The sequence below is a fragment of the Macaca nemestrina genome, chromosome 9 (assembly GCF_043159975.1).
Source record: "Macaca nemestrina isolate mMacNem1 chromosome 9, mMacNem.hap1, whole genome shotgun sequence".
In the NCBI taxonomy this organism is placed as follows: Eukaryota; Metazoa; Chordata; class Mammalia; order Primates; family Cercopithecidae; genus Macaca; species Macaca nemestrina.
In genome coordinates this window covers 65,786,265-65,929,907 of record NC_092133.1, presented here as the reverse complement: position 1 = coordinate 65,929,907, position 143,643 = coordinate 65,786,265, and the positions used below count along the sequence as shown (strand labels likewise).

The following is a 143,643-nucleotide window of genomic DNA, read 5'->3' as shown; positions in this document are numbered from 1 at the left end:
TTTTTCTCTTATCTGCTCTTTCCATACTTTAATACCCTGTGGTATCCCCTAGGGCATAAAGAATGACCATTAAGGACTGACTAAGAAACAAATTCAAGGAGGAATTTGATATAGTCTCCCTGCCTTTCACTTTAGGTTCTCAACCCCGACCCCAGGTATGTAGTAGTCTACATCTCATATATTTGCAGAGTCCTCTACTGCTTTTAGAACACGTATTCAGCAACACATTCATAATGCCAAGGCTTTCTTACACCTATATGAAACATTCAACTCTCCCCCAAGCTCATTTGTACATGTTAACTTGCTCCAGGTAGAATTAAGGGATCCTTCCCTTGGACTTCGGGATAGCATAGCCCCCTGGTCTCCCTCTTAGTCTCCTTACCCAGCTCCTACTCCTCTCTTCTGCCTTTAGAGGGTGGAGTACCTGAGACTCATTCCTAGGCCCTTCTTGTTTCACTCCATGCTCTTTTCATAAGCCATCTCATCTACACCCAAACACTGACTCTACCCAAATGGCTCACAGATGTATGTCTTCAGCCCAGACCTCCACCAAGAGCTATGTAGCCAAGAGTCCACTCAAAATCTCCACTTGAATGTCTCAAAGGTGCCAAACATGTGTCTTCCAGAGACCTCCATCTCATTGAAAGGCACTGATCTGCAGTGAGCAGGGCCATGGAAATCTACCCCCAAAGGATGAGGAAGCTGAGGGACCAAAGAAAGAAGCTGACAGATCCAGTTTCTCAGAAACATTTAATGGGTACTTATGAACAGAAGCCCATCTTGGCCAGCCATGAGATGAGATGGTAGATCCCCGCACTGTTATCCCAAACCAGAGTTTATATACCATAGGGAATTTGCCTACGGGCAGAATTTATGGTATCTGTTTATCATAACATCAAGGTTGTTTTGACCTAAGGGCAGGATTTACAGTAAGTATGTGAAAGTAGAAATCTTAGAGGCATTCCCAGAACTGGGATTATATCAGAAATCAGCATGGTGGATTGGCGTCCAAGATGAAGTTGCTTTAGCCTCCACAGGCACCATTTGTACTATCCCCTCTCTAATGCCTCATACGCTATCACCAGACCTGCCCACTCTCCCTCTTGCACATAAATCCACCCACTTATCTCCATTCCCATTGCCCTTACCCTGGTCAGGCCCCATCCTCTCTCACCTGGGTAGGCCTCTTGGCTTCCCCTCTCTTCATGCCAACCTGCTCTTCACATATACCCTGGTCTCTTCATAAATGTTCATTGTGAACATGTCATCCCTAGCTCAAAACCACGTCATGTTCCTGTTGCTCTCAGAGTAAATACTCACAAAACTCTGCAGGACCCAGTGCTACCAGTGTATCCAGCTTCATCGTGAACCTCTGTCTCTTGTTCTCTGTGCTCCCTACACAAAGCCATTTTACTAAGCCATTTTACTTTACCAAATGTGCCATGATCCTTCCTGCTTCAGGCCTTTATGTAGGTTAATCCCCTTTCTAGAGCACCTTTCCTGAACCCTGCATCCTCCTACTGTAAGCTCTCATTGCACCCTAAAGCTTTTCACTCATAGCTGTCATCAGTGTGTCATCATCTACATGTATGATTGCTTTGTTAATGTATGACTCCACAAGTCTGTTGCCCTGTAAGGGATTATGGATGCTTTGCTCATCCCTATCACTGACCCAGTAGCCAGCAAATAGTAACCCTCAATAAAGCATTGCCCTTCCCATGAGCTAAGCATTCTAAGTATTATTCATGTATTAGCTCATATAATCCTAGAACAACCCTAGGAATTAGTACTATTATTTTCTCCATGTTATTGATAAAAGAAGTGAGGCCAGAGAAATTAAGTCATTTGTCCAACATCACAGGAGAATAAGATTCATATACAGCCTGGATTCAAATCCACCTGCCTGATTGGAGTTGGTGTTCTTGATCACTCCTTATGCTGCTCTTCACTTAACAGAGAAGCAGTCTCCAGTTCCATGGAACTGGAGTAAGGATCAAGAGCCCCAATATTCCTCCTGCCAGCCTTGGTTCTTGCAGCTTTGCCTGTAGTAACTCTATCCAAAGTTTATAATCTACTCATCTATGGCCTGGCCTCAACCCTGCCTTCATATCAAAGTCACTGGGGGCATTTTTAAAATTTTCAGACTTCTGGGTTACAAGAGGGGCTACTCTGGGCTAGCAGGCACACAAGGTTTCTATAATTCTTGGGGATGAAGTCATCCCCAAGACAGGGAAGACAGGCCCTCCTGTGCAGGTTGTACAGCTGTTCCAGGCCAGAGAATAGGAGGTCCTTACAGAGAGGTTTCAATTTCATCCAAAGAGGACTCTCAGTGTTTATCTGCTAGGAAAGACATGGTCATAAATATCCCAAATCCCTGCTTTTCTAATTCAAACCACTTCCCCTGGGTCTAATCTCTAAGAGGAACAGCTGGCCACCACACTGTCATAATGATCCTTCATAAACATTTATGGGACAGAGGTAAGGTGTGCCTAATTGACATGGGCCATCTTGGTGTCTGGGCAATTGTATTGACAGGAATTTGATTTGTAGTTTCCTGTGTAGACTTGAAGCTCTGCAAAAAAAGTGCTGCCCTCTGCACTAGCATCTGCAAAGTGTATCCCACCTACCAAATAAGGTCACATGCCAGGGAGCCTCCAAGCCTGCTCTGGTTTCTAGTGGAAAAGAGTGACTGAGCCATGGGCACACACCACCAGCTGGCCTCATTCATAAGCCCAGCACCTCTTTCTTTAGTAGTTGTTCAGCAAGGAGCCTCAGTTGGGTTTGTTTTCCAACAAGCTCACAAGTGGGACCTGCAGTATAACACAGAGCCAGAGTGGACTTGAGGTCAGAAGATCTATTCTTATTCCCACTCCATGATATTATACAAACTGAGTGCCCCTGGGTGAGTCACATCACCCCTCTGAAGCCTCAGTTTCCTCATCTGCAAAATGGGAGGCTGATCTCTCATGATGCTACCTCACTGATTTGATAAGAAACAAAGGGTGAGAAATGCCATCCAAATATAAACCTGCGTCATAACCATGGATGATACTGTTAGAGTGGTCACTTAAGATTGCAGGCTCTGAAGTGGGCTGCATGAAAGTAGGCAGCACAGGAACAGCCACATATTAATACTTCTAGTTACACTTATTTTTATTTCCTAAGCACAAATTTCTTAGGGATATATATATATATATATATAGTTTTTTTGGGTTTTTTTGGTTTTTTTTTTTGAGATGGAGTCTGGCTCTGTCGCCCAGGCTGGAGTGCAGTGGTGTAATCTTGGCTCACTGAAACCTCCACCTCCCAGGTCCAAGCAATCCTCCTGCCCCAGCCTCCCAAGTAGGTGCCTCAGCCTCCTAAGTAGCTGGGATTACAAGCATGCACCACCATGCCCAGCCAATTTTTTTATTTTTAGAAGAGAGTAGGCTTCACCACGTTGGTCAGGCTGGTCTTGAATCCCTGACCTCAAGTAATCCTCCTGCCTCCCAAAGTGCTGGGATTATAGGCATGAGCCACCGTGCCTGGCCTCTTAGGGGTATATTTTATAACATGCATATCATATTTGTTCATACATGATTGAACACACTACCTGCTGTTGCTGATCACTTTACACAAATTAGGTCATTTAAGGCCTAGAGGTAGGGACCTATTAAATTGGCCCCTTTTATAGGTGAAAAAATGAAGGTGCCTCAGAGAGCCTGAGCCAACAGACCAAGGTTATGCAGCTACTGGGTGGAGAAGTCTGAATTGGAACCCAGCCTGTCTGGGTCAAAACCCCATCCTCTTCTCCACTACTTTATATTTCCTGGCACAAAAGTACATCTGTAATTTATAAATATATCATACTTTGCATATGTTTTATATTATACATTAAATATAGTAAGAATCATGAATAGCTAACACATTTTGAAGGGTGTGCCCAAAGTAGTTTTCTGATAGGGCTACATAATTTTAAAAAGTTGGGACCACCTGCTTTAAAGTCTAAAGAAGGAGAAACACGAGGCTTATTGTACCCACAGCAGGGCTGGGACTGGAGTGGAGCAGATGGGGTGCACAGGGCACAAAATGTAAGAATTTTCAATAAAATTTTTACCTCACTCTCTGCGTCATGCGGGGTGGGGGGCCTGCCCCTTCAGCACTGGCAGAGAGTAAAGGGAGGTGAGGACGCCACAGGGAGAGGAAGGAAAAGTCTCTATTATTTATTGCTCCCAAACCGTTCAATTCCTTGCCCCCTGCAAAGCCCCTACTGGGACTAGCCCACCTCTGAAGAGCTCCAAAAGGTGACAGAGGGTAAATCTGGAGTGTGGGCAGTGGGTAAGGGGGCAGCAGGATGACAAAAGGAAGATTCTTTGCCAGCTAGCTGGAGTGGACACAACGGAAGCTGAGTTTCAGTCATAGCTTCGTGACCTTGAGCCTCAGTGTGCTCTGGTAGAAAATGGAAATTTAAAAATCCCTTTCTGGCCAGGCACAGTGGCTCATGCCTGTAATCCCAGCACTTTGGGAGGCCAAGGTGGGTGGATCACTTGAGGTCAGGAGTTCAAGCCCAGCCTGGCCAACATGGCAAAATCCCATCTCTACTGAAAAGAAAATTTGAAAAGTAGCCTGGTGTGGTAGTGCATGCCTGTAATTCCAGCTACTCGGGAGGCTGAGGCACGAGAATCGCTTGAACCCAGGAGGCAGAGGTTGCAGTGAGCCAAGATCTCTCACCACTGCACTCCAGCCTGGGTGATGAAGTGAAACTGTCTCAAAAATAAAAAAATAAAAATCCCTTTCTGAGTCAAAAAAAAAAAATAACAGATACTAGCAAGATCACAGAGAAAAGAGAACGCTCACACACTGCTGGTAGCAATGTAAATTAGTTCCACTGCTGTGGAAAGCAGTCTGGAGAGTTCTCAAAGAACTTAAAACAGAACTACCATTTGACCCAGCAGTCCCACTACTGGGTATGTATCCAAAGGAATGTAAGTCGTTCTACCATAAAGGCACATGCGTATGTTCATCGCAGCACTGTTCACAATAGCGAATACATGAACTCAACCTAAGTGCCCCTCTATGGTGGACTAGATAAAGAAAATGTGGTACATATACACCATGGAATACTACACAGCTATAAAAAATGATGTCATGCCTTTTGCAGGAACTTGGATGGAGCTGGAGGCCATTGTCCTAAGCAAATTAATGTAGGAACAGAAAACCAAATACTGCATGTCCTTACTTTTAAGTGGGAGCTAAACATTGAGTACACATGGACACAAGGAAGGGAACAATATGCACTGGGGCTTATTTGAGGGTGGAGGGCGGGGAGAGGATGAAGACTGAAAAACTACCTCTTAGGCATTATGCTGATTATCTGGGTGACAAAGTTATCTGTATACCAATCCCCTGAGACACACAATTTTACCCATGTAACAAACCTGCACATGTACCCCTTGAACCTAAAATAAAAGTCAGAAAGAAAAACTAAATACACAAAATAAACAATAAAAATCTTTTTCTGGCTCCCTTGCAGATTACGTGAGTGTGTGAGGGGGTGATGCACCACCTTCAAAATTCTACATGAACATGAGTGTAACTAAGTACTGCGTGGAAAACGGCACTGCCTTGTACTCTATTGCCTTTCCACTGGGTTAATCTAGAATTAATTCTGGACTCTCCTCACCTACGATCCCTGTCCCCTTCCTACCTTCCCAACCTGATAACTGGAACTGGATGTGTGGGTGAGTATCTTATCCATGGTGACCTAAAGAACTGAGGTGGGTAGATTCTTCCCACTCTCACCCCAAACCAGCAATTCAGAAACCCTTTGGTTCTCACTGGTGCTGCCTAAACAGAATCACCATGGGCATCGTGGGAGGCACCAGGGTTGGGGAAAAGAGGACCGGCCAGGCAGAGAGCTCATCTGCCATCTCAAGCCTGACTTCTACAGAGGAATTCCCAAAGGAGACTGTCCCCTGCCCTAGGCTGATGGATATGGGAAAGTACCACACTCAGTGAAATCAATTCACACACAGAAAGTAAAGACAATGTGTGTATGGCTGAGGGAGACTGCCCCTATTTAGGGAATGAGAAGAGCATCCGAGCTCACACAAATGGTGGGTGGGGCACATTTTCATTTTTCCAGAGACCGGCTTGGAGGAGAAAGAAGCTCAGTAGCCACACACCCACAAACCAGCTCCCCAGCTCCATCCCAGCACCTGAAGATAGGAAGGTCTGAAAGTCTGCTGTCAGCAAGCATGCCTGACCTGTTGCTGAGTGTCACAGTGGCCCAAGAGTTGCTTGTGCCCCAAGAGTTAAAAAAGATGGAGGCGGCAGAGGATGGCTTTCTAAACCCCCAGTGCCAAACCTATCTTTCTCCACTACCATCATTGCCCCAGCCCTTTGATTGCTGGTGAAAGGCCAATTGGCCAGAAACTCAGACCCAAGGAAATTGTGTGTGTGTCTGTGTCTGTGTGTGTGTGTCTGTGTGTCTGTGTCTGTGTGTGTGTGTCTGTGTGTCTGTGTATGTGTTATTTGGGGAAGGGGAGTGACACCCTCTCTGGGTTTCCTCCATTCACAGCAGAAGGCCCACTGACGTCCAAAATTTCCAAATTTTGCAAAGTTGAAGAGGAATTTACCAAGCGTTTCCCTCACAGATCTCTCCTTTAACAGAGGATAAACAGGCCCAGAGGAAACCTATGCTTGCAGTGGCAAAGGAGCAGCCGCAGAGCCAGGCCGCCTTCCCCACCCCGCCCCCAATCCTCACGCACATCTACTGCTCTTCCCATCAAGTTTTGCCACCGAGGCTCCCATCTGGAAACTTTCATGCAACCTGCTAAGGAGACAAGCAGGCCAGAGAAGCTGCCAAGCGGACTCCTCCCGGTCTACCCGCCCGCCCCTAGTGCGCCTCAGGTGGACGACAACTCCTGGGAATCCCGGGAGGACAGGAGAGTCTTCACCACCCGAGAGTTCAGGAGCCCAGAGGTCAGGCGATGCCCAGCGGGCACCCCCAGACTTTCCAACCCTCTCCGCTCCGTCCAGGAGCCCCTGTCCCAGCTTCCTTTTGGCCGCGCTCTTCCTCCGCAGCCCTGCGCTCTGGTGGCTGCCAGCACTGTGCGGCGGCGCACCGCGCCAAAGGGCAAGAGCTCCAAACTGGAGCCGCCTGGAGGTGGCCTCCCCTCCCCCGCCGGGTTCCGTTGTTTATTTCTTCCTGGGGAGGGAAAATCACACAGCCTGTTCGTTTCCCCAGCCGGGATGGGCGCAGAGTCGGACATATGGGCATCTCGCGCTCCGCATCTGTGTCATCAGTCGCGTTTTCTGTGGATGCCTGCGTGTGTGTACGTGTGTGTGTGTGTTTGGGGCCAGGAGCTGGGAACAAATGTGCATTTGTTAAATTTGACAATAAAGTCCTACAGCGAAGCTGCCAAGACTGGGGCAGTGGGTGGGGGTGGAAGACAGCGGGGTGGAGGAGAGCTAAACTCTCAAAAGGCGAGGCCAAAGCGCCTGGCCCAGGTATTATGTTGGGAGAAGGTGAGGAGAGCAGCTGCTCCTTCTCGCGGGCTGTGTATGGGAGCGAGGGTGCATGTGTCCCTGTGAAGAGTACACACCGATCTGCTCAACATATGTCGCCACAAATCACAGTATCTCTCCCTCCTCCCACCCCCCGCTCCCTGCGCGGCTCCTGACCGAGCGCAGAGCAGAGAGGGGCGCTGAGAAGAGGCGCCGCTTCAACAGGTGTCTTGGTGCGCAATGCACCTTTTCACGCATTGACGGTCTCAGCCGCCGGCGGGGATAATGTGGACACTTTGTTTCCAGGCGCCGCGCGCGAGCTGCGGACGCCTAGGGGAGGCGGCCCTGAGCAGGGAGGGGGGATCTGGAAATAAAGACCTCGGGCTTTCCTGAGTGCCCGGGCCCTCTCTTCCCTTTGTTCAAAGACTCCCTGGGCCAGAGCTCCCTCGTGCGCCCTGGGGGGTGGCATATGGCGCCCTGTCACCTACCCAAGAAAAAGAACCGGCCACCCTTTCAAGAGCGCACGAGGTCCCTGGGCCTGGGGAGGGGGAGTCTCTGAGGGAACGGCTTCTCTCCGAAAGTGGGTGAGGAGTGCGCCTTATCTCTCCCCACCCTGCCTCCACCATCCCCTCAGCTGGCGCAGCAGCCGTTGGGTGGGGAGCTGCGCGCTGAGCAGCACCAGACTGCGGAAGCGCTCCAGCTCCTGGCAGATGAAATATGGGTCTGGTGAGCCCCTGGAGACCATATGCTTTCAATAAAAGAAGACAAATAGGACCGAGATAGGCCTTGCAGCCAACCTGTTATAAATGAGTGGCAATTGGGCCAATGTACACGGGGGCAGGGCCCCCGGGGGGAGGCCTGCTCTGTGCCAAATCCATGTGTCAGCTTCTGGGACAGGTGTGCCCAGGGGCCAGGGGCCAGGTCTCCCCCCTCCGGGTTTATCACGGCAAAGGTAATATTGTGCTAACTATGAGTAAACAGTCATTGTGAAAATGAGGGAGAGTTTATCAGAGGCGAACTAGTTGGGGGTGGCTTAACAATAAAGTTGTTCGCCTTAGGAGCAGGTGACGGCTGGCTGCACGGACTCCCGCGGTAGATGTTTTCCAAAGCACTCCACTTTACAATCTCTTGTAATTATTTATTAAACGAAATCTATTTATTATTATTTTAGCAAACACTGGAGACAGGTGGGGCTTTCTTTTCGTCGTCTCCTTTTGTTTGAAGGGCTGTTTGAAGTGGCCAGTCTCGGCCCGGGCAGCTCGCTCGCCAGATTTTTGTCTTCCCCTCTTTCACTGCTGAGCTGAAGGCGAGAGAAAGAATCCCCCTCCTCTGGCAAGTCATTAGCTATTCAGCTTCCCATGGCCCCCCTCCCTCCCTGCACAACTCTCAAAGAGCCCCCAGGCAATGCTAAAACTACCCCCGCCGACAAGAAGGCAAGAAGGCTGGCCGCTGCCTTCCTTCTTTTCCAATGTGCCCGCTGTCTCCAGGCCTCTGGCTCCTGCCTCTCTCCGGGACCCCCTCAGCCTCCAGGCAAACTTAGATCTCAGGAGGTGTAGGGGTGCGGGAGTCCTGGAGGTCTTAGGGGCGGTGGATGACCAGGAGCTGCAGGAACAGACTCTGCTCTCTGCGGGAAGAGCGATTTCACAAACATTGCCGGTGCGCACGGAGTCATTACCGCCTGCGCCTCAGCAGCCAAAGGCACAGGAATTAACTTTGGAGAGGGGTCTATGCCTCCCCTGCAGCTGAGACAGAGGGCATGAATCCTCAATCTCTAATCCTCTAAGACTCCTTGACCTCCGGCCCTGGCCTCCTGGCTGGAAGAAGGCTGCGGGAAGTCCTTGCATCCCTCAAGAAGGCGGTTGCCCCCAGCCACCGCGCGCTCCTGGCCTTGGCTGCTTTTTGCGCAAAGCAGGAGTGATGGAGAACTGCAAGCCCTGGAGGGCCCTGAGCCGGAGGGGTTTGGGGGAGGCTGGATAAGAATTCCAAGCAGATCCCAGAATTCTCTACCTATCAAGAAAGCTTGAAAGAATCCCCAGAGTCTTTCCTGGCATGGGAAGCTCACCCTGCCAACCTCCTCAGTATCCATTAGCCACTCCAGGCAGGCCCTGGCCAGAGTGAAACCCACCTCTATCTGAGGTCCACCTACCCCCATCTGAGGTCCACTGCCAGATGAGAGTCATCCACAGGCCTCTGGGAAACAAGAGCAGTACTTGGATCGCTCATGGCCAGGGTTCCCTCCATGGAGCTTAGCCAGGTCAGGAGAACCTAGAGAAGCATGGTTTGGATTTTCTCTCCCAGGCCCAAAAGCTCCAAGTTGGTTCTCTCCCAGTTTCTGATTTGCAGGTAAATAAATCAAGTAAGGCTGGGGTATGAGGCAGACAAGTTTGGAGGAGGAAGAGGAGGAGGAGGAGGAGGAGAAGGAGAAGGAGAAGGAGGAGAAGGAGAAGAAGGAGAAGAAGAAGAAGAAGAAGAAGAAGAAGAAGAAGAAGAAGAAGAAGAAGAAGAAGAAGAAGAAGAAGAAGAAGAAGAAGAAGCAGCAGCAGAGGCAGAGGCAGAGGCAGAGGCAGCGGCAGCGGCAGCAGCAGCAGCAGTGGCAGCAGCAGCTTGAATGGATGCTGGCTCCCCTTGCCTGGAAAATGGGACCATTACTTCTTTTCTGATCTGACCCCCAGACTCAGGACTTCCTCTATTTTCTGCATTTTGGGATCTGTTGTTTTGCCTTGAAAAAAAAAAATGTTTTCCCCCAAATCAAGGAGGGGTTGCTGGTTCAAAGGGAAAATCTGGGACTAGGAGTCTGAAGATACGACTTCTGTGTGGTTCTGATAGAACTTGCTGTGTGACCTTGAGAGAGTCACTCCCCCTCTCTGGGCCTTGACTTTTTCATCTTTAAAGAAGGCCTGGAATTCCCATTCTTTTGAGGAGAAGACAAGTTCCTAGCCAGTGGTGACCTAAGGGAGGAGCTGCAGCAAAATGCTACCCCGACAGTCCCAGATGGTCCCTTTGTTGATTCTGACCCTGGTCTCAGGCTTCATTTCCCTACAGCAAGGGAAGGAGCCTCTGCTCACAGAGCACCTTCTAAGATTGGCAGGACTGCGCCACACCCCCGCCCAGTCCTAGAGCACCCCTCTCCCTGGTTCCTGAGCACATCACCCTCTTCCTTGGAGGAAAATTTGCCCCCAAGCAGCCTGGGCGGTAAGAGGCTATCACTAGGGCAGACTCACAGACCTACCTCATCCCCTCACCCCACCCTACAGTCTCGAAGTCGAGTCCTGTCCCCTCCTGCAGTTTCCGGGAGACTCAGGATATCTGGATCCGCTGGAAAGTGAAGCCTTCCTCGCCTAAGGAGACTTAAACCCGGATACTTAACCCCCCGGCCTCGGCTTCTTCCTCCAGGCACGATCGGGTCAAGAGAGAGAAGCGGAAGCTGCAACCCCTCACCCTGAGTGACCGGAAGCAGAAGACCACGGGATGTCCCAGGCGGGGACAAGAGGAGGGGCTGGGGAAGAAAGGAGGGATGATGAGTTCAGACTCCCTTTGGAAAGGTTTCCAGAGAGCGCTACCAGGGGCAACCCCAGGGGCTTGGGGAGTCCCTACCTTGTGCTCACTGTGCGATGCCCGAGTGATGCCGAGGCAGGGGGCTGCAGCAGGTGACTGCTGGCAGCCGCTGTCTGTCTGTGATTGGACCGAAGGACTAAGGGGAGAAAAAGTTTATCTGCTTCTCCCAGTGCCTGCACACCGTGATGGTTCAAAAGACACAAGGGGGAGGGGCGCCGCGGCTCTGCTTCCCAGCGCTTTGGGAGACTGAAGTGAAAGGAACGCTTGAGCCCAGGAGTTCAAGACCATCCTGGGCAACAAAGCAAGACCGCCCCTGCCATACAAAATAAATTAGCCGAGCACAGTGGCGCACGCCTGTAGTCTCAGCTACTCAGAAGGCTGAAGTGGGAGGATAGCTTGAACCTAGGAGATCGAGGCTGCAGTGAGCCGTGATTGCACCACTGCAGTCCAGCCTGGGTGACAGAAGGAGACCCTGTTTTGTTTTTGGTTTTGGTTTTGGTGTTTTTCTGTTTGTTTTTGTGTTTTTGTTTTTTGGGTTTTTTGTTTTTGTTTTTGTTTTTGTTTTTTTTTGTCTGTTTGTTTAAAAAAAAAAAAAAAAAAAAAAGACGCAAGAGCTCACTGTGAACTCCTGGTTCCTTCCTCCCCTCCTCACACTTCCCAGAACTCTTCCTGTCACGGTTCCTAGACAGAATGCTGGGATACTATCCACAAGCTGTAGTAGGCTTGTAGTAATGGAATGTCCCCTTGAGGGGTCCCCCCCACAGTCACCCGCTGCCTCTGGAGTGAGATCTATGGGGGTGGGGTTCTAAGCGCCTTTGGGGAGGGTGAGGTAGCATTTCAGGGTGTGGCAGAGGCTCGGACACCCCCAATAGAAGGTCTGTGAATGGAAGGGACATAGGCAGGAGCTCTCTCAGTGATGGCCCTTGTCTTCCAGGATGAAGAGAGGCAGTGAAACACCAGGAGAGCAGGGCGTACTTTAGAATAATTCCTGGACCCTTCTCCAGGCTGCTAGTCAGGACAACGAGCTCCTGGTTGTCTCCGCCACTATCTTGCTATGCGATTTCGGACAAGCCATCTTCCTCACTAAGCCTAAATTTCCCCATGTGTAACGTGTGGGCATTGTACACTAGAGGCATCAAAGTCCCCTCCAGGACAGATGCTAAGTAAAGATAGGCTAGGAGCAAAGCGGTCTGGGGTGGCCAGACGAGAGCCACACGAGGCCCTTCTCACTGGGCGAGGCTCTTTGAGGAACTGAGAGTTGCTGGGACCCAGCCCGCGGCGAGAGAGCAAACAGAGCGGCGCTCCCCTCCCCCGACCCCGGCCCTTTGTCCGGAATCCAGCTGTGCCCTGCGGGGGAGGAGCGGGCTCGCGTGGCGCGGCCCCAGGGCCCTGGAGCTGATTGGCCGGTGGCGCGGGCAGCAGCCGGGCAGGCACGCTCCTGGCCCGGGCCAAGCAGATAAAGCGTGCCAAGGGGCACACGACTTGCTGCTCAGGAAATCGCCGCGGTCTCACCTCCGCGCCGCGGGAGAGAGCGCGACAGAGGCCCGAGACCCCATTCTCTCTTCTTTTCTCCTTTGGGGCTGGGGCAACTCCCAGGCTGGGGCGCCTGCAGCTCAGCTGAACTTGGCGACCAGAAGCCCGCTCAGCTCCCCACGGCCTAGCTGCTCATCGCTCTCTATTATTTTGCGCCGGTAGAAAGGTAACATTTGGAGGCCGCCGAGGGACGGGCAGGGGAAAGAGGGATCCTCTGACCCGGCGGGGGCTGGGAGGATGGCTCTTTTTGTTTTTTTCCACCTAGCCTTGGAATCGCGGACTGCGCCCAGTGACAGACTCAAGCTTACCCTTCCCTCTGACCCCGCCGTAGGATGACGCCTCATCCCTCGGGTGCGTCCACTGTCCAAGTGACCGGTGAGACGGAGCGGTCCTTCCCCAGAGCCTTGGACGACGAAGTGACCTGCCCCACGTCCGCTCCGCCCAGCCCCACTCGCACACGGGGGAGCTGCGCGGAGGCGGAAGGGGGAGGCTGCCGAGGGGCGCCAAGGAAGCTCCGGGCACGGCGCGCGGGACGCAGCCGGCCTAAGAGCGAGTTGGCACTAAGCAAGCAGCGACGGAGTCGGCGCAAGAAGGCCAACGACCGCGAGCGCAATCGAATGCACAACCTCAACTCTGCGCTGGACGCGCTGCGCGGTGTCCTGCCCACCTTCCCAGATGACGCGAAGCTCACCAAGATCGAAACGCTGCGCTTCGCCCACAACTACATCTGGGCACTGACTCAAACGCTGCGCATAGCGGACCACAGCTTCTACGCGTTGGAGTCGCCGGCGCCGCACTGCGGGGAGCTGGGCAGCCCAGAAGGCGGATCCCCCGGGGACTGGGGGTCCCTCTACTCCCCAGTCTCCCAGGCTGGCAGCCTTAGCCCCGCCGCGTCGCTGGAGGAGCGCCCCGGCCTGCGGGGGGCCACCTCTTCCGCCTGCTTGCGCCCAAGCACTCTGGCTTTGTCAGATTTTCTGTGAAGGGACCTGCCTGTCGCTGGGCTGTGGGTGCCAAGGGTAAGGGAGAGGGAGGGAGCCGGAGCCCTAGAGGGTGGCCGATGGCGTCGACCCTCAAAAGCACTTGTTCCTTCTGCTTCTCACTGGCTGACCCCTGGCTGGCCCAGGCCTCCGCGGGGGCTGCAGGCTGGGTTCATTCCTCGGCCCTCCGAGCCGCGCCAACTCACGCAGCCCTTGCTGCCCGCGCGAAGTGGGCATTGCAAACTTCGCTCATTTTAGGCCTCCTCCCTGCCACCACGCCATAATCTCATTCTAAGAGTACGAGAATGGTAGCACTACCCGGCCGGAGCCGCCTACCGTCTCAGGTCGCCCTACCCTCACTTAAGTCTGTCTGTCTCTCAGTCTCTTACCACCCCTCCTCCAATGTGATTCAGTCCAATGTTTGGTCTCTCAGCGCTTGCTCCCCTTGCCCTGCTCCAAAGACGCTGCCGATCTTCTCTACTCCCAATCAGGTCCGGGGTTTCAGGGCGCCTCACTCTGCCTTAAAGCCACGAAGGCGACCCTCTGCCTTCTCCTCGTGCACTTTTCGGAGCCATTGCCCTCCCGGGGCGGAAGACCAGGCTATGAACTGGGAAAGCCCAGCCCGGCCAGGGAGCACCTCCCCAGCCTCCCTGCGAGCTGCGCCTGAAACGTGAGCTGCGCTGCAGGTGCCTGGAGCACCGCGCATGTTTTTTGTTTTGTTTTGTTTTGTTAATCGGTTTGTAAATTATATGATGTCTTTTGAAATCAAGTTTGGTACAGTAAATTATATGCCCCCCCCCGCGCCGTTTTACATATTTGTATTTATGAATGAGATTTCACAGCAAGGAAAAGTCTATATTTTGTATATTAGATTATTTAGGGATTGCTGGGTGAGATTTTAAGCCAATTAAAAAAAATGGACCTTCAGGAAACCTTGGCAAGGTGACTTCATTGTGCGTTGGGGAGAGGAGAGCTACAGTCACTACAGCTGAGGAAGAGCACCTCTGTCCAAGGAGAGGGATGACACTCTTTCTAGAGGTCTGGACTAGAGCCAGGGCAGATTGGGTTTGAAGAGCTGGAAGTCTTATAAGTAATTATTGGTCCAGCCCCCTTTTTTCTATGTAGGGCAATGAATCCTCTTATTTCAAAGAGCGGTTTAGAAGAAAGACAAGCCTCCAGCTAGGACTACTGACTCTCACTTGCCAGCCCTTTCCCCAACTCCACCAGCCTAGCTCTAGAGCAACTGTTGGTTGCACTCGGGGAAGGCAGACAGTAATAATTCAATTGCAGACTCAGAGTCCTTGGAAACACAGCTGGGCTGGGCATCCTAGGAATTTTCCCAAGGTGCTTAGAGGCCTAGCACATCCCCTGAGCATATTTTACTCTGGCACTGAGGTGGCTGTGTCTTGAATTTGTTGAGCTGAGCAGCCAGGAGCAAAGAAGGTGGAGTGTCTGACTGGAATCTCCAGCAACACCCCCTCCCTCATTACCTGGCAGCCTTGATTGAAAATTTATCAAGAAACTGTTCAAGTTTTCCAGCCACACCATCTCTCTTACTGGCAAGGTGGAAGGACTGGTGCAGCATGGGCACTGAAATCTGTCCCAGGAGTGCCAGTAGAACACCCCTACATGACTTCAGGGACCCTAGGACCTCAGAGAATATGGTCTAAGCTGTAAGGATCCACAGAGTTCGTCTGCTGCTTGGGAATAGGAAAGTGGAGGACAGGCACCCTACCTGCTAGTTGAACTCCAGAGACCTCCTTGAATTGGCCAGGGGTGTCCTGAGAAGAAGTGGGCCAACCCAGGTCGGGTGTGGTGCTGCCAGACCCCCGGAGCTGGTGGAGAGGGTGCTTTTCCAGCACATTAGAGTACAAAGGTGATGTCTTCTCAGGGGTTAATGCCTCTTGCATCTCTTTCTCTCCTATGCCCTACCCAATTCAAATGGAAATTTTCCCTTCTCTACCATAAATCTGTAAAGTTAGCTCAGAGGAGACTTGTCTCAGTTATCAGCCGCAGGATTTGGGGGCGGGAAGAGGGACACAGCAAACAAACGAATGAACAAAGGTGTTGTTTCATTTTGCGGCTTTAATCTGGGAGGAGGAGATTAATGGGTTATTGATGACCTCTGCAATAGCCAACTTTCCACCTGGGGCACCGCCTGGGGACAGGTGTCAGCAGCTTGGGAGTTGCACAAAGCAAGCAAACACCTGTGATTTGCTGGGCGTTGGGGGTACGGGGTGGGCAGACATAAAAATCAAGAAGGTCTCTTTATCCTCTCAGGACAGTAGCAAGGATATAGACACAATCACTCAAGGCCCAAGAAATATTGGTGGTTGGGGGAGGTATGAGCCGCAGGATGGAACATCAAACTGTCACCTTGGGGCTGGAGTGCCGGAAGCTTGCAGGAGGAGGTGGCATTTGGGCCAGGACTAAAGGTTTGGAGAGGAATTCCTCAAGTGGAAAGATTCTTTTTCCTGTGGAACGCTGTGTGAAGTAGTGTTCATCATCTAGGCAGGGGACTCTCTGGGTACAAACGGCCCCCAGAAGCTGGAGGAGCGTTTGCTGGGTTAAGGTTCTCCAGGAGGCAACCGGGTGAGCTGCGTTCTCCCCCACAGCCCAGTCCTTCTCCTGCTTTTGAGGGTGCTCATTAAGGAGCCATTAGTCACCCAACACACACAGACTGGTCCTCCGCCCCACAAATTAAAACACGCACGTTCGGGTTAACCAACTCAGCTGCTGGGCCGCCACCTTGGGTTGGGGCGAATTAGACCCCCGAAACTGTCAGCTCCACTCTCCAAGTCGGGAGAAGGCGGAGGAGGGTTTAGGGTTTCTCTGAATCAGGGGGGCAAAGTTTAGGGTTCGGTGCTGGATGAGCTCCGTCTAAGTGTGTAAAATCACGCTGCCGTGGGAAAGCTCGCCCATGCCTCTTTCCAAAGAACCCCTCAGCAAGAAGAACTAGGAAACATTTCTAGGGATGGCCTGTCCAAATAGCTTTGCACCACCGCCCCCGCGCCTTCCACCTCTTGCAGCGTTTTGAGTCCTGGGGCTTTTAAAACCGCGCTGCTAGCTGTCTCTGCCCGGACCCTGCCTCTTCACCGTCAGCCAGCGCTTCTTCGGCTGCGGAGCCTGCTGCCGTCTGAAACCAACAGTGTCCGAAATCCGGGCAGGAAAGACTCTCGGGTCAAATGGTTCTTCCCCCGTCTTCTGCTTTTGTCTGAGCCCAAGACTGGCTTCCAGAAAAACAGCACATGAATCTTGCGTCTCCCTCCAGTCAAGCCGCGCTGGCACACAAGCAGGTAGATTTATGGTGCCCTGCCCCCATCCCACCCCACTCCCAGCCGGCCTCAGTCGGAGGACAAAGCGTCCCGGGGCCATTGGAATGCTAATGTCTGGGAGCCAGGCCGCTGGGCTGGCACAAAGGTAGGCGGGGCCCGTGGCGCACGCGACCCCACAGGCGCACACCGTCCCTTCTCTCCCTTGCGGACTACCGGGCCGTGTGACCTTGGACAAGTCTCCTTGCCTCAGCTAATCCACAAGAGAAGTTGGAAGGAGTTCCTAATACCCTTTCGCTGGGTTTCTGGGTGCCTACCACAAGACTGACACAAGGTGAACGGCACCACAGTCCCCTCAAGACTGGAAACTGTGGGGAAAAAAAAAAAAAAAAAAAAACCCTTCAGACCCTGAGACTAGAGACAGTGTGTGGGGAGGGTCTGGGGGATTCACCTGAGAATGTGGCACAGAACAACCGCTGGGTACATTGTAATTACATTTATGTAAGGAATACTCTCTGCTGTGTGCCTTTTCGTCTGCCCCCTTTAAAAATCCCTGCAGACAGATTTCTACAAAAGTGTGAGAGGAAGCGGAGGGATGGGGTCGGGGGGGTTGTGACTCTGCTAACTTTACCTGGCTGTTCTGTCTTCCAAGGGCCAAGTGAGCAGTGAGTGACTTGAGGCTAGACGCTTTATCTCCGGTACCCTCCTACAGCCAATGAGGAGGGCAAGGCAGTGTGGTCACATCCATGGAAACAGAGAAGATGACTCGCCCAAGGCCCTCAATCACTAGGCGAGTTATTGCAACAAACTAGGACTGATGCCCTGGTTCTAAGCTGGCAGTTTGGAACTCTTTCCTCTGTGCTGGTAGATAGGAGTAGATAGGAGCTGGTAGATGGCGAATCAATCTATAGTAATATGTCCTTTGACTAGAACCGGGTCCTTGGGGTCTTATAAGGTCCAGGGGTCCCTGAGCTTTGGCCTCCCTGTACCCCTGACGAAGTTCCAGGCTCCTGTCTGCTGCCTCTGCTTCTGGGATCAGTGGGCCAAGGCCGACGGAGCCGACGCCTGTCTAGCTGAGCCTGTCTAGCAATTGCTCTGAGATCCTGAAATGCGGCTGCGCGCCCCTGACCATGGTGCTGAAATGACCACGCAGATCCAGCGCGAGAGGTGCGTCTAGGAGTGAGGGGTTCTCTTACTGAAAACCACCTATCAACCCCCTCTGCCCACGATTCCAGTCCGTAGTCCTAGGGAGGCTCCTGTGGACATGCAGACCCAGAGGACTGTCAGGTTTCCCTAGTGAGAAGAGGAAAGCAAGGTCTCTGTTGCTACTGACTTGCCTTTCTCTCTGTGCACCTTAGGACTCCTGCCCTTATAAATTACGGAGCTAGAATTAAGTAACTAGCTTAGGACTTTCTGACAGCATCTGAGAGGCCTGAGGTGAACAACTTTTGAAGTTTAAGCTGAGGCAGCCCTAGCTGGGAGAACTGGTTTGGAACTTTGCCCTCAACGGGGCTCTCATTGTTTGGGTTACATGCTTTAGTTATTCCAAGAACAAAGCCCAAATGAAATCCTCCAGATGCATACACAGGAGATCAAAGTAGTTAAGAGATATGATTTTAGAACCCCACAGACATAGGTTCAAGTCCCAGTGCTGCCACACCTCGTGGTTTTCAATTAAACCCCGTTGTCTCTCCTAAGAACTATTTTCCTCATTTATGAAGATGGGAAAATAAATAGTAGCCACATAATTGGGCTATTGTACTGATTAAACACGTTTGTCCAGCCTTCTAAGCTTCCATAAATGGTATTTACTATAATTAGCATCTTTATTTGCCTCAAATTCTTCTCTTTCTCAGCTGAGCACAGTGTCTCATGCCTGTAATCCAGCACTTTGGGAGGCAGAGGTGGGCAGATCACTTGAAGCCAGGAGCTCGAGACTAGCCTGGCCAACATAGCAAAATCCCATCTCTACTAAAAATAAAAAAAGTAGCCAGAAAAATCCCATCTCTACTAAAAAAAAAAAAAAAAATTGGCCAGGCATGGTAGAGCACACCTGCAATCCCAGCTACTCAGGTGGCTGAGACATAAGACTTGCTGGAACCCAGGAGGTGGAGGTTGCAGAGAGCCGAAATTATACCACTGTACTACAGCCTGGGCAACAGAGTGTGGCCCTGTCTCAAAAAAAGAAAAATCTTCTCATTTTCCCCCATTTTGGAGAGGAAAGGGCTTTTGCATGAATTTGAATTTTCTCTGCACCCCTGTGTATTGTAAACTAGGAGAAAGGCCAAGAGTCACCCATCCCTTCCTGGTAAACTTACCCTTCCTGAGCCCTAAGATCAAATGTCCAGATGTCCCTAGGGCAGCCCAATTGAGAAGTCCAAAATGGGAATCCTCTCCTGGTTCCCCAAGCTAATGCTGTCCCCTTTTCCTGATCTCACTAAGTAACATCCTTCATACTAGAAATCTGGGGTTCATCTTGGTCTCTCACTACCCATATCTAGTTAACCCTCAAGTCCTGCTGGTTTTCTTTCTCACTTTTTCTTGAACATGGCTCCTCCTTTGCTTCCTTATGACCACTGCCATAGTTCAGGCTTTTATCCCTTATCTGCAGAGACTACCTAACTGATCCCTCTACTTCTAGTCTTTTTTTTTTTTTTTGAGATAGGGTCTCACTCTGTCTCCCAGGCCAGCATACTGTGGTATGATCATGGCTCCCTGCAGCCTTGATCTTCTGGGCTCAAGTGATCCTCCCACATCAGCCTCCCAAGTAGCTGGGATCACAGGCATATGCCACCACACAGCTAATTTTTAAAAACAATTTTTGTAGAGACGGGGTCCCACTATGTTGGCCAGTCTTGTCTTGAACTCCTGGGCTCAAGTGATCCTCCCACCTTGGCCTCCCAAAGTGCTGAGATTACAGGCATGAGCCACCACATCTGGCCCCACCTCTAATCTTGACACTCATCATTGTACCCTCCATGCAGCTGTCAGAGTTCCCATCTAATACGTGAATATAACATTATAACTCTCCTGTTTGATCTTCAAATGGTTTCCAATCATTCCGTAGGATAAAGTTCATGTTCTAACTGGGAAGAATTGTATAGTGTGAGCTGCGAATTTATATGAATAAGGCCTCAATTTCCAACTGATTCACTAACAATCAGTATAAACATGCACAAATTCCTTAACCTTTATTTCCGTTTCTTTATCTATAATATGGGGATAGCAATATTGCCTTTTAAGGTTCTAGTAAGATTAAACCTAGGTTGCTATAGCAGAGACTCAAATAATTCAACCTGAGGTGAATATTCTAGGTAGGTGGGGAGCTCTGTTCCATGACACCATTCTGGGACTAAGATCCTTTCATCTTCTTCCTCCACCAGCTCCCAGATCCTTGCCAACCAAATGGTTGAAGCTGCATTGCCATAAGTCCCAGCCAGTGGAAAAGGGAAATAAGGCATGGAGGAGGCTTACCTACAGTCTTAAAACTTACGCTCAGAGGTAGCACACATCACCTCTGCTCACATTTCACAAAGAGAATATGATCACGTGGCCTCATCTAGCTGGAAGAGGGACTATGTGCCTAGAAGAAGTGAAGAATGGATTCTGGCAGGCAATGGGCAGACTCTACCACAGCATCGTGGTCTAGATTAAATCGGATTACATATGCTATTATTATTTGTTTTTATCATCAAAAGTCAGGTATGCTTAGGCCAGAGTCCTGCCACACCAGTCTCTTTCTCACAATGCCTCATTTGCCCTGATAGTTACCCTCCAGGAGTGATGACTTGCTTGAAGTTTTCCCTTTATACACACTCAGGTACCCCTTCAATGCTTTTTCCCCTACCCCCCCCCCCCCCCACACACACACACTGTTCTGTCTGTCTGAACCTTCTCTCTTGTTTTCCTTCCCCAACCTCCAAAATGGATATCACCTCTGCCTGGGAGTTTTCTCTGCACTATGCCTTCCTCCTTGCTCCCTGCTCCCATAATACCCTGTGCATGTGAATATTGTAGCATTTTCCAGGTAGTGTAGTGATGGTTTATATGCACTCCTCATTGATCTGTGAGATCTCCTCAAGGGCAGAGACTATGTTCGTCTTCATGTCTCCAATGAGCAGAACACTGATTACCCATTTTTGTCTAAATCCCCCATATTTTATTTTATTTTATTTTTTTAGTTTTTTGAGACAGGGTCTCACTCCAGTTGCCCAGGCTGGAGTGCAGTGATGTGATCACAGCTCACTGCAACCTCAACCTCCCGAGCTCAGGTGATTCTCCCACCTCAGCCTCCTGAGTAGCTGAGACTACAGGTGTGCACCATCACAGCCAGCTAATTTTTTGTATTTTTAGTAGAGATGGGGTTTCACCATGTTGCCCAGGCTGGTCTCAAACTCCTGGACTCAAGCAATCCACCCACCTCAGCCTCCCAAAATGTTGGGGTTACAGGTGTGAGCCACTGAGCCCAGCCCAAATGCCACATGTTTTTAGAATGAATTAATGAGTGAGTGAATTGACTATTAATAAATGAATAAAAGGCATTGCAATTATTTGTTTAGAAATCTTTTCCCTCCCCAGATTGGCTAGCACATAAAGACCAAGGAATATTTGTTGAATAAATGAATGGATGAATGAGTCATATAGAGGCCCACTAACCCTCCTGCTTCATATCCTCCTCTGCACAAAAATAACCTATCCTTGACTGCCTATAAATCTATTTCAGAAGATGTCCCATATGACTAAGTGATAACAGATTATCACAACAGTACTGTATCATTGTTTCTGAGATCTATGGTAACAATGCCCGTAGTTCATGTGTAGTTGATTCCTCCTGAGAAACTCAGATCCCTCCTGAGTCAGTGGAAAGGGCATGAGGCTTGAGATCTATCTCAACTCCAGTACTTCATATTCTATTACCTTGGGCAAGTTGCTTAGCCTCTGCAAGTAACTTACTGTAGCTGTCATTTCTCCAGCTACAAAAATGGAGAAAACCACACTTACCTCACAGGATTTCATGAGATGAAGATGAGGCAGACTCATTATAGCACCTGTCTCGTCTCTGTCTTACTCCTACAGATGACTAGCGAAGAAAGCATGAGCCAGACTGACCTTCCCAAATTAAGCAGGCAAGTATGTTGGGACTTGCCCAAGCACCCAAACCTGATCATTATGGAGATGAACTGAGGCTCCTGCTCTCCTAACATCATCACCAGCTACACTGCCTCTGTTGTACCAGTTACCTATTGTTGCATAACAAATTATCCAAAACTTAGCTCCTTAAACCAAGAAACATTGATTATGTGTGGCTTCTGTGGTTCAGGAATCCAGGTGTGGCTTAGCTGGTTCAGGCGTCTCATAAGGTTGCCGTCAAGGGATCAGTTAGGAATGTGGTCTTACCTGATGGCTTGACTAGCATAGGAGCCACTTCCAAGCCCACTCGTGTGGTTGTTGGCAGAATTCAATTCCTCAAAGGCTGTTGCAGTGAGGGTCCCAGTTCCTCACTGGCTTTTGGCCGGAGACATCCTTCAGCTCCTTGCCATGTTGGCCTCTCCATAGGGTGGCTCACAACATGACAACCGGCTTCCCTCAATGTAAGCAACCAAGGTGTGAAGGGGGGACATCCAAGCCAGAGACATGAATACCAGGAGGCAGAGATCATGGTGGGTGTTTTACAGGCTGCCATCACATTGGCAGTAACAGAAACCTTTGCTTCCAATTGCTTCTCGGCCTTCTGGCTGAGATCAAACATAGAAATCTTTGCTACCTGCTTTCCACACCCCAGAGACAGGCAGACAGATAGACACATGTACACACACACACAAGCACGCACGCACACATGCACGCACACGCATACACACATCACTACCTCCTCAGGGTGAAATATACCAGAGTTCAAAAAAAGAAAGCCCAGGTAATTTGACTCCTGGGGCTAAAGCACATGTCTTCCTGTCCCCAGTACTGGGTTGGTTTCCAAGAAGGGCCCAGGGGACTGCTATGTGTGCATTTGAGCCACCCCAGCTGATCCCTGATATCCATTCACACAGGCTTTCACAGGCTCCCTGCCCCCACTCCCAGAGGCATAGATTTAGGATGTCTGGGGCCTGAACACCGCACCCACTGAAGGGAAATTTACTGCCTCTAGAGAACCAGGGCCTGACTTGGGGTCTTGAATGCATCTTTTTCCCCTTTGCCTCTGCTTTATTAGGTTAATCATTGCTTGAATCGGTTGCCATGGTTTGGGCAAACCCATGGCGACTCTATAATGAAGCCTGAAAGACTCGGACCCCATTTATCATCCCCAGTGTTTGGGAGGCCCAGAGCCTCATTTGCCTCCCCCAGGGTCTGGGCACCACCCTTCTGCCTGGGGCCCCCAGGGCCCTTTTGAACGAGAAATGAACAGGTGGCGACTTGGAAGGGGAGAAAAGGAGACCCACACAGGTGGAGTGAGCAGCACACTGCACATTCCCCCACCACACACACACACACACGCCACACACACACACACACACAGTTTTATGTTCCATCCCTGGAGTTCAGACACAGACCAAATGCACAGGCCTTTTGGTCTCTGACCTTTTCTTTCTGGGAAGTGGGAGGCAAAAGAAAGATCTTTAGTTAAAAGGGGTCTATGGCTGCCCTTAGAAATAGGGGAACCCACGTCTCAGCAGATCCAGGTGTTGTTACACCCTTTATTCCCTGGGCATAGATTGAGCAGCATTGCAATCTTGCAATAGGGACAGATGGAGCCAAGTCTAGTGAGGAACTAGAGGCATACAGAGGTTCAGCAACATGTTCAAGGTCACCCATGGTAGAACTCAGAGCAAGTCAAATGTATTATGGAAAATTTCAAAAGTAGAGAGAAGAGCACAATGAATTCTCAGATGTTCATCACCCAGATTCAAGAATTATCTACTCAGAGCCAATTATATTTCACCTACATCCTCACCCTTTTTCCCCGGCACTTTCTTCATGAATTATTTTGAAACAAATTCCAGATAGCATGTAATTTCCACAGTAAATCCGTCCCCAGTATCTTTTTTTTACTTAGCAAAATTGCATATATAATGCTGTAGCTGATAGTATTGAATCCAAAGTCAGACAGACAGCCTGGGGTTCAAATCCAAGCCTTGCCCCTTCTCAGATGTGTGACATTCAGCCAATGGCCTAATGTCTTTGAGGCTCAGTTTCCTTAACTATAAAGGGACACAATTTCTCATAGGGTAATTGTCAAGATTAAACAAAGTAACACAAGGCAAGTGCCAGCACCTGTGCAGAATAAATGGTGGCTTTTAAGATTTCCATTCTTGTGACCATTGCACCACCAGGAATGACTGTCATCCTGGCAGGAGGTCAGCTCTTGACCTCCAGTGTCCAGATCTCTTGGTGCAGTCCCCTGAAATGAAGGCCCTCTACCTCATCATCATCCCCTCTACCTGGCACTGAATTCTGACAACACAGACCTCAGCAGTGAACCTGGCTTCAGTTGCTGACAGCCCCTGGCATCCACTGCTCATAGTATACTCAGTTCTGCACCATGAACCCCAGAGTGAACAAAGCCAAGTCCCCACTTCTGCTGCTCTTGCATCTCAGGCTTTCTACCCTCTTTCTAACCTCTGGTCCCATTTGTTAGCAGATATTGACATAGCTGCCTGAGGGTTGTACATGTGTGTGCACTTGTTTCTGTGTGTGTGCTGTCACTACATGTGAACCAGCACATGCCTGAGTTTCCATGTGCTCATCCTGTGACCTGTCCCCTTGCAGTTCCTGGTTGACTAACAGAGACCAGAGGAAAACTGGTCAAGCAAAGGCATGAAGGTATAAGCACAGCACTGAGACTTCCTAGAGGAGGTAGGGAGAAAACTCTGCAAAACGCATCAGACTGAGAACAGAAAACAGGGGCAGGCAGAGGGCTCTTTGCAGGCTGTAGGCATGGGAAGGGAGGCAGCCTGCCTGGGTGCACTGTGTAGGTGAGGCCTGAGTCCCAGTAACTGACCTCTTCAGGAGAGGTTTATTCCAGGAAATCACCCACACTCCCAGGATCCAAGATCTGAAGGGATCTCCGGGCTGAAACGGCATGTCCTCCCCACAAATCACCTATCTTAATGACAACTAATTTTTATTGAGAGTTTACTATGTCTAAGCGCACTGCTAGTGCTTTCCATTTGTTAGTCTCTGAGATCATAGACTAATTATTATAATTATTATTTGCATTTTACACATGATGACACTGATATTGGTTAAATAACATGCTGTCAGTTACCCAGTAAGAGGTGCAGTTAGACTTGAACCCACGCTGTCCTGACCCAGAGCCAGTGCTTTTAACCACTGCTACTTTGCATCACTGATAGGCTCCCCTTTTCTTTTCTTCGTTTTTTGAGTTTGGATTTTTGGATACTTCCAAACATAGACAAAAGCAGAGAGAATAGAATAATGTGTCTTCATGTACCATCCCTTAGCTTCTGCAACCATCAATTCATGATGAACCTCATTTCATCAGTTTGCCTCCGCCCCAAACCTGCACAGACTTTTTTTTTGGTGGAAAATTTTAAAGTGTATCCCGGGTATCTATCATCCCACTGGTAAATTCTTCAGTGTCCATTTTTAAATGATAAGAATATTTTTAGAAACATAACCACCAAACTATTTTCACAATGCATGAGAAATTCTGAAACATGATCTAATATCCAGCCATAGGCAAAAGTCTCAAATTGTCTTTTTTTTTTTTTTTTTTTTTTGAGATGGAGTCTCGCTGTGTCGCCCAGGCTGGAGTGCAGTGGCTGGATGGATCTCAGCTCACTGCAAGCTCCGCCTCCCGGGTTCACGCCATTCTCCTGCCTCAGCCTCCCGTGTAGCTGGGACCACAGGCACCCGCCACCACGCCCGGCTAAGTTTTTTTTTTGTTGTTGTTATTTTTAGTAGAGACGGAGTTTCACCATGTTAGCCAGGATGGTCTCGATCTCCTGACCTCATGATCCACCCGCCTTGGCCTCCCAAAGTGCTGGGATTACAGGCGTGAGCCACCACGCCCGGCCGATGTTTTGGGTTTTTTTGTTTGTTTGTTTGTTTTACGTAAAACAAACATCCTCTCAGCCTGTATTCCAGATGCCTGCTGCCGGCCAGGACCAAGGCTCTGGTACCAGCCTAACCCCAGGGCTTAGTGGGACCAGCCTTGAGCAACTCACCTCCCTCCCCTCTTGTCCCTACCAGCCCCCACCCAAAAGTATGGTGACCAGTCATCTTAGTTTGTCCCAGACTTTTCCGGTGTTAGCACTGCAAGTCCCGTGTCCCTGGCAAACCCAGATGGTTGGTCACCCTCCAAGGAGCCAGAATCCTGGAGCTTCCCCCAGCCCACTCCCAGCCCCCACTTCCTTGTAGCTCCAGTGTGGGGTCACCCACCAAGAGCAGGAGGAAACCACCACTGAATTTCAAGGGCCCTCAGAATGACAAATAATCTACCGAAGGCTTTCAGGGGCCCAGGTGTGCCTAGCTCTGGCAAGGAGAGAGCATGAAGCCCCCCAGTCGCCAGCGAAGAATCTGGGAGCTTTTCACACCCAGGGGCCAAATTCAGCAATCTCCTCCCTCCGTCTTTTCCCCTCTCCAGATCTAATGACAATCCAAAGAGTTCCTGATAGGGTTTTAAAAGATGCTCCTTCATTCACGTCCACCAAGCATGAAAATCCAGCTCATTTGTCTCCATTCTTCCCCCTAAAGGCCTAGCCGGCCTAGGGCCTGCAGCCTCAAACCTGTCATTCACTTTTCACTTCCTTTTGTTGGATTGCCTTTATTTCATTCTTCTGTCCCCTCCAGGCACCCTCCTCTCCCCCTCCTCACTCCATCCCTGGCCTTCTACTCCCGCCCTCCCCCCAGCACTTTCCAGTCCCTGGTCCACACACAAAAAGCAGCAGACCAGTCTGAGAATTTCTTTACAGTTCCCGTGCTCTCCACCCCCACCCCGCCTCTTCTCACTCACTGCTTTTAAAAAGTGGTCGCAAAAACCCAGCAACAGCTCAAAAGGACTCCAGGAACAAAACTCCCTCAAGCCCAGGCTGGAAACGGCCTCAGGGACCACTGAGTCCCATTCTTTGGTTTCACAGCTGTGGAGGCTGAAGGCCAGAGAGGGGAAGAGACTGGCCCAGGGTCACAACAGAGATAGTAGCAGAGCAGGGTCCAGCCCCAAGTGTGCCAGGGGCTCAGCCTGGACTCCCCCACTTAGAATGGTTGGCCACACCTCTGTCCCCTTGACACAGACTCTATTCCCCGGTAGGACTCTAGTTGTCTGGGTCTAGAGTCGTGGTTTGAAAGCAGGGGACATGTCTAGGACATCGCTGTGTCCCTTGAATACTTAGCAAGTGGTAGGTGTTCAGTGGTGGCGGTGGTATTTTTAATAAAACTGAACTGAAGGAATGTGGGGGCCAGGCTGCCCCCTGCTCTTTGGGTCTCTTACTGGACATCTTATGGGCCATGGCTTTGCTGTAGGCCTAGGAAATAATGACTGAGACTCTGGGCCCAGAGGAGGGGAGGGGAGGTAGAAAGAGGTGTATATCTGGCAGGCAGACCCCTTTTCAGTCACTGCCTCTTGTGAGAACAATCAACACTTGGGGCAAAGAAGAGAGGTGAGGTGAGCCCCCTTTCTTTAGGGGCAAGGAAAGTAGATCAGGAAACCTCAGCCCCCCAACCCCAACAAGGGCAGGGTGGTGGCGATGGGCATCTAATCTGTGACAACATGAAACAGGAGGGAGGGAGACAGGATCTCGTTCCCAAAGACCTCAGTGAGCATCTCTGACCCTGTGCTAGCGAAGGGAGGGGGGTTGAGCATGGAGCCACCTTGGCCTCAGAAGGAGGCATAGGCCGGGTTCAAGAGCATACCCCCACGGGGCTGGGCCTCTCCTCTGCAACATGTGTGAAAGGGGCTACCAGGCACCCACCTGCCCAAGCTGGAACCCTGGTGCCACCCTCACCTCGCCTGCCTGTGTACTGTCCTCTGCAATGCCTGTGGATCCCGCCTCTGTCCTGCCTCTTGAAGGGCACTGTTCCCCAGCCACACAGGGGGTCCTGCCTGGAGCCTCCCCACCACCTCTCCCTCCAGGGCCAGCCACTCGCCATTGCCTAATCTTCCTGCCTGCAGCTCCTGTCTCTCCTCTGCCCAGACCTTTCCAGGAGGCCTGAGAGCTGCTTCCCTCCCTAGTAGATTGTAGCGCTCAACAGCGTGGGCTTCAGAGTCAGGCTCCTGGAGTTCAGCTGACAAATCTGCCACCTACCAGCTTAGTGATTGAACCCCAATGTCATTTGTGAAATGGGAATAATTATAGTACCTCCCTCAAATGATAGCTATAAAGATTAAGTATAGAATTTATAATATAATATAGGATAAGTGTATATACTATATAAAATATAAAAGGAGGAGACTGCATGAAGCCATCAGTGACTTGTTAGCTGTTGTTACTGATGATGTTGCCTTGGTCTTGATTAGTGATCTTCTGTACTTTTAAAATTTTTATCACACCCACATATTACTTTAAGTGTTTTAGAAATTGATCCAGTCTTTGTTTTCAGTATTATCTTATGCCTTAAAATAGCCAAATTTGTTGACCCAGACAATCCTCCTGAGGAAATTATCAGAAATTGCATTAACATGTCTCAACAAAGGTATTCATAACATTATCTTTTATAATGGGAAAAAAATTAGATACAAAGAGAAGTGTTCAACCCTGCAGAACAGATATTATTCTATGTATCACACAATAGGCTACGATACCCATAGAAAACTGTGCTGTAAAATAATGCTTACTGACATGGGAAATGTTCACAACATGTTGCTTAGTGGAAAAAACAAACTGGATTTTAAACAAGATGACAGACAAGGTAACATGCAAATCATTCCACCAGAAAATAACTAAAAATTATGGATAAAAGAAGATAAACATTCTTTTAGAGGTATGGAATGAAACCATTTGTACAAAAGATACAGGCATGTTTATGCTTAGGAAAAACACCTTGAAAAACATTCATTAACTAAGCGGTGCAATCGCAGGATTTCCTCTCACTTCTACATTTTGTTAGTTTTTTGCACTGAGCTTGTATTATTTTCAAGTTAGAGGGAAATGTCATCACTTAAAAGCTTTAATTAATGAATATAGTGGTACTTCAATTTTTGTTTTGTTTTTTGTTTTTTCAGATGGAGTCTCACTCTGTCGCCCAGGCTGCAGTGCAGTGGTTCAAGCAAATCTTCTGCCTCAGCCTCCCGAGTAGCTGGGATTACAGGCACCCCCAACCACACCCGGCTAATTTTTGTGTTTTTAGTAGAGACGGGGTTTCACCATGTTGACCAGGCTGGTCTCAAACTCCTGACCTCAGGTGATCCACCCGCCTTGACCTCCCAAAGTGCTGGGATTACAGGTGTGAGCCACTGTGCCCAGTTACAGTGGTACTTCAATTTTCTTTTTTAATGCCTTTGGTGGAATGGAAGGGATAGCTTTTTTGATGTGGAACACTTTGCACTGGTGAAAGCCTCACGGGGGAGTTGTGGATGTGAAGGGCCTGGGAGAGGTGCTCAGAGGCTGAGAAGTGAGTGAACAAGGAACAGAAAGGGGATTTGAACTCCTGCCTCCCAACTGAAAAGCTAATGATCTCTCCTCATTTCTCTCCAGTTTCCCACTGTACCATGTGGAGTTTGAGAAAGGAATGTAAAAGAAATTGAAGGAGCCAATCACCTTGGAATTTGCTGAGTTACTCTATGTACCCTGATCTGTGGTGGGGACTCTGGGAATTCAAGTAGATCCAGGTCCCACACACCTGGCCTGCTTGGGAAATGCGCACTTCTTTATAGAAACATTTAGTTCAAACTGCGGTTTAATCAGTTCAATATTAAGGTGGTACATTTCAAAAATGTACAAGTAAAGATTTGTACCATTTTAGATACGAATCTTTCTGCGGTGAGATGAAGAGTGGCCCTCCAATCGAAATATCCACCGGGACACTGTAAATGTGACCGTGTTTAGAAAAAGGGTCTTTGCAGATATGATTAAGTTGAGGATCTCAAGATGAGATCGTCCTGGATTAGGTGAGGCTCTAAATCCACAAACTAGTCCATATAAGAAAAGAGAAGAATAAACAGACATGAGACGCATTGAAGGCCATGTGAAGACAGGCAGAGACAGGAGTTAGGTAGCCACCAGAAACTGGAAGGAACAAGGAAGGAGTCTGTCCTGTAGGCTTTGGAGGAAGTGCTGTCCTGCCACCTCCAGGATTTCTGACCTCTGGCCTCTAGAATTGCGAGAGAATACATTTCTGTTGTTTTAAGCCACCCTGTATGTAGTAACTTGTTCCGGTGGTCCACTGAATGAACACACTCTCTTAAAAGTACTGCATGATTTCTTACCTGCTTAAACAGAGCACATGCCATCCTCAAGTGTGTAGCAAATAATAAAAGCTCAGCAAATGTTAGCTCCTTGTGTCTGCCTGCCTGGGTGATTAGGGAGCTATCACAAATGTTGTATTTGGCCCAATTCCATGCACCCCTGGATCTCCTGAGATGTGCTCATCTCTTCGTCACATGCCCCAAACTGCTGTGGTGCCTGAGCTCCTCTTTCTGCTGTCCTTGTCTACTCTAGCTTGCCCGGCTCTGGCAGCAGGTCACCCACTTTCTAATGTGCTGACCCTCATCACATATGGCCTGGGGAGCGAGTTAGCCAAGCTCAGTGGGACTGTGTGCAAAAGAAGAGTAAATGGAATCTAGGTGCAGACCGTGAACCTTCCTTGAGAATGACATGCGTAAGCCTCGTGTCTTGGACTCTGTGCCATCAGGACCATGCCAGATAATGGGAAGGAGAAAGGCCTTGTATAACGGGGTAGGGGCCGGGACTCTATTATATCAGCTGGGGGACTCTCCTAAGTACACATTTCAAAGTAGATGCAGCTTTGCTACCTCAGGCAGAGCTCCCAGCCTCAGTACTTGTGAGGGAAGAAGGTTTCTACAATGAGTGAGGTGGTCCAAGCCACAACAGAAGAAGGAGTCCCAGGAGGCTACCTGGAGGTGGAGGAGCTTTTAATGAGGGAAGAATCTCAGGATGAAGAGGGAACAAGAGATGGTGAAATGAGCATGGAATCTGAGCCCAAAGATCTGGTCAAATCCCAGCTCACTTGCTGTTAACATTTGGTAGATATCTTTCCAGATATGAAAAAAACCAAACTATACTTTTGCCATACTATGCTTATTTCACTTCAGATATTCTGAACATCTTTCAATATCAATAAAATATAAACCTATGTTGCTATTTTAATTCTATGTTAATTGCTTTCCCTTTCTCATCTATGACAAAGTTAGTATCTGATTTGCCTCTGTTCCTGGGCTCAGGGGAGGTTAAAATGAGAACACTTTTGGTGCTGCGGATATGTGCTGGGGGAGGGGTCTACAGGTGGTTCATGGACATTTGCAGGAAGAACTCAGCTTCTTTTGTTTGCCGTCCTGCCTGAGGGACTAACGCTGCCAGGAACAGCCTGGACCAGGGAGGTGGCGAGAAGTGGCAGGAGAGAGCAGCCTTCCCACTTCCTGCAGCAGCTCATCTATCAGCCCTGACAAACTCGACCCCCCTCAAGCGCTCCTGCCCCAGGCCCCAGCTGCTGAGCAACGGCAGGTACAGGCATGGAGCAGGAACCCCTCCTGGGCCCTCACACCCTCCTCTTAGATCAATAGACACAGTGGGCTCTGTCGACCTGGCTGGGACATGGAAGATTAACGGAGCAGGTGTAGGCTGGGGTGGGACAGTCACCTGGCCTAACAAGGTCCCTCATGGAGAGTGAGTGCCCAACCCAGGGCAGGAACCAAGCCTGATGCCCCTGCTGCCCACCCCACCTCCCCAGACTCCCCTACCCTCACTGGGTCTCCCACAGAGGTGGGGGAGTGCTACCTAGAAATGCCTAGAGCCCAACTTGTGGCATCCAGCTTTAAAATAAATATTTTCCTTATTTCTTCAATTTCACTGCAGAAAGTATAGATTAGTAAAAGATTTAAAATCACTTGTTAATCCTACCACCCAGAGAGAACCATTGTTTATATTTGGTAGATATTATATATCTCTCTATGTATCTATCTACACACACACATACACATATGAAGAGACAGACAGAGAGAGAGAGAGAGAGAGAGAGAGAGAGAGGTCAGTCTATGCTTTTTGTCTTACAATCTTTTTGCCCTTAATATCTTATGAACCTTTTTTGGTGCTAATGAAACACAGATCTACTTCCTCATTTTAATCACTACATATATTCTGTGTACTGAAGCAAAGTATTGTATTTAACCAAAAATCCCCTACTGGCTACTTAGGTTGTGTTCAATTTTTGCCCTTTATTGGTAAGACTGAGATGAGCATTTTTATACATATATCTTTTTTTTCTTCTTGAGACCAAGTCTTGCTCTGTCACTCAGGCTGGAGTGCAGCGGTACGATCTCAGCTCACTGCAACCTCCACCTCCCGGGTTCAAGTGATCCTCCTGCCTCAGCCTCCAGAGTAGCTGGGATTACAGGTGTGTGCCACCACTTCCAGCTAATTTTTGTATTTTTTTAGTAGAGATGGGGTTTCACCATATTGTCCAGGCTGGTCTCAAACTCCTGACCTCAGGCGATCCACTTACCTCAACCTCCCAAAGTGCTGGGGTTACAGGCAAGAGCTACTGTGCCCGGCCTTTTTATTATTTCTTTCGAAAAATGTCCTCAAAGTAGAACTGTTAGGTCAGAGGCTATGTGCTATTTAAGGCTTTTGCTACATACTGCTAGAGGATTGTACTTGTGTTATGGAAGCCTGTGGACTGAGGAGGAAGGGGTAGGAGGAGGGCACTCCGTGGCTGGAGGTTGGAATGGAGGCCAATGTAGCATGGCACCCACCCTCCAGGCGTGTGTCATCCAGCCTTCCACCCAGGGAGAGGAGTTGCTGGGTTGGCAGACAAGGAGCCCCATGCTCCTGGGAGGTGGGTGCCCTGGGAGCAGCATAGAAGTCAGGGTGAAGAAGGAAAAATCTTTGTTGGAGATTAAAACAGGGAAGACTTCCCAGAGGTGGCAAAATGTCTACTAGCTTTGAAAAAGGAGAAGGATATGACTATTTATCATGAGTACTCCAGGTGAGAAAGGGCCAGGAAAAAGTGCTCCACTTCCCAAAGTGGGGATGGGTTGCGGGGACAACTCCCTACCATGTGAGTTGAGTCTTCAAAAGGGCAAAGCCTTGCTCCATGACCAGATCTAAACCGACAACAGCAGCAACCTCCAATACTTATTAGCTTTGTGACCATGAGCAACTCACTGAGCCATTCTGCCCCTCAGTTTTCCCATCCGCAAGTGGGGACCATAGTTATATCATTCTCACACGATGGCTGTGGGGACTGAGTGGGCTGCATCCTTAGTAAATTATGATTAGTCTAAGAGATTTCATCATTAAAAAGTAGAAGCTACTTTCTCATTGCCATCCTAAAAGCTGAAGTATAGCTTTATATTTTCATGTTTGATTTCTAGACAATCTTCCCTGCCTATAGGACACTAAGACCCAGGACTCCCAGGACTCCCAGGACCAGGTCCCTAGGAGCCAAGGGGAGGAAAGAAAATGGACAATTACTGAGAGCCTACCAAGTGCTGCCACTCTACACTCCTTCTGTCATCACATCCTTACAACATCTCAATGAGGTAGGATTTTATTGTTTTATTTGACAGATGAAAAAACTGAGGCACCAAGCATTCAGTTGACCTTGATTGACACTGCTGATAGGCAGTCAGGACTCAACTCCAGGTCTGTCTGACCCCAGAACCCTTGAGCCTTCCTTGGGCCAGGTGTCAGCAAAGCTGAGATTACTTCTCAGCATCACTTTGGGCTAGAAACCCTGTGGAGTACAACTGGGGCTGTGTAATGTGGGATTCCAGGCCATGGAGATGCAAAACAGGTTGTCCCGCAGGCTCACCCATGCGCTAACACCACCACTGGCCTCCTCTGCATGGGGCAGCCAGCTGGTAGCCTGACCTTGTGTCTCTGACAATGATTTAACCACTGGAGTGAAAGTTTAGGGGAGGGATCAGTAAAGTTGCCAGTGGGGGAGGGGCTTTAGCTCCAACCTCTTGGCTCAGCCACTAGTTGGGGGTGGGAAAAAGAGGACCCAGGGAGAGGCCAGGGCAACTTCTGATTCTGCTTGTGTTTCCCACACAACACCAGAGACCTGCTGCACCCATGAAGTTCTTTATCTCATCCCCCATCCTAGGTCCAGCTTCCCTTAGAATAAACTCAGGCAGCTTTGAAATATTGTCTCTCTTTTCTCTTCGCCTATCCGGAGAGAACTTGACTGGTCACAGAATATAGCAGAAGTCACACTGGCCTAAGTTCCCAGAGACCTGGGCTCATGTTGCAGCTTCCCCACTGTCTGTGCAGAGACCCCAGTGCAAGTCATTCAGGACAAGCAAGCAACGTGCATGAGTGGCAGTGGCCCAGGGAGGGTTGTGGTCACCTCGACAGGCCCCATGCCCCTAAAGGGCTCAAAAACCACTTGAATCCAGCTTATTATTTCTATGTAGCAATTAAGACTTAGAATTCAAGAGAAACTGGAAATTCAGATTTGTGTGTTATATCTTCCCAATGTCAGCAAATAACTGGAAAAAAAAAAAAAAAAAAAGAACACAGCTTGTGCCAAACGAAGTAAGCCTGTACATAGCCCTAGGCTGGAGTCTGATCTAGGTAAGGAAACCATAAACACCAGAAGGAACCACTACAAGATATTATTTAGCATAATTTCTTTGTTCTAGATGGGGAAACTGAGGCTAGAATGTGGAGGTGGGGGTGGGAAGGAGCATAACTCAGGCTCACATAGAAAATTAGTGGCCCTTCTAGGCAAGGAATCCAGATCTTCCCCCAGGCTGTGCCATTGCCATAACTTGCCTGGCTGAGGGGGGCAGAGATATTGTAGATTCTGAGCAGGGGAGTGAGAGGAGGAAAACTGAGGCTGACCCTCCCCACTGGGCTCATCTGAGGCTCCCTTGGTCCTTTCCGAGCCCAGAGGTCCAGCATACTTCACAGGGCACCTGTGCATTAATATTTCTCTTTACCTTATCTTAGCATCAATCCCTCCCCATTCCAGGACCCCATACTCAAGCTCCCATGGTCAATCACATATGGCAGGTAGGAGAGGAGTCCAGTATCCTTTTCCTATCCAGGAGCTGGCAGTCAAGCCAGCCATTGTGGTGGGGGAAGTATCTCCATAAATACTGATTTCTAAACCAATTAAGAAATCAGACAAAGAAGCAAGGCAGATAGAGAGCAAATATCACATTTACTACCAATGAGGCTGACTTTGAAGAACATGGCTCATGGTTGCAGGCAAGCAGACTGCTAAACATGGAAACCTAGAATTAGTCAGACATGCCCACAGGTCATAGGCAACACTGGACCATCACTAGCCTCTCCTGCTCACAAGGGCAGAGAAGAAATGTGTTTACATTGCCGGTAGCTTGTACCCAAGGATGGGGCTGAGCTACCCAGTTGCCTGGACCGCTCCTGCCAAACTCACCAAGCAGATAAGCCACTCAATATTTGCTGGAGCAGAATGAAAGAGAGAGCAGGGAGAGGCCCGGTGTGTTATACCAATGGGGTCCCCTACACACAGAAGGAAACATCAAGATTTCATTTTATCTCTACTATTGGCTTAGTAGCTATACCTCTTCATTACTCTCTTAGTGTTGCTCTAGGGCTTACAATATACTTGCTTAACTTATCACAGTATACCATCAAATAAGATTATAATAATATATTATACATTTCATGTATACTTTAAGAACCTTACAACATGATGCTTCCATTTTTCCCTCTTATCCTTTGTGCTGTTGTTATATACTTTCTACATGTATTATAAACTGCCAAATATATCATTATTACTTTTACTTTACACAATCAACATATTTTACATTTACCCACATCTCTGTCATTTCCTGCTTTCTTCACTCCTTTGTGTAGATCCAAGTTTCTACCTGATATCATTTTCCTTCTCCTAAAGAATTTCCTTTAATGTTTCTTATAGAGCAAGTCTGCTGGCAACAAATTCTACTACTTCTAGCTGGCATTTTAAAAAAATCTTTATTTCATCTTCATTTTTGAAAGGTATTTTCACTGTGAATATAATTCTAGGTTAATAGGTTTTTGGGGTTTTCTTCTTTCAGCATTTAAAGATGTTTCATTGTCTTCCAGCTTGCATAGTTTCTGATGAGAAGTCTGCTGTCATTGTTATCTTTGTTCCTGGGTACATAATGTCTTTTCTTAATTTTCCTCTGACTGCTTTTAAGATTTTATCTTTATCACTGGCTTTCAGCAATTTGAATGTAATGCTCCCTGGTGTGATTTTATTTTTATTTATCATGCTTGGGGTTCCTTGAGCTTCTTTGATCTGGATTTATAGCTGTCATCAAATTTGGAAAATATTTGCCCATTATTTTTTCAAAATGTTTTTTCTACCCCCCCATCCCCTTTCGTGACTCCAGTGTTATGTCTGTTGGACTGCTTGACATTGTCCCATAGGTCAACGATACTGGTTTTTATCTCACTCTTTTTTTCTCTCTGCACTTCGTTTGAGATAGTTTCTAAAGTGGTGTCTTCAAGTTCACTTATCTTTTCTTTTGCAGTATTTAATTAGTTTTTCATCCTATCTGGTAACATTTTCATTTCAAACACTATATTTTTCCTCCCTTAGGAGTTCTGTTTGAGTCTTCTTATCTTCAATTTATTTCCTCATTATATTCATACTTTTCTCTAAATTGTTGGGCATATTTGTAAGAATGATTTTAGTATCTGTTATTTCCAGATGTATTTTCATTGATTGCTTTTTCTCCTAGTGTTCTGTAAGTGAGCAGATCTGTGCAAACCTCCCCCCAAAGGCCAAGGAAGCTGAGAACCCAAAGAAAGAGGCTGACAAAGAGTTTATAAGAAAGAAAAATTTAATAGGGACTTATGAACAGAAGCCATGTTTCAGATGGTGGTAAGACAAGATGGTGGGTCCTCACACTGTTACCCTACCCCAGACCCAGGGTTTATATACCACAGGGAAGGAGTGTATAAGACGGTTGAAGTCAACTCCTCAGGGAAAGGCAAGAAGGCTGTGTTAGTCTGCCTGAGAGAAGAATTTATGATCAAGGTTGTTTTGACCTATGGGCAACATGTATGATAACAGTAGATAAAGTAGAAATATTAGAGGCATTCCCAGAACAGGGTTAATCAGAAGTCAACATGGCAGATTAGCATCCAAGATGGAGTTGCTTTAGCCTCCACATCTAATTATGGGTAACATATTTCTAATTCTGTGTATTTCTAGTCATTCTTGATTAGATGCTGGGTAATGCAAATTTACATCATTGAGTGCTTGATTTTATTGCATTCCATTAAAGAGGGGTTGCCTTTTGTCCTGGAGGCCATTAAAAGACAAGTATAATATTTTTAAAACTTGTTTTCAAGCTCTTAAAAAAATGGAACTTCAGTAACCTTTGCTCTAGAGCTAGTTTAGCCCCACCAGTGAAATATGACCCTTCTAGAATCTTTCATCAAATATATAAATGCCTCATACATTAAGCAATGTCTCTCCATCCTGGTTAGTAGAACCTCAAATGATTCCCCAACCTGTGTGAACTCCAAGAATCTTTTTATCTTACTTCTCCCAAGTAATTGTCCTTTCCCTGGATTTTTTTTTTTTTTTTAGTTAGCTTCACGGGAACTCAAGAGAGCTCTATGCATGTTTCTGAAACTTTCTCTGTAAAAATATTTCCACTACATGCAAACCCTAGCTGCCTCAACCTCCTGAATTCTCTTCTTTGTCTCCTCAACAGACTGAAGTCTAGAAAGAAACATCAGGAGTAAGGAAATGTTCTACCTGTGCAGCTCCTGCACAATAATGAGGACTGGACCATCTTAGGATCATACCTGTCTTCTGAAGGATATGTGGTTTGATCATCTAGCTACAACACTGTAATGCAATGGAAAGAATCAAGGATCAGGAGTCTAGTTTTGCCTCCACACTGTCTGTAGTGGCATTTTTTGTGTTTGTCTGCCCCCGATCCTTTCCCCTCTTCTGATTACAGCACTCACCTTCCTTTGGAGAACTGTTCCTCCCCAATTCCATATGGTTCTTCTTCAGCTGCCAGTCACAGTGCCCTCCAGACCACAGGGATGAGTATGTGATTCAAGCCTATCCATTCAGAGCTCTTCATCCCCTTGCCTCAGTTACTGATTCAGGAATGAATACACTATCCAAATTGGGCCAATGACAACCCTTTCTTAAGATTTTTAGATGAATGCTAGGAAATAACATATTTTTCCAGGGGCATCACTAGGCTGGATTGATATAAGCTCATAGCTTTCTGCCACCAGATCTACCATCTACTCTTCACCCATCACTTCAGTAGAAGGCATCAAGGTAGAAGGCCTGAGGAGCGGGACAGAGAGAGTGACAGGTGATGTGTTCTTGGAGTCTCTAAGGTCAACTCTACCTCTGCACTTCCTGCTTATGTGAACCAATAAATTCCCTTTCCTACTTGTTTGAGTTGGTTTTCTGTCACTTTCAACCAAAAAACTCTGACTGTTTACTTCCTGTTTCTGGGTCTTAGTCCAGATGTCTTCAAAGTGCACTGTATATACTCCAAGGAGTGCATACACAAAATGATGCACTGGTGTGTGGGAAAAATATAAGACCTCCTATTTATGACAGTAGACATTTTCTGATGGAAAAGGGTACATCAAAATGGCAGAATAGCAACAACGTGAAGACTAGACTTCATCCTCCAGAGAGGAGGGCCAGGGTCTGATTCACGTTTATCTCTCCCAGCGGTGAGCACAGGGCCTGCCTCATAGATGATATCAAGTAAAAAATTATGGGACATGTGAATGAGTAAATATGAAAAGACAAGGAATGTTTAGATCAGTGCCTATAGTGGGGTATAGGGTGCATAGCACATGGAAGATGAAGAGCAAGTGATAGGAGTTTTGTTAAGGGAAGGCACAGAACTTTTTTTTTTTTTTTTGAGATGGAGTCTCTGTCTGTTCCAGGCTGGAGTGCAGTGGTGCCATCTCAGCTTACTGCAACTTCCATCTCCTGGAGTCAAGAGATTCTCCTGCCTCAGTCTCCTGAGTAGCTGGGATTACAGGCATGTAATTCCACACCCGGTTAATTTTTGTATTTTTAATTTTATATTTAAATTTTTAATTTCTGTATTTTAATGGGGTTTCACCATGTTGGTTAGGCTGGTCTTGAACTCCTGACCTCATGTGATCCGCCTGCGTCAGCCTCCCAAAGTGCTGGGATTACAGGTGTGAGCCACCATGCCCGGCCTCACAGAACTCTTTAAGCAGGGAGATTTTTGTGCTGAGACTGGGTTTGAAGGGCTCTTTGTCTGCAGCAGAAAGACTGAGCAGTGACATTTGTTAGAGGTCTATGTCAAATAGTCAAAGTATGAGATGATGGAGACTTAGTGGATGAGGAAGGAGGCTGATGCAGGAGAGATTTCAGAGGCAGAATTACCTTGGTGACTCGATGTTCAGTTGGCAAAACAATGGGGCAGGGGAAGTGTTTGATGGAAAGGGAGATGAGGGTGTCAGGGCAGAGTTGAATCAATGAGAACCCAAGAGTTTCCACCTTGGATGCCTAGGACAGAAATTCCTGTGGGAGAAGATTTGGAGGAAGCATGAGTTCAGTTGATGGCCTCTTGTGTTTTGGAGTTGAGATATCCAGGTGAATGTGTCTCATAGGCCATGGGATTTGTCAAGGATGGAGACAAAAGTTTGGGAGTCATCAGGGAGGAGATAATGTTAAAACAATGAGTCTGGTTACAGATGAGAAGGCCAAGGAATAAACCCGAGGCACATTCAAGGGGTATGGCCAACACTGCCAAACTGCACTACTCCAGAGAGTATCTGGAATCTAGAGACTATGCGGGCTCTCTCTTTGTGCCCTGGCAGCAGAGGCCCTGGGTGGGCCCCTAGGAAGATGCACATAGAATGATCAGAGAGGTTAGAAGAGTCCAGGAAGAGTGGAGTTCTGGAAGCCAAAAGATTGAGTCTCAACAAAGCCAAATGCCACAAGCAGGTGAAGAATATGGACTAGGAATGGGTAGATAGCAAGTAAATACAAGGTAAACTTGGCCACCCGCTGCTGGGATTTTTGTTTGTTTATTTGTTTATTTGTTTTGTTTTGTTTGAGATGGAGTCTCACTCTGTCACCCAGGCTGGAGTGTAGTGGCACCATCTCAGCTCACGGCAACCTCGACCTCCCAGGTTCAAGCAATTCTCCTGCCTCAGCCTCCTGAGTAGCTGGGATTACAGGTGCCCACCACTACGCCCAGCTAATTTTTTGTATTTCTAGTAGAGACGGGGTTTCACCATGTTGGCCAGGCTGGTCTCGAACTCCTGACCTCATGATTCACCTGCCTCAGCCTCCCAAAGTGCTGGGATTATAGGCGTGAGCCACCGCACCCAGCCTAGCTGGGATTTTTAAGCAAGTTACCCAGCCTCAGCTACCTCCTAGAGTAGTGGAGGGTAAAGCAGTTAATCCCTTAGGTGTTTAGGAAATCCTGGTGCCTGCTTTTGTTGGCTATGATTATTCTCTCTTCACCTTCTTTAAGCTTCCTTGACTGCGTCTGACTGTGCAGATCATCCTCACCTTAGCCCTTCCCCTCGGCCTCCCTCCCAGGCAACTGACTTGACTGGCAAGCCCACTGAGGACTTAGGGGTGCCCCTGAGTATCTGGATCAGACCCGCATTTCCCTAATCTCCTCTCCTCCAGCATTCTGAGAACAGAAATGGCCTGGGGAGATCAGAGGGGAGCAGGAAGTCCCCAGAGCCCAGGGTGGTCCTCGTCCACTTTTGGACAGAGATCTGAGTGGGTGGGGCTTAACCTGAGCCACACTTTCTAGCAAGCACTGCCCCTCCCTCAGCCTTCCCACTGGGCCTGAATCTCCCAGGGGTGCAGGGGGAATGAAGACTAGCACTGTGCCATCCTTGGGGCCTAAACTCCTTTGGGACCAAAGCTCACCAAAAAGCCTCAGAACAGGAGAAGCAGGCAGCACCCCCTATTTGGAGAGGGCATTGAGGAAGAGTAAATCCTGACAACCCCCTATCCCCCGACCCCACCCCAGGTCCTTGTGCCTCAGGAGACTCCCATTTGCTCTCTTCGGGACTGGGGAGTTCAGTCGGCTGGGGGAGAGGGAGGGGTGACGGCGTGGGAGCCACAAAGGGGCTCGCTGTGTGGCCTCCAGGCCGCTGGCTTTTGAAGGCCGATTTGCTCTGGCTGAGCCAGAGGAAGCGAATGCTAATTTCCTCCTGGATGGGGTCCGTAGCCCTTCCTCCCATGTCGAAGGGGGGGAGAGCGGGAGACTGGACACGCTTGTGGCCCTGGAACTGCCATTGTCCTCCACCTCCCCCAGGCCCCTCACACTTTCTGGGACTCCAGTGACCACCCCACAACTCACAGAAAGTAGGTCTATCCAGTACACAATAGATCCTCACTTTGCCTCTCTTTTCCGGAAGAGGAAAAGAGAGGACTAAGCTAGCTGTTGAGCAACCAAAGTTAAGGGCAGCCAGGCCATGAAGCCACCACACCCACTGCCATGGGGGCAGGAGTGGAAGGCCTGGAGGCACAGCCTTGCCTGGAGCAGCTTTTGAACGGCTGCAGGAGAGAAGTGTTCCCTTTTCAATCCTCTTCCTCCTGGATTAGACCTGGGAGAAATCCGGATTGCAATCATTTGCTAACCCCACCACCTCACCACTCCCACCTGCCACTCCAGAGAGCCCAAGAGGCTTTCAGCTCCCTGAGGTTCAACAACATTGGGTTATTTGAATTGTATTTCTATTTAGAATTAGCTTCTACTTTTTCTACTTGCAGCTAGGATATAAACTTCCAAAATACTAAGCTTAAATAATACACTTTAAATAAATGTTTTAAAAAGGGATTAATAGTTTAGGTGGATGCAACAAAAGTAAAAAAGTGTATAATGGGTCTTTGATGACTCAGGTCAGGGAAACCTTAGTCTGATGAGGCAGAGAGACCAGGGCTGGGGCATCTTATGCACCACTCAGGTTGTTCCACAGCGGGGAAGCCTGATTGCCTGGAGCTCTCAGAGACCTGGAGTTTCCAGGCAGACCCTCTGACCCATTGGAAATCAATTAAAAGCCCACCATTTCCATCTCCCTGCCTGCATGCAGGAGGCCATGTCCTGGAGGCCTGAGGGCTTTGTTCCTTTCCTGGTCTGGGTGGGAGCCTCCCTACACACACACACACACACACACACACACACACACACACACACACACACACACACAGTCCCCTTCTTCCTTCCCTCTCCCCCTCTTCTCCTCCCCTTCTTTCTCCAGGCTGTGAGGCCCCTTCAGGAGCCTCTTTGTGAAGTAATTGGATTTCTCCCCTTGTTAGCTTGCAATGAAAATGTCATCTATTCCAGACCACCGCCAGGGAGGAGCCAAGCCCCCATTCAGCAAGCAGGGCCCAGTGCTGTGAAGCTATTCAGGCTTCCCAGCCTCCCAGTAGGGCAGCTGCAGCTTGGCCTGTCTTCTCTGACAATGCTGCCCTTCCCTCCCCACCTACCAGTGTGCCCAGCCCAGGAATGGCCCTGACAAGGCTAGGGCTGGGTGACTGGGTTCTGAGGCTGCTAGTAGTCCCCTTGGACTGCGGTTGTCACCACACCTTATCTCAGCAAATAAACAATGGAGGAATTTGAGTTTAAGAGCATCCTTCCAAATGTTCTTTGGGCATTGGGCACAGGTATGGGGTCAGGAAGGGGAGGAAGGAGACTTTTCACCATGGGGAAGTTCCAAGATATTAGGGGTACTTGAAAAGCAGACCGAGATAGACTGTAAAGGGCTGATGCTGGGGCAGGAGAAAGGATGTCTTGATCCCACTTCAGAATCACTGTACATGGTACAGACCAAATCAGAAACCATCTTGGCACTACCCATACTTAGCTTGAACCACAGGTGAATGCATTCTTCTGGTCCTTGGGGTTCCTAGTATTCAGACATCTTCAGGAGTCTTTCCTTGTGGCCTTCTAGGCAAAGCAAAGAAATGGGGGCAAATGGGATGGAAAGGCAGTGATGTGTATCTCCAACCATGAAAGACTTGCCCTAAAGGGAGAAAGATAAATAACCCACCTCTACCCCCGCTATCCAAATGTGGAAACTTTGGTCCAGAGAGGTTGAATATTTACTCAAAATTGCACAGCTGATAGTGGCCAAGACTTTCAAACCCAGGTCTGTCTCATTCCAAAGCCTGTGTACCTTAATTGTTAGGTTTACTGCTCGATATGGCTTGGCTGTGTCTCCACCCAAATCTCATCTTGAATTGTAGTTCCCATAATCCCCACATGACATGGGAGGGACCCAGTGGGAGGTAACTGAATCATGGGGGCAGTTACCTCCATGCTGTTCTCATGATAGTGAGTTCTCATGAGATCTGATGGTTTTATGAGGGACTACCCCAACACTGGCCCCCTTTGCTCATTCTTCTCCTTCCTGCTGCCAGGTGAAAAACGATGTATTTGCTTCCCCTTCCGTCACGATTGTAAGTTTCCTGAGGCCTCCCTAGCCCTGCAGAACTGTGAGTCAATTAAACCTCTTTCCTTCATAAATTACCCAGTGTCAGATATGTCTTTATTAGCAGCATGAGAACAAACTAATACAGTAAATTGGTACCAGGAGTGACGTACTAGTATAAATATACCCCAAAATGTGGAAGCAACTTTGGAACTAGGTAACAGGCAGAGGTTGGAACAGTCTGGAAGGCTCAGAAGAAGACAGGGAAATGTGGGAAAGTTTGGAACTTCCTAGAGACCTGTTGAATGACTTTGACCAAAATGCCGATAGTGATGTGGACAATGAAGTACAGGCTGAGGTGGTCTCACATGGAGATAAGGAATTTGTTGGAAACTGGAGTAAAGGCCACCCTTGCTATGCAAGGAGACTGGTGGCATTTTGCCCCTGCCTTAGAGATCTGTGGAACTTTGAATATGAGAGAGATAATTTAGGGTATCTGGCAGAAGAAATTTCTAAGCACCAAAGTGTTCAAAAGGAAGCAGAGCATAAAAGTTTAGAAAATTTGCAGCCTGACAATGAGATAGAAAAGAAAAACCCATTTTCTGGGGAGAAATTCAAGCCCATTGCAGAAATTTGCATAAGTAACGAGGAACCGAACGTTAATCACCAAGACAATGGGAAAAATGTCTCCAGGGAATGTCTTCATGAATGTCTGCATGTGAATGTCTTCACAGCAGCCCCTCCCATCACAGGCCCAGAGGCTTAGGAGGGAAAAATGGCTTTGGGGGCCAGTGCATCCCTGCTGCTTCAGTTCCAGTCATGGCTAAAAGGGGCCAGTGTATAGCTTAGGCAATTGTTTCAGAAGATGCAAGTCCCAAGCTTTGGCAGCTTACAGGTGTTGAGCCTGCAGGTGCACAGAGGTCAAGAATTGAGGTTTGGGAACCTCCACCTAAATTTGAGAGGATGTATGGAAACGCCTGGATGTCCAGGCAAAAGTCTGCTGCAGGAGTGGAGGCCTCATGGAGAACCTCTGCTAGAGCACTGAGGAAGGGAAAAGTGGCGATGGAGCCCCTGCATGGAGTCCCCACTGGGGCACTGCCCGGTGGAGCTGTGAGAAGAGGGCCATCATCCTCCAGACCCCAGAATGGTAGATCCACTGACAGCTTGCATTGTGCACATGGAAAAGCCACAGACACTCAACACCAGCCTGTGAAAGCAGTCATGAAGGGAACTGTACTCCACAAAGCCACAGGGGTGGAGTTGCCCAAGGCTGTGGGAGCCCACCTCTTGCATCGGCATGACCTGGATGTGAGACATGGAGTCAAAGGAGATCATTTTGGAACTTTAAGTTTCAATGACTGCCCTATTGGATTCCAAACTTGCATGTAGCTCCTTCGTTTTGGCCAATTTCTCCCATATAGAATGGGTGTATTTACTAAATGCCTGTACCGCCATTGTATATAGGGAGTAACTACTTGCTTTTGATTTTACAGGCTCATAGGTAGAAGGGACTTGTCTTGTCTCAGATGAGACTTTGGACTTGGACTTTTGAGTTAATGCTGGAATGAGTTAAGACTTTGGGGAACCATTGGAAAGGCATGATCATGTTTTGAAATGCAAAGATACGAGGTTTGGAGGGGCCAGGGGCAAAATCATATGGTTTGGCTGTGTTCACACCCAAATCTCATTTTGAATTGTAGTTCCAATAATCCCCATGTGTCATGGGAGGGACCTGGTGGGAGGTGATTGAATCATAGTTACCTCCATGCTGTTCTCGTGATAGTAAGTGAGCTCTCACAAGATCTGATGGTTTTCTCATGTTCTCACTCATAGGTGGGAATTGAACAATGAGAACACTTGGACACAGGAAGGGGAACATCACACACCGGGGCCTGTTGTGGGGTGGGGGGAGGGGGGAGGGATAGCATTAGGAGATATACCTAATGTAAATGATGAGTTAATGGGTAGAGCACACCAACATGGCACATGTATACATATGTAACAAACTTGCATGTTGTGCACATGTATCCTAGAACTTAAAGTATAATTTAAAAACAAAAACTTAAAAAAAAAAAGATCTGATGGTTTTATAACAGGCTTCACCCAACACTGGCCCCCTTTGCTCATTCTTCTCTTTCCTACCATCATGTGAAGAAGGATGTGTTTGCTTCCCCTTCCATCATGATTGTAAGTTTTCTAAAGCCTCCCCAGCCCTGCAGAACTGTGAGTCAATTAAGTCTCTTTCCTTTATAAGTTACCCAGTGTTGGGTATGTCTTTATTAGCAGCATGAGAATGGACTAATACACTGCTTAAAAAGCAAATGCAATTTTGGATGGCATTGACATTTAAAATGAGGGCCAGGAGAGTTCCCACATGTCTTTGCTCTGGTCACAGCCCAGTTAAAGAGCAAAGGCACAAATCCATGTCTGTGCAGAACTGAGGACTCAAGGGAACTCCTTCTTCATCTGTGTGCAGCTGGGGAGCCACCACTGCACAGATGGAATTCAGCTCCCCAGAGCATGGAGGAATGGGGCAGGAAGTTACCAGGAGATAGGTGGGACTCAGCACAAGGAAGAACTTTCTGAGGAAAGATGTAGTGTGTTATTGTAGTTGGAAGCAGGGGCTGTGAGTGAAGACTGGACTATAACTGCTGGGATTCAAAACCACTTTACTTAAGAGTGCCACTGGAACCTTGGAGCCAACTAATCTTATCTCCTGGTCCTCTCACCACCAGAGCACAACTGCAAGCCTCTGCCTCCCCTGGCCTCTCTTGGTCTGCCCTCCTCCGCCTCTAACTTACCCTCCTCCCACTGAAACCCCCAAACCCTTCCTGTATATTCTCTCCAGTATGAACTGCCCCCAGTGATCAGTCATGGTCACAGTCTGATTGACATGGCAATATCCCTATATTTATAAGAACAGCAGCCCGTGTATCACACTGACTCCTTCCCCTCCATCTGCCATCATTCTGGGAAACTTCCACATCCTGAGGAAAATTCACCTGGCACCTCTGTTCCTCTGGGGACGTTCTCCTTTACTTCATTTCAGCAGCCCACACCCTGGAGGCTGGCACCACCCGGGGCCATCCACTCTGATGTTGCAGATGCTGGAGACTTCCTACCAGCTGCAGCCTCCTGGCCCCATAGTTCTCCTCCTGAACTCAGGACACATCCCCATTGACCTTCCTCACCTTCTCCAAGACCTTGCCCCTCCCTCCTGGTCACACTGCTTTCCCTACTGAGCCCAGACCCCAAGGTCCATTTCCTGAACATCTCTAACCACATGCCCTGATCCCCAGACCCCATCTCAGAGAGTCCACCTTGTAGCAGCTCCGCCCTCCAGCATGTGAGCATGTTGGGGTAAATCCTCCATAGAACAGACACAAAGACTTCACTCTCAGCCAGGCCTCCAGCACCACTTAGGGCAGCCGGCTTCCCCTTCCCTTCAGTGAGAATCGAAAACTTCAGGTGCCACATTCAACCTTCCCACCACATTTTGTCGCTGGGGACCTCACCTCGTAATTCATGGAGAAAAAAATAGAAGTTTTCTGATTGAAATCCCCTCATTTTCATGCCCCCTTGCCTACAAGTGGTGGCCAAATGACTATTTCCCAATACCCTCTTCCTCTTTTTCATCTTGGGAGGATTTTAAGCTGTGCATGGGCACCAAAATAAAGACTACATTTGGCCGGGCATGGTGGCTCATGCCTGTAATCCCAGCACTTTTTTTTTTTTTTTTTTTTTTTGAGACAGAGTCTCACTCTGTCGCCCAGGTTGGAGTGCAGTGGCACGATCTTGGCTCAACTGTCAGCTCCGCCTCCCGGGTTCACGCCATTCTCCTGCCTTAGCCTCCTGAGTAGCCAGGACTACAGGTGCCTGCCACCATTCCCGGCTAATTTTTAAAAAAAATTTTTTTTGTAGAGATGGGGTTTCACCATGTTAGCCAGAATGGTCTAGATCTCCTGACCTCGTGATCCACCCACCTTGGCACTTCGAGGGGCCGAGGCAGGCAGATCACCTGAGATCAGGAGTTCGAGACCAGCCTGGCCAACATGGTGAAACCCCATCTCTACTAAATATACAAAAAATAACTGGGCATCATGGTGCACGTCTGTAATCCCAGCTATTCAGGTGGCTATGGCAGCCTGGGTGACAGCGAGACTCTGTCTCGAAAAGAAAAAAAAGACTACATTTTCCAGCATCCCCCTGCAGCAAAGTGTGGCTGAGGGCTAAGCTCTAGCCTATTTGAGACAAGTAAAAGTGATCTCTGTGTTTCTGGGTCTTTTCTTTAAAACGAGGGTGTTGTACACTCTTTCCCATCTTCTTACTAGCTGGAACATGAACACGATGGCTGGAGCAGGAGCAGCTGTATTGGTCTTGAGGTAAATCTGGAGACAGGTTATTCCTTTGGGAGCAACATAATAGAAGGAATCTGAGCTCCTCTCCCCGTGGAATCAGCCCCAAACTAATTTCTGGAGACTTCTTCAGCATGAGAGAGACACTGTCTGGTTTGAGCCCTGTTCCTTTTCCTTTTCCTTTGAATTTTCTATTCCTTAATCCTGCAGGGGCTGGACCTTCTTCTTCTTCTTCTTCTTTTTTTTTTTTTTTGTTATGTGAATGAGTTCTTTAGTGGTAGTTTCTGAGATTTTGGTGTAGCCGTGGCCTGAGCAGTGCACACTGTACCCAGTGTGTAGTCTTTTATCCCTCGCCCCCTCCCACCCTTCCCCCGAAGTCCCCAAAGTCCATTATATCATTCTTATGCCTTTGTGCCCTCATAGCTTATCTCCAACCTATAAGTGAGAACATATAATATTTGGTTTTCCATTCCATCTCACAGAGGCCTTCAAGCCCCCAGGCCTGGCTCCTACTCTATGAACTGCCCTCCGTCTCCAAGGGACTGTCCTTGCTAATGTCACCAAGGACCTCTATGAACTAAATTTAGGACTTTTCAGCCTTCATTTGACTCGCAGTCTCTTCAATATTGGAGGCTCCCACTGCCTTGCTCTTCTCTAGCTATATCCCTTCATTGGGAATCTCTCTGTTCCTTCTTTCATGTCTTCACACTCTCTCTGACTAGTCCTCCCTCAAGCTTCTCACCAGGAATGGCTTCCTTTTCCCTCATACTGCACACTACTGCAGGGTAAGTTAATCTAGCTCTTAGCAGGGAGCTGTGGACAGAGCTTGGACACACAGGCTGGGGCATCTACACGTGCATGCAAGCTCTCAGCACACAGGAAGGAACTGGAGGTGGGAAAATAACTCTCAGGCTGGTCATGATCTCTCAAACCAGAATTCCTTTCATGCCAGCTGCTTATGGAGCCTCTAGTCAATCATCGTAAAGGTCATGAGTGACCTCACTGAGTGCTGACTGTGAGCCAGGCTGGGCGATGCACTTTACGTGGATTATCACCCTCCATGGAGTCCCACACTCCTGTGACCCCAGGTGCTGTTACTTCCCCTCAAGGCATCAAGAAGTTAAGGGACTACCCAAGGCCACTGTAGCTAGTAAGTGGGGATGGTGGGATTCACACCCAGGAGTCCGGCTCCAGAGCCTGGGCCTAAAACCACTCAACATCTTCAAACAAACCCCCTGCTCCTCTGTCAGCCCTCTGCATATCAGAAGTGCCACTACTCATGCCCTCAGAAAAGCCAGGGTCCTAGGAGGAAGGGTCCTCACCTCTCAGACAGGGTCCTCACCTCTCACCTCCTTCTCCAACCCATATTCAGCCATCACCAAACCAGGCAAACCCCGTATCAGTAACTTTCAAATCCATTCCTGTTAGGGAATGAATTGTGTGTCCCCCCTCCACTCCTGTGTTGAAGCTTTAACACTCACTGTGGTGGTATTTGGTTGAAGCTCTAACACTCACTGTGATGGTATTTGGTTGAAGCTCTAACACTCACTGTGACAGTATTTGGTTGAAGCTCTAACACTCACTGTGATGGTATTTGGTTGAAGCTCTAACACTCACTGTGATGGTATTTGGTTGAAGCTCTAACACTCACTGTGACGGTATTTGGTTGAAGCTCTAACACTCACTGTGATGGTATTTGGTTGAAGCTCTAACACTCACTATGATGGTATTTGGTGGTGGGGCCTCTGGAAGGTGATTAGGTTGAGATGAGGTCATGAAGCTGGGGTCCTCACAATGGGATTAGTGCCCTTATAAGAAGAGACTCCAGGGCTTCCTCTCTACCCCATGAAGTTAGAGTGAGAAGATGGCTGTCTGCAACTGGCCTGAGGGCCCTCACAAGAACTCAACCATGCAGGTCTCGATCTCAGACTTCCAGCCTCCAGGACTGTGAGAAATAAATGTCTGTTGCTTAAGGCCCCCAACCTATGGTATATTGTTATAGCAGCCTGAACTAAGCCAATGCCCAGTCCCCACCCTCAGGATCCACGCCTCCACTTCCTTAGTTTGGGCCTCCATCAGATCGTGTCAGGACTCTTTCCAGAGCTTCCTGTTATGGATTGAATCACGTTCTTCCCAGAAGTTCATATGCTGGTGTCCTGACTTCTCAGAACCTCAGAATGTGTTCTTATTTGGAAATAGGGTCATTGCAGATGTAATGAGTTAGGATGAGGTCATTGTGGAGCAGGACAGGCCTCTAATCCAAGACGACTGGTGTCCTTATAAAAAGGGAAAATGCCATGTGAAGATTATAGATTTCTGCTGCCACAAGCCAACTACCAGAACCTAGGAGAGAGGGCCGGAACAAGGGAGCCTGGCCCTGCTGACACCTTGATCTCAGACTTCAGGCCTCCATAATTGTGAGATGATCAGTTTCTGTTGTTCTAAGCCACCCAGTTTTCAGCACAGATGGTCCCTGACTTATGATATTTCACTTAATGATTTTTCAACTTTACAATGTTGCAAATGCAATGCACATTCAGTAGAAATCATACTTCAAATATTATCTTTTTATCTTTTCCCAGGCCAGCCATACGCAGTGCCAAACCTGGGAGGAAGGGTCCTCACCTCTCAGACAGGGTCCTTCCACGATGCTGCAGCCCAGCTCCCAGTCAGCCACATGGTCATGAGGGTGAACAACAGAGTCTCTGCAGTGTACTGTGTTGCCGGATGATTTTACCCAGCAGTGGGCTAATGTAAGTGTTCTGAGCACGTTTAAGATAGGGTAGGCTAAGCTATGATGTTCGGTAGGTTAGGCATATTCCATGCCTCTTTAGCTTCCAATATTTTTAACTTACCATGGGTTCACAGGGGTGTGGCTTTATGGTAAGTAGAGGAGCAGCTGTGCTTTGTTACAGCAGCCCTAGGATGGGAATACACTCCCACTGGTCTCTCCGCCTCCTGCCTTGCCCTTCTCTAACTATCTCCTGACAGCTAGCAGAGGGATGGACAACACAGGCCTGACCAAGCCTCTCTCCTGCTCCAACGCTCATTGGCAGCTCCTATTCTTCTCATGTCCAAGCTCCATGGCGTGACTTAGCCCCACCCAGAGCTCCAGCTCATCCCAGGCTCTCTTCTTACGCCTATGTCATGGTCGCTGCAGAGTCCTGAATGTACTGTGCTGCTTCTCACACCTTCAGTGTTTGCAACACTGCAGGGCTACTCCCCCATGAAAACTGCCCACTCGTGGGTCTGGGGTCCCTTTTTGATGAATTTTCCTAAGATGCCCCTCTCTGCCCCACTACAATACATCCATGCCTTTATTCAAGACAGCCCTCGTTGGTAACAAAGCCCCTTCCCCATGTCTTCTTCTGGCTGAACATCTCCCTTCAGGGCAAGAAGCCCTGGACCTAAGGGACGTGCCCACTGGGAGTCTGTCTCTTCTCTACATGACACACTTGGGTACCCATGGTCCCAGAATTCCCTGCCCATTTCCAGGGCCTCTGTGGATCTCTTCCCTGGGTCCATTCTTCAGAAGACAGACTGCTTGACCAATGTGTACTCCCCCAGGCTTGAGGGACAGTTCTTTGGGGAAGGTGGAAACAGACTGGACATGCAAGCTGGGGCCTCCACGTACATGCATTCAGGGCTCCTCAATGGAGAGGAACTAGAAGTGGAAAAAGAAGTGAGGTGGCCTTGGGCTGGGAGCTGGGACCTGGAGCCAGTCTCAGGTCTTTATGAAGGCATCTTTGAGTAGGTAGGAGAATATTGCAAGTTTGATAGCTTGATTTATAACCCCTAACTATTTAGGCATGTGTTATCTGAGTCTCTGTTGGTGCTCTTGCCCTGCAGCCTGGTCCTGACTTTATTATAATTCTTAAAACCCACTGTTAAGGATTGAATTCCCAACTACCACTCCCCACCGCAACAAATTAATATGTTGAAACCCTAATCCCTAATGTGACTGTATTTGGAGACAGAGCCTTTAAGGAGTAATTAGGGTTAAATGAGGTCATAAGGGTGGGGCCCTAATCAAATAGGACTGGTGTTTTGTTTTGTTTTGTTTTGTTTTGTTTCCCAAGATGTAGTTTCATTCTTCTTGCCAAGGCTGGAGTGCAGTGGCACGATCTTGGCTCACTGTAACTTCTGCTTCCTGGATTCAAGTGATTCTCGTGCCTCAGCCTCCCAAGTAGCTGGGATCACAGGTGTTGCCACCACGCCTGGCTAATTTTGTATTTTTAGTAGAGATGGAGTTTCGCCATGTTGGTCAGGCTGGTCTCAAACTCCTGACCTCAAGTCATCCACCCACCTCGTCCTCTCAATGTGTTGAGATTACAGGCGCGAGCCACCACACCCGGCCAGGACTGGTGTTCTTGTAAGAAGAGAGAGACACCAGGAATGGGTGTGTACAGAGATGGTGTGTACAGCAAGATGGTGGCTGTTTGTAAGCCAAGGATAGAGACCTCAGGAGAAACCAACCCCGAGACTTCCAGTCTCCAAAACTGGGAGAAAATAAACGTTTGTTGTTTAAGACCCCAATCTGATATTTTGAAATGGCAGCCCTAGCAGACGAACACACCCACTGTACCATCTCTTTACCCCAGTAGGCTATGAAATCCTTGGGGACAGGAACCATTTCTTCATCTGTCTGTATCTCAATGCCTAGCATAGTGTCCGGTACCTGGTAGATGGCCAAAAAATACTATCTGAAGGAATGGTCAGTGAGCATGCATGACTCTTACATGACAATATAATGCTGGTCAGATGCTGGATCAGAACCTTGAGATGGCTCCCATGGAGTCATTCACATGCTCTAATTCACTCTTCTGCGGTCAGGGGCAAGAATTTTTATAATTGAGGTAGCAACTGATCTGGGGCTGGAGTCAGGAAGGAATAGGTTACAGTCAAATGTCAAATAGAACCTGTTCACTGAGTCCCCCTGGCCCAGGGCTTGATGACAGGATGTCAAACATTTTTATTCCCAAAAAGGTGGCTTCCTCAATCCTGTACATGAATTGGTGGCAATGGGATGAACTAAGTGACCTCTGGCCTTCCCTCCTTCTAAGTAGGTTCAAGTTTGAAGATGCTCCATCCCTGCCATTTCTGAACTCCTTTGGGTCTGGGTTTTAGAAACAGGCACAGGATTTGCCCCCACAACCCCTGGGACAGTGGGAGAGAGTTGGGAGAAAAATCTCTGCAGCTCTTCTTTGAGATGAGGGATGGACAGCGAGCAGGCTCTCTATCCCGCAAAGCCATACATCTACCAAGCCTCACTCTGGACTGGGTTCACATCACTCTAGGGAGGATTTATGAGCATCTCCTGAATGTAAGGGCATGTATCAGATGAGAGTGAGGGCCAGGATGCATAGAAATAAATGGAACCATAGCCTCTGGGAACTGGGTGTGGGTGCCAGGGGCAGAAAGCTGGCCCTAGACACTGGAGGTGAAAACCTTCAAATCACACCAGATATTCTATTTCTTAGCTAGAATGATTTTATAAGGTGTTTATTATTTGGTTACTCCATGGTACCGTTCATATAACAGAAGTGGCATAAATGCTTGATTCTTTCCCTTTAATTACCAGGATCTAAGACAACGTATTTCTTCTCTGTCACCCTCCAAAAAAGACAAATTGGTTTGTGGGTTTTATTTTTTTAGTATAATTATGAACTCATGGGTTAAGCATTTGATAGATTTCAGTCCATTATAATTATTTTCCTCACTGAAGCTCACATTGTCCCATTTTGGCTACTGGAAGCCTCTTCAAGTTGACTCCTGGGTCCTTTTGACACAACCTTTGTGGCTTAAGAAGTTCCTCTCTATCCAGTATGACAAGATATTCCAGATTCACCTCACAGTATCTCTCTAAAATCCTGGTTTATTTTTCACAGGAAAGGGTATTTCAGTGCTATAATCTGGGTCGTAGGAATGCTCACTGCATTTGGGTGGTCATTATGCCCAGACGTTTTTGATCAACAGAACTAGAAAATAGAAATAAAATATATAAATATTTTAAGATAAAATACCTCAACAGTTCATACTGGGTTTTCCAATTCAAATTCAATATTAGAATTTGGAGTTTTGCTGTTTGTTTTCTGAGACAGAATCTCACCCTGTCACTCAACCTGGAATGCACTGGCATGAACACAGCTCACTGCAGCCTCGAACCCCTGAGCCCAAGCAATCCTCCAACACTCAGCCTCCCAAGCAGCTAGGACCACAGGTGTGTACCACCATACCCTGCCTTTTTTTTTTTTTAGATACAGGGTCTCACTATGTTGCCCAGGCTGGTCTCAAACTCCTGGCCTCAGACAATCCTCCCACCTCAGCCTCCCAAAGTGCAGGGATTATAGGCATGAGCCCATATTTTACATCTGGCCCAATATTATATTATAGAGTTTTTATTTAACCTCTACTATATTAGATCTGTATCTTCTTTCTTCCATGCCAAGAGTTCTGGTTATCAATATACAGAGGATCAACTGACTAGAAATCTCATAAACACTCATTTGCTTTATTCCACATTGTACACACAACAGTATCAGAGTAGTCATACTAATACTATCACCACCAATATGATTCCTGAAAATGTTTTAAAATATTTTTGATAAGCTCTTTCCTTCTTCTTGTGCCCCCATTATTTTGGGGGATTGTACCATAATTACACAATCAGATCATATAACCATTACATTCTACAAGTATTTATATGTCAACATTCACCATGATTCTTTACGCTGGTGTCTCACTATTCTTTCTGGTTGTCTGAAGCTCCTCGAGTAGATTCCACAGGAAGGGGCAATGGAAACAACGTTTCCTGAGCTCCTACATGTTGGTAACAGTTTGTCTCTGCTTTTGTACTTAAAAGTCAGCTTTGCTGGATATAAAATCCTTGCTTTACACTTTCTTTCACTGAAGATCTTAAATATGTTACTCCATTTTCTTCTGGCATGAAGTATTACTGCCTAAAAGTATGATAATAATCCAATTTTCTTTCCCTTCTAACTTAAGGGGTTTTTTTTGCCTAGATGACCAGAGAATTTTTCTTTTTCTTCAAAGCCTAGTAATTTTCCTAGAGTACTGTGTGGAAAACACAAACTGTTTTTCCTCTGCTGTCATGCCACATTTAATACAGAATACATCTATGACCAAATGTCTGTGGGTTTTCCCAAAACACCAAAAAAGCAATCAATTCTGCAGCAGATGCCATCTGGGTGTCCACTAATTCAATTCTGACACTGTCTACCTTGATACAGCATCAGATAACACAGGTTGAGCACTCGGTATGCAAAGACTGCTCCCCACTTTTGATGCCAATCACAAGCCCTAGGTTGTTTTACCTGTGCTTCTGACCAGTTGACTATAAATTGGAGTTCCCATGACCCCCTCCTTGGGTTTGATTTTCTTTTTTCTATATTTTTTATTTTTCCATAGGTTATTGGGGTATGGATTGTGTTTTGTTACATGAGTAAGTTCTTTGGTGGTGATTTGTGAGATTTTGGTGCACCCATCACCCCAGCAGTATACACTGCACCCTATTTGTAATCTTTTATACCTTGCCCGCTCCCTCCCTTCCCCGCAAGCCACCAAAGCCCATTGTATCATTCTTATGCCTTTGTGTCCTCATAGCTTGGCTCCCACATGTCAGTGAGAACAAACGACATTTGGGTTTCCATTCCTGAGTTACTTCACTTAGAATAATAGTCTCCAATCTCATTCAGGTTGCTGTGAATGCCGTTAACTCATTCCTTTTAGTGGCTGAGTAGTATTCCATCATATATATATATATGTATATCACATATATATATCCTATATATATATCACATACATATATGATGGCTTAGGCATCGCATATATATATATAGGAGATATATATATATATGTATGTCACAGTTTCTTTATCCACTCATTGATTGATGGGCATTTGAGTTGGTTCCATGATTCACAATTGCAATTGCAAATTGTGTTGCTATAAACATGCATCAGCAAGTATCTTTTTCGTACAATGACTATTTTTCCTCTGCATAGATAACCCAGTAGTGGGATTGCTGGATCAAATGGTAGTTCTACTTTTAGTTCTTTAAGGAATCTCCACACTGTTTTCCATAGTGGTTGTACTAGTTTACATTCCCACCAGCAGTGGAGGAGTGTTCCCTGATCACCACATCCACACCAGCATCTACTGTTTTTTCTATTTTTTGATTATGGCCATTCTTGCAGGACTAAGGTGGTATCGCATTGCGATTTGATTTGCATTTCCCTGATTGTTGGTGACGTTGAGCATTTTCTCATATGTTTGTTGGGCATTTGTATACCTTCTTTTGAGAACTTATTCATGTCGTTAGGCCACTTTTTGATGGGATTGTTTGTTTTATTCTTGATGCTTTGTTTGAGTTCATTGTAGATTCTGGATATTAGTCCTTTGTCAGATGTATAGATTATGAAGATTTTCTCCCACTCTGTGGGTTGTCTGTTTACTCTGTTGCCTGTTCCTTTGCTGTGCAAAAGCTCTTTAGTTTAATTAAGTCCCAGCTATTTATCTTTGATTTTGCATTGGCTTTTAGGATCTTGGTCATGAAATCCTTGCCTAAGCCAGTGTCTATAAGGGTTTGTCCAATGTTATCTTCTAGAATTTTTATAGTTTCAAGTCTTAGATTTAAATCCTTAATCCATCTTGAGTTGATTTTTGTATAAGGTGAGAGATGAAGATCCAGTTTCATTCTCCTACATGTGGCTTGCCAATTATCCCAGCACCATTCGTTGAAAAGGATGTCCTTTCCCCACTTTATGTTTTTGTTTGCTTTGTCAAAGATCAGTTGGCTGTACGTATCTGGGTTTATTTCTGGGTTCTCTATTCTGTTCCATTGGTGTATGTGCCTGTTTTTATACAAGCACCATGCTGTTTTGGTGACTACGGCCTTATAGTATAGTTTGAAATCAGGTAGTGTGATGCCTCCAGATATGTGCTTTTTGCTTAGTCTTGCTTTGGCTATGTGGGCTCTTTTTTGGTTCCACATTCTAAAAACAATTCTAAAAACAATTTTAGAATTGCTTTTTCTAACTGTGAAGAATGATGGTGGTATTTTGAGGGGAGCTGCATTGAATTTGTAGATTGCTTTTGGCAGTATGGTCATTTTCACAATATTGATTCTGCCCATCCATGAGCATGGGATGTGTTTCCATTTGTTTGTGTCATCTATGATTTCTTTCAGCAGTGTTTTTTAGTTTTCCTTGTAGAGGTCTTTCACCTCCTTGGTTAATATTCCTAAGTTGTTTTGTTTGTTTGTTTGTTTGCAGCTATTGTAAAGGAGATTGAGTTCTTGGTTTGTCATAGATGGCTTTTGTTACATTGAGGTAAGTCCCTTGTATGCCGATTTTGTTGAGAGTTTTAATTGTAAAGTGACGCTGGATTTTGTTGAATGCTTTTTCTGCATCTATTGAGATAATCGTGTGATTTTTGTTTTTAATTCTGCTTATGCAGTGTATCACATTTATTGACTTTTTGTGCAGGTATATCTTTCTGTAGTAATATTTTCCTCCTCCTTATTCTCTTTTTTCTTACAATACTTTGGGGTTGTTTGTTTTTTGAGACAGTCTCACTGTGTCACCCAGGCTGGAGTGCAGTGGCACAATCACGTCTCACCACAGACTTGACCTCCCAGACTCAGGTGATCCTCCCACCTCAGCCTCCTGAGTACCTGGGACTACAGGCACCCACCACCACGCACAGGTAGTTTTTGTATTTTTAGTAGAGACGGAGTTTTGCCATGTTGCCCAGGCTGGTCTCAAACTGCTGTGCTCAAGAGATCCAATCGCCTTGGCCTCCCAAAGTGCTGGTATTACAGGCATGAGCCACCACACCCAGCCTATAATACTTTTGAATAAGATTTGACCTCAGTATTTCCTGTTTATTTTTATGTGAAATTAGTTTTCCTGAACTTTTAGAAAAAGGAATAGTCGGCCGGGCGCGGTGGCTCAAGCCTGTAATCCCAGCACTTTGGGAGGCCGAGACGGGCGGATCACGAGTTTAGGAGATCGAGACCATCCTGGCTAACACGGTGAAACCCCGTCTCTACTAAAATACAAAAAAAATTAGCCGGGCGAGGTGGCGGGCGCCTGTAGTCCCAGCTACTCGGGAGGCTGAGGCAGGAGAATGGCGTGAACCCGGGAGGCGGGGCTTGCAGTGAGCTGAGATCCAGCCATTGCACTCCAGCCTGGGCAACAGAGCTAGACTCCGTCTCAAAAAAAAAAAAAAAAAAGAAAAAGGAATAGTCAAGATATTTTCTATGACTACATAAGTCTCTTCTGTTGTGTTTATATAGTGTTAAAAATATAGTGGCTTGCTTGCTCAGATTTCCTAGTTCTGTTTCCCTTGCCCCATTTTTACCTAGATCAGCTCTTTACTTCATCTTTATTTTTCCTGTTTCGAGCAGTTTTTATTCCAACCCCAGCCTTAATCATGTCTAGTTATAATCTTCGTATTCCTATGTTAGAGTTGTTAGAAGAGATCACTTTGGAATATTGTAAGTAGTATTTTTAGCATTTATTGACAGAATTATGTGATCTTTGTCTTTAAAGTATCCTTCATTTATGTTGACAGATTTCCTACTTTTAAATTGTGTGCACTGAGAATGTTTGCATATATATATATATATAGAGAGAGAGAGAGAGAGAGTCTCACTCTGTCGCCTAGGCTGGGCACTGCAACCTCTGCCTCCCAGGCTCAAGAGATTTTCATTGTCAGCCTCAGCCTCCCAAATAGCTGGGATTACAGGCACGCACCACCACCCCTGGCTAATTTTCATATTTTTAGTAGAGATGGAGTCTCACTGTGTTGGCCAGGCTGCTCTCAAACTCCTGACCTCAAATGATCCACCTGCCTCCAACTCCCAAACTGCTGGGATTACAGGCGTGAGCCACCACACCCAGCCACATCTATATTCTTAAGTGAAATTGGTCTATAATTTTTTAGGCCATTTTACAGACTTTAGGTCTATAACGTTCTGGGAACTTATTCATCAGATTTTGTTAAGGTCATGTTTGCTTTATAAAGTGTCTAGCAATGTTTTTCAACCATCTGGAATAATAAGAATAACAAAGTTTCCATTTGTTAAAATTTGATAAGGACTCGGCATTTCTTCTATCTCCTGGGCCCACACTAGACTACAGTTCTCAGCTTTGCTTGTTGTTAGGGTACCATGTGACTGAGTTCTGGCTAATTGAACAGGGCAGAAGCAGATCCTTTCCAGACCTGGGGCACAGGAACCTTCAATTTTCCATCCTCCTTGCACCTTCTTTTGCAATGACCTTGGAACCACCTGTTAAAGATAGTAGACATCCATCTACCAATGAGTGGATAAAGAAAATGTGATATACATATATATAAACACACACACACACCATGGAATATTACTCCTCCATAAAAAAGAATGAAATAATGGCATTTGCAGCAACCTGGATGGAGTTGGAGACCATTATTCTAAGTGAAATAACTCAGGAAAGGAAAATGAAATGCTGTGTGTTCTCACTTAAAAGTGGGAGCTAAGCTATGAGGATGCAAAGGCATAAGAATGATAATGAACTTTGGGGACTTGCTGGGTAAGGGTGGGAGTGGTGAGGAATAAAAGACAACACATTGGGTACAGTGTACACTGCTTGTATGAAGGGTACACCAAAATCTGAGAAATCACTAAAGAATTAATCCATGTAACCAAAAACCACCTGTTCCCCAAAAATGATTGAAATAAGGTAAACTTATTTAAAAAATAAAGAAAGTAGACACATAGGATGGAAGTAACATGGAATCTTGAAATACAATTGGGAGATTGTCACCTAACAATGAGAAACATTGTTTTGGTCTTTATGTGAGTACAAAGTAAACTTCCATTGTGCTAAGCCCCTGAGATATAAGGAGGGAAGTTACAGAAGTTAGCATTACCTTATTAATACTACAGTCAACTGTAAAATCATCCAGACTTGATACATTTCTAAGTCGTGGATTTTCTAACAGTTTAATTGAGATATAATTCATATGCCATACAATTCACCTATTTAAAATGTACTGTGCAATTGATGGCAGTGGCCACTTCAGATGGCTGGGCCAGCTGCCATCACACCGGCTGCAGCAGGGACATGCCATGGAGTTGCACCTCCATGGAGCCAGTGGAAGCCAAAAACAAGTGGGAGCCCTGCCCCTTCTGAGTTGGGGTGGGAGCTCTCCAGGTGCCACTGCAGCCACCCAAATAGTGGATGCAGACTCAGGTATCACTGTACTCTTGGGAACCCAGGAAGGCCCCCCTTCCTTTGCAGGCTCAGAAGTTCCTGCTCCCACTGCCTGGCTTCTCCCTGCTGTTGGCATCCACTCCAATCTTGGAGAAAAGTCTGGCAGACCCAGGGCACTATGAACAGCAGACAGATTCCTGGGCAGAAAGGGGTGGATTCCCCGTGAGGCCCCACCTTCAGGCTAGGGAGGGTCTGAAAGCTGGGGGCTGGGTTGCCAGTCCCACCGACAGGAGTGGGAACTTCTGGTGCCTTTTCCAGGCCTGCCCATCACTGCCCATGGACAAATCAGCATGTACTTCCTCCCCTCTGAGGCCCATAAAAGCCCCAGGCTCAGCCAGAGCTGAGCATGAGATGGTCCAGGTGACCAGCTGCAGAGAGGGGTGGTCCACTCCAGGGTCTCCTCTCTGCTAGCGGCTCAACACTCTCATCAGGGCACCATCATCAGGAAACCCCGCCTGCAGAAAGTAGCTATCCTCTGTGGGCCTTCTGTGAGCTGTTCCATTGCTCAGTAAAGCTCCTCTTCACCTTGCTCGTCCTCCACTTGTCTGCATATTTCATTCTTCCTGGTCACAGGACAAGAACTTGAGACCCACTGAATGGTGGGGCTAAAAGAGCTGTAACACCAACAGGGCTGAAACTGTAACACCAACAAGGCAGGCCCCTTGCCTGCCATGTTGTGGGTGAAGAGGAGAGAAGAGCTGCCTCCCTAAAAGAGCTATAACACCAACAGGGCTGAAACTGTAACACCAACAGGCTGGGCCCCTTGCCCATGACCATGTTGTTGGCGAAGAGGAGAGAAGAGTTGCTGCCCTTGGGGGACCCCAGACCTGGCAGTTCCCCAGTCAGAGCTGTGTAACTCTCTTTGGGGTCCTGCAGTGCCTAGTGTCTCCAAGCTTCCAGGTGACACTGCATTCCCTAATGCCAGCCAGGGAAGCTGCTTGCAGTGTACCTGGTCCAGCCGCAGCATTACAGAAAGACAGCACCTGGAGCTGCCTGCCCTGCGGCAGCAGCCAGTGTGTCCAACTGTGCACAGTGGCCGGACCCCATGCTCGCTCACATACTCCTTGCTGCTCCACACCTGATTTGCCCTTGACAGGCATGGAATCCAGGCAGATAGCGTGAGTGCAGTGTGCCAGGCCAAGTGAGCCCAAGCGAAACTTGGGCAAAGGCACCACTGGCCACACAGGTTTCCAGCCAGAAAAGTGACACCCCAAAGATCCCACAACACAATGGTTTTTAGTATATTCAGATATATACAACTATCATCAAAGTAAATTACAACATTTTCATCACCTCAAAAAGCAGCTCCATATCCTTTAGCGTCACCCCCTAATTTTCCTACCCCCACACGCAGTCCCAAGCAATCATGAATCTACTTTCTGTCTCCATAAACTCTTATGCTACACATTTCATATGAATCTAAACACATAGTTCTGTGGTCTTTTACAATTGGGTTATTCCATTTAGCGTAATGTCCTAAAGCAAGCTTGTCTGACCCATGGATAAAAGGTTGCATGTGGCCCAGGATGGCTTTAAATGTGGCCCAACACAAATTCCTAAACTTTAAATTTTTTTTTTTTGAGACAGAGTTTCGCTGTTGTTCCAGGCTAGAGTCCAACGGTATGATCTCGGCTCACTACAACCTCCGCCTCCTGGGTTCAAGTGATTCTCCTACCTCAGCCTCCCAAGTAGCTGGGATTAGAGGCATGCACCACCACACCCGGCTAATTTTGTATATTTAATAGAGACGGGTTTCTCCATGTTGGTTAGGCTAGTCTCAAACTCCCGACCTCAGGCGATCCACCTCTCTCGGCCTCCCAAAGTGCTGGGATTACAAGCGTGAGCCACCGTGCCCGGCCAACTTTCTTAAATTTTTTAGCTCATCAGCTATCACTAATGTTAGTGTATTTTATGTGTGGCCCAAGACAATTCTTCTTCTTCCAATGTGGCCTAGGGAAGCCAAAGGTTTGAACACCCCTGTTTAAAGGTTCATCCAATGCTCTAGCATGTATTAGAATTTCAGCACCGTTTATGGCCAAATAACATTCCATTGTATGGACATAACACAACTTATTTATCCATTTGTTCATTGATGAACATTTGGGTTGTTTCTGGTTTTTGACCACCATGAATAATGTTGCCATAAACATTTGTATACAAATTTTTCTGTGAACATATGTTTTCGTTTCTCTTAGGCATATACCTAGGAATAAAATTGCTGTGTCATATGGAAACTCTATATTTAATCATATGAGTAACTGCCAGACTGTTTTTCAGAGTGGCTGCGCTATTTTACATTCCCAACTGCAATATACAAAGGTTCCAATTTCTCCATATTCTCACCAATGCTTGTTATAATCTGGCTTTTGTTTTTTCTTTTTTGAGACAGGGTCTCACTCTGTAACCCAGATGGTGCAGTGATATAATCATGGCTCACAGCAGCCTCAACCTCCCAGGCTCCAACAATCCTCCCATCTCAGCCTTCTGAGTAGTGGGGACTACAGGCACACATGACTATGCCAGGCTAATTTTTATTTTTGTAGAGACAGAGTCTCACTATATTCCCTTGCTGGTCTTGAACTCCTGGGCACAGGCCATTTGCCTACCTCGACCTCCGAAAGTGCTGGGATTACAGGCATGAGCCATGGTGCCCAGCTATCTGGCTTTTTCATTCTAGCCATCCTAGTGGATGTGAAGTGGCATTTCATCGTGGTTTTAATTTGCATTTCTCTGATGATGTTGACAATCTGGCAATTTGTTTATCTTCCTTGGGAAAATATCTTTTCAGGTTCTTTGCCCAATTTTTAATTGAGTTATTTTTCTTTTTATTATTGAATTGTACAAAGTCATAGATTTTTAATCACATTTTAATCTTGTATATGGTTATAGACCTATTTGAGATTTTTTAAAATTAGTTTTGGTAACATAGTCTTCTAGAAAATGATTCACTTCTCTAGTTTTTTCAAAACTACTTACTGTTATAGAAGTAAGTAGTTACTTACTGTTCTATAACATACTTACTGTTATAGAATTGCACATTATACTCACCTATAATTCTTTTCATCTCTTCAATATCTGTGGTTATATCATATCTCTTCTTCCTAATATTGTATATTTTAGCTTCTTTTCTACTCTTTCAATCTTATCCAGGCTTGTCTGGGGCGAATGTTTTATCTTTTATAGAAGATACAGTTTTGCTTTATTAAATTTTTTCACCAATATTTCTTTTTACTTATTTATTTCAATGTTTATCTTTTAGATATTCCTTAATTGTCTTGTCTATTTTATTCCTTTTATTATTATTCTTTTCTTCAGATACATCAGATAGGAGCTTAATATTGTTCATCAGTGTTAATCATCTGTGTATCTTTATCTTAGGTTGAATACTTTTTTTTTTTTTTTTTGAGACAGAGTCTTGCTCTGTTGCCCAGGATGGAGTGCAGTGGTGCAATCTCAGCTCACTGCAGCCTCTGCCTCCCAGGTTCAAGTTAGTCTCCTGTCTCAGCCTTCTGGGTAGCTGGGATTACAGGGGCCTGCCACCATGCCTGGCTAATTTTTGTATTTTTAGTAGAGACAGGGTTTCACCATGTTGGCCAGGCTGGTCTCGAACTCCTGGCCTCAGGTGATCTGCTGGTCTCGGCCTCCCAAAGTACTGGGATTACAGGCGTGAGCCACTGTGCCTGGCCAGGTTGAATACTTAATTAACTTGGTTTAAAGTCTTCTTCTTTTTTACTTTTTTTAAAGAGATGAGGGTCTTGCTATGTTGCCAAGGCTGATCTTGAACTCCTGAGCTCAAGCAATCTCTCACCTCAGTTGCACCAAAGTACTGGGATTACAGGCGTGAGTCTGGTTTAAGTCTTTTATTCTAAATAATAAAAATCTTTATATCTATATATTTTCTCTTGTGAAGAGTTTTAAATGCATCCTGTAAGTTTTATATAATTTGCTCTCCTTTTGATAATTTTAAATTTCACATTTTATGAACTCTAAAAATTCAGAGGTTATTTAATAGTGTTTATTCACGCCTATAATCCCAGCACTTTGGGAGGCTGAGGTAGGACGATCACTTGAGGCCAGGACTTCATGACCAGCCTGGACAACAGAGCTAGACTTGTCCCTTTTAAAAAAAGATGCATATAGGCCGGGTGCCATGGCTCACGCCTGTAATCCCAGCACTTTGGGAGGCTGAGGCAGGTGGGTCGCCTGAGGTTAGGAGTTTGAGACCAGCCTGGACAACATGGTGAAACCCTGTCTCTACTAAAAACACAAAAATTAGTGGGGTGTGGTGGCAGGCGCCTGTAATCTCAGCTACTTGGGAGGCTGAAGCAGGAGAATAACTTGAACCCAGGAGGCGGAGGTTGCTGTGAGTCAAGATTGCGCCATTGCACTCCAGCCTGGGTGACAAGAGTGAGACTTCATATAAAAAAAAAATGCATATATATATATATAATCTTCTTATTTTAATTATTCAACCCCCAATTTCCTTGTGTGTGTGTGTGTGTTTGGTTTTTTTTTTTTTTTTTTTTTTTGTCTACTGAATTGTGGAATTCTGAAATTTATGTTTACATTACCCACTATGATTGTAGTTTTCCTTTTTTTTTTTTTTATCTACTTTGTAAGTTCTGTTTGTAGCTTTAAAATATGTTATTGTGCTTACTTAACTGAGGCACAGTTTGGCACATATGGACTTATGGGTGTTTTGTGTTCTTCACGAAGAAGGAGTTTTTCTAGAAATGGGTATTGCATTTGATTTTTTTTCTTTTCTTTTTTTTTTTTTTTTAGACAGAGTCTCACTATGTCACCCAAGTTGCAGTGCAATGGTGCAATCTCAGCTCACTGCAACCTCCACCTCCTGGGCTCAAGCAATTCTCATTCCTCAGCCTCCTGAGTAGCTGGGATTTCAGGCATGTCACCACGCCCAGGTAATTTTTGTATTGTTAGTAGAGACAGGATTTCACCATGTTAGCCAGGCTGGTCTTGAACTATTGGCCTCCAGTGATCTACCTGCCTCAGCCTCACAAAGTGTTGCGATTACAGGTGTGAGCCACCGTGCCCAGCCGGATTTGATCTATGGATACACTAAAACTAAATCTCCTAATACTGAACCATCAGGACTGAAGGCCACACTAATTTTGTTAATTTGGGTGTAACCTTTATTTTCTGCTTATATTCTGAGATAATTCTTTATCTCTGAAACGTCATAAAACAGAGATGTTTATGTTAAAATATTTGTCAATATATATCTAGTTGTAGATTTCCTTCTTTAAATTTTTGCTGAATACAGAGTGAATCCTGAGTCTACACATTCACCCCATCCCCTTTCTTTTGACAAGTCTAAAAGTATAGAAAAAGGACCCCAAATAGCCAATCCAATCTGGGCAAAGAGGAATAAAGTTGGATGGCTCATACTTCCTAATTTCAAAACTTACTACAAAGCTACAGTAATCAAAACCATTTGGTATTGGCCTAAGGACAGATATACAGACCAACTGACTAAAGTACAGAGCCCAGAAATAATACTTATTTTTATGGACAATGAGTTTCCAAAAGGGTGTCAAGGATGTTTGTTCATCCAGCGTCTGACGATCCACAGCCATGGCTGGGCCAGGAGCAGCTTTCCACTGGCGTGAGTTCCTCGTCCAGTGCTGGGGCCTTTGGCTTGGCTTCCTATCAGATACATGACACCCAATTCCCACATGCCTGTGGGAAGGAGCTCTTTGACAAGGCCAACAAGTACCACTTCTTACACAGTCTGGCCCTGTTAGGGGTGCCCTCTTGCAGAAAGCCCCTCTGGGCTGGGTTACTGCTAGCCTCCAGAACGACCTTATTCTTTACGTCTTTTACTACCAGGCTTGGGGTGGAGACCTCAGCATCCAGACTTTGTTCCCTGTGGGAGGGAGTCTGCTACTCTTGGGCTGGTTTGCTTTGGCTCTTTGAGTTCCCTTTTGTTTCATTACTGGGATTTTTGGGGCAATTTTTTGAGAGTTGGAGCAGAAAAAGGATTAAAAGGGAAAGGCAAATAACAAACAAACAAAACAAAACGGTGCCAAGACCATTCAACAGAAAAAGGACAGTCTTTTAAATAAATGGTGGGAAAACTGGATATCCACATGCAAAGAACCATTGCCTTACCCCATATACAAAAATTGGATATACACAAAACTCAAAATGGATCAAAGACCTAAATGTAAGAGCTAAAACTATAAAACTCTTAGACGAAAACACAGGAGAAAAGCTTCCTGACATTGGATTTGGTGATGGTTTCTGGGATATGACATCAAAAGCACAGGTGACCAAAAAAAAAATAGATAAATTGGACTTCATCAAAATTTAAAACTTTTGTTTTAAATTTTGTGATAGGACACTATCAAGCAAATGAAAAGACAACCTGCAGAATGGGAGAAAATATCTGCCAATCGTATATCTCAGCGGTCCCCACCCTTCATGGCACCAGGGACCAGTTTCATGGAAGACAATTTTTCCATGAATGGGGGCGGGGTGGAGGGTGATGGTTTCGGGATGAAACAGGCATTAGAGTCTCATAAGGAGCATGCAACCTAGATCTCTTGAATGCACAGCTCACAATAGGGTTTGCATTCCTGTGAGAATCAAATGCCACCACTGATCTGACAGGAGGCAGAGCTCAGGTGGAAATGCTCGCTCACCCGCTGCTCACCTCCTGCTGTGCGGCCTGGTTCCTAATAGGCCACAGACCAGTACCTGTCCGTAGCCTGGGGGTTGGAGACTCCTGATAAAACTGATAAGTGACTGATACCTAGAATATGTAAAGCACTCCTACAATTAAAAAAAAAAAAAAAAGCAATCTGGTTCAAAAATGGACAAAAGACTTAAATTTACTTTTTTTTTTTTAAGACAGGGTCTTGCTCTGTTGCCCAGGCTGGAGTACTGTTGCAGGATCGTGCCACTGCGCTCACTGCTCACTGCAGCCTTGACCTCCCCAGGCTCAAGTGATCCTCCTACCTCAGCCTCCCCAGTAGCCAGGATGACAGGCATTGCCACCACACCCAGCTAATTTTTTTTGTATTTTTAGTAGAGACAGAGTTTTGCCATTTGTCCAGCTGATTTCAAACTCCTAGGTTCAAACTATTTGCTCACCTCAGCCCCTCAAAGTGCTGGGATTATAGGTGTGAACCACCATGCCTGGCCCCAAATTAGCTTTTCTCCAAAGAAGATATACAAATGGCCAATAAGCACATGAAAAGATGCTCAACATCATGAAGTCATTAGAGAAATGCAAATCAAAACTAGGAGATACCACTTCACATCCATTAGGCTGGCTGTTGTATAAGGGTTCTCTAGAGAAACAGAACCAATAACATATAGAGAGATATACATTAAAGGAGATCTATTACAGGAATTGGTTCGTGTCATTATGGAGGCCAAGAAGTCCCCAGTCTGCCATCTGCAAGCTGAAGAACCAGAAAGCTGGTGATGTAATTCAGTCTGAGTCTGAAGGCCTGAGAAGCAGGGAGCTAATGTTGTAAGTCCTGCTCTAAGTCTTAAAGGCCAAGAACTGGGAGCACCAATGTCCAGGTGCAGAAAAAGATGATGTCTCAGCTCAAGCAGGGAAAACGAATTTGCCCTTTCTCTGCTTTATTTATTTATTTATTATTTATTTATTTATTATTTATTTATTTTGACACAAAGTCTTGCTCTGTTGCCCAGGCCGGAGTGCAGTGGTGTGATCTCGGCTCACTGCAACCACGCCTGGCTAATTTTTGTATTTTCAGTAGAGACAGGGTTTCGCCATGTTCGCCAGGCTGGTCTTAAGCTCCTGACCTCACATGATCTGCCCGCCTCAGCCTCCCAAAGTGCTGGGATTACAGGCGTGAGCCACCACGCCTTATCTCCTCTGCCTTTTTGTTTTATTCAGGCACTCAAAGAATTGGATGATGCCTGCCCACATTGAGGAAGGAGATCTTCTTTACTCAGTCTACTGATTCAAATGCTAATCTCTTCTGCGACAAACTCACAGACATGCTCAGAAATAATGTTTTATCAGCTATCTGGGCAGCCTTCAGCCCAGTCAGGTTGACACATGAAATTACCTATCACAGCTATTGTCAAAAAAAAAAAAAAAAAAAAACGGAAAATAACAGGTGTTGGCAAGGGTGTGAAGAAACTGGAATTCTTAGGCATTGTGGGTACAAATGTAAAACAGTACAACCACTGTGGAAAACAGCTCAGCAGTTCTTCAAAAAGCTAAAGATAGAATTACCATATGACCAGCACCTCCACTTCTAGATATATACTCCCAAAAAGAATCAAAAGTGGAAACTCAAACAGGTATTTGTAAATCAATGTTCATGGCAGCATTGTTCATAATGACCAAAATGTAGAAATAACCCAAATGTTCATCAATAGATAAATGGATAAACATAATGTGGTATATGCATACAATGGAATTTTTTTTTTTTTTTTTTTTTTTTTTTTTTTTTTTTGAGACAAGGTCTTGCTCTATTGCCTAGGCAGGAGTGCAGTGGTGCAGTCTCGGCTCACTACAACCTCCACCTCCCGGGTTCAAGTGATCCTCCCACCTCAGCCTCTGGAGTAGCTAGGACTACAGGCATGTGCCACCATGCCTGGCTAATTTTTGTATTTTTTGTAGAGATGGGGGTCTCCCTATGTTGCCCAGGCCAGTCTCAAACTCCTGGGCTCAAATGACCTGCTTCTGCCTCTGAAAGTGCTGAGATTACAGGTGTGAGCCACCAACCCATCCAGAAATATTCTTCAGCCATAAAAAGTAATGAAATTCTGACACAAGCTGTAACATGGGTGAATCTTGAAAACATTATGCTAAGTGAAATAAGCCAGGCATAAAAGGACAAATATCATATGATTCCATTCTTGTGTGGAGCCTAAAAGAGGCAAAATCATAGAGACAGAAAATAGAATAGAGATTACAAGGACTGAGGGAGAGGGAAGTGGGGATGTATGGCTTAATGGGTACAGAGCTTCCGTTTATGATGAAGACAATGTTACGGAAATGTATAGGGGCAATGGTTGCACTACATGGTGAATACACTAAATGGCACTGGATTGTACACTTAAAAATTGTTAAAATGGGGCTGGGTGCAGTGGCTTATGCGTATAATCCCAGCACTTTGGGAGGCCAAAGCGGGCAGATCACCTGAGGTCAGGAATTCAAGACCAGCCTGACCAACACAGAGAAACCCCATCTCTACTAAAAATACAAAATTAGCCAGGTGTGGTGGCGCACGCCTGTAATCCCAGCTACTTGGGAGGCTGAGGCAGGAGAACCACTTGAACCCAGGAGGCAGAGGTTGCGGTGAGCCGAGATTGCGCCATTGCACTCCAGCCTGGGCAACCAGAGCAAAACTCTCAAAAAGAAAAGGTTACAATGGTAAATTTTATGTTATGTATTAATATATTTAGCACAATTTTTTAAAAATCACCAAAAAGTAGAGAAAGCTACTGAGAATAACATACATTTCCATCTATGGATATCCCAAATGAACAAATATTCACATTTGAACATTTTTGCTTCTGATTTTTAAAGAAAATAAATAAAGCTGTTCCTACAAAGTCGAATATCATTTGATCCACAGGCGCATTTCCTTTTCCCCTTAGAGAGTCTCATGAATTTGATATATCTCTTTCCAGTTTTTTTTTACTTTTCTTCTTACAGACATGCAGAAGCTATATATATATATATGTATATATATATATATATATATATATATTTTTTTTTTTTTTTTTTTTTTTTTGAGACAGGGTCTCCCTGTCACCTAGGCTGGAGTACAATAGTGCGATCACAGCTCACTACAGCCTTGACTTCCTGGGCTCAGGAGATCCTCCCACCTCAACCTCCCAAGTACATGGGACTAAAGTCGCAGCCCACCATGGCCAGCTAGTTTTTTTATTATTATTATTTGTAGAGACAGGGTCTCCCATTGCCCAGACTGGGCTTAAGCTCCTGGGCTTAAGCAATCCACCTGCCTCAGCCTCCCAAAGTGCTGGGATTACAGGCATGGGCCACAGCACCCAGCCCTATGTATCATTATGCAACTAGCTTATCTCCTCAGCATTGTGTTCTTGAGCATGGATACATGGAATTTTAGTTCCTTCATTTAAAGTGCTGTATAATATTCCACACGGGAACATACCACAGTCCTCCCATTTTTCACTATTACAAACAGTGCTGCAACAGGCACCCTCGTGACGGTCTCCTAGAGCACCTATGTGAGTGTCTCTAGGGCTCATCTGCGGGCAGTGAGTGGGCCACAGGTAGTTGAGTTTCTAATCCCCCAAGCCCAGGGCCTGGGTGCCTCCTCCCTTTACCCAGGGAACTCATAGATATTATGTTTCTCTATAAGCATTGAAGACATTGGGAAGGACTGCCCCATAGGAGTTGCACATTGTTAGTTTTACGAGTTCTTTTACTTTTTAAAATCAAGAGTTTATGGCTGGGCGTGGTGGCTCACGCCTGTAATCCCAGCAGTTTGGGAGGCCAAGACAGGTGAATCACAAGGTCAGGAGTTCGAGACCAGCCTGGCCAATATGGTGAAACCTCATCTCTACTAAAAATACAAAAATTAGCTGGGCGTGGTGGCGCGTGCCTGTAGTCCTAGCTACTCAGGAGGCTGAGGCAAAATAATTGCTTGAACCCACAAGGTGGAGATTGCAGTGAGCCGAGATCATATCACTGCACTCCAGCCTGAGTGACAGAGCGAGATTCTGTCTCAAAAAAAGGAAAAAAAAAAATCAAGAGTTTACTTCTTTAACAACTTCTATTTGTTCCTCTGTTTCCTTTATTCTAGGGTGGTGGGGGTGTTGGTAGAGGGAGGGTATGGCAGGCGCTCGGGTGAGACTTCCGTGACCCTTGTCCTTGTGTGTTCTCAGTGATGTGCTGTCCATAACCTTTTCCTTTGCATCCTTTGCACATTTCTCCATCTGGCCCTTTGATATCTTGCATTTGATTTTTACATTTTCAGGTCTGCTATTTGTTGCGTTCAATGCAAATTGAAGTCAGTTACTGTATTTTTTATCACTGTCTCCTACCACGGATTGCTCTTATCTAATAGAAGTACTCTCTTGCACCTTACATAGAGCCTGAAGTACACATATTCTGTCTTTGCCAATACAATGTTCAGTTGAGGAAGGTTGTACTCCGAGTTGTGTGTCCAGTCAACAAAGACTTATTGAGCACCTACTACGTGTCTTGGGAGGTGCAGGAGCTACAGTGATCGTAAGACGCAATCCTCGCCCTCTTGTTCTCCTTTCCCTGTAACTGCCCCCTTTCCTATGGGCCCAGTTTTCCTCCTGGTGGCTCCTCTAACGGAGAGTTATTTCCACAGGCCCTTGGATGCATGGGTTGCCCTGGCTCCCACGCAGGCCCCTCAAACCCTGGCAGAGCCCTCCTCACAGAGCCAAGGCAGGGATATTGGGGTATGTGGTGCCAGCCGGGTCCTGGCCAAGGTAACATTCTCCACAGGCCCATTCCCCTTCCGGGTATGAGTCCTTCTGATCCCCCAGGCACCATGGGCCAGGAGCCTCTGGGTGTCTCTGCTGCTCTGTGGTGGAACCTGTGTCCTGCTCTCACTGCCCACTCTCTGTCCAGGTGGCTTCTCTCATGGGACTTGGTTTCTGAGACCCACTTTTGCTGCCAGTAAGGCCCAGATGATGCTGAGGGGCCCTCCACCGACTTGCCCAGAGGTTCCCCAATGGAGCCCTTGTCAGACTCAGGAGGGCAGCTAAGGCCAGTCATAAAATCCCCCTTCAGGAGGCCGAGCCCCCGGCAGCTCCTTGCTGATGGTGTCGGTGTGGGCTTCTGCTAGAACTGCTCCAAGTACTGCCTCAAGCGCAGGCTTAGCTTCTCAAGCTTGATGTGGATATTTTCTATTTGTGTGATTTCTCCGGGTGTTTCCACTGGATATTGGGACTGGGGGCAGCCCTGGCATGCTGACTTTGGCAGATGGAGGAGAAGACACAGGAGCAGTGAGAGGAAGGGACAGTGCAGCCACCAGCGAGGTGACAGGTGGCATTAAAGGGCACCCGTACATCTGGCACAGCCACTCCCTGAGCCATTACACCTGGAAAGCCTTAGATGCCCCTTCTGGAGAGGAAAAGGTAGAGGCCAGAGAGGGACAAAGGTTTGACCACAGCCTATAAGGAGTCCAGCACACTGAGCCTGGCCCTCTGGGGCTCACACATGGGATCCAGTGAGCCCACTGAGTCCTGGGGGCCCAGACAGTGCAGGGGCCACAGTGCCAGGCCACTTCCGTTCCCTGGGTTGGCACCTGCTTAGTGAGCACCCCTTATGTCTCAGGCACCGCAGCCTCATCTCTCGGGAGACAGCAGAGCAGAAAGCAGGTCACGATCCCACGCCCCAGTGGGGGAGACTGACCATACACAAACAAATCAGTGAAATGGATACCTGTGATTGCGGTTTATTATCATGACCTGTTACTATAGCCTGTTCAGTGCAAGGGCAAGTGCTGGGGGAGGGGTGGGTGCTGAGCCCTTGCGGAAGCTAAGAACTTTCCATGCATGATCCCATGTCCTCCTCACAGAGACCCGACCAACTGGGGATCATCCTCTTGCTTTTGCAGACGAAGAACCTGCCCTCCAGAGCCCTAGCACTCCCACTTCTCATTCTGGCATCTAAGTCGTGGCCACCCTCCCCAGCCTCAGTCCAGGGCCCTCTGCAGCTGTCTAAAGACGGAGGCCTCCCTCTGGTGGCCACATGATGCCCAGGTGGAGGCACTGCTGGGAGACTTCACCTCAGATCCTATTGGTGGGGGAAGGAGGCAGCACTGGGCCAACAGGTGGCCCTGATCCTACTCAGCTACTCAGATGCAGGCAGAGTAGTTCAAATCCTGGTTCTTCCATCTATTCCACTAACTGTATGACCTGAATAAGTCAGCTGATCTCTAAGCCTCTATGTCCTTACTTGCCAAATGCAAATCATAAAGGCCCTGCCTTTTTGCTGTGATGACTAAATGGGATGAAGAATGAAATGTGCTAAGCAAATGCCTGGTACATAGTGACCGAATGAGAGCCAATAACAGTAACCTTGGTTGCTACCCCTATTGTTAGTATCTAGCCTGTTTCCCAGCCTATGAAATGGGAGTAGGAAAGTCTCATCTATCCCAGCTTCACAAAATGATCACTCTTTTAGTCAACAATTATTTATTGAGCGCCTACTATAATCAGGACCTATAGTATTTTAGGTCCCCTCACCTTGTGGTCTGCTCTTTTTGGGGTACGGGGTGGAAGGCAGACTCCTGCTGCCACCCAAGCAGGTGCCCAGGCTCTAGGGAGTGGAGAGGGTGGAGTTGCTGAGTGCTGGGTGCCAAGCAGTGGGTCAGCTGCGCCACCTAGCGACCACATGCCCCCAAGTCAACTCTGCTCATTTTCTTGCTAGGAACACTTGTGCCTTCTGCCTGGGCTCTCAGGACTGCAAATCAGGCTCCCTCCAAGGTGTCACAAGCTATAGAAAGCCAGGACCTTGTGCCAGAGCCAGTGGCCCCATAATATTTCCAGGTGCTTCTCAGGCCCCAGGAAGGTGGTAGGCAAGGCAAGAGCTTGGAAGGAGCCAGGCTCTGGGATTGCTGGCAGGGCCTCTTGGCCTGCAACTTACTAAGCTAGTCTGGCCTTTATCTTTCTCTCCTGCAAAATGGGTTGTCATAAAAGAAGTCCCTCCACACACAAAATTGAAATGAGCCTCAGAGGAGATGGGAAGGCGGGGGAGGATGTGAAAGTGTTGGGAGCTAGATCTTCCTGTGAGAGGACAGATGGAATCGTGTGAACTACAAATGAACCGAGTCAGCCCTGGTGACCTGCTGACTAGAGCAGGGACCCAGGGCTGAGGCTAGAGTGGTGGATAGGACCTCAAATTCCAGGCTGGAGGAGGTCAACCAGGGATTGTGGATAGAAAAGACAGATGAGGCCCTCAAATGCTGAGGTTGGGAAAGCGAAATCAACAACTGAGACTCATAAGAGGGGGCCTCAGAAGTAAGAGAAAAACTAGGTTAGGTTGGTGTCTTGGAGGAAAAACAAGAAGGCATTTCAAGGAGGAGAGAATGATCAACTGGCCACATGTGGCAGACAAGCCAAGGAGCTGAGTAATGCCACAGGGACATAGGACCTGGCAATGCAGTGGTCACTGGTGATGTTGATGAGAGCAATTTGGGGTGAGTGGGACAAGAGTCTAATTAGGGACGTCCAAGAATGATGGGAGAAGAGGAACCAGAAACAGAGAGGACAGACCCTCTTTCAAAGCAGTTGCTGTGAAGGGAAAGAGAGACAGGGCAGGGGCTGGAGAGGAGAAATCATCAGGAGACTTTGCTTGTCTGTGTGCTTGTTTAAGATGGGAATACTAAGAGCCTATTTATATGCTCATGAGAATGGTCCAGCTGGCCCTTTGAGAAAATCTTTAAAATCCATAAACCCCACTCAGACTAATTAGGGAAAAGAGACAAAAAGACAAATTGCCAATATCCAGGAATAAGAGAGATGAAATCACTACAGGTTCTAGAATAATAAGGGAGTGTTATGAACAACTTTATGCCAATAAGTTTGACAGCTTAGATGAAATTATCAAATTCTTTGAAGGACAAAACTACCAAAGCTCTCAAGAAGAAATAAGTAATCTTATATCAATTAAAGAAATTAGATTTATAGTTTAAAATCTTTCTACAAAGAAGATTTTCCAGGTAGCTTCACCAGTGAATTTTATCAAACTTTTAAAGAAGAAATACCACCAACTCTACAAACTCTTCCAGAAAATTGAAAAGAAAGGAATATTTCCCAGCTAATGCTATGAAGCCAGCATGACTTTTGATACCAAAACGAAACAAAGATTTTACAAGAAAACAATCCTCCTAAACAAAGGTGCAAAAATTCTAAACAAAATTTTAACAAACCAAATCCAACAATGTATTAAAAGGGTACATCATCATCACTGAATGGGGCTTATTCTAGGAATTCAGCATGTGAAAATCAATGAAATTCACCATATTCGCAAATTTTAAAATATGCAGAAAAGGCATTCGACAAAACCCAACATCTAGTCCCAACAAAAATGTTCAGTAAACTAGAAATACAAAAGAACTTAGTAAACCTGGATAAAGAATATCCATGAAAAACCTACATCTAACATTATACTTAATGATGAAAGACTGAACACTTTCCCCCTAAGATCAGGACGAAGTCAAGGATGTCTGCTCCAACATTTGCTATGCAACACTGACCAAAACGTAGTGAAAAATCCAGAAGTAAACCTACACATATATGGTCAATTGTTTTTCAACAAAGGTGCCAAGGCAATTCAGTGGAAATTCACCTCTGCTTTCAACAGGTGGTGCTGGAACAATTGGATATGCATGTACAAAACAGATTAACTTTGATGCATACTTTGTAGCATATTAGAAAATTAACTCAAAATGAATCCTTGACTTAAATGTAAGAGCTTTACATAATTGTAACATAACTATAAAACTTCTAAAAGAAAATGTAGGAGAAAACGTTTGTGACCTTGGTTTAGGCAAACATTTCTTAGCTATGACACCAAAAGCATCATGCATGAAAGAAAACATTGATAAATTGGAGTTCAGCAAGTTAAAAACTCCTGCTTTTTGGAAAACACCATTAGGAGACTGAAAAGACACACCACAGAGCACAGTGGCTCATGCCTGTAATCCCAGCACTTCAGAAGGCTTAGGTGGGAAGATCCTGAACCCAGGAGTTCAAGAGCAGCTGGGGCAACACAGTGAGACCCAATCTCTACATGAAGGAGAGAGAGAGAGAGAGAGAACAAGACAAGCCACAGACTGAAATTTTTCAATCATACAACTAATCAAGGACCTGTATCCAGAATATACAAAGTGTTGTCAAAATTCAATAATACAAAAACAATCTAATTTTTTAAGAAAATATTTCGAAAGACATTTCAGCAAAGAAATTATGTGGATGACAAATACGTCTAAGAAAAGCACTCAACATGATTATTAAGGAAATGCAAATCAAAACCACAGTAAAATATCACCACACACCCATTAGTATGACTAAGAAAAACTGGCCATACCAACTGCTGGCAAGAATGTAGGGAAACCAGAACTCTCATACACTGCTGGTGCAAATTGTGCAACCGCTTTGGAAAATAGTTTGGCACTTTCTTAAAAAGCTAAACATATAGTTACATATAATCCAGCCATTCTACTTCTAGATATTTACCCAAGAGAAATGAAAGTACGTGTTTTTATAAAGACACATGCACAAGTGTTCATAGCAGCTTTATTTGTAACAACCAAAAACTAGAAACACAAATGTCCATCAGTAGGTGAATAGATAAATAAACCATGGTATATCCATATAACAGTATACTTCTCACTTTGGGAGGCCGAGATGGGCAGATCACGAGGTCAGGTGATCGAGACCATCCTGGCTAACACGGTGAAACCCCGTCTCTACTAAAAATACAAAAATTAGCCGGGTGCAGTGGTGGGTGCCTCTAGTCCCAGCTACACAGGAGGCTGAGGCAGGAGAATGGCGTGAACCCGGGAGGCAGAGCTTGCAGTGAGTGGAGATCACACCACTGCGCCCCAGCCTAGGCGACAGAGCCAGACTCCGTCTCAAAAAAAAAAAAAAAAAAGAAATGAACTTCTGATATATGCTACAAAATGAATGAATCTTAAAATGATTACTGAGTGAAAGAAGCCAGACAGAAAGAGTGCATGCTGTATGAGTCCACTTATATAACATTTTAGAAAATACCAAGTAATTTATAAAGACAGAAAGCAGAGCTCTAGTTGCTTGAGCATAGGGTGTGGGTGGCGGGAAGGGTTATAATAAACAGATTACAAAGGGACAAGAGGACATTTTTTAGAGTGATGGATGTGTTCATTATCTTAACTGTGGTAATGGTTTCACTGACACATTTGTCTGTTTAAATACATGCAGTTTATTTTATATCCCGTATACCTCCATAAATTGTTAAAAATATATTTCAAGAATATTGTATTGGACATTTTTATACAAAATCAGTCTTCCTTAATGCATCTTATAAAAAATAATTATATAATAAATCGAAAAGCAAAGCCCAAAATCTCCCCAACTTCACAAATGATGTAGGCTGCACAAATATTATTATTTTCTATGTGTGTCATGGTGTGGGAAAGGAATCGTTTATGGATCATTCTTCCATCCTTGTGAGACAAGAGGCCAAGATAATGCCATTGGCTTTGAAGCACAAAAGGGTGTCATGGCCAGGAAGTCCCCAACCACAGGATGGACAAAGCCCTCTCCTGGTACTCTGCTTCCATCCATTTCTTTTTTTCTTTCTTTCTTTATTATTGTACTTTAAGTTCTGGCATACACGTGCAGAACATGCAGGTTTGTTACATAGGTATACATGTGCCCATCAACCCATCGTATACATTAGGTATTTCCTCTAATGCTATCCTTCCCCTTGCCCCCCACCCTCTGAAAGGCCCCAGTGTGTGATCTTTCCCTCCCTGTGTCCATGTGTTCTCACTGTTCAACTCCCACTTACGAGTGAGAACAAGCGGTGTTTGGTTTTCTGTTCCTGTGTCAGTTTGCCAAGAATGATGGTTTCCAGCTTCATCCATGTCCCTGCAAAGAACATGAACTCATCCCTTTTTATGGCTGCATAGTGTTCCATGGTATATATGTGCCACATTTATTTTATCCAGTCTATCATTGATGGGCATTTGGGTTGGTTCCAAGTCTTTGCTATTGTGAATAGTGCTGCAATAAACATACGTCTGCATGTGTCTTTATAGTAGAATGATTTATAATCCTTTGGGTATATACCCAGTAATGGGATTGCTGGGTCAAATGGTATTTCTGGTTCTAGATCCTTGAGGAATCGCCACACCATCTTCCACTATGGTTGAACTAATTTACACTCCCACCAACTGTGTAAAACCATTCCTATTTCTCCACATCCTCTCCAGCATCTGTTGTTTCCTGACATTTTTATGATTGCCATTCTAACTAGCGTGAGATGGTATCTCATTATGGTTTTGATTTGCATTTCTCTAATGACGAATGATGAGCTTTTTCTCATATGTTTGTTGGCCGCATAAATGTCTTCTTTTGAGAAGTGTCTGTTCATATCATAACAAACAGTCTCTCAGACCACAGTGCAATCAAATTAGAACTCAGGATTAAGAAACTCACTCAAAACTGCACAACTACATGGAAACTGAAAAACCTGCTTCTGAATGACTACTGGGTAAATAATGAAATTAAGGTAGAAATAAATAGGTTCTTTGAAACCAATGAGAACAAAGACACAATGTACCAGAGTCTCTGGGACACAGCAAAAGCAGTGTTTAAAGGGAAATTTATAGCACTAAATGCCCACAAGAGAAAGCGGGAAAGATCTAAAATCGACACTTTAACGTCACAATTAAAAGAACTAGAGAAGCAAGAGCAAACAAATTCAAAAGCTAGCAGAAGACAAGAAATAACTAAGATCAGAGCAGATCTGAAGGAGATAGAGACACAAAAAACCCTTCAAAACATCAATGAATACAAGAGCTGGTGTTTTGAAAAGATTAACAAAATAGATAAGACTACTAGCAAGACTAAAAAAGAAAAAAAGAGAAAAAAATCAAATAGACACAATAAAAAAATGATAAAGGGGATAGCACCACTGATCCCACAAAAAGACAAACTACCTTCAGAGAATACTATAAACACCTCTGGGCAAATAAACTAGAAAATATAGAAGAAATGGATAAATTCCTGGACACATACACCCTCCCTATGACTAAACCAAGAAGAAGTCGAATCCCTGAATAGACCAATAACAAATTCTGAAATTGAGGCAGTAATTAATAGCCTACCAACCAAAAAAAGCCCAGGACCAAACAGATTCACAGTCAAATCTACCAGAGGTAAAAAGAGGAGCTGGTACCATTCCTTCTGAAACTATTCCAATCAATAGATAAAGAGGGACTCTTCCCTAACTCATTTTATGAGGCCAGCATCATCCTGATACCAAAACCTGGCAGAGAGACAACAAAAAAAGAAAATTTCAGGCCAATATCCCTGATGAACATCAATGTGAAAATTCTCAATAAAATAATGGCAAACTGAATCCAGCAGCACATCAAAAAGCTTATCCACCACGATCAAGTTCGCTTCATCCTTGGGATGCAAGGCTGGTTCAATATATGCAAATCAATAAACATAATCCATCACGTAAACAGAACCAAAGACAAAAACCACATGATTATCTCAATAGATGCAGAAAAGGCCTTCAATAAAATTCAACAGCCTTCATGCTAAAAACTCTCAATAAACTAGGTATTAATGGAATGTATCTCAAAATAATAAGACCTGTTTATGACAAACCCACAGCCAATATCATACTGAATGGGCAAAAGCTGGAAGTATTCCTTTTGAAAACCAGCACAAGGATGCCCTCTCTCACCATTCCTATTCAACATAGTATTGGAAGTTCTGGCCAGGGCAATCAGGCAAGAGAAAGAAATAAAGGGTATTCAAAGAGGAAAAGAGGAAGTCAAATTGTCTCTGTTTGCAGATGACATGATTGTATATTTAGAAAATTCCATCATCTCAGCCCAAAATCTCCTTAAGCTGATAAGCAACTTCAGCAAAGTCTCAGAATACAAAATCAATGTGCAAAAATCACAAGCATTCTTATACACCAATAACAGACAGAGAGCCAAATCATGAGTGAACTCCCATTCACAATTGCTACAAAGAGAATAAAATACCTAGGAATACAACTTACAAGGGATGTCAAAGACCTCTTCAAGGAGAACTACAAACCACTGCTCAAGGAAATAAGGGAAGACACAAAGAAATTGAAAAACATTCCATGCTCATGGATAGGAAGAATCAATATCATGAAAATGGCCATACTGCCCAAAGTAATTTATAGATTCAATGCTATCCCCATCAAGCTACCACTGACTTTCTTCACAGAATTAGAAAAAACTACTTTAAATTTCATGTGGAACCAAAAAAGAGCCCATACAGCCAAGACAACCCTCAGCAAAAAAAAAACAAACCTGGAGACATCACGCTACCTGACTTCAAACTATACTACAAGGCTACAGTAACCAAAACAGCATGGTACTGGTACCAAAACAGATATATAGACCAATGAAATAGAACAGAGGCCTCAGAAATAACACCACACATCTATAATATCTGATCTTTGGCAAACCTGCAATGGGGAAAGGATTCCCTCTTTAATATTTAATAAATGGTGTAGTGAAAACTGGCTAGCCATATGCAGAAAACCGAAACTGGACCCCTTCCTTACACCTAATACAAAAATTAACTCAAGATGGATTAAAGATTTAAATGTAAGACCTAAAACCATAAAAACCCTAGAAGAAAACCTAGGCAATACCATTCAGGACATAGGCATGAGCAAAGACTTCATGACTAAAACACTAAAAGCAATGGCAACAAATGCCAAAACGGACAAATGGGATCTAATTAAACTAAAGAGCTTCTGCACAGCAAAAGAAACTATCATCAGAGTGAACAGACAACCTACAGAGTGGGAGAAAATTTTTGCAATCTATCCATCTTACAAAAAGCTAATATCCAGAATTTAAAGGAATTTAAATTTACCAAAAAAAAAAAAAAAAAAAAATCAAACGACCCCATCAAAAAGTGGGCAAAGGATATTAACACACACTTCTCAAAAAAGAAGATATTTATGCTTCCATTTCTTGAGAGGTGAGTGACCAAGGTTTGGAAAAGAGGAGATGAGTGTCTGCTGGAACTTAGCCATCTGTGGCACCAGTGCTGGTCCACCGAAGCAGCTGGCCACAGAAGCAGTGTGAGGTAGAGGGGTGTCTGTGAGTGGTGCTGGAAAGAGGGAAGACAGGGAGTCCAGGTTCCTGGTTCCAGGTAAGGTGACCTTGGATAAGCGATTCGGAGCAGCCCATCTCCCACGGTGCCCCTGCCATCCTGCTGCCCCTAAAGGCAGCTGCCGTCTCCCCTCTGGGCACAAAAGGGGTTCTCAGAACAGCCAGAGTCTCCAGGACTACAAGTCCTCCAGCCAGACACAGAGCTTGACCTGTCCTTGTGTTCATTAGGTCAAACTGGGACAAGACAGAGGCTGCAGCAGTGGCTACAGTGAATATCCCCGGGACAGAGCTTCAGAGGCAGCTGCAGCCTCCACTGGTTTTGCACGCCTAGTACCGTGTGTGCAGAGGAGGCAACAGAGGCAGTACAGCAGAGGGGCTGAATGGCTCAAGAGATGCTACCTGGGCTCAAGTCATGGCTTTGTCACTTACCAGCTGCCTGCCTGGGCAAGTTACTTAACTGCCCTGTGCCCAATTTTCCCACTAAAAAAATGGAGATAAGAATTACCCTAGTCATGAGGATTAGAGTTAATATTGTTCCTGGCAAAGTATGCTCTATGGTGTGTTTGTTATTGCTGTGTTATTGCATACTTTTAAAAACCCTCCTCCTGCCCCTTCTTACACATGGGGTTGGTACACATGGCAGACCAAGCATCTGACCACTTGACTTCTGGGTGTATAGACGGTTCCCACTGTTAGAGTTCTTCACGTTTGGACGTTTGGGGCTCTTGCTGCTTTATTTCTTTGTCTTTTTTTTTTTTTTTTTTTTTTTTTTTTTTTTTTTGAGACAGTCTTGCTCTGTTGCCCAGGCTGGAGTGCGGTGGCGGGATCTCGGCTCACCACAACCTCCACCTCCCGGGTTCAAGCGATTCTTCTGCCTCAGCCTCCTGAGTACCTGGGACTACAGGCGTGCACCACCATGCCCAGCTAATTTTTGTATTTTTAGCAGAGATGGGTTTCACTATGTTGGTCAGGCTGGTCTCGAACACCTGACGTCGTGATTGGCCTACCTCGGCCTCCCAAAGTGCTGGGGTTACAGATGTGAGCCACCGCGCCTGGCCTCTTGCTACTTTATTTCTATTGCCCTGGCTACTAAGAGCCTCACAAAAAATCTAGATCCCATGTCTTGGGGCCGGAAGGTTTGGGTGGACTGATTCACGCAAGTCCCGGCATCTCCAGCAGGGGTCGACGGACACCACGCTCTGCATGCGTTGCGCGGCAGCCACTGGGCACACTGAGGGCTGCAGGGAGAGCTGTAAGTGGACCTGTGGGCAACTCCGCTTCCCTGGTACCCCGTTCACCCCATTTCCTGGAGGTGGAGTCTCATGCTATACCTGGCCCAGGCTCTTTCCCTCGGTTCTAGGTAAAACAGGCGTGGTCACCTCTGGCCCTGTGGCTTCCCCCCACCACCACCTCCGCCTATGTCCCAAGCTATACCAAATCTTCATCCCATGCTCCCTCTTCATCCTTGCATCCACAAGAGGTTTCCAAATCCAGATTGCAGCCTTCCTTACCCCTGCCCCAACAAAACAGCACACAGGAAAGGCAAATAAATAAATAAATAAAAATAAATCATATTTTTATTGTTTGATTAACAAAGTGGTTGGGGGGAGGGCAAGAATAAGACATGCGGGGAAATACCAGCTTTGATTAGTCAGAAACTCCTGTTATCTGTACAAAAAAATGAATGTTACAAAAATCACATAAAAAACTAGGCTCAAGGAAGCAGCCGCCCTCGCAAAAGAGGGCTCAAGGCACCTGGGAGACTGAGAAGAGGCCAACCTGGTCATGGGCGTGGCTGTGGGGACAGCCCTTCCCTCCTTCCCTTCTGCCCTTCCCCAGATGCCCTTCCCTCCTGCCAGAGGGGCACACTCCCTCTCCCCGATTACAAGTGCTACAAAACTGCCTTGAATACCACCGGCCAAGGCACTGCCAGAGATGAAATGGGCCCTGAGTGGAGCCCCAGGCTCTCCCTCCCCGGTGGCCCAGGCCTGGAGAAAGGAGGGCCTTGTTCCCCAGGCCCCAGGCGGGCACAGATTCTGGAGCTGCCTGGGGGAAGCCTCTTAGGGGAGGCCCAGGCTCCGCCCCCTGGGGAGGCAGCAGCCGTGGGACCCACACACAGGCACACACAGCCCTGGCTTTGGTCAGTACTGAGTATGGGCAGAGGGGCCGCAGCCCTGTCCAGCCCCATGATGTTGACTGAGAGGTGCTATCCCAGACGGTCCTTGCTGTAGCTGCCATCGCAGGCTGGGCCCTAATTGGGGTAGCACAAACAGCATCCCGTGCCCGCCGCCTCCACGCTGGCCTTGGCACCGGGTCCCAGGAGCCCATCAGTGACAGAGTGCTCCATGATGATGTCCTCCACCCGGGTGATGTACAGCAGCGTCAGCAGCACCCCCAGGAACTGAGAAGAAGGGGCAGGGCTGGTGAGGGCCTGCTGGGCATCAGGGCAGCCCTCCCTGCAGCTCCCGGCTCCCAGAAATCCAAGCAGCCAGTCCCAAGCCCTCATGGCCCTGTGTGACCTGGGCAACACCCACAGCAGAGACTTCTCCCAGCACCCACACTGCCCAAGAAGCTGGGCCCCCTTTCCCTCTCCCAGGAAATCCCAGAGTTCCTCGCTGTGCCCGATCAGCAAGGGCCCCTCCCTTCTGGGATTTCTGCCTCCACCCCAGCTCTGTTACACACTATCTAGGGGATCTTGGCAAGTCACTGAAGCCTGCGGCTCCTCAGTTTCCTCCTCTGTGAAATGGGCATCGTAATAGTGCCTCCCTCACAAAAAGAAGTGAAGCAGCAGTGCCTGCACAGCACTTGGAAGAGCTTTGCCACCACTGCTATTGCCATTCGCCCCTCCTTCCAGCCGTGCAGCCCTCCCTGGGCAAGTCCTGGACTTCTACGGAAAAAGCCCCTTCGCTCTCCCGCTCTGCACCTTCTCTGCCCTTCTGCAATCACCAGGCCACACTTTCTCTGAACCCACGGCCGGCCCACCTGGGGGAGCAGGATGCCCAGAAGGATGCCCGCCATGATGGTGTAGTTGTCCATGAACCAGATGATCACGGCGTTGGTGCAGCCCCGCACGTAGATGACATCCTGCACGCTGAAGCGCTGCATGGGAAGGAGCTGGGTCAGCGCAGAAGAGCACCTGGGCTGGCAAGAGCCACAGCCCCGACTCTGCCATTTACACAAGGTCCAGGCTAGTCCCTCAACCGTTGTGATCCTCAGTTTCCCATATGCAGCATGAGAAGGTGGCCCTAGATTCTGGTTCTTAATGGACAGTACTGTTCTCTAGAGAGGACTGGGGACACCGTGGTGGCACTTTTGGTTGCCCCAGCAATCGAGGTTGGGGGCTGAGGGACTGCAGAGCTCAGGGTAATCCTACTCCACAAACAACTGCCCTGCCTGCGTGTTTCTCAGATATCCCTGCATGAAAAGCCTCACGGATGTTTTCCATACATGGAAAGCCTGTCTATAATTATCCAAGCCAACAGCCCCACTCTAGGTACATATAAAAAACAAAGCAGAGCTGGGCATGGTGGCATGTGCCTGCAGTCCCAGCTACTATGGACGCTCAGTTGGGAGGACTGCCTGAGCCTAGGAGTTTGAGGCCAGCCTAGGCAACAGTGAGACCCTGTCTGTCTCTTGGCGGGGGGGGAAAAAAGCATTTCTGCATTGGTTTTAATATACCATGAATTTTCCAGAACTACTACTAGGTAAATTAAGGAATGATTATACATTATTTAATTCAGAACTTTATCAAGAATTGTTCACCATTTTTAAAAACCATGCCCATGCCAATGGCAAAAATGATGCCCATGGTATGTGAGTCGCCAACACAATGCCTACTATCAGCTGCCCTGTAGCTACTGCAGCCTCAGGGATGCCTCACATCAGTGCAGACACCTGACTACATTGTATCTTCTCCTGCACCCCTCACTGCCTAAGCACTTACATGATGAACTATGTTAAAGAGCTGTAAATTGCTGTATTTCATTTCTACTTTATCTCAGATCATTATGTTAATTGTTTTGGAATCGGGCATGTAGGCAGGTTATCTGTGAATTTCACTTGGGGATAATACATAGGACATTACCACTGTTTGTTATTAAAATGGCCATTGGTTCTGACGGGTTGAGAACCACTGCTGTTCTATGGCTCTCAAACATGTGTCAGAATCAGCCACTAGCCCCATCCCAAGAATGTGCATTTCTCACATTCCCAGGGGATGCTGTTGCTGCTGGACTGGGGACCCCACTTTGAAAGCCACTGCTCTGCATGTCAGGTCACCATTCCTTTTAGGTCCCTTCTCAGCACCACCCCTGCTTCTCTCCTAGACCAGGAGTGTTGCCCAGGAAGCTGACCCAGGGGCAGCCCCCAGAGGAGGATACCATCCTCTAGGACTCCTGGGTCCCAGGTGGCCCCAGGGGCAGAGGCAAGCTGGTACTGAGCATGGCTGAGCGCACAGCACACTGCGGGTACCAGGAAGGGCCGTGGTGGCTTCATGTGGCCCAGCCCACAGTAGGTGCTTGGTAAACCCCGACAGGCGGCATCTCCCAGCCTGGGGGAATTCTTGGTTCCTTGAGCCCTTCTGTGTCTGGGCAGCCCTGGCTCTGGGTCACAGCCAGGAATGTTGGAAAATCTCAGTGGCCAGGACCCCGACCTCAATAAACCCCTCCAATCACCCCAGGGTGGAACAGGAAGAGCAACATTTCCAGGGAAAGGCGTTTCAAAGACATTACCTCCTTGTCGATAGTTTTGTAGCCACACATGGTGTTGACAACTTCTGTCTGAAATGGAAATGTATAATAGCTAATATTTATAACGGTTCTAACACAAAAAGGCACTATTATCCTACCCATTTTGCAGATGAAAACTGAAGCACAGAGTTGCACTGTCCAGCAGGGATGGAGCTGAGATTCCGACCCAGGCAGTCTGGCTTGAGTCTCCATCATAACCACCTCCTCCTCTGAGAAATGCCCCATGAAAAAACTGTAGGAACGCAGGTTCCATGACTTTTACAAGGGAGAACCGCCCCTCCACGAGCAGCAGATCAGGACCCCAGAGAAAGGCGTGCTGCCCAGGCTCCCGGGCCATGACCGCCCCAGAGCACCGCTTTGCTCACATGGTAATGCACCATCTCAGAAGTCGGGGTGGGGCTGTTCCTGTACCACTGGCTCCTGGGGAGGAAAACCTCAGACCACAGCTGGCACAGGGTCAGCTGTGGTTTACCTGAAGTCCAGGCCAGGGCTCCTGGCCACGCTTCCCTGTTCCATAGACCACTGCTCCACCAGCGGAGAGGGCTGCCAAAACTTCCTTCTTGGGAAGAGAGGTGCTCTCCAGATTTCCCAACTACTGATTAATTCAGGCATAGGGAAAGCTGTGGTCACGCCCTAGACCTCATCAAACCCCTCCCCAGGCAAGCCCTAACTCACAGGCTGCCGCGGGCACCTCCCATCACCACCCGTGCCCTGCAGGGTCTCCTTCTCCAACCACCAGGGAAGAGAGTGAGACTCCCTGGTCCAGCCCGTGACCCCCACCAGCCCTGCTGCTCTACATCTAAGTGAACACTGCCGTGGGGGATGGATGCCGCAGGTGCCAGTGATGACTCAGGGAGTCAACAGCAGAGCCCCCAGTGTACCCTCTGGTGTTACATTTCCTGGGTCCAGATCCTGCTCTGCCACTTAGGAGCTATGACCAACCTTAGGTGGGCTGCCAAGGAACCGGCACGCAGAGGTACTTAATACATATTTGTTAACTGAGCGAATGAATGAATGAATGAATGAATAGGCTGTGATGATCACAGAACCCCACCTCCTAGGGCTGTTCTGGACATAAAGTGAGATGCACATGTAAAGTGCTTATCACAGGGCCGGACACATGGAGAAGCACAGGAACGCTGGCAGGTGTGATTTGTTCATAATTCCAGCTCTTGGAAAGGTAAGGGAGGGTGTCTTCTCTCCTTCCAAGAAAGAGGGTTGGGCTCCTGTCATCTAGGTCAATCTAAATGTCAGGGCTTGATGTGCAGGCAAGATAACTTCCCTCAGTCTAGCTGGTTCTCCAGGTAGCCTCAGTTCCAGCCAGTGTTTTTGGCCCTTCCAGGCCATAAACACGACCCCAATGGAGAGGGTCAGGCCTGGAGAGCAGGTGCACGGGCACATGATGGGAGTGAATGCTTTCCATCTCGTTGGTTCATCATTCATTCGTTCATTGAACAAATATTAACTGAGCACCTATTGCATGCCAATCCCAGTTCTAGTCACTTGAAATACAAAAGTCTTGAACAACAAGACAAAGTCCCTGCCTTCATGGAACTTACGCTGCAGAAAGGGAGATAATGAACATAACAAATAGGTAAGCTGCATGGTACGTAAGGAGGTGACAAGAGTGACTTCACTGGGCCAGCCCTGGTGACCCGGGGGTGATAAGTCTCTTAGCAGACAGGCGACTGGCATAGGCCTCTCTGGTGCCAGAGCCCAGAACCCTTCTCCAGGCCCAGGGGGGACTCACCTCGCCCTGCCAGGGGATGCATCCATAGTCTTTCCAAAAGTAAAGCCTGCCTGGGTTTACCTGCCTGACCACAGAATCGATATTCTGCAAGAGGCTCTGCTGAAGTTCACAGGCCCCAAGACCAGGGTCCAGCAGCCTCTTCCATCCTGCACAGGGCCACAGGACAGGAAGTCAGAAAGGGGACTCCTGGGCAGCTAGAAGATCACAGCAAGGTTCGTGTGTGCATCCTCTCACCCTGAGCAGACTGAGCAGCTAATGGGACAGGGAGGGAGGCCTTCACGACAGGCCCCTAAGGGGTAGCCAACAACAAAGAAGGGGAGGTTCGTGAAAATTTGTCCTAAGAGCTCAGCAGGCACAGCAGTCTGGAGCCATTTAATGTAGAAGCACGCTGCCCTCTGCACCAACAGCTCCCAGGGATGTATCCTGGTATAACCAGATTTTACAGCCCTATGTGAACTTCTATGGCTCAAATCCTCTATTGGAAGCTCATTTAAGACATTTCTTTTAAAGCTGAGTGTTAGAGAAAAAGTTACTTTTCCTGAAGAACTGGTATGTTCTGCTGAACAGTAACAATGTAACAGACCATGTCTCCCTTTTCCTTTTGGCTGCCAGGAAACTCTAAGCTAGCGGCCTCCAACCTTTCTGGCACCAGAGACTGGTTTCAAGGGAAACAATTTTTCCACAGGATGGGGTGCGGAGGGGTGGGGGAAGATGGTTTCAGGATGAAACCATTCCACCTCAGATCATCAGGCATTAGTTTGATTCTCATAAGGAGCACGCAATCTAGGTCCCTTGCATGCACAGTTTACAATAGGGTTCGTGCTCCTAGTGCCACTGCCAATGTGACAGGAGGTGGAGCTCAAGCGGTAATGCTCCCCCACCCTCTGCTCACCTCCTGTTGTGAGACCTGGTTCCTAACAAGTCACTGACCGGTACTGGTTCATGGCCTGGAGGTGGGGGAGCCCTGCTCCAAGCCACCAGAAATGAGGCTCAGCTCCTTTTCAGTGAGTCCACGAGGCCCTGAGGCTTAGATAGCAGGATTTTATATTTTTCTCCACCATCTAGGCCTCCCATCTGAGAATACAATTTCCACAGTCCTGATTTTTAATGTTATTTTAGTTTTTTACACTACATATTTCCTGTGTACTTGTTCAAATCCTAGGTTGAATGGTATAGTGTAAAATAAATAGATTTAGACACAAATCAACCAGTTCTATGGAGGAAGGGAATGCCCTGTTTCACATTTAGAGAAAATCATCCAGGTGTGGTGGCACAGGGAGAATCAATGGTCATGTGTAACACAGGGTCAGATAACCCCAGCCAGGGGAAGGCTCCTCCCTACCTCGGTGCTCTCATTCAGATGCTGTCTTCAGATTCTACCCTCTCTGCAGACGGTGTCCGTGTTTATACCCCCAGCCTAGTCGTCCCCAGAACTCCAGACTCCTATCTCCAACCGCATCTTTGACATCCCTGCTGGGATGCTGAACAGGCTCTCAAGCCCCCCATGTCCACACTGAGCTCCTGGTCGCCTCCTGCCTCCTTTCAGTCCTCCCCTCTCAGGCAGTGGCAGCCCCATCTTTCCTGTGGCTCAGACCAAAACCTGGGTATCCTCCTTGATTTCTCTCTTTCACTCATCGCCCACATCTGCTATGCCAGCAAATCCTGTAGGCTTACTTGCAAAATACAGCCAGAATGTCACCACTTCCACCACCACCACCACCACCCAGCTCCAAGCATCTGTCTTCTCCTGCCTGGTGCAGGGATGCTGCGGGCAGCCCTTAGCTGTCAGCCCCCTGCAGTAACTACTTCACGTGATCGTTAATTTTATATGTCAACGTGACCGGGCCATGGGATGCCCAGATATTTGGCCAGACATTATCCTGGGTGTCTCTGCAGGGATGTTTCTGCATGAGGCTAATGTTTAAATCAGCAGACTAAGTAAAGCAGATGGCCCTGCCCAAGGGGGAGAGGTCTCATCTTATCAGTGAAGGCCTGAACAGAAGACTGCCCTCTCCTCAGTGACCATAAGAGATTTCTCCCTGCTTGGCTACCTTCGGGCGTGAACTGAAACACTGGCTGTTCCTAGGTTTGGAGCCTGATCGGCCTTTGAATGGGAGCTCCACCCTCAGCTCTCCTGGGTCTCTGGCCTGCCCACTCACCCTGCAGATCTTGGAACTTGCCCGCCTCCATAATTATACAAGCCAATTCCTTATTATCAATCAATCCCTCTCTTTGCTCTTGGTATATTAGTCTGTTCTTGGCTGAACAGAGCCAGCAAGTCCCTTCTTGGGTGGACCACTGGACTCATGCAATGCCTGGTCAATGTGGGTGGGAGTGTGAAGGCCTGGCCCCCTCATCCCAGTAGGGGACAACTCTGAAGGGCTGTCCCTGTAGATGTGGCTGAGGCCTCCAGCCGAACTGAGCTGAGGCTGCATCACTGCTCAGCTCCCTTCATTGCCCCATCCCGCTTCTGGTTCCCGCTGCCACAGGTGCTGATCCAAGAGCACCTTCCTGGACAAGATGACCTGTGACCCCTGGATCACTGCGTAGCAGCCCCTAACTCTATCCCTTCATCTAGCATGTCCCTCACAACAGCCAGGCTGATTCTTGTGAAACCAAGTCAGAGTGCCGCTCTTCCATGCAGCCCTGTATGGCCCCGTCACTCCTCCCTGACTCCACTCCTACCATCCTCCCCTGTAACTCCCTGTGCTCCAGCCACTCCGTGCATTTCTCAAACGCCCTGGGGTGATTCCCACCCGGGGCCTTGGCACAGCTGTTCTTGCTGCCAGGAATGCCCCTCCCCCAGACACCTTCCTCGCTTTCTTCAGAGCTTCACCCAGATCTCACCTTTCTCAGTATCCCAAACTGCAATCCTCTATGCCCTACTTTCTTTTTCTCCTTAGCATTTATGACCCTCTAACTATCTTTTACTTATTTTGTCAGTTTTCTCCAGTAGGATGTCACCTCCACGCAGGCAGAGACTTTGTTTGCTACACCCCCAGAACCTGGAAATGTGTCTGGCATAGAGTAGGTCCTCAGCCAAAATGTGTTGAATGAATGAATGAATACAACTTCGGCTTTCACATCTCAGCTTAGGTATTCAGATGCTGCTGCCCTGGGTGACGAGGCTCAGGATCGCCCCATGCAGGCCTCTCTGGAAACTCTGCTCCTCCTCAGCAACCCCCTTCCCAGAGAACTACCCTAAAATGGCAGCTAACATTTCCAAACAAAGTTTCCCTCCTGGCCCAGCCTTTTTTAGAGCTAGTGCACTTGGCACTGGCTCTCTGACTCATGGGCGAGGCCCCCACCCGCAGCTGCTCAGTTTACAGAATCTGGCAGTGGGCACAGAATGGTGGGGATGTCAGGAGAGAAACTTTCCATGATTATCTGGCCCATGAGTAATTGCAAAGCTCTCCACCTCGTTCCAATCCTGAAACAGTTTCTGGACACATTTGTCAAACACAAGGACTGATGAAGACTTTCACTTAAGCGCTGACTACACAGGACATCATCCCAAATGACCAAGGTGACAGAGCCGAGAGGATTGTGCTGGGGAGAGGAAGAGGCTGGCATTTACGTCATCAGACCCCCTTCCAAGCACTCTGCTGCTGATGATCACCAGGACCTCAAGGCTAAAGACTAATAGAGATGTCCAAGGTGCAGGTCCTACCAGGCTCCACTAACACTGCAGAGCCAGCTCTTCCCCGCTAAGCTCCCCTGGCCTGGGTGCCTCTCCCTGCTGCCCTCACCTGGCCTGCACAGTTCTCCAGAGTGTAGCTCAGGTAACCGCTGCCTGCACTTCATCCCAGCCCTGCCAACCTTGGGCAAGACACCCAGCCTTTGGGTGCCTCAATTTCCTCATCTGTAAAGTGGGTAAAATAACAGTACGTACCTCACAGGGTTGTGAATACTAAATGAGTAAATACCACCAAAGTGCCCAGAGCAGGCCTGCACAAGGTAGGTGCTCAATAGATGTTAACCAACAGCACTAAGAAAGATATGGCCTCCCCACCCCCAACCCCCAGAAGCTCCACTTTCAGGAGCCCTTGAGAATCAGGAAAGCCTCCGCTCTGCCACCAACTCCTACTTCCCCGCCATCCACCCACACCACCCATCTTCAACTTGGGGAGAGAAACAAAAGAAGAGCTGTACCATTTGGGGTCCCCGACAGCCCCCCACCCCCCACAGGAACAGTGTCTACCGTGTTCCTGATGCAGCAGGTGTAGGGCACCCCACAGGCCAGGGGTCCAGGGGCACTGCAGTCATGGTACTGGTTCTTGCTCCAGTCTCGGTAGTCCTCCCCGCCACAGCACTTGAACTAAGGAGGGAAGCAAGCAGGAAAAAGGAGCTGCCGTCATCACCCGGGCCCTGCTCCCACAACAGGAAAGGGCCCTGCCAGAAGACGGACGCAGTTCATGATGTGGGTCACCCTGGTGCAGGGAGAGGCTGTACACTTTCAAGTCAGAGCTGTCAAAGTGTGACATGGCTGCCTACAGGGTAGTGAACCCCCTGTCATTGGAGAGGTATGGAAGCCAAGGCTGGGCTGCCTCTTGATGGAATATCAGGATAGTGACTAGACACTGGGAGGAAAGGGGCTTCCTTGACAACTGGCCTCTACCTTCTTCATCTTCGTGTCCCCAAGTGCAGGTGCTGGGCTGGAAAAGATGGCCCTTGAAGTCCCAGAGACCAAGCATGACTCTGTGAAAGTCCCTGCACCTCAACTGACCTTCGCACCTGCCCTAGGAGCCACCCTGTCCAGCTTAGCTGGCCCTGCCCTTAGCAAGGAGAGCACCCGAACCTCACAATCTGCCTGGGACTCTCCCCTTAGCCAAACCCTCCCTGCCTCCCCTCCCTGCTCCTGTAGGAAGTAGTTGGTAATCCTCCTGATGGCTGGTATGTGCCGGGCATTGTCCTGGGCACTGGAGAGACAGGGTGAGCAAAAGCAACGCAGCCCCTGCTTAGGTGGAACACATTCCAGTGGAGAGACAGAGTGAGCACTGGATGGAAAGGTGCTGTGCACCCCGGAAATGGAGAAACAGGGGAAGATTGGGGAGGGGCGGCTCTAGGTTGGAAGGTCACAAAAGGGCTCTCTATAGAGAGGATATTTCCTCTGAAACACGGAAACAGGAAGAAGCCAGCCGACTCATGCAAAGGCCCCACACAGAAACAAGCTTGTATTTCAGCAACAGGTGTGGAGGCCAGCAAGCCTGGAACAGAGAGAGCGCAGAGCATAAGGCTGAGAGGGCAGCACAGGCTGGACCATGCAAAGCTTTGCCAGCCAGCTGAAGCAGGGAGCTGGGACTGGAGGGCTCAACCAGGGCTGTGGTACATGTCCTGGTAGCCAGATACCCTTCAGAGTCCCCACAGTGCCCCTTAAGCCATCAGGTTTCGGGACCTGGAAGTGTCTTTCTGCAATGCAGTTCAAAGGGCATTTGCTTTGCAATGGAACAGACCCAAGGTCAAATCCTCAGACCACCACTCCCTGCTGTGCAACCTCAGGCAAGCTGGTCAGCCTCTCTGAGCCTCAGAGAGTTGTCTGTAAAGCAAGAATAAAGATGGCAGCTCTGCACAGCTGAGCTGTGATTACACATAGTGCCATGCATGAAGCACTCAGAACTGGGCCTGGCACCAAGCAAGTGTTCATTCAGCATTAATCACCTCCTACCTCACCCCAGGAGACATGAAATCCCCAAGCCAGCTAAAGGCTGGTTCCAATAAAAACATCTCACTCCACCCGGAGCAGAAGTCAGCTCTCCCGGCCCAAGCTGGCAGGCACATCCCTGGCAGGAAAAGGCCTTCCAGAGGCTGCACCTGTTGTGACTGAAGACAAGGTCTGGGCCAAGGGTGCGGCCACAGCAAGTGGCCCTGCGTGTGGGGAGAGGCTGGTCCCCACTGAGGGCTGGCACAGGGGCCCAGGCCAGCTGAGGCCCCCAAGATTATGTCCCAGGAAGTGCTGCCCCGGCTGAGTGGTCCTGCGGCCCTCACTCTGCTTGTCCTCACCCAGGAAAACATACCAATGATCCCCGCGGCTGGCGCTGTGGTCTCACCCTGTGCCTGGCACCGTTCTAAGCATGTCTCCTAAATTAAGTCAAGGTAATCCTCATGACGACACCCCAAGAACTTCCTGTCATTATTCCCCTTATGCAGGTGAGGAAGCTGAGGCTCAGGACCAAGTGAAGTTGATATGCAAAAGCCACCCAGGACAGTGGCTGGCCCTACCACTGCTATTATTAGTAGTAGTATTGCACCAACAGATTTGGGTGGACCTAGAGGGGAGAGATGGTCTCCCAAAAGGAACAGGATCATCATCACATTCAAGAAGTGTCATGGAAGTAAGAGAGGAGTCTGGTTCAGTGTCCCATATTTGGGGGAAACTGAAATCAGTGAAGAGCTTTCTCCCAATCAGGGCTGTCTTTCACTTGACAAGGAGTGAGTTGTCACTGAAGAGACTTGGCAGAGGGGGCTTTGGACTGGGGGAGGTTTCTCCCCTCGAGGTTGCTCACCCTCAAGGAAGGAGGATCCTTGCCCATTGGAGGGTGGTACCCTAGGACCCCACAAGGTTGCTTGTAGCGACGCCTGACTTTGTATTTGGGGGTGGGGGATAGGAAGCCAGTGTAACTGGAGAGGGACAGAAGGGTGACAAGGTTTTGGGCCAGGAATGTGGGCAGAGGACTGGCTGAGAAGGTTGGGTCCTGGCTTCCCCATTCTTGGTGGACCATCCATGCTCACCCTTGCCTCCCAACCTGGCCAGTCACCTGCTTTGGGAATGGATAAGTCACCTGGCCCCTCACCCCATCTTCTTGAGCAGGGGCCTGAATGGGGGGCTATGGGCACGGGAGGCGCATCTCTACCCCAAAGCACCTGGCTCACCTTTTTCTGAACAAAGTCCATGATGTTTTTGAAGTCCAGATCGTCATAGTAGTTCTCAATTCCTCTTCGAATGTTGTCGTTAAGGAAGGCAATGGTCTATTCAAAAGGAGAAATTACAAAGAAAAAGAACCACACACTCCTGGAGTCCAACTCAAGGTTCCCCGGAAGCCTGGATGGGTAGAGAATGCCATGTGCTGGTGCCTCCAGTGTTCACCTGATGCCTGAGTCCCTGTGCTATGTCCCAGCAGGAGTAATTCACTCCACTCCCTTTACAGACCAGACAGCCCAGGCCCTGAGAGGCTGGGGCTGTGCTTGGGGACACACAGCTCTGAGGCCGCCATGCCTGAGCTGAGACCTGGCTGTCCTGGTCCCAGGCCCAGTGTTCTTTCTACCGCCCGGGGATGGGCCCACACTGGAATCTTCCCTTTGCCCTCCAGAGCGCCTCTCCACACTCCTCCACTATCCAGCCTCTTGTTTTACAGATGAGGAGACCGAGACTTGGGGAGGGAGTGAGGTCACAGAGCAGGCTGGGTGGAGTATTGCCAGGACTGGAATTCAGTTCTCCTGACCTCCCTCACATGGACCGCTCTCTTCATCACTGCAGCGCTCAGTCCCCCTCGGCTGGGGCTGGGACAATCCCTGCCAGGAGGAACATGGCAGGCCGCCCTCTCCCAGTCACGCTGCACTTTCTGGATCAACAGCCTGGCTGTTGTGCTGAGACCCAGGAGCACAAAGGGCCCCACAGTGGGAAGGGGCGGGGGCAGGAGCAGGGGCAGTCCAGCTCACTGTAACAATTGCAGCTTTCAGAGCACGGAGGTCGAGTATCAGCAGAGACTGGGGACAAAGAGGGCATTCTCGGCTGCGGTGCCGGCATGAAGAGCCAGACAATTCCCGGGGGTGGCACCACAGCGTACGCTGGGACAACACGATCCTGGTTCCAGGCCCCATCATGGCTTACTTCTCCTCTCTGGGCCTCAGCTTCTCCACTGTGAGCCAAACCCGTAGGCCTATCTTTAAGGTAACTTCCAGCTCTGAGGATCAAAAACCAAGTCCCAGAGGGGCTGTCAAGCCTCATAATCAAGGACACGGTCCCCACAGCCACCCGGGCCTCCGCTACTTCTTGTAACGTCTGAGCCTCTGTTTGCTCACCTGAAAAATCAGGAGGAAAACACTCTCTGCCTCATAGGAATGTTGTGAGATTTAAATAAACAAAAGCTGTGACGGTGTTTAGCAGGACACCAGGCACATCGTAGGTCCTGGTGTTATTATTCAAGATTTGTCTGTTTTTCAAGGAGACGAATGCTCTATGGTACTACTTTGCACCCAAATGTCGGTGGTGGAAAACAAATCCCATGGGAAACCGAGGCCCCAGCTCTTATTCAAAAAACTGACTGCGATGGAGGCAGCCTCTGAGGGACGAGTCCTGGCCAGCCCCACTCTCACAAACACCCTGCAGCCCATAGAGCGATATGGCTAGTCCAAGGTCGTCCAGCTCGCCACTGGCAGAGAGCCGCTGGGACCAGGGTGTCAAACTCCCAGTCTGACAAACTTGCTAAGAAACCAAGTTTCAGGTTTGGAGCCATCTCCCAAAATTATCTCCAGGATCAGGAAAAGAGGAACAAAGACTCTAGCACCCACCTCCTCCCTGAGCCTCACTCTGCTCAAAGTCAAGGTAAAGAAGGAGATCGAGGCCTGGCGCAGTGGCTCACACCTGTAATCCCAGCACTTTGGAAGGCCGAGGTGGGCAGATCACCTGAGGTCAGGAGTTCGAGACCAGCCTGACCAATGTGATGAAATCCCGTATCTACTAAAAATACAAAAATTAGCGGGGCATGGTGGCATGCGCCTGTAGTCCCAGCTACTTGGGAGGCTGAGGCAGGAGAATCGCTTGAACCTGGGAGGCAGAGGCTGCAGTGAGCCACGATGGCACCACTGCACTCCAGCCCGAGTAACACAGCGAGACTCCATCTCAAAAAAAAAAAAAAAAAAAAAAGGAGATGGGCTCGGGGAAACTGGCCTTCGTAGCCAGAAGGAAAGTCCTCTGCTGATGATAAACGCAGCTCTGGAGCAGGCCTGGGACTGCAGAAGACTGGAGTCAGCCCCAAGAGAAAAGAGGAGATGCAGGCTCCTGTGAACGGCTGTCAACTCACCAACCCATGGCCCTTCGCGGGCCTGGCACTGACCCCCAGGGCAGAAGTTGGGTGGGAGCATTGCCTTCCAGCCGAGCAGCCTGAGCAGAACAAGGATTCTCCTGGCCCCGGGCCCACCCTCCCAGAGGCCCCCAGCTCACGAAGCTTTTTCATCCTTGGGTGCCTGCTCCTCTGGGTGATGAAGGGACAAGCCAGCTGGCTAGGGTGTGGTTGCGGGTGCCTAAAAAACAGGACACCAGGGTGGGGCCAGTCTGCCATCCAGGGTGGGGCAGGGGAATGAGCTTACAGCATTGAACGACACGCTTGGCTGAGCTACGTACTCTTGGGGTGCCGCCAGGGTCAGGGCCTTGCCTAAGGCCACACGTGGGGAGGTTCCTCCCAGGCAGCTTGCCCTTACTCTCGAGGCACCACAGACACAGTCCTGGACACCATGTCCTCTGCACCTACCTGGGCCCACTGGCCCACTTACAGCACCCCCACTGGCCACTGTGCTGTTTGGATTCTCCCAGGGCTGCCAACAGGGTGTGATGAAGGTGGGAAGCCCAGGGCAGGAAGGAAGGGAAGTGGCAGAGTAGAGGCTGCTCTGTGGCTGTGGGGAAAGGCTCTGCATCTCTGGTGAACAGCCACAGCCTGCCTCTCCAAACCATCCCCAAACCATCCCGGCTCCTGGGCACTTTCCAAGGTTCGGACTTCGAGAGGGGCCTCAAAAAACTAGGCCTTCCATCTGGTAAGCTGAGCCCAGTTTTTGGGGGAAGAGGGGCCCTGCAGGAGCAACAGATGTCCCTGGGCTTCATGGACAGCAGCTGCCCCGAACACCCATCAGGGAGCAATTTGAGGCGTGCTGGCTCTTGCAAGTGTGCACTACTTGTATTTGTGTGCACGTGTGTATGTGTACCAGGGAGACGAGGAGGACACTGAGATGGTTCCTGTGTTGTGAGGGGCGATGGTGGGGTGGGGGGTGTGTGTGAGAAGATCCCATGAGGCAAGCTGGCTGTGCAGTTTGTTAACTGGAAAGTGCTTATGCCCACGTTAACAGTACTGGTAATGTTCTGAGAGACCAGGGGAGCCACTCAGAGGACAGGGAAGAGAGAATTCTAGCTTCCTCTGCCCTTCTCAGATGCCCAACATACGCAGTGCCACTGCCCCCACCCCATCCCCCTCCAAACCAGGCCATGCCAGCAGGAGCAGTTCCAGTGAGGACTAGAAAACCAAGCTAAATTAAGCAAAGAGTAAGCAAACATCAAAGGCCACAAAGTTTGAAAGCATGTTGTTTAAAGCACCAAAGAAAGCTATGAAGAACTGTCCTTTCTAGCTTTGTCTTTTAAACCTAGTTTTTATCTGAAGCCTCCACATCACCCCTCTCTCAGGGTTTTTAAATGAATGAGGAACTGAAGCGGGTGAGGCATGTGGCGGCAGCTCCTCCAGCACAGAGGACAGAGGGATAGGAAAAGGAGTGGAAGGGGCGGCTGCTGGAGTCTCCTACCAGGCCAGCTGCCTGCATAGGACTAAGACCCCCTCTGGGGAGGGAGCAGGCTAGGGCTCCCCTAGGCTGCCTCTGGCTAACACCACTTCCATGTCAACCTGAGACCTGAGGCTGGGAAGGCCCTGCTGCTGGTCTAGTGCGGGCCTAGCTCTCAAACTTGGAGGAGGAGCTGGTCACGGTGGTCCCTGCCTATAATCCCAGTACTTTGGGATGCCAAGGCAGGAGGATCACTTGAGTCCAGGAGTTCGAGACCAACCTGGGCAACATGGTGAGACCTCATCTGCACACACACACACACACACACACACACAATTAATTATCCAGGCATGGTGGCATATACCTGTAGTCCCGACTACTCAGGAGGCTAAGGTGGGAGGACCGCTTGAGCCTAGGAGCTGAGGCTGCAATGAGCTGTGATTGCACCACTGCACTCCAGTCTGGGTGACACAGCAAGACTCTGTCTCAAAAACAAAACAAACACTTGGAGGAGAGGTGCTTGGCCCAGGATTTTCTTCCTTCATTTGCGCCTGGAGCCAAGCCATCATCTCAGCCTTTCCCCAGTCCCTCTAGAATGGGGACTTGTCCTCATTGCCCCTGGACCCTAGCCTCTGCTCCAGTCCCGATAGAAGCCTAATGTGACAACTAGGAATGGAAGAGAACCCAGGGAGCCAGAAGAAAAGATAATGCAGGAAGGGGTGTGTGGAGTGAGCATCTGCCAGACCTTCCCTCAGAGCCTGACCGGGGTCACAGGCTCATCTCCATGGTGGGGGAGGGTTATGTTTCAGTGTCCTTGGGACTGGGGGCTCCAGCCTCACTCCCCGACGGCTGTCCACAGTGGGGCACACCTGTTGGGGAGCCTGGCCAGACCAGCGAGGAGCACTCTCTACTTCTGGACGGCCAACAGCTCTGCTGTAGGTGGGAAAGACACACAGCCGGCCCTCCACATCCACGGGTTCTGTACCCGCAGATTCAAGTAACAGTGGATGGAAAATATTTGGGAAAAGGAAAAATAAAAAATAACAACACAACAGTAAAAAAAAAAATACAAATTAAAGAACAATACAGTATAAGCAACTATCTACACAGCATTTATACTGTATTAGGTATTTGGTTGTTTTGTTTTGTTTTTTGTTTGAGACGGAATCTCGCTCTGTCACCCAGGCTGGATGGAGTGCAGTAGCGTGATCATGGCTCACCGCAGCCTCTGCCTCCCGGGTTGAAGCGCTCCTCCTGCCTCAGCCTCCCTAGTAGCTGGCATTACAGGTGCCCACCACCACACCCAACTACTTTTTGTATTTTTTCTAGAGACAGAGCTTCACTATGTTGGCCAGGCTGGTCTCGAACTCTTAACCTCAAATGATCCGCCTGCCTTGGCCTCCCAAGGTGCTGGGATTTTAGGCGTGAGCCACCATGCCCGGTCCTGTATTAGGTATTTGCAAGTAATCTAGGAGTGACTTACGGAAGGATGCGTGTAGGTTATATTCAAGTACTACACCATTTTATGTAAAGGACTTGAGTATCCTTTGGTGAGGGGGCATGTCCTGGAACCAATCCCCCTCAGACACCAAGGGACAACTGTATATATTCAGGTGTTGGCCAAGACAGCCATGGTGCCACCTACCTTCTCCTGCCTCTGACCTCAAGGTTGTGCCCAGAGCCAGCTTGTGCCAGTGCCATGATAAAATAGGCAGGCTGGTGCTCCCCACTGTTCCCTGACCACAGTGTCCACTGATCCTACCATGGTGGTAGAGAGAGGAGGCCTGGGATGGGGATATAGACACACCCGCTACTGCCCGGACCCTCCAGGTGTCCATGCTCAGCTGCACCTGGCTGGGAACATGAGGAGCTGCCCACCTCTGACACCTGACACCCTCACGAGAAGTCCCAGAACAAGCTGGGACAAGAGCAAGTATCAAGAGGGCTGAGACCCAGACAGCTGGGGAAGTCACTCAGGTCCTCCTCTGGCCCCTGGCTGGGGTCAGGGTATCATACTTCTCCTGCTCCTAAGGCCTGCTCTGTGCCCGGCTCCCCAGCGCATGGCCACTCGCCCCTGTATGAGTGGAGAAGCGGCTCCAGTCCGACTGCCAGGCCACGCCTAGCAGCAGAAATCTTGCCTGGGGTCAAAGGCTGGGAGAGTTTCCTTCTTATATCCAGGAGTCTGTTTAGCTTTCAATGCCTGGCTGTGGCTGTGGTCTGTGCACCTCGCTGAGAACCCAACATGTAATCCTTAGCCTAATGACTTGTTCTGATTTGTCATAACTCAGAGTTAACAAGGCCCGTGGCACTGGAGACTGAACTTGTTACGTTGTGGCTCAGAGAAATCCTCTTGATCAAGGAAAAATGGAATTGGGAAATCACCTCCTCCTGGAGGTTGACCTTGATTGCTCCTCACCTTTTTCTTCATCTTACACTGCCCTTCCTACCATCATCAACAGCCAGGCCACTCCTTCCCCATCTCCACCACTGGCCTGACTCCTGTTTTACAAAATCATATCACATTAGAGTTGGAAGGGATATTATTTTTCTTTTTGTGATATTTTCCCCTTGATTATTAAAAAAAAAAAAAAATTGAGAGCTAGGGAAAAATATAAAGGGGAGGAGAAAAATCACCCTAGTCTCATCCCTCAGAGGAAATATGAGTTCACATGCTGATATTTCCATTCCTTTAAGTCTTTTTCTAGACCTATTTTTTTTTCATTGTAGAGATCTTACTGCATTTATAATTTTGTATCTCATTTTTTAAGTTTTCAAGATGATGAATCATGGCCTGAGCCTCCAAACAGCAGAGAGGCGTCAGTGAGGACCCTTCCTGGGCTGCATACCAAGGCCCTCCCCATGAGGCGACACCACCCAAGGGGAAGGAGCACCCTTCACAGGCTACCGCACCTGCAAGGTCTGGGGACGACGGGAAACCATCAGGCCTGACCTCAGGCCCACGGAAACCTAAGCTGTGAGCACTGAAGGGCCCCTGGACGTTCCGCCGGCCAAGGCCTTCACCTCAGCCCAGCTCCATCACTTGAAAGGAGGTGATGTTCTGTTGACCTACAGGGCACCGGAAAGAGACAAATCAAATGGCCTTTGCAGCAGTGCGCTAGAAACTAGAACTGCTGCCCATCATGGAAGGATGGTTTATGAAGGCCATGCATGCTGCTGACCACAAACTGGACATGGGCTCCAGCCAGGAAAGCGCTAACCCATAGTCCCTGGAAAGCCGCAGGCCGGCCGGGAGCTCTGCTGGCTGTACAGAGAGGCAGCCCCATGGTCAAATGGAATAAAGATCTCTCCCCTCACAGCTGCTGAAAAGTGAACCAGCATCCTGGATCTGCCAGCTCAGAGGAGAGGCTCTGACAAGTAGAAAAGAGAGACAGGGAGGGGCACGTAGCAAGACAGGACTGGGAAGCATTCCTGAGGCGCCTCTGCCTTGCTGTGTGCTCTCGGGGGAATTCTTAACTTCTGTGTGCCTCCATGACTCCATTGATGGGATGGCCACTTGCCCCTGTATGGGTGGAGAAGCCGCTCCAGTCTGACCATCAAGCCATGCCTAGCAGCAGAAACCTTGTCTGGGGTCAGGGGCTAGTGGAGATTCCTCCTTCTATCCAGCAGTCTGTTTAGTTGGCCACAAACTGGACCTGGGCTCCAGCCAGGAAAGCACTAACCAGTAGCCCCTGGAAAGCCGCAGGCTGGCCAGGAGCTCTGCTGCCTGCACAAAGAGGCAGCCCCATGGGCAAATGGAATAAAGCTCTCTCCCCTCAAGTCTGCTGGAAAGTGAACCAGCATGCTGGATCTGCCAGCTCAGAAGAGAGGCTCTGATAAGCAGAAAAGAGGCAAAGGGAGAGGCAGGTAGAAAAGAGGAAAAGGGAGAAGCAGTCTCATGGGCAAATGGAATAAAGCCCCTTTCCTGGGGCTCATAAGACAGTAAGGCCCCTGGATTCCAGGTGTGCAGACTTGCCTGTAGTTAGGTCCCACTGCAGGAGGTCCCAGCAGAACTAGTGTGGTCCCTGCTCCCACCCGAGCTGGAATCACACTCCCATGAACATTTTCACAGGGCCAGACCCTGGGCCATCTGAGAGGTCTGCACAACGCGGGCTGTGGGACAGCACCTGCTGCCTTAAAAGCAACTGCTGACAACAAAGATAATTTGGCTGGGCACAGGGGTGCATGACTGTAGTCCCAGCTACTTTGGAGGCTAAGGCCGGAGGATCACTTGAGCCCAGGGGTTCGAGGCTGCAGTGAGCGATGATCGCACCACTGCTCCAGCCTGGGTGACAGAGTGAGACCCTGCCTCAAAAAAATAAATAAACAATTTTTTTTAAAAAAAAGATAACTTGGCTCACAGCCCTAATGCATGTCCCAGCAGCGACTGTCCAGCTGCACCAGGACCAAGCTATCTGGGGCAGGGAGGGGTGCAGGCCAGGCAGTGGACACAGAGAATGGGGTTTCTACAAACATGCCCTGCTCCTCGAGCCCCACCTATGGCAGCAATGCAGGATGAGGACAAAGGAAGAAGATTATGGGAGAAAAGACGGAGTCCTGGGTTGGAGTCAGCCCTGCTCCACCACCAGCTTCTTGTGGGGACTTGACCACTATGTGCCAGAACCATGCCCAGTCCTTCACATGCATTCTCTCATCAGATCTGTGAGCTAGGTGTCCCCTAATAATCCATGAGGCCAAGCAATTCACCCAAGGTGGCACAGCTAGTATGAAGTGCATACATCCTGCCTGAAGGAGCCGGAGCCGGGAGCCATGAGAACCTTTCTGGCTCTAAGGCGCCCTGATTCTGCAAACCCTGCCAGGGTCAGGATGCCAGGCATCACCCTGTCAACTTGCCCCTCTCCTCACTCCTCTCGACAGCACAACAGCCTCTGACGGTACTGCCTCCAAAACACACACCAAATCACCTCTTCAGCCCAGGCCCACCGCCTCCACTTCAGTCCAAGTCATCTTACCCCATTCCCAGGATGACCCCCACAGCCTCCCAGCTGGGCCCCTGTGTACACCTTCAACTCTTCCCTGTCCATTCCCCAACTCAGCAGCCATGGTAAAATATAAACTGGGTCACATCGCTTCCCACGTAAGACTCTCCAAAGGCTCCTGCCACCTCTAGAAAAAACTCCAAGCTCCTAACTCATGGCCTACAAGGACCTCTGTGACCTGCCTGACCAGCCCTTTCGTCGTCACCTTCCACCCCTCTCCACCCCACCCATCCTCAGCCACATGGCCTCCATGCTGTTTTGCTCACATGCTAAGCTCATTTCTGCTCAGCTTCCCTCTGCTGGGACCTCACTCGGCTGGCTCCTTTTACCATTTCAGCACGGTCCTCCCATCTCCTCCCCAGGCACTCTCATGTCAGCCTGCTTCATTTTCTTAGTCACTGCTTTACTTGTTCAGTGTCTGTCATTCTCTTTTAGCAGAATGAAAGCTCCATGGGGGTTATCTGCCCTGCTCACTGCTGCACCCCTAGTTAACAGCCTCAGGCACCCACAGTGGGTGCTCCGTACACACATGGCCGATACACAAATCCACAGGCCCACCTGGTTCCGGAAGGTCAAGGCTACCACACCACCAATGAGCTCCATGATGAGGCAGATCCCAAGGATGTACATGAACTGGAAAACAGAATTCAGAGACTCACCTGGAGAGGGGCAGAGGGCATGTGTGGGGTACAGGGGATGCACCATCTGCTCCAACAGCAAGCACAAGGAGAAGCGTCCCTAGGGGAGCTCCTATCAGCTCCCAGGCCTCTGCCCCTTCCTCCCCTGAGAACGTGGACGTGGACAGGCAGGCCCCAGGAAAATCTGTCTCTGGAGCCGGAAGGCGGCAGAGTGACTCAGCTGTCCCAGCCAGATCGTCACCTCCATTTGTCTTGGGGGTCTATGTGGAAGAGCACACCCTTCCCCCACCACCATAAGAGAGCTGGACCTCACTGCCACTGAGCCAGAGGGGCTGGGCCAGGCTTAATGGGCAGGCCGGGGCAGTATTTCCAGCTCCCCACAGAGAACCCTCAGATGTGACCTCCCAGATCCCCCAGAGTGGGTGAGGGGGATGGCTGAAGCTTAGAGGATATGCACCCCCACCTCTGCCCTTTACTAGAGAGCAGGCATTATCCAAACTGATTTCAGCAACTTCCAGCCTCAAGTAGCACCCAAACCCGGTTTATAGCGGATTGCAGGGGCTTCCCATATAGGGGGAGACAATGTGGTCAAGAGACACACAAGTGCAGAGTGAATGGATCTGCCTACTCACTACCCCCAACTTTGGGGAGTCATCCCTCACCCCACAATAATGGGATGCAGATAGGATTGACTCCCCATGCCCCATCCCAGAATGGGCACATGGCCCAAGCCAGGCCCACCAGAGTCCTGGAACTTTGGCCAGAGCTGGTAGGAAAGACTCCCTGAAATCTAGAACCATAAGGACTCTGCTGGCCTGAGGCCAGCAGCGACCACCGCAAAGGGGGCAGCCCCGGCTGGGAGGGGCTGGGGAGATTGCCCAACCCTGCCCAGTGGCGCCATCTAAACCCCTGGACCCAGTGTGGGTTTGCTGGTTGCATGAGCTAATGACTCACCACCACCTCCTTTTTTTGTCTTTCCTTGCTCTCATTTGAGTGTGGTTTTTCCTACTCACAACTGAGCATCCAGATGAACACAGAGTTTAAGTAAGAGCAGTATTCCAATCAGCTTTAACATGCAGAAGGGGAGGTGGCCTGGGCACTCTTGGGCCAGTGTGATCAGATGGGCTGATCTAAGGAGCTCTCTAAAGGAGGTGGTTTGAGGCAGGGACCAAAGAAACTGAGCTGCCCAAGGGCACAAGGGCAGGCGCCGCAGCTCTCCTGGGGAGTCCCAGCTGAGGGGTGGTGTGGTCCACTCACTGCTTGGAGAAGGTACAGGTTGTCACGGAGGGACGCCAGCACACCAATGAAGGAGACCATGAACATGACGACACCCAGGAGGATGAGGATGATGGCTGGAGCCAGGAAGGCACTTTCAAGGGTTTTATATTTCTGCCGCTCGACCTCTGCATAGATGCCCACAGATAGGACCAGGGCCCCGATCAGCTGCAGCAAGAAAACAGAGGGTGAGAGAGAGACTAAGGTCACTTGATTTTCCAAAGCAAACAGTCATCTGGGGCTGTGGTACCTGCTGTGTGGGAGGCTTGCCCCAGGTTACGGCACATAAAGGGTCCTGTTAGTGGCTGAACTGTTTCCCCAAAATTCCTCTATTGAAATCCTAACCCCCGGTACCTCGAAATGTGACTATATTTGGAGACAGGGTCCTTAAAGAACTAATTAAAGTTAAAATGAGGTCACTAAGGTGGCCCTAATCCAATATGACTGGTGTCCTTATAAGGGGAAGAGATTATGATACAGACACGCACAGAGGGAAGATCGTGTGAACACGCAGGGAGAAGGCAGCATCTACAAGTCAGAGACAAGCCTCAGAAGAAATCAACCCTGCAGGCCGGGCACGGTGGGTCATGCCTGTAATCCCAGCACTTTGGGAGGCCAAGGCGGGCAGATCATGAGGTCAGGAGATCGAGACCATCCTGGCTAACACAGTGAAACCCCATCTCTACTAAAAATACAAAAAATTAGCCGGGCGTAGTGGCAGGTTCCTGTAGTCCCAGCTACTCGGGAGGCTGAGGCAGGAGAATGGCGTGAACCCAAAAGGTGGAGCTTGCAGTGAGCCGAGATTGTGCCACTGCACTCCAGCCTGGGTGACAGAGTCAGAGTCCATCTCAAAAACAAACAAACAAACAAACAAACAAAAAAAACCCTGCCACCTTGATCTTGGACTTCTAACCTCCAGAACTGTGAGAAAATAAATGTCTGTTGTTTAAGTCATTCAGTCTGGTACTTGATGTTATGGCAGCCCTAGCAGACTAATACAGACCCAATGTGGAGATGCCACTTTAGAGGAGAGTACAGATGGGTTAGGGGAAATGCCACTGGCTGGAGGGTCAGAGAACATGGGTTCGAGCCCCAGCTCTGCTACTTGCTAACCCTGGCCTTGGACAGGCATTTCCATGTGATTCTGTGTTCTCATCTGAAAGGCAGGCATGAAGACATTCATTTCTGCACTGCTCACACCATGGCTTTCGTGAGAGAATGAACGTGGAAACACTACAGACCTGGAAGTGTGAGGCCGCCGTGACCTGTATTAAACAGGCAGGTCACCCAAAAAACATTCCAGAAGTGCTCAGGGCGACAGACATTTCACACAGTACCATAACACAGAATTTACTTTCAGGATGACCACAGAGAAGGCCAAAGGTTGAAGCAGGAAGAATTTTGAGGGAATTCGCAAGTAGAATCCCTCACTCTCAACTTTTCTAACAGTGGACATGCTGTTACAGAACACCCTGTAACTTTCCACCAGGAAAACCCAGGCTTCTTGTTGCTTGTCAACTGCCATGTGTGCTCACCCCAGGGCCTTTGCACAGACAGTTCTGACGGCCTGGAATGCTCTTCCCCTGACACCTGCATGGCTCACTCCCCCACCTCCTTCTCTTCTTTGCTCAGTTACCACCTGCAAACGGGGGCCCTTCAGGGCCACTTTATTTACAAATGGGAAGTTCCTCCCCGTGAAACTCCTGATCTCGTTTCTCTTTTTTATTTTCTCCTTAGAACTTACCCATATTTAACATACTACACTATTTCTGGTTGGTTTTTTTATGTTTTTGTTTTTTTTTTTTAATTTGTCTTCCTCACTAGAACATAAGCTCCAGGAGGGGTTTTTCAATTGCTTCGGACATCCCCAGCACCTAGACATTCTGACACTGAGGAAGTAGAATCAGCATTTATGATCAACATCTGCTGAATGAACAAGATCTGGGCTTTCCAACAGACCCTCTGAATTCAAGTCAGGCACTGTCTACCCAGTCCCCTGACTGTCCAAGGATTCTGACTTTCTGGGCCACATATTCCAAAGGGCAGGGACAAGTCATCAGATAACTGGACTTCTCCACTAAGCTGAAGGCAGCATGGGAGAGTAAGTGACATGGTGCTGTCAGCTAGGGTCCAAGGAAAGGAAGGGATGATACAGACAGATGTTGGTGGGAAGTGACATGAGCATAGCCATCCCAGTGTCACCATGCAGAACACCGAGGAGGCTGCCCCTCCAGCCACTCACAGGGCTGCCTGAGCCTTAAACTGACTTCATGGGTCTCCTTACTGATCATCATGTCCTCAAGTAGATGTCCATGACCTCCTTCTAAAGAGAGCTAAATCCTGAGTAAAGGGAAGTGACTGCTTCCTCGTAAGCTTTGATGCCTGACAGGGAAGCCAGAAGTCAAACAAGCAGACAGAGCTTATGCAGAAACACAGGATAACAGAGGATTACCAGGAAACCATCTCACTTGGATCCAGTACACTGCTATGTTTCAAGGCTAAGTGCCATTCCCCTTGGCTTGAAAATTAATCCAGGATTAGTGAGACCCTTCCCCCAGTCTAGAAGGATGCCTTTCCAACACATGGGCCAGGAGGGACTCAAGACACTGACAAGCTCGGCCACCAGCCACTTACTAACAAGTTGGCCTTAGAAGGCAGGACACACACACACACACACACACACACACACACACACACACACACACATACACACATACTCACCCTCTACAGGAAAATGGAGACCATGAAAATATTTACTTTTGGTAAAGAAAGGTAAACCAGAGACTATCCGGTCAGTCATACTCCAAAACTCAGAACATGGAGAAATCACTGTTCGAGGGCAGCCTAAGTACCCCAGGTCCTCGGAAAGCAATGGTGAGCAGCCATTAAAAAGCCAAGTCCAGATTGGGCACGGTGGCTCATGCCTGTAATCCCAGCACTTTGGGAGGCTGAGGTAGGCAGATCACCTGAGATTAAGAGTTCGAGAGCAGTCTGGCCACCATGGCGAAACCCCATCTCTACTAAAAATACAAAAATTAGCCGAGCATGGTGGCACGTGCCTGTAATCCCACCTACTCAGGAGGCTAAGGCAGGAGAATCGCCTGAACCAGCGAGGTGGAGGTTGCAGTGAGCCAAGATTGCGCCACTGCACTCTAGCCTGGGTGACAGAGCAAGACTCCGTCTCGAGAAAGAAGAAGAAAAGAAAAAAAAAAAAAAAAGGCCAATCCCCCTCCTCAGTGACTCCACCTGTGAGGAATCATTCACTAAACTCAACCTGGACAAATAAAAGAGCCCTGAGGCTCATCCACCTCAAAGCAGAGAATCATGGTTAAATAAGAACCCCATAGAGCATGGAAGTTTTCGGAGCCCAGGCATGGAGTAAATAAAATATTCAAGGACTCGGGTACTTGAGGGTGGCAGAGGTAGGGTTTTATCTTCCATTTTGATAAAAAGCATAATTCTCACCCTGTCGTGGAACCAACACAACTATTATATCTTAACATTTTCAGAACTGGCCCAATATACTTTTGGAAGTTCTATGTTCCCTGTTGTAAAAAAAAAAAAATCCTTTTCTTCCTTGGCAGGATGGGGACAGCTGACATCCTTCCCCGTTCCCCTGCCCCCAGCCTGTTCCCATTCCTCCTTCCTGCCTGAGGCTGTGCTTCTGAGTGAAGGTACTCTGCTTTGGAAACCATCCCCCAAGTACCGGAGCTGCCACTGGCCCCAATGCTGAGCAGAACTGACCCCAACCCGCTCCATAAAGGCAGTCAGTGGCTTCTTCTATTTTTACAAGCTCCCCAGAGCCCTGGGACCCACTCCAGAACACCCTTGCCAGCAGAAAACAAAACTTCCCTTGCTCTGATCTCACTCTCTGCTGTTATAAAGCATTGCCATTTCCTTGCTAGTTAGCCTTGAGACATTTCCAGACCATAAACCCCATGGGAAAAGCTCCCAAAGCAAATGTAAAGACTCCCTCAAGCCATCCTAGGCCCTATTTCTCCTGGTCTAGCAGAAGGAGCTGCCACCCCAACCCTCCCAGCAGCCTGGCAGGCAACTCCCAGGCAGCTCCTCATACAGCACAGGCCTCTCTGGCCTCCCCATTCAAGTGCCCCCAAGAGCAGCAGGCATGGGGAGAGGCCGGCATAAACCTTCCCAGGAACTTTGAAATTTCCAAATGATATTTACATCTCTGATGACATCAGTTTATCCATCTGAGGATAAAATTATCTGTCAATGCCAGCATGCAATCCCATCCGCTCCACTCTGCTAATTATAGCCTTCCACTAGGCAGCCGGCCACTCAGCTCTAGCACAGGAAGCAAATGGCCCATCTGTCAAGCAGGATGGCCTCAGCTAAACAGGGCTGGGGGTGGGGGGCACACGGCCATGCCCATTTAGGGCCAAAGAGGGAAAATGCGAGCTGCTGGCAGCCCACAGCCAAGCCCAAAAGCCCAGGCTTTGTGAACCACATGGCATCTTCAACAGGCTGCAGAGGAGCCCTGTGGCCCCACATGAACCAGGCCTGAAGGTCCCCTCTGAGCCCTGCATCCTGGAACCCTGCTTCCTCCTGTGCAGGGAGAGGCCCAGCTCCAGGCAGCTGCTGGGAAGCAGGAGACTCTGTGAGGCATTCCAGCACCTGTGCCTCCTGAAGGAAGCATCTGGTCACCCGTCCTGGCTGGCTCACCACAGCTGGGGCAAATCTGTGCTTAATGAGGACCTGCAAGGCCCATTTTCAGCCCCAAAAGGCAAACGCTAGGCTCTATTGTGTTCCAGGCCCTGTATTACTCTCTGCAGGCTCACAAGGGGCCAGAAGACTATTGAGAAGGGAGGGTAAGAGAGGCTGGAACTGATGGTCCCATGGATGGAATTTAGGGAGCTTTCAAACTGGAGATGGAGAAAAATCCACATCTTTACTTTTGTTTACCTCTAACTGAAATATCCCTTCCATGTGGGATGTGGCAACAAACTGAAGTAATATTAACAGCACCTGCAATTTTGTCAGCAGTAGAAATCTCATATCTTAAAATGTCATTTACATTCCTCATTACTTCAAACTTACGATAGTATTCGACTCACTGCTAGTCACTGCTAGATCTTGTGAGTGAATGCACTGATAAAGTTGCACATTATTACATCAAAAATTTGGTTGTATAAAATGTTAATAATTGTATCCTACTATAATTGGTTTCTTTTGTAACCGTGTGTATTTCATTTTATGCATTTAAGTATCTTGTCCTGAAAAAGGATCGATCCACAGGCTTCCCCAGAGAACCAAAGGGTCCCTGGCACACAAAAAGTAAGAACCCCTGGTTTACAGGAAGCAAATATCATTCCTGCCAGGAGAGGTGAAGAGGGCTCTAGGAATTTGAATGAAAGGGACAGGGAAGAGGGAGAATGCGGGACTTCAGGATGAGCCCCGTCGGAGCCCGCAGTTCCTGGAAGGCCCTGAGAACCACTTCATTCTGCAACCGTCTCATGGAGCAATCGAGGTCCAGGGCTCCATGTTGGGCCAAAACAAAGCGCTTTTCAGACTTTCTAGCTTGAAAGGGGGTGGGGAAGAGCTACACTCCAAGGCTTGAGAGAGGTTTTGAATAAAGTGAGACTAGCAGGGCCCCCTCCTCCTGCCCAGAGAAACCCTGCACCTCCCTTCCTGAGGCCCTCTGCCCCGAGGCCCGTCCTGCCTGGCCCCGGGCCAAGCCCACCCTGCAGACAGTCGTCTGCTCTGCACACTGCTGCCCCAGCTTCCCCTGTCCCAGAGCAGGGTGCTGGCGGGAGCAGCAGAGGCAACAGAGGAGGCAGGAGTTCTGGGCCTCCATGGGTGAGCTCAGTACCCTTGGCCGTGTCACTCCCGCTTGTGGGCCTCATTTTTCACCTGTAAAACAGTAAAGCCTATTGGCTCTTATAGTGATTATGCTGTGCCACTATCCTGTCAGGGGTCATACCTGCATCATCTCATTTCCTTTCATCAACATACCCCCTCAAACACCCAAGAAACGACTAATCTCGTTTCACAGACTAGGCCCAAAGAGACTAAGCAGCACAGAACCCATGAGAGAGTCAGGATTCACAACCAAAACTCATCTGCCTGGCCAGCCACTAAGGCTACCAAACGGGCCTTTTGTGAAGAACTGGGGGGAAAGAGGTGGAAACACCTTTGCAAAATACAAAGCCGACAATAGCAGAGCAGCAGTGCTGAAAGAACTTCCTAGATGATGCCAACACCTAGTGTGGTATCCACGAGCCACGTGTGGCTAGCAAGCTCTTGAAACGGGGCCCTGGTGCCTGAGGAACTGAACTTTCCATGTTATTTTGCTTTAAGTTAAATTCAACCACAGGTAGCAGCTGGTGGCCACATTTTGGACAGCACAAGTCTAGAGCGTCTCTCACTGGTGCTGCCCCTCACCACTCCTTCAAGGTTCCTTCCTGAAGGTAGACTCCATCCTTATAAAAAAAGGTGGCCAGGTGCGGTGGCTCACGTCTGTAATCCCAGCACTTTGGGAGGCCGAGGCAGGTGGATCACAAGGTCATGAGTTCGAGACCAGCCTGCCCAATGTGGTGAAACCCCACCTCTACTAAAAATACAAAAATTAGCTGGGCGTGGTGGCGCACACCTGCAGTCCCAGCTACTTGGGAGGCTGAGGCAGGAGAAGCACTTGAACCCGGGAGGCGTTGGTTGCAGTGAGCCAAGATCGCGCCACTGCACTCCAGCCTAGCGACGGAGTGACACTCTGTCTCAAAGAAAAAGAAAAAGGCACATGCTTCAACCCTCCTGCCACAAGCTACGGAAGGCTCAGCAAGTGTTCACCAACTTACTCAGGAGAAAACAGTCTTCTCTCCTACATCGCCAGGGCAGCTGGGTTCCTGCCTTCCCACTCCCCTTTCCTGTAAGGAAAGCAAAACAGACCAAGGATAGGAGGTCCTGGCAGTGCCCCCAATCCAAACTGCTATAGGGCCCATTCTGTCTCCCCTAGGGAGCACCAGCCCCACCTCCAGGACCACCAGGCCGTACTCTAAGCTCTGGGGACACTGAACCTCCATCCCACTGACCTGGCCCTACTTATGCTTGAGGAACGGGGCTCCCCCACAACCCCAAATCAAAGCCAGCTCTTGAGAAAGCAGCAGAGGCTGCCTCCTGCCACCAGCAAAGACGCATTCACTTGTCTTTGTCACTTGTACTTTGCTGTCAATCCTGCCTTGACTCTGGACAGGACTTCTTCCTTCATAAAAACTGGACATCAAGTACAGAGAACCCAGTTAATTGTAATCCTTGGTCCCTGACATTCTCTGACACAGCCTCTTTTGTTACTCTTTTTTTTTTTTTTTTTGAGACCCTTTGAGACAGGGTCTGGAGTGCAGTGGCGTGATCATAGCTCACTGCAGCCTCGATCTCCTGAGCTCAAGCGATCCTCCCATCTCAGCCTCCCAAAGTGCTGGGATTACAAGTGTGAACCACCATGCCCAACTTTGTTTGTTACTTTTGTTAATGTCAGAGCACCATTGATCAAACCAGTCCTTCTGTCCTCACTGATCTGCTATGACCCCACTGTCATACTCTAAGGTTTTCCATAAGCCTGGGGCTGTTTCTGGCTATCTCCTCCATTGGTTGTTCTGTCTGTTTCTAAACAAACCTCCTTATTGTAATAACTTCAGTTTTACAACACATCATGCCATCTGGTAGGCCAAGTCTCTTCTTCCTGTCTTCTTCAGAAGTGTCCTAGATATTCTTAGATCTCGAATCTTCCATACACATTTTAGAATCATCTTCTCAAGTCTCAGGAAAAAAATCAACTGAACTGAACTTTGATTGGAACCACAATGAATCTATAGATCCGTTTGGGGAGAAATGGCATTTCTACTCTAGCAGGTCTTCCTGCTCCTAAATGGAATAAATAGTAAATAAATATTTATTATTTGTAAATTATCCCTTTATTAATATTAATAAATAATAATCCCTTCTTATTTTATGTCTTCTTTAAACAATTATGGCTTCTTTAACAACAGTTCTCATTGCCTCCCTCAAGCTTTCCATGGTGTCTGAGCAGAGCTGGAGAAAGACATCTAAAGTCTTGGGTTCATCAGTTCAAAGGTGACAAACATGGCCTTTGGAAAACAAACCTCTCTAGGAAGCAAAGTGGGCACACCAGTCTGTTTTGCTACCCCTCCTGTTGGCAATAGTTGCAGAAATTTGATTTAAGACTCCCACAGGCACACAGCACATTCCAGGCTGTGAAGGAGCTATGCTGGGAGTTTTGCAAACCCCAGTTATTCAATCCAGCCAGGGCAGAGAGTGGAATTTCTCATCGAGGACAACCACAAATGAATGAAGTACAGGGTGGGAGTGGGGGTGGCATGCCTTGGGCTGTTTGGGGGAAGAGTTTGGGGACAGGCAGGTAGAAGCGGTAGAACAAATAAGTGACCAAGGCATTCTGAGACAAGATGCAGAGCAATTACTTCCTCCTGGGGAAACCAGAGAAGGACTCTGAAGGATGCACGGAGTTTGACTTCACGCAACTGGACCCTCCCTGAACACAGGGACTGGCCTAATATATCTGCTGGAAGAATAAATCTGAGAAATGGTTTATGGCTTCAGACGCCTGTAAGCCCAAAGAAGGAACTCTGCGATGATCCCAGTCTGGAACAGAGCCTTCCAAGGCTTAAGGATAAGAATGACTCATGGTTAATCGGAGAACCACAGAAACAGCCATGGGAAGGAGAGTCAAGAGAGACTTCATCTCCACCCAATACCCTCCTCGCCTTGCTTTTCTTTCTCCCTCACTCTCCAGACCTCTCTGTCTCTCTCTCCCCACCTTCCATGTGTCTGAACCAAGAGAGTCAGAGCCTGCCTCCCAGGGCTGTGTCCCCAGCGTACATGGGAAATGGTGCCTGGTGATTTTGTTCACAGATCTCAGCCCCGGGTGGACCTCCGGCCAGGCCCCCGCAGACCCAGCTGACTGAGTAGCCAGAGGTCAATCAGAGCAGAAGACAGTGCTCCCGGATGCACCCTGGACGTCTGGCCCTGGTGGCGAGACAGGAAGCCCCAGCTCAGGCCACTGCTGGCAGCATCCTCTGTCTGGGGTTGGAGCTCCAGCTGAGGGGTAGGAATGGGGAATGGAGGCTGGAAGTCTGGGTATGGGCTTAGGGAGCCCAGGAATGAAGAGCTGGGTGGGGTGGGGTGGGGTGGGGCTTGCCTCCTCCCAGGGTAACCGCTCACGGGTATATTCCTGTGTCAAAGCATTGCTGGTCACCCCTCCTCCTCCTTCTGGCCAGGACCGTGTCCCTCTGCAGCCCACAGCACCCAATCAGCTAAGCCTCCACCACTCATAACTGTAGGCCGCCGCCAGCAGGAGTGAGTAAGATGGCCCAGGTCTCCCTTCTCTCAGACCCTTTGAAAGGAGACACGGGCTCACAGAGATGACAGGAGGCCTTTGTCCTATACAACAGCCTCCAGTCCAAGGTCCTGGCAGCCTTTCGGAGCCCACCCTGTCTGGGAACTGCTCCATGCATCCCCTGTTCCTCCACTGGCCTAGGGTCTTCCCTAGAGACTGCCTGAAAGTTATCCTCATGGGGCCCGACGTGAGGGCAACAGGAGTTCCAGGGAAGGGGTCTGGGAGTGCCCTGTGGTCTCACTCTCCTGACCCCTCTGGGCTGCCGAGACGAGAAGCCACCATGAGGGAGAGCCATCTGAAAAGAAGCAGGCGGTGGGGAGAGCAGGCGTGGGGAGGAGGTGGGCGGAGATGAAGGGAACTCCAACAGCAGGAGCCAAGGATGTGAGGCTCAGTCAGAATTGCCGGCTCCCAGGAGACACCTGGCTGAGTCGGGCATATATAAACTATCTCTACACAACTTGGGCAGTGCTAAGGCTTATGATTATTTCATGGATCTTGTTTTTAATGTCAGATGTAGTTCTCTATATAAAAAAGAAATGCATCAAATTGCTTTTTACATATGTGGCCCTTGGTTTATTCTTTCCCCCTTTTCATGGAATCCCACATCTGAACTGTACCCTTTGCCCCTGAACTACGGATAGAAGGCAGAGGCGGCAATCAGATCTCAAGTGTCTGGAATGCGCAGGGCCTTAATGAAGACATAGGGCCCCAGTTCAAGGGCTCATGTCTCCAAAGAGGACAAAGGGGAAAGGAAAGGAGCACTGGGCAGCTGGTCACATGGGCACCCTAGGCTCCAATCCCAGCTCTGCTACCAACTCTTTGTGACCTTGGGGAAGTCCCTTACCTTTTCTGAGCCTCAGCTTCCCAGTTGGCATGACAACCCCCAGGGTTGCTCCACTGCTCCGGGAGTCCATGGAAACTCCCCTCAAATCCTGGCAAATAAGCAGACTGCGGGCGGCCTGTCTCCTCCTCTCGCCCCACACACTGCTCTGACTCCGTCCCCACGGGCTACCCTCTGCTCTCCCACCTAGCCCAAGGATGTCACATTTCTGCAAGGGTAAAACCCTAAAGCAGACAGCAATGCCTTCCCTCCCCAGCCTGATGAAGGCACACACCTCCAGCACTGCCTCCCATAGCAGCCTCGGAAAGGCATGGTTTCCTGGAAATAATAAAGCCAAAAGGGGCTCATACCCATCTTCCAAGCTCAGCTCAAAGCCCTCCTCCCATTGCTTGAGCCCAGGAGATCACGGCTGTAGCAAACCATGATCGTGCCACTGCACTCCAGCCTGCGTGACAGAGCAAGATTCTGTCTAAAAACAAGAAAATGCCCTCCTCCCCTGGGAAGCCTTCTTGGATCACCCCTGCTACAGGGATATCTCTCCACTTCTGAATATCTATAAAACCAACAATGGGAAGCCCTTGCTGGTAGTGACATTGACAGCATTAACTATGCTCTTTGGACAGAGAATTCCAGGTATTTCTTATGGACAGCATGCAGGACATGGTGGCAAGATCCAGCAACACACACAACTTTGCCCTCAACAACTTCATAGTCTGCACGTACTATGCAAATGCATTAGGATGTCCCAGAAGTTCACAGAAGTTTGGTGGCTTAGTTACCAGACCACACTCTCCTCATGGAACCCAGACAGAAAGTGGTTAGGGCCCAAGCCTGTTCACAATGGCCAAGTAAACCACAATGTCCTGAAGCCAGATGCCACGCGAAAGCTCCTGGCACCCAGCAGGCACTTAGTAAATGTTACTTCTTCCCCAGTAACCATGTAGTGCTGTTGTAATGCTGACATTTCAAAACCCAAGTCAGAAGCCAGAAACCATTTCCCCTTCAGACCCTCTTTGGTCCAGGGTTAATTCCAGGGAGGGAGGAGTCCCTATTCTGAATTCCAAGGCAGCACTCACTGATTCCACATACATTAAGCCCCTCTTATGTAGCAGACATTGGGAATAAGCAGATGAGTTCCTGTCCTCAAGAAGCTCTGTCTGGTGAGAGACCTACCAGCACATCAACACATGTGGGAGTCATCAAAACCCTGAGGTAGATGGGATCATGTGTGCAAAGGCGCCGGAGAGAAGGAGACACTAAATGAGAAAGGCAAGATCAGGGAAGGCTTCCTGGAGGAGGTCATGTTTGAACTGAGTCCATTTAATGGACAAGCAGGAATTCCTAAGGTGGACAAGAGGGTTAAGGAGTTCCAGATGCCCATGAAGGTACCACAGGAACAGCAGGTCAGGTCAGCAGAGCTGGAATCAAGGACAGGCAGAGGACAAGGGAAGGGGAGGCAGACAGGGAGGTTCACAGAAGCCACAGCACCAAGGCCAGGTCTCATGGGTTAAGCCAAGAAGTCCATTTATTCATATGACATCTATTGACTGAGTGGTTGTTGCACACCAGGCATTATTTAAAGCCAATGGGTCTCAAAGTTTTTGACCTGAAAACTCCTTTTCATTCTTAAAAATGTTTGAAGATCTGGAGCTTTTGTTTATGATGATATCCATCAATTATTTACCATAAATTAAAACTAAGACTTATTTTAAATATTTATTAGCTCATTTAGAAATAACAAGAGACAGCTCGGAGCAGTGGCTCATGCCTGTAATCCCAGTACTTTGGGAGGCAGAGGTGGAAGGTTCACTTGAGTCCAGAAGTTCAAGACCAACCTGGGCAACACAGGGAGACCTCATCCCTACAAAAAGTAAGAATTAGCCAGGTGTGGTGGCACGGCTCTGTGATCCCAGCTACTTGGGAGGCTGAGGTGGGAGGATGGCCTGAGCTCAGGTCAAGACTGCAGTGAGCCGTGATTGCAACACTGCACTCCAGCCTGGGTACTAGAGTCAAAAGAGGGGAGGGGAGGGGAGAGGAGGGGAGGGGAGGAAAGAAGGGAGGGGAGGGAGAGAAGGGAGAGGGAGAGAGACAGAGAAAAAAAGAAAGAAATATTGATTTATATGTTAAATAGCCTATTTTTTTACTTAAAAAATTCCCCCCCAAAAACACACAAAAACTGAGTGAGCAGAGTGGCGTGGGCTCTGCATGTTTGTAAATGTTAACGTCTGGCTGCTGAGAAGGCAGCTGGATTCTCAGATCTGCTCCTCATCGGCTCCATTCCCACATCGAGTGTTCAGGTGCCTCTGGGACGCTCCATCACATGCTCCCGAGAGAGTGACAATAGGAGTCTTAGTATTACTATGAAAGTGGTTCTAGATGCAAGAGCACCTGACAGTGGAACCCAGAGGTCCCTAGACCCACTTTGGGAGCTACTATTTTAAGAACTGGATGTGCAACGAGAGCAATGAAAGAAAACCACAAAAATCCCAGCTTTGGTGGAGCTCACATTCTACTTGGGGAGAGGCAAATATGTAAGAATAATATCTACTATGCTATGGTTATAAGTGCTACCAAGAAAGATAAAACGGGGAAGAAGGCTAGGGAAGCTGGGGAAAGTGGCCATCAGTGTGGCCAGGGAAGGTGACATTTGAGAAAAGACTTGGAGCAGAGGAGGCACCAAGCCACACGGATATGTGAATGAGCATCCAAGCAGGCACCATGGCCTTGGGATGTGCCTGTGTTTTCAAGAAACAGCAAGGGGGATGGGGCTGCTGGAGAGGGAGCATCTAGGAGATGAGGCAGTGGGCTGATCAGGAAGGAACTCTGAGGCCACTGAGAAGACTGACTTTTGCTCTGAGTGGGTGGGAGGCACTGAAAGTTTGCAGAGAAGTGCTCTGTTGCAACTGTGATCTTGTTTTATTTTAAATAATTGAGACGGGGGTCTTGCTATGTTGCCCAGGCTGGTCTCGAACTCCTGGGCTCAAGCAATCCTCCCGCCTTAGCCTCCCAAGTAGTGCTTGCCACCACGCCTGGCTGTGATCTTTAAATGAGTTGCTTGGACTGCTATGCCAAGAGACTAGGAGATGGAGGTGGGATGGGCCGGTCAGGGAGCTACTGTGGTGACCAATGTGAGGTGACAGTGGCCTGGACCACAGTGGGCATGTGAAGGGTGTCCAGAAGCAGGCAGTGTATTTTCAGGCTGGAATAGGGAAATAATTGAAATAATTTAAGCAGGGGAGTCTCATATTCAGATTAACTTTTAAAAGTTCTTTCACCAGAGTGTTTCACATCAGCCTATGTGTTCATCATGATGGGGAAAGGTGCCATTGCAATGGAGAGGGCTGGTCAAGTTCAGGATGGCCAACCATGGTGTGTGCTATCTGGCTTAGTATTACTACGAAAGTGGGGAAAGTGGCCATCAGTGTGGCCACACACCCCTAATGGGATATTCCGTACTTCCCGCTGCACCCCCTGTGAAATGCTCCTGCAGGAAATGTGTGGCATGACCTAATCATGAGGAAGCTGTGAAGCTCTGAAGCAAATCCAGACATTCCACAGATCAAGTGGCCTGGAGGCGTCAAAAGACTCAAAAGAAGCAAAGATAGTCTAGGCTGGGGGAGATTAAAGAGATATAGAGCCAGAAGTAATGTACAAACCTTGGTTGGATCCTGGATTGGGTAAAATATGAGCCACAAAGGACATCTGGGGAATGAGGTGCTTTCCAACACCATCAGCCAGTTCTGATTCTCTTGAGAGACCAGCTGGGTGTCATACAATGTAATTCAATTCTGACACCATTTACCTGGAGTTAGCATCAGATACCACAGGTTAACGTGCTCAAGCCCACGAGATTAGGCTGGGCATGGTGGCTCATGCCTGCAATCCTAGCACTCTGGGAGGCCAAGGTGGACAGATTGCTTGAGCTCAGGAGTTTGAGACCAGCCTAGGCAACATGGCGAAACCTCATCTCTACAAAAAAATACAAAAATTAGCTGAACGTGGTGGCGTGCACCTGTAGTCCCAGCTATTTAAAAAAATATAGTATTATTAAAAGTAATGGCAAAAACTGCAATTACTTTTGCACCAACCTAATACTTGGGAGGCTAAGGTGGGAGGATTGCTTGAGCCTGGGAGGTAGAGGTTGAAGTGAGACAAGACCAAGCCACTGCACTCCGGCCAGCCTGGGCGACAGAGTGAGACTCCGACGCAAAAAAAAAGTCTACAAGATTGCCTGACCTTCAGATGCCAATCACAAGTCCAGGACTCAAAGTCTGGCTGTAAGTCAGGGGTTCCCACAACCCCTTCCCCAAGTTTGATAATTTGCACGAATGGCTCACAGAACTCAGGGTTACTTGTATTAACCAGTTTATTACAAATAATACAACTCAGGAACAGCCAGAAGGAGATGCACTGGGCAAGGTGGGCAGGGAGCTCCCAGGCCCACTCTGGGCCCACGCCCACCCCTCAACACCTCAGTGAGTTCCCAAACCCAGAAGCTCATCTAATCTCATTGTTCAAGAGTTTTTCTCTTCTACTGGTTGAGAGTTGGAAAAAAAAAAAAAAAGTTTTACATAGAGCCCAATCTCCAGCTCCCATCCCCCACCACCCACACCCTTTCTGTCCAGCCTATGGGAGAGGCTGAACTGTCCAACCCTCTAATTATTTGGTGTTTCTGGTGATTCGCCCCATCCTAAGGCCGTCTAGGGCCTTACCCTAAGTTGTTTCATCAGCGTAAACTCAGGTGTGACGAAATGGGCTCACTATTAATAACGAAAGGCATTCTTATCAGGAAATTCCAAGGGTTTTAAGAGCTCTCAGCAGGAACTGGGGACAAAGAACAAACATATTTCTTACAACACAGGAATGTCATAAGAAATGTGGCCTGTATGTAGGACTGAAAAGTCTGATTTCATGGTGATTTTTTTTTTTAAATCAGATGAACAGCAGTGGTGTGAGGAAGAATGCCCTTTCTGGGAAGCTGAATGCTGGGGTATTTAGAGGAGTGGGGTCACAATGATTGCAGTCTCCTTGTAGCTAGGTTGGCAAAAAAAAAGAAGTGGTGTATTTAGAGAGAGCTGTTAAGACAAGATGTTCACAACTGATAACTCAGAGGTGGGCAGATGTTCTTTGAATTCTTCCTTCCATTTTTCTGTGGGTTTAACTTAAAAAAAAAAAAAAAAAAAAAAAAAAGTCCATTTCCCCTATCGCAGCTTGATACAGGAAGTATTGATTAGGGGATACTCCAGCCGCCTGATAATGCTCCCCGTCTGGTATGAGAGAAGGGGGCTCTCTCGGCCCTACCCCAGCCTATCCCAAGCATCAGAACCAAGGAACAAAGAGCCGCTGCCCCACACATCAGTGCACTAACTTTCCAAGAGCCATGACCGGCCACACCAGGGCACATTGGGTCTCCCCAGGCAGGCTGTGGACCGCCAGCTGGGGGTCTTTCAGTCCTTTAGAGCATCTTTCCCCAGTGCCTGGCACGGGGCCCAGTGTGTGCACCTGGTGATTACGGGTGGAGATTCAGGGAGCCTTGGGTCTGGCTTCCAGACACCGATCAGCTCTACTAATGAGACTGTGGGGGAGGGGGCGGGGCCTGGAGTCTCGTGGGTGGGGACAGTTTTCCAGGCAAGCCTTTCCTAATTGGCTTTCTGAATTTCCCCTAAGCAACGAAAGGAACCACCTGGCCCCAGTAGGTCTTGGATCAGGGACAATGTAGGCAAGTAACACACGACAGTCCCCACCAGGACCCCAGAACCTATAACATTCAGGGCCTCAGAGGTCACCCCTCAAGTTTCAGATGTACTGGGCCATTTTTTATCAAAAAGAAACCCAAAGCAATGTATAAGCTGTGATGCTGCGTCCTGATTTTTTTTAATGCGCTATGAGAGATGTTTTAGGGACAATTAGGTATGCTTTGGCATAAACTTAGTATTTTCTTAGGCATGACAATGGTGTTGTGGCTATAACTATATCCAAGAACATTCTTTTACCTTGTCTATAGCAAGCAAGTTCTATGTTTTCCAAGAAGAGGTTTTTGTGTGTGTGTGTGTGTGTGTGTGCATGTGTGTGTGTGTGTGTGGGTGTGTGTTGTTTTATTTTGTTTTGTTTAGAGGAGACAAGGTCTCACCCTGTTGCCCAGACTGGGGTACAGTGGTGTGATCATAGCTCACTGCAGCCTCAACCTCTTGGGCTCAAGCGATCCTCCTGCCTCAGCCTCCCAAGTAGCTGGGACTGCAGGCACATGCCACCATACCAGGCTAAAGGAAGAGGTTTATTTACTACAGGTTTGAATCTTCCTTTGCCTAAAACTCCAGACCAGATTCCATGCCATCAGGAAAGTCTCAGTGGCCACAGGCAAGGGTGAGCTCACCGAGGCCTCGGTCTGGTGGCCTGTTCTGGCCTGGAATTAATGCCCGAACCAGATGTTTCACTAACTGCTACCCTGGAGCTAAATACAGGCTGTAATGGGAACCTGCCTATTACACATCCAAGTGCACCTATTAGGAAACAGGGTGCCGAGGGCTTTAGAACATGCTCCTCGCTGCATGGGGAAGAGGCCTGGGGGAAGGGAAAGGGAGGGTCACTTGTCATCTTAAATCCTTTTCTCCTTTGCTTTAAGAATATCAGGACAAGAGAAGATGCATGCAACAAGCCAATATGACTGTGAAACCCTGTGCAGAAAGTGGCAGCCGGGAAAGGAGGTAAATGTCAGAAACGGGCTCCCAGAGGGCTGGCGTTGATGCGACCCAGCAAAGAGCCTAGGCCAGCTGGAGGCGCTGGACCACTTACGAGCTGCGTGATGCTGGACAGACCATCTCCCTCAGAGCGCCAACTGCCTCTCCACTGTGACATGGGAATATAATGGTCACGCGAAGGAGACTCTGAGGTGGCGAAACTCCTTTGTAAATGTAAGATGCCGGACCATAATGAGAAGCCACTTCCTTAACAGTCAGCAGTACACAGACTGTGTTAAGTGTCTGCACCTGACCAGGAGATGCCACACTGCCTACATTCTCAGAAAAGAGCTGGAAGAAACTACTAAGAACTCCCAGTGTCTCCCAAACTCCAGCCATTCTCTTATCACGTCTCCACGTGGTCAGGTTGGCCAGCTACTTGCATTATTATTAACTCAATGTTTTAATAAAACCTCACTGGCTTTTCTTACTCAAGTAAATACAGTCCTGACCTAAACTAATCAAGACCTACACAATCACAAGTTTGAGGTACTAATTATTTTTTTAATACACATCACACTTCCCACATGCACATTAAAATGTTTAAATGTTCCCCCATAGCCCACCTATGATCATCTCGTGCACCACCAGGAATCAGCGGGGGGGACGCTGATCTGGCCCAACCCCATGATTTTGCAGATGGGAATCTGAGGCTGAGAGAGAGGCTGGCACTCCCACCAGGTCACACCGCAAATTAGCCCTCACTCAGCAGCTGCAACCTGGGTCTCCCATCTCCCAGGCCAGTGATCTGTCCGCCACAGGCCGCCCTCCCTCATCAGGAACAAGACTTCTCACGCCCTGGCATATCCTCTCCAAAAAAAGAAAAATTTAAGGATGCATTTCTGAAGGACAGTGATGCTGGCCTCACTTCTGCCTTCCTGCGGCTCCAGAGAGGCAATGGGACCTGGGCCCTGGCGTCCGGTGCCACTTCGGGTCAGCTTGCTCCCTCCATCCCAAGGTGGCAACCAGCCCACCTCCCTGGGAGAGCCTGTGGCCTCTGCCCTGGGGAGCTGGTGCTACTCCAGCAGAGATACCAGTCCCTGTGTTAGCAATGTCTTGTAACTTCTACATAAAGTTACAAATCTAGCCGGGATGGCCTTCTGGAAGCGCAGAGCCTCGGGGAGGATCAGAGACACCCTCATGCTTAGAACATGTTTGATGAGTGACTAAATGACCAAACCAATGGACAAACAACACATCCCCAAAAAGTCCATCTCTCTAAGAAAAGTTCTCCCAAGAAAGAAGAACAAACATCTAGGCCAGGAAGGAAGCGGTAAGTCTGCCGAGAGAGAGAGGCTTCACACCCCACCTCCAGTTCTCACGAGTGAGTTACCTAACTCTCTGAGCATCTCCTTCCCAAGTGCAAATGAGGCAAGAGCAGCGCTGTCTCTTAGGCTGCTGGAGGATGAAATGAAAGAATGGCTAGAAAACAGCTCAGCCCAGAGCCTGGCACACAGGAAGAGCTCGTTAACTGTTAGTTTTAAAGACAATATAGGACAACCTAGGAGGATGCAGAAGGCACAACCCAGCTAGACAGAGTGTGGGGGAATTCCTGGCTGAAAAAAAGTCAAGTTTCATTCCATGTGAGGCCAGCACCAGGAGACCACAGTGGAGAAGGAAGATACCGTAGAAACAAACAGGCCAGAAGAAGGCCCCACTCCATCTCAGGGTCTGTGGGTACCTGAACAACTCCTGCCCTCATCTTGTCTCTGCTCTCAACATGAGTCTACCCGCCTAGTGGTTGGAAAGCCAAGTGGCCACTGCCACCCCCAGGGGAAGCCCAGAGCCCAACACCCTGAAGCTAAGTGTCTTTGCCACAGCCTCCTGGGAGCCTCTGGCCAGGCCTGCTTGCTCCACCCAGATCACAGAACGTCTGCAGCTGTCGGAGCACGCTGCTAGGACTCAGTGAGCGCCAGCTTCTCAAGGGGACAGGGACAGGGCTGGCTCATCTGTTCCTGTGACCCGGTCCCTCCCAGGTCAGAGGCTGAGTCAGAACCAAGCCAGAGACATGAACAGGGTTCCCTCAGCCTGGGTTCTGACCCGGCAGGGAACATTCTTCTCTTCTCTGTGAGAAGTCACAAGTCAGCACTCTGTCCCCACACCCTGGCTGGACAGGAAGCTCCTGGTTTGAAACCACTGAGTAGTGTCCATTGTCCCCCCTGCACACTAGAGATTGTCCCATTGGCAGAGTTTTAGAACCAGGGGCACATGCTGGGTAGCCTGGGGCTTGGTTTCCTTATCTCTGAAAGGAAGGGGTAGCACTAGATGCCCTCTATGGCCCCTCAAAGTTCAACCCACTGGAAGTCCAGGCCACATCCTAACTGCCCCACACAATGGGTGACGCTCCTGTTCTGAAGCTGTCAGGGAATCCCATGTTTTACAGCTCAGCTTGGCAAGCAGTTTTGATTTAACTGTTTTCACAACTGGCAAGTCCTTCCCGAGAGCTAGCTCGCATCTACCTTCCTCAGTTTTAACCTCTTTCCATCAGGTTTTCCTTGCAAAGGGGAAGCCCTAAGAAACCAGCTGTAGGGCATGGCCCCCTGGCCTGAGGAGGGGCCAGAAACCTCACTACCCACAGTCTCACTCCTCCCCCAGCCCCCCTGTTCTCGCCCTGCTCCTTCCCCCTTGGTTTTGAGCACAACCCACAGAAGGAAGGTGGTTCTCAGGGCCCTGCTCAGTTGGGCCCCTCCCTAGTAAGGCCACCTGCTGAGGCAGAAGGGCTTGCATTTTCCTATGGCTGCCTGAACAAATGACCACAAATGGGGTGGCTTAAAACAGAAGTTTAATCTCTCACCGTTCTGGAGGCCAGAGGCCAAGGTGTCTACTGAGCCATACTCCCTCCAGAGGCTCTAGGGGAGAAGCCCTCTTGCCTCCGCCAGCTTTTAGTGGCTCCCAGAGTTGCTCGGCTTGTCTGCCTCCGTCTGCTCACAGAAGGCCATGTACTCAGTTCCCTCTGTGTGCCCATGGCCTCCTCTTCTGTCCATCTCAAATCTCCCTCTGCCTTTCTCTTATAAAGACACTTGACACTGGATTTAGGGCACACTCAGGTCACCTAAGATGATTTCATTTCAAGATTTTGAACTGAATTATATCTGCAAAAACCTTTTTTCCAAATAAGGTTACATTCACAGGTTTTAGAACCTAAACATACATACCTTCATACTTTTTTTTTTTTTTTTTTGAGACGGAGTCTTGCTCTGATGCCCAGCTGGAGTGCAGTATCACCATCTCGGCTCACTGCAACCTCCACCTCCCAGGTTCAAGCAATTATACTGCCTCATCCTCCCAAGTAACAGGGATTACAGGCATGTGTCACTATGCCCGGCTAATTTTTGCATTTTTAATAGAGACGGGGCTTCACCATGTTGGCCAGGCTGGGCTCTAACTCCTGACCTCAAGTGATCCACCCGCCTCAGCCTCCCAAAGTGCTGGGATTACAGGTGTGAGCCACCGCACCCAGCCAAGAACATACCTTTTTAATGAGGCCACGACTCAACCCACAACAGAGCTCACCCGTCAGAGTGAGAAATCAAGGCCTCATCCTTCTGCTAACTGGCCCCTAGCTTACCACCATGACCCCAAGCAACGTCTTCTCCCCTGTTTGGCCCTCTTTCACCATCTGTGAAGTGGGGATAGATCACCGCCTGCCACACCTCTCCTATGGGGGCCAGAACTGGGGTCACTGACCTGGAGATCACAGCCAGCTTTCCAACACGATAATCCTGCATCGAGACTTCTCAAACTCGAGATATCATTTAAGGAGGAAGAATTATCACCGGCCACCCCACAAGTTTCTGAATCCCTGACTCATAAAACTCAAGCCTGATTCTATAGAAACTTATTCGGTTACAAAGGTAACCGCACAGAAACCTTGTCTTTAGAGCACATAAAAGAATGTTTTGAAGATAACCAAAAGGAAAGCAAAATTCTACAACTCAGAGACTCCTCTCCCTCCCACAACATACATCCTGGTTCCCTGCAGGAGAAGCCAGCTCTCATAGTCTCCCACATTCCCAGGCCGGTGGTCTCCACATACCTCTACCAACCCTTCCTCACCTACATGGGGCCCTATTGACTCCCCCTACTCTTCTCCCAAACCCCTGGCTAGAGTGTTCTCTTTCTTTCTGGGCCTCTCCCAACTGTGTTTGCTAACTTTCCCCAGCTCAGAGAACCTGTCCAGATTGTAAGAGAGGTCAGAAGAAGGTCTCAAATCACTCAGGATTCACCTACAGAGAAAGATGTCCTGGAAATCGCCAGTACCATCAGAATTCCCTTACAGATACCACCCGGAGCTGTGGTTTCGCCTCCAGCTGCAGATTAGAATCACCCAGGGAAGTTTAAAAATTATAAGTAGGGCCAGGCGCGGTGGCTCATGCCTGTAATTCCAGCACTTTGGGAGGCCAAGGCAGGTGGATCATGAGGTCAGAAGATCAAGATCATCCTGGCTAACACAGTGAAACCCCGTTTATACTAAAAATACAAAAAATTAGCTGGTTGTGGTGGCGGGTGACTGTAGTCCCAAGCTACTCGGGAGGCTGAGGGAGGAGAATGGTGTAAACCTGGGAGGCGGAGTTTGCAGTGAGACGAGATCGCGCCATTGCACTCCAGCCTGGATGACAGAGTGAGACTCCGTCTCAAAAATAAAATTAAATTAAAAAATAAAAATAAATAAAAATATTACGGATAAAGCTGGGTGCGTTGGCTCATGCCCGTAATCCCAGCACTATGGGAGGTGGAAGCAGGTGGATCACTTGAGACCAGGAGTTCAAGACTAGTCTGGGCAACATGGTGAGACCCTGTTTCTACAAAAAAAAAAAAACACAAAACTTTAAAATTAGCCAGGTATGGTGGCACGTGCCTGTGGTTGTAGCTACTCAGGTGGCTGAGGTGGGGGGATCACTTGAGCCAGGAGGTCAAGGCTGCTGTGAATCATGACTGCACCACTTGCTCTGGGTGACAGAGCAAGACCCTGTCATTATAATTATAATTTTTTTTTTTTTTAATTACAGGTGCCTGGGCCTAGCCCAGACCCACTGAATCAGAAGCTCTGGTGATGGGGGCGGGTCGGGAGTAGACACATGTCCTTGTGAAATCCTCCCAGGGTAGGAGGCCTTGAGCCATGAAGTCAAGGTCCACTGGCCAAGAAGGTACTGTCTTTTGACTCTGGGAAGTGACCTAGTCTCAGAATCCTGTGCAGTCTCAGCAGCCGACACCCCACCCTACTGCACCTAGGAGATGGTCCCAATCTGCCACAGGGCGGGCCAGAGGCTGGCCTCAGCCCACCACCAGCCACAGTGTGCCCATGTCTGCACCCAGCACCTGGCACACGGTGAGTGCCCAGAAATGAACACCCTGACCCCAAGCACCCACAGTCTCCCCACACTACACCCAGCACAGCTGGAGAGGCTGGCATGGCCAACCCTCTGGTAGGAGATGGGAAACAGCCTGGGTGGGTAGGGGGTGCTGTGTCACTCATATAAGGTCACAGGCAACATCCTGAGAGGGACTTCCAGCAGCCCCAGGAGTCGGGGGTTCCTGCTCTCCCACGCAGTAGGAGGGCTCTGAGGAGGGAAAAACAAGCCCGTCTGGGCCAAGGCTGTTTTCCTTCCACCCTCCAGGGAAACATTTGCTTCCCTGCAGGCCCAGATGCAAAATGTCTTGGCGAGAAAGTCCCTTTTGGAAAAAATTAAAACCCAACAGGCACCTTTCCCACAGTGAAACGGTTCTTGTCTCAGGAACAGATGCAAATGATGGTTCTCACACAAGTTACTTCCATGCTCAGGCCTCAGTCTCCTCCTCTGTAAAATGGGACAAGGCACACGGGGTCATTCTGAGAATGCAGAGAGATGATGCAAAGTGTGGCGAGACACGCGGCAGATGGCGTCTCCTCCCGGCATCTGCATGAACGGTTACCCAGCCAGATGCCCACTCAGAGCTCTGTGGGCACTGCCTCATCCAAGCCTCACCCCTGTGGGCAGCACAACAGCTATCCCCTCCCAGCAGACAAGAAAACCAAGGCGCAGAGAGTGTTCCATGACTAGTCACATGGACATTCTCCTCACCCGCCAACCAAGAAGTGCTCATCCTCCTCAGCGCTGCTTGGCCTCCAGACCCGGTCTTCCCAGAGGGCATTTCTGACCTCAACACTCAGGCCCAAGAAACATTCTGTAGCCCGCCCTCCCTCTCCCAAGACTCATCTCCACTCCTCTCTGCGAGGCCTCCCTGCCCAGTGAAGCCCTCAGAGTCCTCCCAAGGACTCCTCTGTAAAACACGACAAGACTCCCTGTCCTGCCCAGCTCGAGGGTCACTCTGAGAATCCAAAGAGATGAAGCAAAATGTGGCAGTCAGGCCACCACAGTCACGCAGCCCAGCTCAGACTGGCCCTTGATGGAACCAGCTCCTCCAGCCAGTTGGTCTGACCCTTTGGGCATGCATGTGGTCTTTTCCAGGGACTGGGCCCTTCCCACCCCTTAGTTCCTGGGTTACCACGGCACACCACCAGAGGCAGAGATGGCTGCCATCCCTTCACAGGCCGACCCTCTAGCTGGGGAAGGTGACACCGTAAGTCTATGGTGTCTCTTCCTCACCTCCACCGGCTCAGGGGCCTAACTTGGAGCTAAACAACTCATGCTGACTGAGGGCTAGGACCTCTCAGAGCCTTGCAGGACACTTCTCAGACAGCCTGCCTGGCCCTGCGTGCCTGTTGTGGCCCAGTGCCTCTGACAGTGTGCCATGGTAGCCAAGAAACTAAGAGGTGGGAGGGGCCCAGCCTCTAGAAAAGACCACATGCACGCCCAAGGGGTCACACCATCTGACTGGAGGAGCTGCTTCCACAGCCATCTGTTCTAGGCAGGCTGAGTACCCCTAGGGGCAAAGGAGCCTCCTCTGACAAGACGGATTCCAGAAGTTCTCATCTCATCACCTCATCTCATCTCATCTCATCTCATCTCATCTCATCTCATCTCATCATCTCCCCAGCTACCCCTGGGCAATGCAAGACTCCCAGGTGACTCTCCCTCCCTCCATGGGCGGAGGGCCCTAGAGTCTCCCTCCCTCCGTGGGCGGGGGTCCCTAGAGTAGACCCTGTGCTTTTGTACCTCTCATCTCACACGATCCTCCCCATCGCCCTCTGGGGTACCCACAGAGGAGGCATCTTGGAGGCTCAGAGAGCTGGTCCTTTACCCAATGTCACACAGAATAGCCAACACCTGATCTAGGTCTCTGGATGGCAAGACCACAGGGCCTGACAATGAAACCCTGCTTCTCAGTCACTCGAACCCCAAACTCTTCACACAACCAGGCCCCTGCCACCCTCTCCACCCACAGCACGGCCCTTCCTGGGCTTCCTCATCTGCGGCAGCCATGCTTGCGACCTGCCTCAGGGACTCTGCACTCATGGCTCTCTCTGCCTGGGATGCTCTGGACAAGTCTTTATGGCTGTCCAGAGTCTTTATTCTCTGGACAAGTCTTTATTCTCTATTTGAGCTTCAGCTGAAATGTCAGCTCCTCATAAAGGCTTTCCCTGACCACATCATTGAAAGTAGAAACGCCCATCCCTCCCCACTTGCTTCCTAATTTTCTCCTTAGCACCTATCCCAAGTGATATTTATTTACTGCTCTGTCTGTCTTCCAGGGCCTGGACTAAGCCTGCCTTGTTCATAGTTGTTTCCCACACCTATCACAGTATCACAGCGCCTGGCACTCAGTAGGCATCAAATAACTATTTGTTGACTTAATGAACAAACAAATCAACCAGAGAGCACGGCTGGTTAAGACTGAATGCTCCTGCCTTCCAACAAGAAGTCGAGTCAAACCCATTCGCATCTAAAAGTTCTCTCTGGGAAAGCTTGTTTTTTTGTTTGTCTGTCTGTTTTGTTTTTTTACCCCCGCAAAGTTTTCTGACCAGACTTACCCAGAAAACATATTTCCCCTGTGGGGAGCCAGTTGGTACAGAAATGTCATTATCAGTCCCTTATCAGGTTGACCGCGAGCCCCACCCCACGGTGGCATTGTGAATCACCTGGGAAGAAAGGGCTCCGGGCAGGAGGGCAGGTGGTTATTCCTGCTTCTCCAGGAACCAACCCAAAGGCAGCAAGGTCCAGTCCTATGACACAAAGCAATTCCCCTATTAAAGTGGGGAAGGAGACCATGTACAAAGTCGAGGCTAAGAGCGAAGGACATTTCTCAGGGCCTTAGTTTGCTCATCTATAAAATGAAGGTGTTGGAAGGTTCTCCACACCCCAGGCAGGGCTGCAGGCCTGATTCTCTGGATATTAAAGGCTCTGTGGCCAGACTGGGGGAGGGGAGGACCTCTCTGTGCCCGAGGCCTGAGCCCAGTCTGACGCTGTGAGATCATCTCTGACGGCCCATTAGGCATGGCTGGCCACTTCTCCAATATGAAGGCTGCTCCACTTTCATCTTCACTATTTGAGTTTCAGTATTTGGATTGCTTATCTACAGCCAGCAAATGAACTTTGCCCGACAAATCAAACACAACAAGAAAAATGATTAAAGAAATAAAATGTCTACATATATTTACAAGATGTCCAGATGGATGTTTACCGACACATAACAGTGGTTGAATCCCAGTGGTAGAATCAGAGGGGACTTTTGTTGTTTTCATTGTACTTTCCTGAATGGCTTAATTTTTTAAGCTATGCACATGTATTATTTTCACAAAAACAAGAAAGCTCTTCTCAAAAGTAAAAATCTCGTCCTGCTGCACTCCAGCCTGGGCGACAGAGCGAGACTCTGTCTCAAAAAAAAAAAAAAAAAAAAAAAAAAAAAAAAAAAAATCTTCTGAAAACTGTCTCCAGAGAAGTGCTTTCTTTTTGGCTTGGCTTCACCTAGCGCTTCACTGGGAGGCCAGGGATGTGGCCTTTTTCAGAAAGGTTATCTTCCACCGTCACCCTGACAACAGGGAGGAACATACACGGTGCCTGGAAAGGTCATGAGGGCCCGAGGAAGAAACTGGAGTCAGGCAACCTGGGTCTGGTCTTGGCCTGTCACTAACTTGCCGTGGGCTTTCAAGCAACTCACTTCTCTTCAGGCCTCTGATTTCTCCTCGGTAAATTTAAAAGGCTGCACTAGAGGTGTCTTTAACAGCCCTTCTCATTCTTAGTCTATGGCTCTTGAGCAGCAAGGCCAGAGAGGAAGGCAGGAAAAGAACGGCTAATTCGTGAGTAGTTGATGGCGTGTTCGTCATGTGCCAGGCACCGCTCTAAGCTCTTCAGATGTATTAATCCATTTAATCTTCTCAGCAACTCTCAGGTAGGTACATAATATCCATTTAGAGAGGTGCATGGAAGTTATGCCTAGGCCACTTAAACTTTAAGTCTCGGAGCTGGGATTTGAACCCAGGCAACAGGGTACAGAATCCACACTCTTAACCATTAAACTATAAGAAATGTAAGAAATCACAGGCCAAGCTCTGATAAGTAGGTTCATCCTTGGAGAAGGCCCAGAAAGAGTTTCTATTGCCTCTGGCGTTCACTGCCTCCATGACCTATCCACCTTCAGCTCCTCCCTACTTGCCCCCAACTCCCACCAAGTCCTTTTCTTCCTGATTAGTCAACACTCCCCAGCCATGACACCTCTACCCACTTGAAAGTCCTATCCTGTTATCAAGGAAATAGGCTTGGTGCTCTGAGGGGAGCCCATAGCACCATGATCAGCCCTGCCCACTTTGCAAAGTCAAGGCCTCAGCAGACCTGACCACTGCGGGTTACACCCCCAGCCAGGCCTCTGCCCCACGTTGGATCCCGCCTTGTAGGTACAAGTGGGACTCAATCACCATCATGCAACAAGCCTCTCCTGAGCACCTACTGTGTGTGCAGGCCCCAGGGCCAGCATTCAGAGGAGGATATGGATGAGCGACAATCCTGACCTCCGGGAGCCCACAGTCCAGCAAGGAAAGCAGTCCTGTAAGCGGATCTCTAAGATACCCTGTGGGCAGTGCTAAAATTAGAGGTGTGTCCCCAACAGGCTGAGGGTGCATGTGTCAGAATGATTCACCCTGTATGGTGGGAAGAGGAGGCTCTAAGTGCCTCTGTGTGAGCTCATTTCTCCCGCAGACATCTCCATGACTTACTGGAAGGGCGAAGGAGCACTGGCCTGAGGATGCGGAGACCTGGGGTATATGCCAGCTCTGCCAAGTGAGCCTCAAACACACCCTTTTGCAGCCCCAAAGTTCCCTGCTGAAAACAAGAGGGCCCTGAGTGTGGGACAGATAACCATAAGTGGTTTAGGGGCATATTCATAGGGACTTACAGACTGAGCTTTCCTCATTCAATGCCCTTTCAACCCCTCCGATTGCATCAAGGACTTGCCAACCTACCTTTTGAACAGAGAGGGTGGGCATCAGGGTCACAGCCTTCAGCACCCACGACATCTAGCTAGGATTTAGTATCATTGTTTTGTTTTCCCCGTACTATATTTACTTTAAAACTTTACCTGCTATTTATGATGAGGGGTCTTGGTTTCTCATTCATAATACTAACATAAAACCTTCTTTTAAAAATAAATTTAAAGGCGTGTATATTCAGGGCAACTTGAATCTATGTGCCTAGAAAATAAAAATATATATAATTTTAAAAAGGGAAAAAAGAAAAAGAAATTTAAGTTTAAAAAGTAAGTTTAGGCTGGACGCAGTGGCTCACGCCTGTAATCCCAACACTTTGGGAGGCCCAGGCTGGTGGATCATTTGAGGTCAGGAGTTTGAGACAGTCTGGTCAACATGGTGGGACCCCGTCTCTATCAAAAATACAAAAATTAGCCCAGCGTGTTAGTAGGTGCCTGTAGTCCCAGCTACTCGGGAGGCTGAAGCAGCAGAATCGCTTGAGCCCGGAAGGCAGAGGCTGCAGTGAGCCAAGATCACACCACTGTACTCCAGTCTAGGTGAAAGAGTGAGGTTCTGTCTCAAAAAAAAAAAAAAAAAAAGTAAATTTAAATAAGCATATTAAGTAAATAATATTACAATTGGTATCACCTCTATATAGGACAATTTAATAACATCAAAATGTTAAATACACATACAAAAACAGGCAAAGCTATTCTATACTGCTAGATAATCCAGTGGTGACCACCCCCAAAGGTAAAAGATAGTGCCTAGAAGAGGGCTTGAGGGGTATCTGGCTTCCGCTGTCCATTCTGCTGGTTGACCTGGGGGCTCACTGTACAGGTGTGTTCACTTTGTGAAAACTTATCAAGCTATATACACTGATGACAGGCGTGTGTCTGCATGTATAACATATATTCACATACCCCTTAACTCAACAACCCCATGCCTAGAAATTACTCCGCAGACATATACACCCATGCAAAATGACACATTCAGAGATATTCACTGTGTCACTGTTCTCAGTTAAAAAAAAAAAAAAGAGAGAGAAAAAGAAAGAAGGAAGGAAGGAAGGAAGGAAGGAAGGAAGGAAGGAAGGAAGGAAGGAAGGAAGGAAGGAAGGAAGGAAGGAAGGAAAGAAGGAGAAAGAACGAATGAACATTGGAAACAACCTAAGAGGTCCCCAGCTGGGGACTACTAAATAAATGTGGCATAGATTCCACTCTAGTGGTACATAGTTTTGTGCATAGTGTGCTACCTTATTTTAAATATACATATGTTTGGCCTAGGACATCCTTTGACTAGGATAGCTCAGAAAAGAGTGACAGGAAACTGATAACAAAGGCCCCCTCTGGACTGGGCAGGCCAGGAGAGAGGAGTAGGAGGGGAGGCTCTTCACTAACCATTACCCTTTTCTCTTTTTTTTTTTTTTTTTTTTGAGACGGAGTCTCACTCTGTTGCCAGGCTGGAGAGCAATGGCGCTATCTAGGCTCACTGTAACCTCCACCTTCTGGGTTCAAGTGATCCTCCGCCTCAGCCTCTAGCTGTAACTGAAACTACAGGCACGCGCCATCACACCAGCTAATTTTTGTATTTTTAGTAAAGATTGGGTTCCGCCATGTTGGCCAGGATGTTCTCGATCTCTCAACCTCATGATCCACCTGCCTCGGTCTCCCAAAGTGCTGGGATTACACCTCACCCAGTTTTACCCTTTTCTACTTCTAAATTTTGTACCAAGCCATCATGATGGAGACCATGCATTTCCATCAATAGTAATTTATTTTTTATTTTTTATTTTTTTGCAAGAGTCTCATCCAGGCTGGAGTGCAGTGGCACAATCTCAAGTCATTTCAACCTCCATCTCCTGAGCTCAGGTGATCCTCCCACCTCAGCCTCCCAAGTAGCTGTGATTACAGGTGCATGCCACCACGCCCAGCTAATTTTTTTATTTTTAGTAGAGACAGGGTTTCACCATGTTACCCAGGCTGGTCTCGAACTCCCAGTCTCAAGCAATCTGCCCATCTTGGCCTTCCAAAGTGCTAGGATTACAGGCATCAGCCACAACACCTGGCCAATAGTAATTTTTTTTATTTTTAGACCGAGTCTTGCTCTGTCTCCCAACTGCAGTGCCATGGCACGATGTCAGCTCACTGCAACCTCCGCCTCCTGGGTTCAAGCAATTCTCATGCTTCAGCCTCCTGAGTAACTGGGATTACAGGCACACGCCACCACGTCTGGCTAATTTTTGTATTTTTAGTAGAGATGGGGTTTCACCATGTTGGCCAGGCTGGTCTCAAACTCCAGACCTCAGGTGATCCTCCCACCTCAGTCTCCCAAAATGCTGAGATTACAAGTGTGAGCCACTGGGCCCAGCCCCAGTAGTAATTTTTAAAGTAAGCAAAAAGTCTTACAGAAGGTACAAGCCTGTCATAAAACTTATGAACCCTCTAGACCTAAAAACAGATGCAAATTGTTAGCACTTTGTACTTATAAAGCAAGTAACCCTTCCCTCAACCCCAGAGATGGACCCAGAGATAATGGGCTTTCCTGTAAATGGTTTCCAAATAACAGTAAACCTGGTCCAGGACAAATTACTTAACTCACACTGGGCCCTGCCCTGCAGTCAAACTCTGGCACCTGGAGCTGCCCTGGCAGAGCTGGCAGGTGGCTGAGTTCTTGGCATGGGTGTGGAGATTTTAAACAGAAATACTTCTCCAGATGGGAGTTAAGGATTAGTAAGGCAACCTCAGTCGGCAGAGGAGGGAGTCCAAGTTCTGAGAACCGCCCTGCCCAAGAGAAGCAAGGCAAGGGTCATTGAGTGGGCTTCTCTGGGAGCTGCAAAGGACAGCGACAGAGCAAAGCCTTAAAAATTAGAGTTCGGGGCCGGGCGCGGTGGCTCAAGCCTGTAATCCCAGCACTTTGGGAGGCCGAGACGGGCGGATCACGAGGTCAGGAGATCGAGACCATCCTGGCTAACACAATGAAACCCCGTCTCTACTAAAAATACAAAAAAATTAGCCGGGCGAGGTGGCGGGCGCCTGTAGTCCCAGCTACTCGGGAGGCTGAGGCAGGAGAATGGTGTAAACCCGGGAGGCGGAGCTTGCAGTGAGCCGAGATAGCGCCACTGCACTCCAGCCTGGGCGACAGAGCGAGACTCCGTCTCAAAAAAAAAAAAAAAAAAAAATTAGAGTTCGGGGGCCGGGCGCGGTGGTTCACACCTGTAATCCCAGCACTTTGGGAGGCCGAGGCGGGCGGATGACGAGGTCAGGAGATCGAGACCATCCTGGCTAACACGGTGAAAGCCCGTCTCAACTAAAAAATACAAAAAAAATCAGCCGGACATGGTGGCGAGCGCCTGTGGTCCCAGTTACTCGGGAAGCTGAGGCAGGAGAAGGGCGTCAACCCGGGAAGAGGCAGAGCTTGCAGTGAGGCAAGACTGCACTGCACTCCAGCCTGGGCGACAGAGCAAGACTCCATCTCAAAAAAAAAAAAAAATAGAGGTCGGTTTTATTTAAATGCATGATGTATGTTTGTACTGCACTTGTTTTGCTCATATGTCACTCTTTCCCCATATTGCTAATCCTAAAATAATTCAGTGAGGTGCAGGGCAGAGATTCACTTATTCATTTTACAGATGAGAAAATGGAAGTGTGAGGAGGTAGAGAGACTGGTTAGTAATTATACATCTGGGGAAAGGGTGAAGCCCGAAATACAACTCCCATCTTCCTACCTCCCTATCCATCAATCTTGGGCTCTCCTCTTTCAATTCTGATCTACAGAGAGAGGGGCTCACAGGCCAGACAAAGGGCAGGCACAGAAATCCTAGGGACGTAAAGGACCTATGAGACCACCTAGGGCAGCAGTTTTCAATACTGACTGCACACTAGAATTACCTTAATTCTGGTAAGTAATTTACTAGAATTAAGCTTAAGTAAATTTAAATAAATACCTATGCCAGGGCACAAGAATCTGTAGATTCTGATGCAACCGCTGATTTCTAGCTCAAATCACCCGCACTCCCATCCCACATATGACCTTCTGTCTCCCTGGAGCTTCCACTAACAGGTCCTTGCTCCACCCTCCCACCCCAAACATACTGCTCATCTCTCTTCCACATTACCTGGAGTCAGAGAATTGGATTGGAAACTGGTCTCAGACTAGTTTTATAGATGGAAAAGTCAACGAACAGTTCTGAGGCCCAAAACAGGGAAGTGACTTGCCTAAGATATCCATAAGTCAGTAACAGAGCTGAATCTGGATCTCCGATTACTAGGCAAGGCCCCACCCACAAAGGGGTCACAGGCAAAACCAGTCCTGATGGCAAATCCAGCAGCTCCTGCTAGCAGAAGAGACCCAGCAAGGGGTTAAGGAGGACAACAGGGGAGAGTGTGTGTGTTTGGTGGGAAAGGGGTGTCAGTAACCACCCTGGGGTCCCTGGCCAAGTCTGCTCTCCTGGCGTACTGGAGGCAGGGAGTGATCCCGGAGTGACGGGGCAGAGCTGGCCTGTAGGAAGATATCTTCATCTCTAGACCAGGGCCCAGCCTAATCTGAGACACCCTTACAGAAACCCAGTATTTTGGGGCAGCTTACACCACAGGTGTCCAGATTCCCTGCGCATGATAGTAATCATGTCTCACACTTCTTGAGCTCTTAGCTAGGCACCGTACCCGGCCTATTTCATTTAATCTCCGCGAGCATCCTACATGTTGAAAATAATTACTGTGTCCATTTACAGATGAGGAAACCATGGCCGAGAAGGATTAAGTAACCTCCCCAAGATCACTCAGCAAGTGCTCATTTCAGAAATGCACAAACTAAAATTCGAACAATACAGAGATTAGCAATGTGTTAAATAAAAATTAAAATGTAAAATAAAAGACCACTGGGAGCGACGGAATTCAAAGCTTGGTTCATGTCTAACCGCTACCATCCTGTCCCCTAACAAGGCAGAGGAGGAGGTGAAGCCCAGCGACAGCGGAAACTGAGCACCTAGGAGTGCAGGAGACGTCGTCTGATGGAATCCTCCTCGCCACGCAGGAGGCACGCGCATCCACCAAAGAGGAAACCAAGACGCAGCGGGGAAGCGTCTTTCTTGCTCAGGGGCATCTGCAAGTAATTAGCAGGGACCAGACCCGGAATCCAGGTCTCCCAACCCCGACTGCAAAGCCTAACTACTTAAGCTCCACAGGCCGATGCAGAGGCAAAGTCAGTCCTACCGGGTAGGCGTGGTGGGTGCGGCCAGCGCGGTCACTTCGTCCTAGCCAGTCGGCCAGCGGACGCACAGCGGGCAAACCGCCCACCGGGTGCACACAGGTGAGCCAGGTGGCACTCGGCCGGTCGGCAACCAGCTCTAACACTCCCGAGAGGGCGGCTGAAAATTCAGGCTGAGCTCTGGCCGCCAGAATTTTCCAGTTCCCGGGTAGAAAGACAAGGAGTTCGCGCGCGCTCCCCTGCGCACTCCCTGGAGCGGTTAAGTCTGGACCCAACCCCGGGTTAGTGAGGCGGCGGTCGGAGTGTGGTCCACACCCCCCATCCCGGGGCCCTACTGGGGTCACTCACCCAAAACACGGTGGAGTAGATGATAAGTGAAAACTTGAGCCAGAGGTAAGAGAAGCGCGCGCAGTAGCGCACCTGCTCCGAGTCCCCGCGCGGCATTCTGGGCGCTCCCCGCGCGGGTTACGGGGGCTCCGGGGCTCTCCGGCTTGGTCTCTCAGCCAGAGCTCGAGGCCCCACCTGCGGCTGCCCGGCTACTAGCCCCGCCACCGGCGTTCTCTCCGGGACTGACACTGGCGCGCGGCAATCACAGCCCCAGCCGGGAAGCCTGCCAGCCCTGGCGGCCAATGGGAGGCCGCGGCGGCCCAGCCTCTGGGAGGGGGCGGGCCAGGGGCGGAGCTGCAGGCCTGGGCCCTAGAGGGGACCAAGAAGGGATGGGACCGGGAGACGGTCTTGCAAATAGCTCGAGTGCAACTCTGGCAACGCCTGTGCTAATGCAGGGGGGCGTGGGAGAGTGTGACCCAGAGGTGCTCTAGGGAGACAGCGAGCGTGCCTGATCGGGGTACTTAGAAATGCGAACTTTCCTCTGTTGTCAAGAGGGAAAACTATGGGAAAAGGGCAGGAATTAATCGCCCAGGTGTTGAAAGTGCAAATGAGTGTGCCAAACGTGAATGGAATAAGGAAGTGGAGTTGCTCGGCCTCAGGGAGGCGGAGTACGGCATCTTGGGATGTGTGGTAGACCAGGGTGGGGCCAATAGGCCCCCATGGAGCTGGAGTCTGGGGTTTGCTCGTGAAACAGATCTGCTGAAGGCCTTCACCAAACGACCTCGGAAGTCCCTTTCTTTTGCCAGGTGATAACCGAGCCTTGGGAAGGGTTCCTCCCAGGAAACGCCATCTTCAAATTAGGTTGAAGGCCTGGCGCGGTGGCTCACGCCTGTAATCCCAGCATTTAAGGAGGCTGAGGCGGGCGAATGGCTTGAGCCCCAGGAGTTCAAGACCAGCCTGGGCAACATGGCCAAGCCCCGACTCTATAATTAAAAAATAAATAAAAAGCCAGGCACGGTGGTGCGCCTGTTGTCCCAGCTACTTGGGAGACTGAGGCAGGAGGATGGCTTGAGTCGGGGAAGTCAAGGCTGCAGTGAGCCGTGATTGTGCCACTGCACTCCAGCCTGGGAGACAGTGAGACCCTCTCTCCAAAACAAAAACAAAAACAAGGCCGGGCACGGTGGCTTAGGCCTGTAATACCAACACTTTGGGAGGCCAAGGCGTGCAGATCACTTGAGGTCAGGAGTTCGATACTAGCCTGGCTAAATGGTGAAATCCCGTCACTACTAAGAAATACAAAAAATTAGCCGGGCAGAGGCCGGGCGCTGTGGCTCACGCCTGTAATCCCAGCACTTTGGAAGGCCAAGGCGGGCGGATGATGAGGTCAGGAGATCGAGACCATCCTGGTTAACACGGTGAAACCCCGTCTCTACTAAAAATACAAAAAATTAGCCGGGCGTAGTGGCAGGCGCCTGTAATCCCAGCTACTCGGGAGGCTGAGGCGGGAGAATGGCGTGAATCCAGGGGGCGGAGCTTGCAGTGAGCGGAGATCAAGCCACTGCACTCCCGGTAGAGTGGCACGCGCCTGTAGTCCCAGTTACTCAGGAGGCTGAAGCAGGAGAATCGCTTGAACCCAGGAGGCGGAGGTTACAGTGAACCGACATCCCGCCACTGCACTCCGGCCTGGGCGACAAAGGGAGACTATGTCTCAAAAGAACAAAAAACAAACAAACAGAAACTACAGATGAGGGAGGCAGCTCCCTCTCTTGCACATAGCCAACCACTAACCCAGCCTCCTCCCACCTGGCCTTTTCTCAGCCTGGGACCAGAGGTGGCTGTGAGCCTGTCTCTCATGCTAGATGGTCCCAGTTTTACTCACTGTTGCTTTCCTGTCTCCCCAAGCCTAGCTCAGCCTGGGACTTGGGAGCCAGACAATCCCTGCTGTGGCCTTCAGTAATTAAATCCATGGCACAGAGGTCATAAGCTCAAGCAGTGCTGGGTGGGGTCCCTGGTGGTGATTTCAGGAATGACACTCTTATACAAGTCCCCAGTCCTGGGTTCCCAGGGCTCCTGCATACACAAACTCAACAGAGAAGGACAGTCTCAGAGACTTGAGTCCAGGCTGGCTCTAGCCCCCAGGGCTCTGCCCTAGGAGGAAGAAAGCAAGGTTGGGGGGTGGGAGGGAGGCAGTGCCATGCCTGGAAGGGTAAAAGGAAACCAGTTTCCTGGTACAAAACGAGCAAACCTTGGGAGGATGTTTGTGTGGGGTAGAGAAATAGAACCAGGGCCAGGCACAGTGGCTCATGCCTGTAATCCCAGCATTTTGGGAGGCCAAGGTGGGAGGTTTGCTTGAGTGCAGGAGTTTCAGACCAGTCTGAGCAACGTAGCAAACCTCGTCTCCACTGAAAATCAAAAAAAATTAGCCAAGCATGGTGACTCGTGCCTGTAGTCCCAGCTACTTGGGAGACTGAGGTGGGGGTATCGCTTCTGGAGCCCGAAAGATCAAGGCTGCAGTGAGCTATGATTGTGCTATAGCACTCAAGCCTGGACAACAAAGACAGATCCTGGTTTAAAAAAAACAACAGAAAAAAAGAGGTGGAAAGAGAACCAGAGACGAATGCAAGCTGCCCTCAAATGATTATCTGAGAGCCAAGAAGACAGCTTACCATAGGGTTAAAAGTTGTCCATTTTGGCCGGGCACAGTGGCTCATGCCTGTCATCCCAACACTTAGAGAGGCCAAGGCAGGGGGATCACTTGAGGTCAGGAACTCAAGACCAGCCTGGCCAACGTGGTGAAACCCCAGCTCTACTAAAAATACAAAAATTAGCCGGGCATGGTGATGGGTGCCTATAATCCCAGCTACTCGGGAGGCTGAGGCAGGAGAATCACTTGAACCTGGATAGCAGACGTTGCAATGAGTCAAGATTGCGCCACTGCACTCCAGCCTGGATGACAGAGCTAAACTCTGTCCCAAAAGAAGAAGAAAAGAAAAGTTGTCCTTTCTGTCCTTTGAGGAGGAAGACTAACTTTTTATTCCTCTTTGAGGGCTAGAGCCTCCATCCAGCCCTGCAGAGCTAAGTTCACACCCATTATTTGAGGTGCTAGTCTCTTCCCCACCCATAGAAGCTTGGAATCCTTTTCATACCCTGGAAGGCTACTTTAGCCTCCTAGTTCCCTTTCACTCTCCGTATTTAAACTACAGTCCCAACTGCCACACACCTCCTCCATCGGGTTTCCTTCCTAGTTGCCCCTGGACTTCTATTCTTCCCTTCTGGCCTCTCCAACCAGCTTCATTTTCTCTCATCTTTCAAATATTCCCTGGTGACACACAAGCTTCTTAGCAAGCCCTCTCAGCTCTCCCTAAGACCTTGAGGTGAGCCATCCCTACAAAGAGCCTTGGAGCTCTTTGGGGCTGGCACAGCCTTTCCCCGGCTGCTGGGCTCCTTCATTGTGCCTCCCCACCTGCAACCCTGACCCTGGCCCCAAGCATTAGCGCTCCTCCTGAATCATATTTGCAAACACTGAGACCTCAGAAGAAATGGCCATCTGTTTCCCTCTTTTCCTTCTTTAGCCAGGAACTCTGGCCTAGAGGCCAGTCGGCCTGGTGCAAATCCTGGTTTTGCCATTACTTTTTTGTAGAACTGTTAGAATGTGTGGCATAGTGTGACATACAGGTGTGAATGTAACCCTAGCTGCAGATGAAAAGCACCTGGTGAGCTTTAAATGTATCCTGATATTCAAGCCCCACTGCAGTCAAGTCAAAATCCCCACCAACAGGAACCTGGTAATCAGTATTATTTTTAAACTCCCCAGGTAATTTCTTATTTTTATTTTTATTTTTTTGAGAGGCAGTGTCGCTCTGTCACCCAGGCTGGAGTGCAGTGGCATGATCTTGACTCACTGCAACCTCTACTATCCAAGTTCAAGTGATTCTTCTCCCTCAGCCTCCCAAGTAGCTGACATTGCAGCCCCCCACCACCACGCCCAGCTAATTTTTGTATTTTAGTAGAGACGGGGTTTCACCATGTTGGTCAGGCTGGTCTTGAACTCCTGACCTCAAATCATCAGCCCACCTCAGCCTCCGGAAGTGCTAGGATTACAGACATGAGCCATTGTGTCTGGCCTCCCCCAAGTAATTTCTAAAGTGCAGCCAGAATTAAGCATCACTGGTACAGAGGTAGTCATGAGGGTAAGGTTGTCAGCCAACATCTTACCAGAAAGCCACATTCCAGAGGCCACTTACTCAGCTATCCACTGATATACTGGTAAATATTTAAAAACTGGCTGGTGTGGGGGATTCCAATTTCCATAAAGTAAATACTTCCACCATGTCTGATTTTAAGTTACCAACTTCAAGTCAATGAACTTGGGAGTTCAGAGGCGTGCAGAGTCTGGAACAATCGCTCAGTATCCCATGCAAATATCCATATCTCAATCTACCCCAAGGCCTTTCTAATTAGCATAATGAATGCGGTAAAATTCTGGGCTTATTAATTAGCATAACAGGTATTAGAAATGAGTCTCCTTTGGAGAAATTAACAGTATTCAAGGTATTTAGATTGGCTAAAATAGTTTTGGCCCCACCCATTCCTTGTTCAAACAGTGTCAAAGAATCTTGGGAAGCTGCTAATTCTCACTTATGGATAATATACTGAGCTAAAGGCTTGAGAGTGCTTCTGTCTCGAAGTATTCCAATGCAGCCATCGGTCAAACTGAATCTTGCCTTTAGAACATTGTATTTTCCTCCAGCAGACCCTTCCTGCAAGGTGGAAAAGTTCCTAAAAGGACAGAAAGCTGGGCCTTCTTGAGTTTCACAGAAGAGGTTGTATGAACCAATTTTATGGCTACTTGCTAATAAATGTTTGTTTTATAGACATTTGTATGGGCAGCAGAATCCGTCCTGAGATCTGTTTTCATGTTAGCTTGGCAATGAGATTTAGGGGGAAATGACTAACCCTTGCCTTTAGTGGCTATTACAGTTTGTGAAAAAGAAGCTAACAATCATGCATGACCAACTTGACTTGAGTATGTCTGTATTCATGCCACTGGGCAAAGGACTCTGTCTGTGCCTCTGTTTCCCCACCTGTGAAACAATGAGGTTGGCCTGTTTCTCTTCCAGCTCTAACAATCTTAGCTGTAATTCTCACAGTCAATAGATGAGTCAGCAAATGCACAATGAGCTTCTCCTATGAGTCAAGTCCTGCCCAGGCTCTGAGGATACAACTGCAAACAAGACACACAAGAGCTTCTGTTCTATTCTCTTGGAGAGTGGGGGATTGTAGGAACATGCAACACATGAAAACAGACACATGAAAAGTATCATTTCTGGCCGGGCGCGGTGGCTCAAGCCTGTAATCCCAGCACTTTGGGAGGCCGAGGCGGGCGGATCACAAGGTCAGGAGATCGAGACCACAGTGAAACCCCGTCTCTACTAAAAATACAAAAAATTAGCCGGGCGCGGTGGCGGGCGCCTGTAGTCCCAGCTACTCAGGAGGCTGAGGCAGGAGAATGGCGGGAACCCGGGAGGCGGAGCTTGCAGTGAGCCGAGATCGCGCCACTGCACTCCAGCCTGGGCAACAGCGTGAGACTCCGTCTCAAAAAAAAAAAAAAAAAAAGAAAAGTATCATTTCAGCCCTCAAAGTGGCTCACTGGTAATCCCAGCACTTTGAGAGGCTGAAGTGGGAGGATGGCTTAAGGCCAGGAGTTGGAGACTAGCCTGGGCAACAAAGTGAGACCCTGTCTCTACAAAAACAAATGTTTTAAACCGTCCGGGCACAGTGGTGCATGCCTGCAGTTCCATCTACTCAGGAGTCACTGGCAAGAAGATTGCTTGAGCCCAGGAATTTGAGGCTTCATTGAGCTATGATTGCAACACTGCATTCCAGCCTGGGCAACAGCAAGGCCGTGCCTGAAAATAAATAAATAAATAAATAAAGGAAAACAGAAAAGTATAATTTCAGATATGGATCCCTGCTAAAGATCTGAGAGTAGAGCTTTTAAGTGGAAGAAACAGCAAGTGCAAAGGCAGGAGACAGGAAAGGCCTTGGAGAGATCT

At 48.5% G+C, this 143,643-nt stretch overlaps 2 protein-coding genes and 1 pseudogene across 3 annotated transcripts; 2 read left to right on the top strand and 1 right to left on the bottom strand.

The window, feature by feature from the left end:
- The first annotated feature begins 12,775 nt into the window (after positions 1–12,775).
- On the top strand, positions 12,776–13,556 carry LOC105466090 (neurogenin 3). The gene has a single exon (XM_011715024.3). The coding sequence runs from the start codon at positions 12,909–12,911 to the stop codon at positions 13,554–13,556; it is 648 nt and encodes a 215-aa protein (XP_011713326.1). The 5' UTR covers positions 12,776–12,908.
- Positions 13,557–65,591: 52,035 nt separating this feature from the next.
- On the top strand, positions 65,592–65,933 carry LOC139356258 (transmembrane protein 256 pseudogene; annotated as a pseudogene).
- A 16,477-nt stretch (positions 65,934–82,410) lies between these two features.
- LOC105466092 (tetraspanin 15) lies at positions 82,411–137,834 on the bottom strand. Of its 2 annotated transcripts, XM_011715026.3 has the most exons (8): positions 137,609–137,834; positions 104,733–104,918; positions 103,396–103,470; positions 94,232–94,327; positions 91,563–91,679; positions 85,594–85,641; positions 83,846–83,962; positions 82,411–83,264 (listed from the first exon to the last, which is right to left on the bottom strand). In XM_011715026.3, exons 1-8 carry the CDS (start codon positions 137,702–137,704, stop codon positions 83,115–83,117), a joined length of 885 nt encoding a protein of 294 aa, XP_011713328.1. In that variant the 5' UTR covers positions 137,705–137,834; the 3' UTR covers positions 82,411–83,114. The 2 variants fall into 2 exon arrangements, with proteins under 2 accessions (XP_011713328.1, XP_011713329.1); XM_011715027.3 differs by lacking the exon at positions 103,396–103,470 and having other exon boundaries at positions 137,609–137,819.
- Between the last annotated feature and the right edge of the window lie 5,809 nt (positions 137,835–143,643).

Coding starts and splice junctions, on each gene's coding strand:
- LOC105466090 (XM_011715024.3), top strand. CDS start 12,909: ATGACGCCTCATCCCTCGGGTGCGTCCACTGTCCAAGTGACCGGTGAG.
- LOC105466092 (XM_011715026.3), bottom strand. CDS start 137,704: ATGCCGCGCGGGGACTCGGAGCAGGTGCGCTACTGCGCGCGCTTCTCT. Junction 85,642..91,562: donor CCTGCTGCATCAGGAACACG/GTAGACACTGTT, acceptor TTTCCATTTCAG/ACAGAAGTTGTCAACACCAT. Junction 83,963..85,593: donor ACAAAACTATCGACAAGGAG/GTAATGTCTTTG, acceptor CTTCCCATGCAG/CGCTTCAGCGTGCAGGATGT.